Genomic DNA, 144,179 nt, shown 5'->3' with positions numbered 1-144,179 from the left:
GATTTTTATATATAAATGCGATTATTTATTCACACGACTACGAATTTATCTGCAAACACGAACAAATAGTGAATATTTTTATGATTTTTTAATTTTAAAAATATTGACATTTATATTTTTAACTATATTCGTCGTTAAAATGTATTACCGAGAGATATCGTTAACTTCAAACAGTTAATATTAAATTCGTTAAAGCAACCAATATTTTTCGTTACTTATCGAATTGCGGTACTGGTAAATTTTTCTTACGAATTTTACTACGAACATTTAAAAACAAAATAGCCAAATAGGTTCAAGCGTTTTCCGATTTTAGATAAATCGAAAAAGGGGGCGTGGTAAATTTTTCCTTCAGTAAAAACATAAATTGGATAACTACGAACATTTAAACAAAAAATCAGCCAAATCGGTGTAGCCGTTTTCCGATTTTAGATAAATCGAAAAAAGTAGGCGTAAAAGTGGGTGTGGTCAATTTTTCATTCCGTAAAAATATAAGTGGTCCGGCCGTTCTCAACTGATGCAATTACCAACGAACGACATTTGATTTTTATTTATATAGAAGATAGATTTTGTTTAAATCAATTTTATTTGTTTACGTTTATTTTAATACTGTCGTGAACAAGAAATTTAACGACGATTTTTGTAACAATTGACGTTCAAGAACAATATTCGTGGTACCGAAAGTTGTAATTGAATTTGTTACAGATTCTCATTTTTGTCGTTTACGACAATCATAATTCCATTGCATAAAAACGACACATTTTCCATACAAACCAGTGTTGCCACTTCATGTGTAATTACACATATTGTGTGTAATTTTAACTTGGATGTGTAGCCCATGTGTAATTGAATGAATGTGTAATTCATGTGTAATTTTAAATTCCAATTATTTCCAAAATAAGTATATTGTCAATGTATGTCTTCAATCATTTTTAGTATTGTTCAGATTTCAAAATGGACTGAAAATAAATATGTACGTTTATATGAAGGAAAGTAGCTATATCCTCTATTTTAGTTGATAAATAACAAATCCAGTATCTCTAAATGTATTCATATTTATTACATTGTACTCAGTATAATGGAACTATATGTATGAAGATATGAATCAAGTTTGAATTAAATTAACATTAAGGTTTGCAGAAAAATACGATAAGTAATTTGGAGATTATTGTTATGTTGTTCGCAATATTTTAAAAATATAAACGTTACATAAATTATACATCTATTTACTTACAAGATTTTACTGGTAAAGTGTTCATTTACTTTTTCCTATTTTTCTCCCTCGCTATAATTTTTAAACAAATAGTAAAAAATATTCAACTTTGTCTAAATTAAGCCTATTTGAAACTGAAAACAAAACTGATTTCAAAGCACTTAGGCCCTAATTTTGTAAATCACGTCACCAAAATTTTAAAAATTTGATTTTGTTTTGTATATAACAAATTCAAAAACAAATTTTCGAAATTTTGTTTTTGCTATCAATATAAATATCACTTACGTGTTATTATACCCTTCAGCTTCGTGAGAAGGGTATATATAAGTTTGTCATTCCGTTTGTAATTTCTACATTTTTCATTTCCGACCCTATAAAGTATATATATTCTGGATCCTTATAGATAGCGGAGTCGATTAAGCCATGTCCGTCTGTCTGTCTGTCTGTCTGTCTGTCTGTCTGTCTGTCTGTCTGTCTGTCTGTCTGTCTGTCTGTCTGTCTGTCTGTCTGTCTGTCTGTCTGTCTGTCTGTCTGTCTGTCTGTCTGTCTGTCTGTCTGTCTGTCTGTCTGTCTGTCTGTCTGTCTGTCTGTCTGTCTGTCTGTCTGTCTGTCTGTCTGTCTGTCTGTCCGTCTGTCTGTTGAAATCAATTTTCTGAAGGCCCCAGATATATCCGGGATCCAAATCTTCAACAATTCTGTCAGACATACTTTCGAGAATTTTGCTATTTAAAATCAGCAAAATCCGTCCATAAATAACGGAGATATGAGCAAAAATCCGAGACAACCTCTGAAAATTTCATCAAAAAACACATGCTTTGACAAAAAAGCAACAAAACGTATGGTTGGATGGCAAGCTTTGCGTATTTTGTTTTTATACCCTTCACCTTCGTGAGAAGGGTATATATAAGTTTGTCATTTTTTTGGTGTTTTGTTTCTTTTGGCGTTGTTGTTGTTTTTTATACAACTAAACGTTTGTTTGGTTGTGTGTTGGTTTTTTTGACAAAAAAACAACAAAACGTATGGTTGGATGGCAAGCTTTGCGTATTTTGTTTTTTTTTTTGGTGTTTTGTTTCTTTTGGCGTTGTTGTTGTTTTTTATACAATTAAACGTATGTTTGGATGTGTGTTGGTTTCATTGCCTTGCGTATTTTGTTTTTGTTTTTTCTTTTGGTGTTCTGTTTCGTTTGGCGTTGTTGTTGTTTTTTGTGTTCTTGATAAATTTAGGATGCTGTACGCTGAAAGTGGGCAATGTACATACATACCTATATACTAATTATAAAAAATAATAATGCATCCACAACAAAGGTGAAGGGTATATAAGATTCGGCATAGCCGAATATAGCACTCTTACTTGTTTTTTTTAAATATTGTTAAATTTTTAATAGAAATGTAAAAATTTTCAATGGAACAATCTCCGAATGAACATTGATTAATATTTGTTAAAATCTTTTTTGGGATTGACATATTTAACTGATCTCAAGAATTCATTAAATTAGATAAGTACACTAATAATTTCATATATCCAATTCCTGGATAAATTAATCTGCGCAAGTGAAAATTGTCCATCATTTTGTCCATTGACACTAAACTTTAGTGACTAAAGTGATCGTATTTGGCCCAAATATCCCATAGTCCACTGTGACAAACCTTTTGTCTTCATGTACGTTTTAAAAATCTTGTATTCGCACCACCTTTAGACAATTTCTCCTATTACGATCACGAAAATTACATGTGTAGTTTTTTTTCGTATGTGTAATTTAGGAATGAGGCATGTGTAGTTTATAATTTTCTTGGTGGCAACACTGATACAAACATTACACGACAACGACACTCATAATAAGGCTAATTATAATTTCTTTATCGACCCCAGAACTCCTGTTTAAAATTTATTGTTTATCGACAATGATCTCCCTAAACCAGTAATGTTCACGCCATACAACAATTGTTTGAAAAATTTACACATATTTGTTACGCTCTTTTAAAAACTTTTGTTCATTCATCGTTTAGCTCTCGATGAAAACACATGCGACGGACTATCGTCATTTTTTTCAGACATTTACTAAGCATTGTTGTTGGTTGTTTTTGGACGAAGCATAGCAAACACAAGCGTTTCAATTGCAATTGAACACATAATAACAAAGTCAAAAATAAATACAAAATTAAATAGAATTTAGGCCGTATAATGCATATTTTTTCTTTTCCTTAAAATTTAAATTACATTCATTAAATAAATTGGTTATATGTGACAAAAATTCTAAATCTAAACTTTCATTATTTTGTTCTTATTTTAAATGTTTAGGGTTATTTTAAATGGTTTAGGGCCTAAACCAGTGTGCTTTTGTAATAAATCAAGTTGGTTTAAATCAGCGAGCTGCAGTGAGCTCTCAAATGAGCTCTCTTGTTTTTGTTTTCACATGTACGCAAGCACACCAGTGTTGCCACTTCATGTGAATTACACATATTGTGTGTAATTTTAACTTGGATGTGTAGCCCATGTGTAATTGAGTGAATGTGTAATTCATGTGTAATTTTAAATTCCAATTATATCCAAAATATATTGTCAATGTATGTCTTTTATCTATATTTTAGATTTTAATTGAATGAATTATGGATTGTTCAGATTTCAAAACCGATTGAAATAAATATGTACATTTATATGAGGGATAGTAGCAATATCGTCTATTTTAGTTGATAAATAAAAATCCAGTATCTCTAAATGTATTCATATTGTTACGTTTTAACCTTTTCAAAACGTTGGTTTATTTCCTTTAAATAAACCGGATACTTTTGATTGCAAATAAAAGCCGTTTATAGTTTAAAAATTGTAACAACTCTTTATTTATTTAAAATGTTCAACAACAGAATTAAATAGTCACTCAATGGTTTTTTTATACACGTTTATAAATTCGCAGAAATACAGACACACTTTATAATGTACAAGAATTCACTTGAAAAACACAGCACTCAGTTGATGTTTATTCGAAAAGCGTCTCTGATAAACTCACTCACTACTGCAACCTCTGCCACTATTTATAACACTGCCATCTGCACTCTAGATTGCTCTTTAACTGTCAAAGTTCGTATATTCTAGAGTTTTCTAATACATACGCCATCTGTGGTGTACTTTCTACAATGTTCTTTAACTGAATATTCGAATTCGAATATACGGTCGCAGCAAACAGCTTTGCCATCTTACGATCAATGGTCAACTGAAAGCTTTTATTCAATGTTAATAATGCCCACAGATATGTTACAGTTTGCTATTACAGCACTGTTATTTAAAAGCATTAGGCTACTTTTAAATCAGCCGTTAAAATCGTTATATTTGAATTCACGTACAATTTCGTAACAATATTTATTATATTGTACTCGTTTGTTACTCAGTATAATGGAATTATATGTACTAGGATCGCCCGTGGCCGAAAAATAGGTTTGCAGAAAAATACGATAAGTAATTTGGAGATTGCTATGTTTGGTTTTCCAAGTGGACATTTCGCCGTTTGTGATAGTTTTGTTTGCGTAATATTGGTAATAGAAACTAAATTTTAGTTTATATATAAGACTTTTAATTCCAACATGAAAAAAATATAAAACAACAAATACTATTCAATAACTATACATTTTTACATGTTATTACAAATTGTTATTGGAAAAAGGTTAATTTAATTGTGGCTCGGCCCCCTTGGTGTTATACGCCCAAATTCAAAACTTTAACTTATCAACACCTCCTCTATAGGCATGGGAAATTTTATTAAAATCGGGTTAAATTCGTTTAAAGTTACAGATTTATTTCCACTTTTTTTCAAATCCCCCACTGTGCTACGTTTAAGTTATTTTAAAAGAAGTTAGAGCCAGTTTTTGACTTCGTATTTAAATATGAATTATATTTAAGTTATATTTAAATACGAAAATAAGTTTCTCAGTAATTTTTGAAATGATACTTAAATGGCCAACGTTGGCCATTTAAATTCTATTTAAGTTTCATAAACTACCATATGTTTTTTACAGCTGACTTTTGTTGTTTGGTTTTTTCACTCTATTGTAGTGAAAAAAAAACCACTCTATTGTAGTGAAAAAAAACCAAACAACAGCGTCTTGCAAAAACGGGGCAATTGGAGCTTCGGAGCAATTGGAGCTTCTTTTGTGCATTTTCCTACCAATAATTTTATTGTTTAATAAACTTTTATTTCTTATTGGGCAAAATGTATAAATTTTAGTTTTGGTTGAACAGCTGTTTTAAGCAAAACTATCGATAAATTTTTGATATTTAGTAGTGCTACCATACTTTTATCTGATTTAAATAAGACAAATTATAGTTGTGTACTTGATAATTTGTATAAATTATCACTGGAAGTTACGGGATTCCGTTCGTTTACTTTTAAAAACTTGTAACGAGAGAGCAAGAGAGTGTTAAAAGTGACAGTTCGTAGATAGAGAACATGATATTTTTTACTGGACATTTTTTGTCCAGTAAAAAATATCAACATAAAAAATATCAACATATGTTTAAAACATATTGGCCCATAATCATAGTCAAACACTAAAGTCGGTTCTTTTTAAAAACAACTTTAAAATCAAAACCTGCTTGTTATTAATTTACAACCGTAGTCAAAATTAAAGTATGTTTTAAATTGAACCGACTTTAAAGCTAGGTACTCTGTTAAAAATTTCGTGCGAAATGCTGTCAAACTACATATAAAATATTTGGAATGAAATATATGCGAAATAATTTCGCAAAAGTTGTACTCTGTTTTTATTGTGGAAAACGTGTGAAATAATCTGGCAACCTTATTTTTCCACACGAAATAACATATGCAGCACTTCTTTCGCACGAAATTAAAAGCAACAGCGAGCTGCCATGCTGCATATAAAATTTTTCGCATGAAAAAACCATGATTTTTCGCAAATATGAACAGAGTACTAGGCTTAACTGGGTGCCACCGCAAATGTAGAAAATGTTTTCATACAATATACAACAAAAAACAGACAAGTGGCAACGCTGAACAGCTGACATACAAAATTAAAAAAAAATCCAAAAAACGTAAACAATAAAAGTAATAGTGCATTTACACTTGTAATTTTCAAACTAGTTTATGATCATAAGCTACTTTCATAAACCATACCGTTTACATCAGCATTTTGGTCAGTTAAGTGGTTTATTTTTGACAAGTCATAAAACAGCTGACTTCAATTTAAAAAAATTTAATAAAAATATGGTCGTTGTTACGATAAAACGTTGCTGCACGTACCTATATATGTACATATAAACATACCTTTTATTTTCGTTGTCCATATTATATAAAAAACCCTTTTAAATAAATTTTTTAAACTTTTTCTTACAGTTTGGCTTTTTTTTTAAAGAAAACAGTTTTCTGTTGCCAGAAAAATGTTGAAAAACAGAGTTGCATTAGCAAAAACTCGTTGTTTGTAACTAGTTTATCTCAAAAGCTAGTTAATAAGTTTCTTAAACTAGTTTATCACCATAAACAACTTATAACATGTTTATGGCGTAGGTGTAAATGCACTATAACCGGGACATCTAAAGAAAGAAAGTTGTTTGTTGTGGAAAAATGGAAAAGATAAGATTAATATCATAATTACGATATTTTGGTACTAATTTTATCGATAACTGTTCAATAATTGCAAAATCTCTACCAATATCTTGTAACTTAAACATTTTTTACTTTGTAACGAACTTTTTTACTCGGCGAAGAATAGCTGATGCTGTTAAACGAGTTAAAAACAACTTCAGCTAGTTTTATATGTATTTAGAGTCGACTCCAGCGTCAGAAGTATACTTTAACTTGTCTATGATAGACCTAAAGTCCACTCTTAAATAAAGTCGTGTTTAATTCTCTTAAAATGTACTTTATTTTTGACTATGATTATGCCATTGTTGCAAATGTAAACAAAACAAAAAAGTTGAAAATTAACACAATTTACAAATCTTCAAAAAAAAGATGTAAGAGTAAAGGTTTTTTTACGCATTTAAATGGCCAACGTTGGCCATTTAAATTCTATTTAAGTTTCATAAACTACCATATGTTTTTGACAGCTGACTTTTGTTGTTTGGTTTTTTTTCTCACTCTATTGTAGTGAAAAAAACCAAACAACAGCGTCTTGCAAAAACCACAATTCCGATGCGGGGCAATTGGAGCTTCTTTTGTGCATTTTCCTACCAATAATTTTATTGTTTAATAAACTTTTATTTCTTATTGGGCAAAATGTATCAACTTTTGTTTTGGTTGAACAGCTGTTTTAACTTTTGTTTTGGTTGAACAGCTGTTTTAAGCAAAACTATCGATTAATATTTGATATTTAGTAGTGCTACCATACTTTTATCTTATTTAAATAAGACAAATTATGTAGCACTGTAAAACTCAAACTGTATTTAAATACAACTTAATTTTAAGTAAAAATTAACTAAATACGTATTTAAATAACAAGTCAAAAACTGGACATTAGTATGGCATTCGATTCCTATGAGTGTTCACTTATCATTTCTGTTTCCCGCTATGATGCCCATCGTCTTGTCTAAATTTGGCAATTTTTTTCTATATATATCAAAGTTATTGCTATTTTTTTTAATGATTAGTTTATTTTAAGGTTATGTTGCGGTTTGTTCATATGTAACAAACTTCATTTTGACATTTTAACAAACTATTACAATAACAAATTTTATGTTTTATATTCACCACACAAAAATAATCTACAGCAACAAAAAACAATCAGCTGTTTCCGGTTTTTTTTCTCCGGGTTGAGATCGTATTTAAATATGAATTATTTTTAAGTTCTATTTAAATACGAATGTTGAATGCTGCTCGATGTTAATTGATGCATCGTAAACATCGATGTTTTGGTTGCGATACATCGTTTAAATCACAGATATATATACAGATTCGTCAAAACTGACGTTTACAAAAGTGGTGTATCAGCTGTGCTTAACCCGGTAATGTGAAAGAGAAAAAAAAACACAATGATAATGTGTTTGAGAAAACAGCTATACATTACCTTTGTTACCATATGATGACAAATAAAAAAATAAAATAAACAAACATTTTTTAACATAATTGTTAAAAAATTATATTAAAAAAATAATAATACATAATTGGAAATTGTCTCTTTAGTTGTTTATTAACGGTAAGTATTATATAAAACGTGAAAAATACATTTTAATATCATTTAAAAATATCTTTTTGTTTTGTTACAGGAATCTGATGTGGTTGGTGGCCGGAATTGGAATAATTGTGCAAAAACTTCAAGGAATTGGCCCATGTGGTGAAGAATTCTCCATGCAAAAATAAGCAAGTAAGTTAAATATGAAATTAAAATTATGTTTTATTTTACATTCAATTTATATAGTTATAAAGCTAAAAGTGCCAGGTACATATTTTCAAGGATACTGACCTGAAATGACGGAGTTTATTGGACCAATTCTTCCGAGGATCAGCGGTAAGTAGTCCTAAGTGCCTGGAAATAAAGAATTCATTATAATTTATTAACTTCGTAACAACTTTTTCATTTCGTTTTAGGGTACACTATATGATGAAAATTTCAAAAATGGACAAAGATGCTCACCTGTAACCATCGACGTGATTGGACCAATTCTTTCGAGGATCAGCGGTAAGTAGTCATAAGAGCCTGGAAATAAAGAATTCATTATAATTTATTAACTTCGTAACAACTTTTTCATTTCGTTTTAGGGTACACTATCTGATGCAAATTTCAAAAATGGACAAAGATGCTCACCTGTAACCATCGACGTGATTGGACCAATTCTTCCGGGGATCAGCGGTAAGTAGTCCTAAATCATATGAAAATAAAAGATTTAAAAGAATTAACTATTGGTTTATCAACTTTATTCTTTTGTTTAAGGACCATTGTGGTGAAAAAGGGCTGGACTTTTGAATGGATGAATATAGTGTTCAAACAACGAAACAGTTTTAATATAATATTGAAAAATATATTTCATTTAAATATGTATATAGAACAGTAAAATTTATTAATATAATATATTTTTTTAAATAAAAATAAACTTACTATTTTGTAATACTACTGACTTTATATTTGTATTAGGTACAAAACGTAATATGTGATTTTTTTTTCGACCTTGTCTGGTCTAGATCCATCATGTTCTGTTATAAACAGCATCACCTCAAGTAGGTAGTGGCTCTTCACCACGCATGATGGTCTTGAGTAAGGGGAAGCTATAAATACGAATGCATTTTATATTCGCTACACTTTCTCCTGGATTTTGGAATAGAAATATATTAGTACAATTCAACAACAAAATTTGTATCGTTATTAGCACAGTTATACAAAGATACAATACCTATAGCGAATTATCCAAATATATTTAAACTATATACAGTGGAACAAGGTCATAACGAACACTAAATTTATGTTAATCAAAAAGATTATTAAAAAATTCTAAATAATCGGCCGTATTCAAAAAAGTTGAGGATTTAGAAGAATCTAATTTACCTGAAGCTTGCAATGTTCGCATCCCGGTAGCGACAGTACGACTTAAAACGTGAGCTGCTAAGTTAACTCTCATTCGTTGAAAATTATTTGGATAAATATGCTCCATACTTAGCACATTATAAAATCTTTCCATGATACAAGTTTATTATTAAAATAAACTTTATGGTCAATATTAAGCAGACAATTTCGGGCACTTTTTAATAGGTGTGGAGTATCGTGCATGAAAAAAACCCTTTGCTTATTTACCTCAAAATATGGCCGTTGTTGACTTACTTCAACAGCTTTAGAGAAATTATCAAAATTGGCTCCTTGGTCGCAAACGAATTGGCAAGGTTTTAATCCTAAGACTGTAATTTAGATATTGCCTCAAAAATATACTTTTTCATCACTTTTCCTTTACAGCTTCCATGAATAAAGAAATATGAAACTGCTTGCGACCAACTATTGCCTCCTATGCCACTTGCCATAATTACCATAGCGCTAGTCGCTATATTTCGTGAACGATTTTCGTCCCCGAAATCCTGTAGGCCTATTATTTTGTCTTTAAACCTATCGTAATCAAGAAAACTTTTCAGGGACATTTCGTCACATGATACACTAACATATTTTTCTTCCTCAGAAAAATCACGTGCACGTACTTTTAACGCTTCAAAAGTACCATTTAAATTACCCGGAGTTTTTGGCCAGTCCTTCACAAACCGCTGTAAAGTCCTAACTTGTGGCCAATCTAACAATGTGCATAAATAACGGTAAACTAAAGGAGAAAGAAAATATACAGCTAAAGCAATCAATTTTAAGCCAATACAATACCGACGGTTTTTGGCTTCTCGAGAATGATTAATTAAACTATTTTCTAAACATACCGATAACGAATTCGATATTTTTGAAGACATATCATTCTTCTTCTTCAACTCAAATTCCAATTTCTCAACTTTTTCTTTATAATTATCTAATTGGCTATTTTCGCCAAAAATTTAAAAAGCATATTTTTGCTTATACTGATTTTTCCAGTTTTAACGCTAAAAAACAACTCTTGAACAAAAAAACCCAATTTTTGGCTATTTTCGCCAAAAATTTAAAAATTACCACAAAGTCACCCGTTGTATTGTTATTCACTCAGAACCATATTTCCTTAGTTTCATATTTCTAGGTCCATATACCTATACATTATCTGCTATTCCTAACTCTAACTTCACTCAGATACATATCAGCTAACTTCAATAAGTTAAATAATTTCAAATATTAGGTTAGGTTCCATGGTATCTTCAAGCAGCTCACTTGGGTCCATTCAAAACTGATCCCGTTCTGATACACAAAAGTACCATTACTAGAAAAGTAACAAGTACAAGTAATTCTTCAAACCATTAAAATTTGTGTTAATGTGCTGAAGAAAAAATATGTTTTAAAAAAAGTACCAAACTGTTTACCGGATTTGGCACTTGAGTTCCAAATAACACTAATTAGTTAATTTTTGTATGAATCCAGGAACCAATGTTTAAAAAATTATCAAAATTGGCCTAATAATTTCAAATACAATGTATTTTCCCGTTTTTTCCTAACAATTAAACTTCAAATTACAGTTTGATTATTTAATTTAATTTAATGCAAAATTTATATAAAAACGTCTATGTTATTTTCATATATCCCATAAAGATCCAATTAGAAAAAGTACTACTAAGTCTCCCTTTGTGAATTTTTACTCAGTCAGGATAACATGTTTTTTGGTTAATTACACAGTACAACATTTTTCAGTTCATTGCTTTGGGACTCAATTCTGACAATTGCACGTGAAAGTAGCCCCAAAAATAAGAACTTCTGCATCATTAGTTTTGTCAAGTTGGCTGCCGTATTAATTTAATGGCCATACGAACTTGTTTTCCTCAAGGTGGATTTTTATCACTTTTCTATATTTTAGCACGGTTATATCTCGTATACCGTACGGAATATCTCTTTTGTGGCTGAAGCAAAGTTGTAGATATTGAATAGTAGAAAAAAAGTACGGAACATACCTACCCGAAAAAGGTGCATCCAGTGCCTTAAAAATTGTAAAAATGCCCATTTTTTAAATTTTTTATCAATTTTTCACCTTTTTTGCTTAATAGCTGGATTACAAATGCAATTATGAACTGATCACCATGAAATTAGGTCGTGTGATTTGTGTTTATATAAAAGTTATTTATCATGAATTTTATATGTATACCATAATTTTTAACAGATTTATTCACTTTAAAGTGATTTTCGGAAGCTGGTATTATATGGGAGCTATGAATAATTATGGACCGATCATAATAAAATTTTTTGACATGAATTTTGTATATATAAAACTTATTTGGAGCGAAATTTGTGTATATACATATATAAATTAAACATTTATGACCGATAAAGTCCAATTTCGGGAGGACATTTGTATGGGGGCTAGGCGAAATAATGAACCGATTTCAGCCAATTTCAACAGTTTTCGTCCTTGGGCCGAACAAATTATATGTACCGAATTTGTTTATGATCGGTCCATAATTAGTCATAGCTCACATATAAGACACGCTTCCGAAAATCACTTTAAAGTGCATAAATCTGTAAAAAATTATGGTATACATACAAAATTCATGATAAATAACTTTTATATAGACACAAATCACACGACCTAATTTCATGGTGATCGGTCCATAACTGTATTTGTAATCCAGTTATTGAGCAAAAAAGGTGAAAATTGGTTAAAAAATTTAAAAAATGGACATTTTGGCGATTTTTAAGGCACTGGATGCTTCTTTTTCGGGTAGGTATGTTCTGTACTTTTTTTCTACTATTCAATATCTACAACTTTGCTTCAGCCACAAAAGCGATATTCCGTACGGTATACGAGATATAACCGTGCTAAAATATAGAAAAAGTGATAAAAATCCACCTTGAGGAAAACAAATTCGTATGGCCATTAAATTAATACGGCAGCCAACTTGACAAAACTAATGATGCAGAAGTTCTTATTTTTGGGGCTACTTTCACGTGCAATTGTCAGAATTGAGTCCCAAAATCATGTGTTGTACTGTGTTATAATGTGGATTCTAGCTAATTCTAACTCATTCGAAACGTATAATTAGAATAAAAAATACCATGTGGACACACATTTTGTATTCTCACCCATCATAAATTCCAATTTCATATTTCTATTACTGTAAAGAATTCTAGAAGCACCATTAACAGGAAGAAAGATATAACTAAAGTTACCTTCTAATTCAGAATCATTATTATAAAAAACTCAAAAGGCACCATTACAATAAATAAATATATAATTAAAATGATAAATAGAAGAAAAATTACAATTTTTCCACATTTAAACCCACGTCAAGTTTGAACTTTCAATGTTTAATATTACAGGAAAAAAAGTTTAGTAGTTTGGTTTAGTTCTCCTTTTTTGGTATCATAATACCATTAAGCCCCTATTGTACCAATTTGTCTATCCTCTTGAACAACCGTCAAGTTTGAATCTTCAAATTACTCCATTTTGGCAAAATTTGTTATGAAAAAGATATGTCTCAAATGACTAAAAACTGTGTTCATGTGCTAAAGAAAACACATGTTTTAAAAAGAGTACCGAATTGTTTATCAGGAATTGGCCCAATCTAGATCTTCGCACTCGAGTTACAAATAAAATCATGTTTGTTAATTTTTATATGACTATCGGAACACATTTTATTAAAATTGGCTTAATAGCTTTTAATAAAATGTATTTTACTGTTTTTAGTATCTGTATTAGTTTGGAAGATATGAATAAGGTTACAAAATTAACCCGATTTTACCCGAATCTAGCTACAGACGTTGAATCAGTAACGTTACTATTTTATATATTATTGAGTACCCAAATGGAAATCGACTAATTCTGTTCAATAATACTTATGCCCGTAACTTCAACAAATAGATATGTATATACGGTGTTAAATACCCAGCAGTAAATTTACCTAAAAGCTAACTTGACATTAATTTCAAATCAATATCTACTGGTAAAAATTACCAAATATTTGTACTCCATAAATAACTAAGCACTGATAGATATCTAGTTGTTGAAATTACGGGCATTAATATTTCATAAATTATAAACTGCGGTTTTGAAACTTTTCGGTTTTCAGAAATTCTTAAATAATTGTATAAAGGCGTCTTAAATCGATAATAACTTGGCCAATAAGCGTTTAATCAAGAAAAGGAGCTCGATCTGTGATCACTCATATTTCTGAACAAAAATCGATTTTTTATATAAAAACTCAAAATATCTAAATTCGTTAATAACTTGGCCAATAAGCGTTTAATTAAGAAAAGGAGCTTGATCTGTGATCACTCATATTTCTGGCAAAAAATCGATTTTTTATATAAAAACTCACAATATCTGAAATCGCTAATAACTTCGCTGAGGTGGGTCAACGTATTTCCACATATCTTAGTCCATATACATATGTTGTACCAATTTTTCCACACATTTTTGAGAAACTAGAAATATTAATAATAAATTTCATACCTTTAGGTCCTTTTGTTTTGGCTCTATCGCACTTAAAATTCAGTTGATGAAAAATATTCAAGTATTTGCCTTAAATAGCTGACCACACTGTATATGGATCTTAATCAATCAGATGTAAATTGGAAATTTTGACTTTTTTGGAATTTGATTTGACCATCAATTCTAATTAATATATTATGAAATGTGTACACGAAATTAATCATTTCATAAAAAGAAACATCAGAGATTATTTTTTTAAAAATAATGTTCTTCTTAACTGTTCCATTATCCAACTCTCACTCCCAATTGATTATGGTGTTTTCCAACACCCTTCAAAAATATCCCAATGATTTTAAATTAAAACTAAATTGAGAGTTTTTGGAACTTTTTACTCGAATAAGAGCTCAGAAAAGTGCAAACATCGGTATTTCCAACACCTGTATATAAATTACATCATATCTGCCACAGAAGTACATGAATATGATCAATTTTAAGCTATTTAATAAAAGTTCTATATAATATTTGGTTTAACGTTGAAAAATTGCTGTCTGGAATTTTATCCCACATATAGCCCACTTTTAAAAAACACTTTATAAATCACTTTTTTTTTAGTAGAAATCATTATATTGAATTATAATACAATCGGTTCATAATTGACTATAGCTCCCACTTACGAAAACCACTTTAACAAATATTAAATTAATAAAACCGGTATTTATGTAAAATTTAACACTGACCACAGAGTCCAAAAGAGTTCCGGCCAACTAAATGACGCATGTAAAATTTTTACACGAAACCACTTTATTGGACACTTTAGAAAAACAACACACAAATACCCGTTTATACATAAATCAAATATTCCCGATTGTGATCAAATAGAAAACCAACTCGATGTGTTCCAAATAGATTACAAACAACGGCCGGCCGTTAAATGGACATACAAAACACACATAAACAAGTAAGAGTGCTATATTCGGCTATGCCGAATCTTATATACCCTTCACCTTTGTTGTGGATGCATTATTATTTTTTATAATTAGTATATAGGTATGTATGTACATTGCCCACTTTCAGCGTACAGCATCCTAAATTTATCAAGAACACAAAAAACAACAACAACGCCAAACGAAACAGAACACCAAAAGAAAAAACAAAAACAAAATACGCAAGGCAATGAAACCAACACACATCCAAATATACGTTTAATTCAGTAATGCGCAGCCCATACCACAATTGTGGAAAATAAAATCACACGTATTCTTATGCTCTTACATTTTAGTAGTCGTTGTCCACTCAACGAGACAACTAGGAATACGCATGAGCACTGGTGTATGACTTTTTCTTTATTTTTTCAGTTTTTGTATTTGTGTGTTTGTAGGTGCCCAGCAGTTCTAGGAGACAGTACCGAACTAGTGATTTTACCCATCATTTAGGGTGGGAGCTAGTTACTTCAATAGCCACGTGACTAGTCATTTTAACACGGGCATGTCCTAGGCAGGGGGTCAATTGTCTCTTTTTGATTACAATGGGACTGTCTAATAGCTGGTCCAAAGTAGGCAACGCATTGGATTCACAAACTGGTTACATAGCGTCAGTTACCTTGCTAGCTTTGTAACTGGTTACTTGATCAGTTACTTGACTAGTTATTTTAACACATGCATGTCCTAAGCAGGGGGTCAATTGACCCTTTTGATTACAATGTGACTATTGGATAGCTGATCGAAGGTAGTCAACGCTTCTGGTGGGTAAAATAAACTGCAGTACAAAAAAAAGTTTGAAGTGACTTCACCATAGGTTGCTAAGAGACACTAAAGTGACTATTGACTTCATGCTATGTTACATGCGATATCAGTATACTTAAGCAAAAACAAAAATAAACTGTATGAGAATTATATTAACACAATTTGTAAAAAACCAGTTTGTACGAATTACTCACAAAACGTTTAAAGTGACTACACTCTAGATTACTTAGAGACACTTAAGTGACAATTGTCTTCACGCTAGATTACTTGGGATGCATAAAGTAACCAATTGTCTTCTCTCTGCACTACAAAGTGCGCACACGTGTCAAATGACCAAAATATATAAAATGGAGTCAGCCAAGTGATAAGACATTTGTGACAATTACTGTCTTTAAGGGATACATTGACTACTTGCTTAACTGCTGGGTGCACTGAATAAAATAATGAATTGAATGTGTTGGTGAGAGTAAGTGTATTGGTGAGAGGATTTATTTTTGCGAACCTCTGGTTTAATTGTATAAAAAACAACAACAACGCCAAAAGAAACAAAACACAAAAGAAAAACAAAATACGCAAAGCTTGCACATCCAAACATACGTTTTGTTGTTTCTTTGTCAAAAAAACCAACACACAACCAAACAAACGTTTAGTTGTATAAAAAACAACAACAACGCCAAGAGAAACAAAACACAAAAAAAAACAAAATACGCAAAGCTTGCACAACCAAACATACGTTTTGTTGTTTTTTTGTCAAAAAAACCAACACACAACCAAACAACCGTTTAGTTGTAAAAAAACAACAACAACGCCAAAAGAAACAAAACACAAAAAAAAAAACAAAATACGCAAAACATCCAACCATACGTTTTGTTGTTTTTTTGTCAAAGCATGCAATACATTGTGTTTTTTGATGAAATTTTCAGAGGTTGTCTCGGATTTTTGCTCATATCTCCGTTATTTATGGACGGATTTTGCTGATTTTAAATAGCAAAATTCTCGAAAGTATGTCTGACAGAATTGTTGAAGATTTGGATCCCGGAGATATCTGGGGCCTTCAGAAAATTGATTTCAACAGACAGACAGACGGACAGACAGACAGACAGACAGACAGACAGACAGACAGACAGACAGACAGACAGACAGACAGACAGACAGACAGACAGACGGACATGGCTTAATCGACTCCGCTATCTATAAGGATCCAGAATATATATACTTTATAGGGTCGGAAATGAAAAATGTAGAAATTACAAACGGAATGACAAACTTATATATACCCTTCTCACGAAGCTGAAGGGTATAAAAATGCACAAAACACACAATAAAATAACACATAAAAATGCACTAAACACAAAATAAAATTACACAAACTTATTTTATACAAAATTCCAATTGGTATTTACTTTTACCAATTGGAACCAAAGCCGGAAATACAAGAGATTTTACATTTTGGACAGAAATTTATTCCTTCCAATTTGTAAAATCTTTATGCATTTTACGGCTTCATTTAACACGTTAAAAATTTACAAAAACTTACCTTGTCGGATCCTTCGGGAAGCGATGTAGATTCTCCACTTTTGGGCAACCCATTACACATTTACGACTCCTGAAATTTAATACAAATTTAATTAATTATTAAACACAAAAAAACAAAACACAAATTATTCTTACATTTTCCTTTTGCTGTTTTTGCGGCCACTTATATTTTGCAATATGAATTTGTAGATCAAATTCATCCACCTTCATCCAATGACACAACAAAAATGAGGAAATTCCGCCAAAATTTATTATAATTTTGGCGCAAATTTAGAAATTCCATAAATTTGTTGCGCCAAATTTCTCTTTTTTTCCTGAAATAAATGTAAACAATTAACGGCCATTTTCACAATGTACGATTATTTCATTTTAACCGGGAAATTAACTAACTGTCGGTTTGTTTAACGGGCACCATTTAACCAGCGGTTACCGATTTACGTTTCACCATCATTTGATTACTTAACCAAAGCATTCAGTAGAAAGTATGGCAATAATGCATACATTTGTTTACGAAAAATAGTGTAATGAAAGATTGAAATATAAAAAATTGTCTAAAAGACGGCATAAAAAATATGTGTTTTCTTAGTGGTATAATAAAAAAACGTACAAAACTCAAAAATATTAAGGTACCTAACTGTAAAATTTACAGAACAAACTGAACAACAATTACTGAAAACCAACAAGGAAAAGTGCACATTTGTTGTTTGGTTTGTAAGTGCAATATCCGGGTGGTATATGGATCACCCCGTGCAAAATTTACTTTTCTTCGCTTTACACTTTTAAAAATTATAAATATTACAAAAATATAAATGTTTTTCCATGTTCTTTTATTATATTTCTCACAATTAAGATGCTAACCGACGAAATTTATTCGGTTATATTTAACAGCAACTTTGTTGTTAAATAGTGTCAGTTAAGAATTAATCGTACATTGTGAAATTCATATTAGCCTAACTTGCGGTTAAAGTTCACGTTAACTTTTAATCGTATATTGTGAAAATGGCCGTAAACCACAGATATCATATATGTATACTAGGGTATTAAATTAATCGGATTTCTGGTTTAATCGGTTAATCGAGCAAATAATTAATCGAGGTTTAGATTTATTCGGTTAATAATCGGTTAATTTAAAATTATTCGATTAACTGAATAATTTCTATTTTAATTTTAAATTGAAAATACAACAACGAATTTGTGTACAAAAACATTAAAAACAGCAAATAAGGTATTTGAGATCATTTTTGTAAACATATCGCCTATTTGCTGCAACAACATCATAACACAAAATCCGTGTTTTATGAACTGAGTACTACAAAATACGCGCTGTTCTTAATTTAATTTTTAATTTTTTGTATGAGTGTTTTTTTATACCCTCCACCACCATAAGTGGTGAATGAGGATATATATAAGTTTGTCATTCCGTGTGTAACATTGAGAAATATTCATCTGAGACCCAACAAAGTATATATATTATTGATCCTTATGAAATTCTAAGTCGATTGAGCCATGTCCGTCTGTCTGTCCGTCTGTGTAAAACACGCTCACGTCCAAAATACGCAAACAAACTTAGTAGAGTTGCAAGAAAAATGTTTATTATTGTCCTAAGCAGTTTGGTATTGAAAATCAGCAAAATCGGTACAGTGGAACCAAAGTTATGAATTAAAATGTGGGACAACCTAAAAAAAAATTGATAATTTTCACATATTTTTGGACATTTTTTGTAAATATATTGCAGCTAATATCATAAAATTTTGCACTCGTTACTTTTATGATAAAAGGAGTAACTCTGGTGAAAATTATAAGAATCGGTCCAAGATTTATCCTAGCCCCCATACAAATATCTTCCCGAAATATGGTTCTATGGTCTATAAATGCCTACAGAATAGGAATATCCATATAAAATTCAGCAAAAATAAGTTTCGTGGTAAAAAAAATTATATTGAAAAATTTTTCGTGGATCGGCCCATATTTGACCATAGCTCCCATATAAAGTACACTTCCGAAAATCTCTTAAATAAGCATAAATATGTTATAAATGTCGCTATCAAGTTGAAATTCGACACAAATAATCCCCATATATACCAAAATCGCTGTACCTAATTCTATGAAGATCGGCCGATAATTGGTTATAGGTCCCATATAAGGACCACTTCCGAAAAACACAATAACCTACATAAATATCTAAAAAATATCAATATCAAAACAAAATTTCACACAGATCCGTAGTTTATATTTAGAAATCATACTACTGGATTTTGTGAATATCGGTCCATATTTGACCACAGCTCCCATATAAGGTCCACTTTCGAAAATCAGTTAAGTACTCACAAATCTCTTATAAATACATTTATCATGCTAAAATTCGACAAAAATTATACTCATATATATAGATATCACTGTACCAAATTTTATGCAGATTGGCCGATAATTGGTCATAGATTGGCCGATAATTGGTCATTTCCGAAAAAAGATATTAACCTTAAAAAATATTAAAAACATATCGATATCAAAATGAAATTACGCACAGATCAGTAATTTGTATCCAGTAATCATACTTCTGGATTTTGTGAATATCGGTCCATATTTAACCATAGCTCCACTCCCGAAAATCACTAAAATCCTTATAAATTTCTTACAAATATATTTATCAGGTTGAAATTCAAAACAAATTTATTCAATACATAAAAAAAATCGATGTACCAAATTTTATGATGATAGGCCCATAATTGGTCTTAACCTCCATATAAGAAGCACTTCAGGAAAACACATTAACCTGCACAAATATCCATAAAAATCTATACTGAACCAAAATTTTACACCGATCAGTAATTTGTATCCAAGAATCGAGCTACAAGATTTTTTAAATATTGGTCCATAATTCGGCATAGCTCCCATATAAGGTCCACTCTTGTTAATAACGTTGTTTATATGAAATTCTTCAAAAATAGCTCTTAAATACTTAGGACCATAATAGGTCATAGCATCCATATATTAAACCAAAATAGTACACAGATCAGTAATTTGTATTCAAAAATCATAATACTGAATATTGTGAATATTGGTCCATAATCGGCCACAGCTCTCATATAAATACATAAAAATCACGTTAAAATATTTTATGACAATCGAATCATAATAGGTCATAGCTCCCACATATGTCCCACAACCAAATATTTTGAAATTTGTCTAAATATATTTGTGTACGCTTTTTTATACTCTTTTTCTTCACTTGAGGTTAAAAGGGAAAAATGTTGATCCAAACATATTAACTAATTATTAAGTATATAAATTGTTAAATTTTTAAATTGCTGAATTAGATACAATTTTTTGTAAATTTGATATAAAATATCTTCTGCGTAAACTAGTCTTTCTAACAATTGTTATATTATTTCAGTTTTTATACCATCATATTTAGGTGGAGGGTATTTAAGATTCGGCACGGCCGAATATAGTACTCTTACTTGTTTTAGTTGTAAACATCAAAATTAAAATTCAAGTTTTCTCGAATATTTGATAAGTAAAAATTTGGTTTAAATACAGATTAAAAAGATATAAACATCTACTATTTATATTTCTGAAATCGCATGATTTGTTGAAAATTGATTTAAGAAATAGTAAAATGTCATAAAATATTCAAAAACGTTTTTCTCGAAAAGATTTTTTTTTTAATTATGACGTTGTTGCAGCAAATGAGCGATGTGTGAGTTTTTTAGGGTCTTAGTGAGATCTTCTGAAATAATCTTTTATAAAAAGAATATAATTTAAACGATTTTTTTCTTTAGATTTAACAAAACTTTTCTTGGAAAAAACTCTCGCTGATTGTATATGTTGAAGAAATCAAAAGCATGATAAAGAATATTCCATTTTGGATTGTTTTAGTTATGATAAAAGACTAATTTAAAAAAAAGTTTCGTCTATACATGTAAATACAAAGTTTCAAATACATGTAAATAAAATATGTCAGTTATTATACATACTCATTAATCATGTTTATTCAAAATGATGTTCAATGTTCAAAAAAAATCTAATTTTAATATGAAATTTGTATTTGAATTGAAACGGAAATATAAATACAAAAAAAATGTTTAAAGTGCAAAAAAAAAGGAATTTCGGTTAATCGGTCAATCGACACAAATTAATCGGTTTATTTGTTATTTGAAAATCGGCAATTTCAAATTATTCGAACAGTACAAAATTGATCGGTTAACCGATTAACGGTTAAACGATTGAATACCCTTCTGTATACACAAAAATGCCAACAATATGAAAGCAGTGGTGCCAACATTTTTGAAATGGAAATATTTATTATTAACAAAAGAATAAAAAATATAATATTTTCAAAAAAAAAACATTGAAATTTAATAAAATAAATATAAATTTCTTTTAATGTATGTACTACACAGAAAAAATGACAACAGTTCTTAAATAATTAAAAAAAATTGTAAACACTTTGTTAACTTTTGTAACAATTTTTATAATTAATTTATTTGTAAATTGTTCTATTAACAATTTTTATTATTTTCTTATCAAGAATTTCATTTGTTGAATTTCATTTAAATAAATTAAAAAATGTCAAAAAGACAAATTAATTTGTACATTTTAAAATAAAAATCTATAAATAAAATATGAATGGTTATTAATGGAAATTTTCGCGAATTCTTAAAGAAAAATATACAAGGTATGTTTATGAAATAAGTTGTAACTTTTAATCGAATAACATTGGACAAAAATCATTATGGCCCATAATCATAGTCAGAAATAAAGAATACTTTAAGAGAATTAAACTCGACTTTACTCAAGAGTGGACTTTAGGTCTATCATATACTACGTTTATACGCAAGGCTTATTCGCAAACAAAAATATTGTAATTAGAAAAATTTGCCGTATAAACAGTGAATTATTTTTTTATTTGCAAATAGCTAACTCACGAAAACAATTCCTGATTAACGACACTATTTGCAAATAAGATTTTAAACATTGCCATATTTTGTAACGTTTTTAGTTTTTCTTTCGTTTTTTAAATATTTCATTGCGTTTTTGCATTAATTGAATTGTAAGACAAACAAGAATTTTTAATTCTTTAATTTTTGCATTTAAAAAAATAAGAATTTTCCGTAACCAAAGTGACATATAAACAGAGAGTTAGTTAATTGAAAATAATTTTTATTTGCGAATAGGCTACGTATAAACGTAGTAATAGACAAGTTAAAGTATACTTCTGACGTTGAAGTCGACTTTAAATATAAAACTAGCTGAAGCTGTTATTAACTCGTTTAACAACAGCATCAGCTGTTCTTCACCAAGTAAAAAAGTTCAGCAGAAAGTAAAAAATTTTTAAGTTACAAGATATTGGTAGAGATTTTGCAATTATTGAACAGTTATCAATAAAATTAGTACCAAAATATTCTAATTATGATATTCATCTTATATATTTCATTTTTCCACAACAAACTACTTTTTTTTTTTAGTTGTCCCGGTTACTTTTATTGTTTACCTTTTTTGTTTTTTTTTTTTAATTTTGTATTTCAGCTGTTCAGCGTTGCCACTTGTCTGTATTTTGTTGTATACTGTATGAAAACATTTTCTACATTTGCGTGGCACCCAGTTAAAGTCGGTTCAATTTAAAACTTTATTTTTGACTATAGTTGCAAAATAATTAAAAGCAGGTTTTTATTTTAAAGTTGTTTTAAAAAGAACCGACTTTAGTGTTTGACTATGATTATGGGCCAATCTTTCCACAGGGTTCACATACAAATCTGAAAGAGCATACAATGACCCTTCGCAAGAAATATAGCATATACGATTGATCATCTTTGAATAAATCTGTATAAAATGCAAGATTCCATCCAACATTATTAAGAATACAGCGATCACATGTGTCGTTGCTTCAATGAATTCTCCTCTCTAACCGAATTCAAAGTCATACCTGATGTATAATGCATGTTCGATTATATCCACGATTGTGCGACTTAAGTAATAGAACTTAGCCAATAAGATTGGGATGAAATATCAATAAAAACTCCCTTTTCAATGTAATTTTCAAGATTAATACTTGTTTATTAATAAAGAACCACTTAAGTAAGTAAACCCTGTATTGTTCTTCTTAGTATTGAAAGGCCAATAAAATAGTAATGATTTCTTTTAAATCCATTATTAAGAAAAAAATGTAAACAAATATTTGTATAATAATGAGGGGACATTTTATTTGTTTGAAATTTGCTTGTGAAATTATTTTCTTATTTAATTTGATAGTATAAAAAAGAAAACCAGTCTCAATTCATTTTGTTTTCATAAAAACAATATGATTTTTAATATTTTTGCAATTTTACTGATGGTAGATGTTAGATGTTACAAGTGTGAACAAATCTTTCAAGTTTTCAACATCTTCCATACGTTTCGCCAAAATGTACGTAATAGGGTTTTTAAACTTACGTACATTTTGGCAAAATCCGTCCATAAATAACGGAGATATGAGCAAAAATCCGAGACAACCTCTGAAAATTTCATCAAAAAACACAATGTATTGCAAGCTTTGACAAAAAAGCAACAAAACGTATGTTTTTGGATGTGCATGCTTTGCGTATTTTGTTTTTTTTTGTGTTTTGTTTCTTTTGACGTTGTTGTTGTTTTTTATACAACTAAACGTTTGTTTGGTTGTGTGTTGGTTTTTTTTGACAAAAAAGCAACAAATCGTATGTTTGGATGTACATGCTTTGCGTATTTTGTTTTTCTTTTGTGTTTTGTTTCTTTTGGCGTTGTTGTTTTTTATACAATTTAACGTATGTTTGGATGTGTGTTGGTTTCATTGGCTTGCGTATTTTGTTTTTGTTTTTTCTTTTGGTGTTTTGTTTCGTTTGGCGTTGCTGTTGTTTTTTGTGTTCTTGATAAATTTAGGATGCTGTACGCTGAAAGTGGGCAATGTACATACATATATACTAATTATAAAAAATAATAATGCATCCACAACAAAGGTGAAGGGTATATAAGATTCGGCATAGCCGAATATAGCACTCTTACTTGTTATAGTATAAAATTAAATAAGAGAATAATTTCACAAGCACATTTCAAACAAATAAAATGTCCCCTCATTATTATACTAATATTTGTTTACATTTTTTTCTTAATATAAATGCCATTTTATTAGTGGTGACACTAAAATAATCGAAAGATGTTAGGTGGAACGAAATGAGATAGGAACATTTTTTAAAGATGTAGAAAGATGTTGGCACTCAGCCCTGTGTAATTCTTATGGGAAGATGTTAACATCTTTGCAAATTGATGGTAGATGTTAGATGTGCGCTAGTGTAAAAACCCTATAAGTGTAAAAACCCTAATAGCCTAATATATGGTACACTTCCGAAAAACACTTTAATACGCATAAATCGCTTATAAATATCGTTATCAGTTTGAAATTCGACATCAATAATCCAAAAATAAATAAAAATTGCCGCACCTAATTTTATGAAAATGGGATCATATAAGACCCACTTCCGAAAAACACATTAACCTACTTAGAGTGTCTCAAACAGCTGAAAATATATTTGATTATAATTCGAAAAATACTTACCCGATTCAAATAAAGTAAATATTTTTTTAAAGTCGTACAAGTGATTTTAAAATTTCCAATTAATAGTAAAATAAATAAAGTTTCACTTTTATTTTTAACAACATATGTACTTAAAAACAGTTTAAAATATTAACTCAAAAAATTGTCCGCAAACAAATTCACATATGCATTTAAAAATGCATATTATGATGTCCTTAATATTGAGTGTGGTAAAATTTCTTAGTATTTCAGTATTTTTATGACTTCATGAAAGTAAGATTCTGGATCTAAACTCATTCTGTTTAGAGTGAGCTGAGAGCTTGTTACATCTACATATGTGCTGATTAGAAAATACCCTGAGCAAAAAAATGCACTTCTTCCTTTTTGAACACCCAAAAAGTTTGAAATTCTCCATTTTGCAATGTCTCAAACATGTCTCAAACATGTCTCAAACGATTCAAATCTGTGTTAATGTGCTAACGAAAAAAAAATATGATTTAAACAATTGTTTGCCTCTTAAGGATTTAAATTTTCAAAAAATACCAAATTCATATTTAGTATATTTTGTTAGAGCAAAGAATACGATTTATGTTTATTGGTTCAATAGATACATAAGGTACCAAAAAAAGTATTATAAAAACGTTTTTAACCGTTTTCCTCCCTAAATGGTTCGAATTTCGGAAAAGTACAAAACACTTCTCAGTTTGTTTTTTGAAGATGTAAGGTTAAAGAATTTTTACCACCTAAATGTTAAAATTTCCAAAAATCCCTTCTTCGTGGATCTATTTGTGGAGGGAGTAACCTACAATTAAAATATCCTACTTTAGGTCAAGTATTTGCCATGTGTTAAAATTTTCATTTGTAAAATTACAGCATAAATTTGTTCTCTGCAATTTTTATACCCTTCACCTTCGTGAGAAGGGTATATACAAGTTTGTAATTCCGTTTGTAATTTCTACAATATAATTTTCCGAACCTATAATGTATATATATTCTGGATCCTTATAGATATCGGAGACGATTAAGCCATGTCCGTCTGTCTTTCGGTCTATCTGTTGAAATCAATTTTCTGAAGACCCCAGATATCTTCGGGATCCAAATCTTCAATAATTCTGTCAGCCATGCTTTCGAGAAGTTTGCTATTTAAAATCAGCAAAATCGGTCCACATATGGCTGAAATAAGAGGAAAAAACCAGGACAACCTCGATTTTTGACCTATATCTTGATTACTATGTAATTAATATAGACAATATGGATATCTAATTTTGAGTTTTTATATAAAAAAATCCATTTTTGTTCTGATCGAACTCCTTTTCTTGATTAAACGCTTATTGGCCAAGTTATTAGCGAAATTAGATATTTTCAGTTTTTATATAATCGATTTTTGTTCAGAAATATGAGTGATCACAGATCGAGTTACTTTTCTTGATTAAACGCTTATTGGCCAAGTTAATAGCGAATTTAGATATTTTGAGTTTTTATATAATCGATTTTTGTTCAGAAATATGAGTGAAACATATCGAGCAGCTTTTCTTGATTAAACGCTTATTGGCCATGTTGCTAACGATTTTAGATATTATGAGTTTTTATATAAAAAATAGATTTTTGTTCAGAAATATGAGTGATCACACATCGAGTTCCTTTTCTTGATTAAACGCTTATTGGATAAGTTAATAGCGAATTTAGATATTTTTTTATATTTGAGTTTTGTTCAGAAATATGAGTGATCACAGATCGAGCTGCTTTTCTTCATTAAACGCTTATTGGCCTAGTATATAAAAAATCGACAAGTTTAGTTGTGTGTTTATATGAAATATAAACACCATTGAAACAGGTTTATTTTTATAATTCAATATATCGAGGGCCTATATTCAAAACTCTATCTTAAAAAACGCAACTTTTCAGGAAAGCCAAAAAAACGTTATTTCGCGTATTACTTGAGTTATTAAAATTCGGTATGCTACAATTATTATTTTAAAGCAACTACTGAATCTCACATATAATTTGTTTTTAAAATTTTGCATTATTTATATTTTCTTCTCAAAATATTCAATGTGTATGTATAAAAATGATAAGAGGATTTTGCATTTTAATATAATATAATTATTTTGATTTCATTTATGCCATCTGTCAGATTATTTATTTAGATAACGGCTAATAATACAACATATGATAAAGAACACTTTAAAAGTAGACACTTTTTTAAGTAAATTCCAACTTTAACCATTAATTGTTATGACACGGAAATTATATTTTCCAAAAACAAAAAGGTAAAATATTTCCATGGTAATTAATTTTTTTAAATGATTGAAAAATTTAAAATTCATGTTCAGCATTCAAAAATTAGTAAGAAAACATGAATTGCAAGTAGAAATTATTCCAAAAAAATATTTGAAAATTAATTATTTGAAAAGATAGATACTTTGCATTCGGAAAAAAAATAATTGTATAACATATACTACGTTTATACGCACGGCTTATTCGCAAATAAAAATATTGCAATTTGAAAAAATTGCCGCATAAACAGTGAATTATTTTTGTATTTGCGAATAGCTAACTCACGTAATTAACGACACTATTTGCAATTAAGATTTTAAACATTGCCATATGTTTTAACGTATTTAGTATATTAACACATTTTTTAAATATTTCATTGCGTTTTTGAATTAATTGGATTGCAAGATAAACAAGAATTTTTGATTCTTTTATTTTTGCATTTAAAAAATAAAAAAATTATCATATTTTGTCATTAACATTGCTACCAAGGTGCATTTAATAAGGTGCCATCGGCAGCACAGATGATTATAGAAATAGCACGCACAAATGTCAAACTACATATATAAAAAATATTCGCCCGAACGCCCGTATGTCAAACTCTATATATAAACAAGTAAGAGTGCTATATTCGGCTATGCCGAATCTTATATACCCTTCACCTTTGTTGTGGATGCATTATTATTTTTTATAATTAGTATATACCCAGGAAAAATTTTGTGAATTTTTGTAATGACCACTAGTTATTTCATGCCTTCTTTTGTAAGGAGTGGTGGTTACCCAGCACATTATTTTATTTACTAGAATAAGTACTTATTTTTATGCAGGCTGGTAATGAACTTTTGCATTTAGCACAGCTATCTAGTGTGTTTGACTGGAAAACGGGAGGTTAGTGGTTCGCCACCTGTCAAAGCCATTAATTTTTTTGTTCATATCATATTCATTTATATGTTGATGTTAAAACTATTGTTAACTTACAATAAAATAACTCGTACATGGAGCAGTGAGTTAGCAGCTTGACTATCAAACACAAGCAAATAATGTGACTGTACGATTCCCACACAACGCAATATTTTTTGTGTTTTTTTTTAGCTACATATTCTTGTTGTGAATTTACTACTTATTTCTCAACTGATTGTAAGTACATTTGTAAGCTTGACCCCTGAATTTTTTAAAAATCTCGAACAACGGTAAGTAGTGTTTCAGTCAAATAATAAGTAGTTATCGCTTTGCTCCAATTATACTTGCTGGCTTACTAGGTAAGCAAAGTTTTTGCTGGGTATGTATGTACATTGCCCACTTTCAGCGTACAGCATCCTAAATTTATCAAGAACACAAAAAACAACAACAACGCCAAACGAAACAAAACACCAAAAGAAAAAACAAAATACGCAAGCCAATGAAACCAACACACATCCAAACATACGTTAAATTGTATAAAAAACAACAACGCCAAAAGAAACAAAACACAAAAGAAAAACAAAATACGCAACGCATGTACATCCAAGCATACGTTTTGTTGCTTTTTTGTCAAAAAAAACCAACACACAACCAAACAAACGTTTAGTTGTATAAAAAACAACAACAACGTCAAAAGAAACAAAACACAAAAAAAAAACAATATACGCAAAGCATGTACATCCAAAAACATACGTTTTGTTGTTTTTTTGTCAAAGCATGCAATACATTGTGTTTTTTGATGAAATTTTCAGAGGTTGTCTCGGATTTTTGCTCATATCTCCGTTATTTATGGACGGATTTTGCTGATTTTAAATAGCAAAATTCTCGAAAGTATGTCTGACAGAATTGTTGAAGATTTGGATCCCGGAGATATCTGGGGCCTTCAGAAAATTGATTTCAACAGACAGACAGACGGACAGACAGACAGACGGACATGGCTTAATCGACTCCGCTATCTATAAGGATCCAGAATATATATACTTTATAGGGTCGGAAATGAAAAATGTAGAAATTACAAACGGAATGACAAACTTATATATACCCTTCTCACGAAGCTGAAGGGTATAAAAATAAGTGAATTCGCCTGTATTTATTTCAATACGCCTTGATTGCTACCAAGTGCAGTGATGTTAACCGTACGGTAATTACCGTATTGTACGGTAATTTAGTCCTCCGTACGGTAGGCAGGTAATTTCTACATTTGTACGGTAATTTTAAAAAATTATATTTCCATAATGTGTCTACATATGATATATGTACATATTTATCATTCAAATAATAATAAAATTTTGAGGATGATGATAACCAACTACCGCTACCGCAAGTCTTTCAAGTATGGATATTTCAAACTGATTACTGGATAGTATTAAAATCTGATTGCAAAAATTTTTTTGAATCAAATCAAATGCAATCATTAGAAACATTGACGTAATAAATACCCAATTGCTCGATACCAATATTTCTGTAATTCCTTTAGTTTTGCATTTCCCAGAAGCTGTTCAAAGGGGTGAATTTAATGAAATTGATAAGGAATTTATGCTTATAAGGCAAATAAAAGATGTTGATAAAAATGGCATTCTGCTGCTTTACAAACTTGGTCCTATATTCAAAACCCTCTATCTTTGATATTCATGAAAATTACATTTTGATGATAAAATGTTCAGTAAAACAGCCCTCATCTATGATGTGAATTTCTTACAAACATATTGTTTTTTGCTATTTTTTTTGCATTTTTGTTATTTCTCTATTACTACGTTTATTCGCAAATAAAATTTATTTGCGAATAAAAAAGTTCGACAAAAAGTCAAAAATTTTTATGTTGGCAGAAATCATCTTATATATTTCATTTTTCCACAACAAACAACTTTCTTTCTTTAGATGTCCCGGTTACTTTTAATGTTTATCTTTTTTTGGAGTTTTGCCACTTGCTTATTTTTTGTTGTATATTGTATGAAAACATTTTCTACATTTGCGGTGGCACCCAGTTAAAGTCGGTTCAATTTAAAACATACTTTAATTTTGACTATGGTTGCAAGTTACTAAAAAACAGGTATTTATTTTAAATTTGTTTCTAAAAAGAACCGACTTTAGTCAAACACTAAAGTTTAGTGTTTGACTATGATTATGGGCCATTGTTTTTATGTGATGCCTGATGGTAAAATTCAATCACTTGGTCAGTGATGTTAACTTTTTAATTTCGATTACCGTACAGCCCTGATTATTTTAGGTAAAATTACCGTATCCAAAGTTTTGTACACAAATAATAATATTTTCTTATTGAAACAGGTTTATTTTTATAATTCAATTGGGGGATTCGAACGGTGTCCTATTAGGTCGTTTTGTCATAATGTCATAAAATATTTTTTTAGTTTAAACAAATTTTTGTTGGGTTTCAAACAAAAAAGTTATAAACTAATAAGACTTTTTGAACTATGTTTATTGGTTTATCATAAAATAACACTTTTTTTGTTTGCAGCTCAAGAATAATTTGTTTAAACTAAAAAAATATTTTACGACATTATGACAATACGACCTAATAGCATACCGTTCGAATCCCCCAAATATATTGAGGGCCTATATTCAAAACTCTCTATCTAAAAAAACACAAATTTTCAGGAAAGCCAAAAAACTGTTTTTTCGCTTATTACTGGAGTTATTAAAATTGGGTATGCTACAATTATTATTTTACTGAATCTCACATATAATTGGTTTTTAAAATTTTGCATTATTGGGGACTTTATGATAGATAGAGGGTTTTTCTTCTCAAAATATTCAATGTGTATGTATACAAATGATAAGATAGAGGATTTTGCATTTTAATAGAATTAAATTATTTTGATTTCATTTTTGCCATCTGTCAGTTTTTAATGTGATTTATTTAAGATAACGGCTAATAATACAACATAAGATAAAAAACACTTTAAATGTAGACACTTTTTTAAGCAAACTCCAACTTTAACCATTTATTTTTATGCCATGGAAATTATATTTTCGAAAAACAAAAAGGTAAAATATTTTCATGGTAATTCATTTTTTAAAATGATTGGAAAATGTAAAATTCATGTTCAGCATTCAAAAATTAGTAAGAAAACATGAATAGCAAGAAGAAAGATAGAGACTTTTGCATCGGAAAAAATTAATTGTATAACGTAGAGAAATTACAAAAATGCAAATAAAACAGCAAAAAACAATTCACAAGGTCTCTTATCAGTCATATTGTCATAATGTCCTAATACATCACGAATCAGCGGCTCGGCTTAACCGACTCTTAGGCATTCGGCGCAGGTCTCTGCTGGTTGGTTACGATAACACAATAAACATAGCATATAGAGTAGGGTTCTATAAGTCGATTGTTCGATTGTTCGAACAATCGACTTTTTGCTGAAAAAAGTCGAAAAGTCGAAATCGACTTTTTGGTCGGAAAAAAGTCGAACAATCGATAATGTCATCTCAAAAGTCGAATAGTCGATAAAAGTTGAAAATAGTCGATAAAAGTCGAAAAAAGTCGGATAGTCGATAAAAGTCGACTTTTTAGATTGTTAAAAAAAATATTTAATTGCAACATTATACTATTACAATTTGGTACACTTGCATTTTTTGATAAATTTCATTTTTATTGCTAAACATTACAAAAGGCACATCAATAAATGTAGAAACTATATATTTGTTACAAGAAATGGTAAAAAGTTGAAAAAAGTCGGAAAGTCGAAAATAGTCTAAAATAGTCTAAAAAAGTCGAAAATAGTCTAAAAAAGTAGATTTAACTAAAAAGTCGAAAGTTCGAAAAGTCGACTTTTATAAATTACCAAAAGTCGAAAGTTCGACTTTTTAAAAAACGGAAAAAGTCGAAAGGTCGAAAAGTCGACTTTTTGTTTCAGCTATAGAACCCTAATATAGAGTAGTATTATTTTAAGACATTTTTTGTTTGAAAACCTATAAAAACCATTGTGAAATATTAGGACATTATGACAATATGACATGATAAGAGACCTTGTGAATTGACCAAATATGTTTGTAAGAAATTCACACCATAGATGAGGGCTGTTTTATTAAACATTTTATCAATTTCATTAAATTTATTCATTTGAACAGCTTCTGGGAAATTCAAAACTAATGGAATTACAGAAATATTGGTATCGAACAATTGGGGATTTATTAAGTCAATGTTTTTAAAGATTGAATTTGATTCAAAAAAAATTTTGCAATCAGTTTTTAATACTAATTTGTATGTTGAAATATCCATTCCTGGAAAACTTGCGATTACTTTACCGCCTAGATATATTTTATTTAGCGGTAGTTGGTTATCATCATCCTTTATGATTATTTTAATGAGAAATATGTATATCATATGTAGACCCATTATGGAAATATTACTTTTGGGATATAATTCTTAAAAATTTAAACTTTTTAAAATTACCGTACAAATGTAGAAATTACCTGCCTACCGTACGGAGGTCTAAATTACCGTACAATACGGTAATTACCGTACGGTTAACATCACTGAATTGAACACAAAAAAACAAAATTAAAAATAAATAAAAAATTTGAGAGTATTTCGGCCGTATGTTACGCTCTTTAAAAGAGCATAACAAATGTGTGTACATTTTTTAAACCATGGCGTAATGATTATAAGGTGTATGCGTTACGGCAACAAATACAACAATACAAAAACAAATAACTTTTATAGTGTCAAAAACAACTGACATAATGTATACAAACTACAGCAAAAAAAAATTTTGACAAGATTGAAGTTGTAAACAAACTCGAGCAAAAAAATAATCAGCTGTTTGATTAATGTCACCTTGTATATCATTACACCATGTTTTAAACAATTGTTGTATGGGATGAACATCACTAACTAAAGTCTTCTTCTTTGTTTTCTATAACAACTCTCACTTAAAACAGAGCGAAATCAATACTGTTTAATAATTAAACAGTATTGATTAAAATTAAATTAACAAATAAACTTTAATTGTTTCTCCTATTTATTTACAACAAATTGAACAAACACGCAATGCTTTCTTTACTTTTTAGCTTAAGGTTCACATGTATGTACACGTTTTTGCATATGTGTTAGTAACATCTTTAAACGCTTATATATATTCTGCACTTCTGTGAATAAATCCCTTTAAAATGGTATATTTCTTGCCCAAATTAAATGTATAATGTGAGAGTAAAAGGGGTCTAAAGAAATCGACTTGCCTTTTAACATTATGATTAAACACAAAGGAGTTATTACGGGTATAAAAAGTAACTAGTAACAATTTGTAAATAAATTTTTCTCACACAAATTCCTACGTTCTTGTTTTTTTCTCTTAAGATTGGCTAGCGTTACCCAGAAATAACTGCAATTACCGTTACCGATATAATAGTTTATACCGTTATCTGTAAATACCGTTACCCTTATTCTATAAACAATTTAAAATTATAAAAATACAAATTTTCGATTTTGGGTTATCTTGAAAATTAACCTTTTTCCAATAACAATTTGTAATAACATGTAAAAATGTATAGTTATTGAATAGTATTTGTTGTTTTATATTTTTTTCATGTTGGAATTAAAAGTCTTATATATAAACTAAAATTTAGTTTCTATTACCAATATTACGCAAACAAAACTATCACAAACGGCGAAATGTCCACTTGGAAAACCAAACATAGCAATCTCCAAATTACTTATCGTATTTTTCTGCAAACCTTAATGTTAATTTAGTTCAAACTTGATTCATATTGTTACGTTTTAACCTTTTCAAAACGTTAGTTTATTTCCCTTAAATAAACCGGATACTTTTGATTGCAAATAAAAGCCGTTTAGTAGTTTGAAAATTGTAACAACTCTTTATTTATTTAAAATGTACAACAACAGAATTAAATAGTCACTCAGTGTTTTTTTTTATACACGTTTATAAATTCGCAGAAATAAAGACACTTTATAATGTACACGAATTCAATTGAAAAACACAACACACTTTAAGGCACTCAGTTGATGTTTATTCGAAAAGCGTCTCTGATAAACTCCCAACGACTGTAACCTCTGCCACTATTTATAACACTGCCATCTGCACTCCAGATTGTTCTTTAACTGTCAAAATTCGAATATTCTAGATCTTACTAATACATACGTCATCTGTGGTGTACTTTCTACAATGTTCTTTAACTGAATATTCGAATTCGAATACAGTCATTAAAAAGATAGGCTACTCCACAAAATATTAAACTATTAAAAAAAACTATTTTCCTATTAAAAATTAGAAACTGTGTGAATATTTTTGTCCCCCTTACAATCTAACTTCGAAACATTAGATAATTATTTTTCTGAAATGTGCCACCTTATGTTTAGTTTTTCCATATATTTCCATAAGTTATATGTAAATAAATATTTTTGTTGAAATCCGTACGAATGTTGGGTCCTTCGTTTAAAAAATATGAACGATTAAAGATAAATCTAAATGCTGTGTGAATATTTAAGTCCGGCACTGTAGCTACTTTTCCTCATATAAAAGTACATATTTATTTCAGTCGGTTTTGAAATCTGAACAATCCATAATTCATTCATTCAATTAAAATCCAAAATATAGATAAAAGACATACATTGACAATATATTTTAGATATAATTGGAATTTAAATCAAGTAAGAGTGCTATATTCGGCTGTGCCGAATCTTATATACCATTCACCAAATTATACTTCAAAATTTTAAATATTTTTAGGTAAACAAAATTTAATTTTTTTCCAGTTGTTTTTTTAATTTTTTGGAAAAATTTTTTTTTTCGATTGTTATTTTAAATTTTTTTTTTTTTAATTAAAATTGTTTTTTTTTAAATTTTTTTTTTTAATTTTAAAATTTTTTTTTTGTTTTTTAAATTTTTTTTTGTGAAAAAAAAATCGGGTTAAAAATTTTTTTCCAGATTTTGACCCATTGTAGGTCCAACTTACTATGGTCTTATATACGTCGTTGCAAATGTCTTTGAAATATCTATCATTAGATATCCATATTGTCTATATTAATGTCTTAGTAATCCAGATATAGGTAAAAAATAGGTCAAAAATCGAGGTTGTCTTGTTTTTTTCCTCAAATCTCAGCCATTTGTGGACCGATTTTGCTGATTTTAAATAGCAAAATTCTCGAAAGCATGTCTGACAGAATTATTGAAGATTTGGATCCCGAAGATATCTGGGGTCTTCAGAAAACTGATTTCAACAGACAGACGGACATGGATATCTATAGATATCCATATTGTCTATATTAATGTTTTAGTAATCCAGATATAGGTCAAAAATCGAGGTTGTCTTGGTTTTTTCCTCATATCTCAGCCATTTGTGGACCGGTTTTGTTGATTTTAAATAGCAAAATTCTCGAAAGCATGTCTGACAGTATTGTTGAAGATTTGGATCCCGAAGATATCTTCAGAAAATTGATTTCAACAGACAGACAGACAGACGGACATGGCTTAATCGACTCCGCTATCTATAAGGATCCAGAATATATATACTTTATAGGGTCGGAAATGAAAAATGTAGAAATTACAAACGGAATGACAAACTTATATATACCCTTCTCACGAAGGTGAAGGGTATAAAAATTACACATGAATTACACATTCACTCAATTACACATAGGCTACACATCCAAGTTAAAATGACACACAATGTGTAATTACACATGAAGTGGCAACACTGATATAAACACACAACTAAACTTTAGGGTTCTATAAGTCGATTGTTCGAACAATCGACTATATCCTGAAAAAAGTCCAAATCGACATTTTGGTCGGAATAAAGTCGAACAATCGATTATGTTATCTCAAAAGTCGAATAGTCGATAAAAGTCGAAAATACTCGATAAAAGTCGAATAGTCGATAAAAGTCTACTTTTTAGATTGTTAAAAAAAAATATTGCACTTGCATTTTTTGTAGTGTATGCTAAATAATAAATAAATAAATGTTTATAAAATAAAGCTTTTTTCTACACAAAATTCTTACAACATTATTCTAACTATTATCGCCTTGATAAATTTCATTTTTATTGCTAAACATTACAAAAGGCGCATCAATAAATGTAGGAACCATGTATTTTTTACAAGAAATGGTAAAAAAGTGAAAAAAGTCGAAAATAGTCGGAAAGTCGAAAATAGTCGATTAACTAAAAAGTCGAAAGTTAGAAAAGTCGACTTTTCATAAACTACCAAAAGTCGAAAGTTCGAAAAGTCGACTTTTTAAAAAACGGAAGAGTCGAAAGGTCGACTTTTTGTTTCAGCTATAGAACCCTACTAAACTTGTGTTTTATGTTATTATATTAGGGTTCTATAAGTCGATTGTTCGAACAATCGACTATTTCCTGAAAAAAGTCGAAATCGATTATGTTATCTCAAAAGTCGATAAAAGTGGAATAGTCGATAAAAGTCGAAAATAGTCGATAAAAGTCGAATAGTCGATAAAAGTCGACTTTTTAGATTGTTAAAAAAATATTGCACTTGCATTTTTTGTAGTGTATGCTAATATATGTAAATAATAAATAAATAAATGTTTATAAAATAAAGCTTTTTTCTACACAAAATTCTTACAACATTATTCTAACTATTATCGCCTTGATAAATTTAATTTTTATTGCTAAACTTTACAAAAGGCGCATCAATAAATGTTGACCCATGTATTTTTTACAAGAAATGGTAAAAAGTTGAAAGAAGTCGAAAATAGTCGATTAACTAAAAAGTCGAAAGTTCGAAAAGTCGACTTTTCCTAAACTACCAAAAGTCGAAAGTTCGAAAAGTCGACTTTTTAAAAACCGGAAAAAGTCGAAAGGTCGAAAAGTCGACTTTTTGTTTTAGCTATAGAACCCTATATTATATACATATGTACAGTGCCGGACTTAAATATCCACACAGCATACAGATTTATCTTTAATCTTCCATATTTTTAAAACGAAGGCCACAACTTTCGTACGGGTTTCAAAAAAATATTTATTTACATATGACTTATTGAAATATATGGAAAAACAAAACATAAGTTGGCACATTTCAGAAAAAAAATTAACTAATGTTTCCAAGTTCGATTTTAAGGGGACAAAAATATTCAAACAGTTTCTTATTTTTAATAAGAAAATAGTTTTTTTTAATAGTTTAATATTTTGTGGAGTAGCCTATATTTTTAATTACTTCTTTTAATCGTCTTGGCATTGAATCGACCAATTTTTGGTGACGTCAGCTCCAATATTTTGCCATTCTTGTGACAGGACTTCTTTTACTTAAAAATATTTAAAATTTTTATTTTGAAGTATAATTTGGTGAAGGGTAATAAGATTCGGCACAGCCGAATATAGCTCTCTTATTTGTTTCGATTGCGCTCGGCACACCGAGAATTTTTGTAGTAGAAAATTGTAACCTTTCGTAGCTGTTCGTGAAACGTTACAGTCATCTTTATTACCGGTGATTCAAAGTAATAAAAAATTAGACAATTAATTTTATATTTTTAGAACATTCATATAGCTTCTTCTTTATTTTGATTAATTTTATTGTATGTAGTTATTTTTGCACTTTATTGTTTGTTTGTTTATTTATTGCTTTTGTAAATTAAATAATTTTTTGTGTTGAGTTTTTATGTGATTTTTGAGTAAATTGTAATGCTTAAGCTGGGTACTAGGATATCCATTCGAATATAAATTTTTTTAACGAATAATTATTAGTTATATGCATTAAAATATAACCATTTTCGAATAATGAATAATCAAATGTTTTAAAATTTTGTATAATTATAAATTTAAATAAGTAATGATGTCTTACGCAATTCCATGTAAATTATTCTTCAGGTATGTATACGATAGAAATGTATTTTGAAAACTAATCGTTGTTGTGATGAATTTATTACTTTAGTTTTTCGAAATTTAATACATTTCTAGAAAGGTTTATCATATTTGTTGACTAATATGTTTTAAATTACTAAAATTCCTCATTTGGGTTGTGTTATGGATGAAATCGAACGAAATTCATCACACTCCCAATTCAACCGAATTATTCAAACATGTTAAATCTCTTATTGAAATTATTCGTTTTATTCGAACAAAAGAAAAATCTAATAATTTGGATAACCTTCTAGGTACTCAGTTCGAAGTAGTGAAAATGTTTGAAAACAATAATTTTAATGTTGTAGTTGCACACATGTAGTTCAACATTTGAAAACATAAAAATAACAAGAAAAATATTTTTATTTTGGAAAATTTCTAATTTATTTTTGTGTGTGAAATTTACACACACATTTAAAATGTTTGTACAATTTAAATTTTCGTGAAAACAGGCTACAATTCCACGTTGAAAAACCGAGTACAAAATTTAATGAAAATGTTTAAATAAATTTCACAGCTATTTCATTGATAGTTTTTTTCTTATATGAATTATGAAATATTATTTCACATGAAATTTTAGTTTTGAGTAACGAATCAGAAGTTTTGGTATGTAGAGACTTTGTATATCGTTTTATGCAATTTTTACTGTAAATTATGTTTAGATATTGGCGCATGTAAAAATTAAACTAAAATGAAAAATATTAAAAAAATATAGATAGTTGAGTTAAAATTATTTGTCATTTTGAGGATAATATAAAACTAACTTAGCAGTTGTCACAAAGTATACAGAGGTGTCACGAGACAGAAGATAATCAAGTTTTTCTATATTTCTTTCACTTTTGCTACATGCGATTTACTTTAATTCATAATACCATGAAAGCATTAGTCTTAGGAACTGATGTTTGGCTTTTTTAAAACGTCAAAGTTATCACCTCCGTATATTTTGTGCAGCCGTTGGCAAATTTTGAACGTGGTTAAAATTTGTGCTTGTCGGTAGTGACATTTTTTTAATGCTAAATATTAATCAAAAACATTTTCTTAGTAATGCGATTGGTACTCGAGAAAAATCACAAATGCCTCATTTTAAGTTAATTGATATTGTATTCTTCTTTTATATGTTAGTTTAATATTACTTAACTAAAAACAAAACAAATTCAACTGGGCTTTAACTAATGAACAGTAAATACAGTTTTGCTAGCTATGGTGGATTTTGATTCTAAAATCCACTTTAAATTATGGGAAACAGAAGAAGACGAAGACATTCTGCATTAAAAATATAAATATTTATGTATATGGGGGATTTCATGTCAAGTAAACCAACTTTTGAAATCGATGTCTTCCGATCGAGATGAAATGCTTTAAGTGCTTAGAGCATTGTTAACCAAACTCTCACAACATTAGATTTGCTTCGTATTCTAGTGTTACGATGTGTGTACACTGAACCAAATTTCTTCTGAAAATATCCTTCACTTTCAACGCTTGTCAAATAACTTATGTTCGTTTTTTAATTTCGGTTTCACATATATAAGAAACTTACACAGACGGTGCCGTACGGCGGGCGTACTGCTGGAGACCAATTTATTTGGAAACATTTATTTAGATTTCTAAGATTTCTTTAGAGCAAAAAAAAAACTAAAAAAGGGTCCATTTCAAAAGAAAGGTTTTAGATTTTGTAAAAAAAAGTCAATTGAGTTACAAAACATATATTTTGATAGATAGTTATGCCACTCGCACTCCACTCAGCGACTAAAAGAAGGAAAAGACCAAAGCTTTCTTTTGAGAAAAAAGTTTTTGATTTTGGAAAAAAAAAAATAAAAAATTGTTTATATTTTTTTTCGAAAGATTGAAGAAATAGCTATCTAAACTATTTGGGACACATTTTACTTAGAACAATAGGTAATAAGTTACATGGATGAGAAAAAACACCTGTTTGGCAAAAATGTAAAATATTGACACCCTCTAACTCAGAGAGTTCATGACCAGAATTACTATCCTATAGTAGTAACTTACTATAGTACTAACCTTGGTGCAAATTTCATTGCGATCGAAAGACATCGATTTCAAAAGTTGGTTCACTTGATATGAAATATCCCATATAATTAATATGCAAAACATAAATATTGATGGTAGCATAAAAAATTTATAAAAATTTGTTTGTATTAATAACAATATTTTTAATTAAAAATACCTTAAAGGTAAATTAGGTTGAACACCATTAAAAAAAAGAAAAATGTGGATAAAACTAAGTACATATTTGACACAGTTGTGAAATTCCTTGCTGCGTAAAAAGCAACCGGATTTATGTTTTATAAATAAAGATTATTTTTTACTACTTTCGAAATTCGAGATGTGGCCAACTTTTAATCAAATCGCTTAGAGTTAAACCTGGCTCATCGCCTCTGAAGTTTCGTAAAGGAAAGGTTAAAAGGAAAAAATGTAATTTAAACTCCCATTACAAACTTTTTTAATTTTGTTAAACTAATTTAAAAAAATTTCGAATTTCTCTTTAAAATTTTGTTAAAAATTTATATTCGAGAATAAAAGCAAAATATAATTAGTTTCCAGCCTATAATAATTTTTCGGACATTTATACATTAAAGATTTCGTAATAAATTCAATAGTTGGTTATAAATTACATAATATTCCACTATTTTATAACAATGCTTAGTTTTCAAAAATGTAAATGCATTTCCAAACATTAGAGCCGATACGGCAGGTGTTAACATTATACGATTTGCCTCCTTCTATTGAGTGTCACAATAATAGAATCTTTCCAACCTAATAACTATTTGTAAAATATTTCCCATTTACTTTGAACTATATATAGTATATCTATTTGGCACTTAAGTATAAGGGAATTATTCATGGTATTTACCATCGTTAGGCAAATAGCATGTTTGAATCCGGTTACCTTTTACACAAAAATTACCCATAACAAAAATAAACAATAATAATAATAATAATAATAACAATAATAATATAAACATAAGTAATTTTATAATGTAAGTACTAATACGTTTTTGGAATGATTTTGTCATCTTTTGGTTGTGTTTTAAGCATGTGATTTGATTCTTCTTCGTTAGAGTTATTATCACCGTCAGTGTTGCTTGTTGAGGACGGAGACGGATTGTTCCACTTTTGTATATCAGCCGTACCATAAATTTGAAAAACAAAATACGTTAAAATTGTTATTACAGATGATAAGCCAAAAACGATTCGCCATTGTTGTATGTGTACCTAAAAAAATAGAAGAAAAAAAATACATAAATCATCAATTACATAGGACAACACTGATTCTGCACCATCGGATTTATTAGACAATTTGGTATACATGATAATGAAGTTCAATGCTTCTAAACTACATTGCTTGAATTCGCTCCAGAGATAAACTGTTATATAGATCATTAGTAGGTTGCACCAAATAGTATAGGTTAACGTGATTTGTTTAAAAAACTACTAAAAAAACAAATTCAGAAAACTTTATCGAAAAAAATTATTAATAAATTAATAATTTGATGATTTTTTTAAAAAATCGAAAAAGACCAAATTATATTCATGGACAATTTTGAAAATTTAAAAAAAATCGTTTACATTTTATAATTGTGAATGAAATCAACATACATTGATTTATAAAAAAATGTCTCATTTTATGTGTAAAACTTCATTATGACGTATGAATAAAATCAATTTTTTGGTCATTTTCGTTATTGAGAATTTTTAAAAAAAAAAATTTGCATTATAACATTAAATTATAATTGTTAACAATTTTTTAAAGCAAATTGGACAAATCGTTCTTGAATTATGTTAAATTATTTGGTGCAATATGGTTTATCCCGAGAGCCAGAATCAATACAAAACAAATAAGAGTGTTGTATTCAACTATGTCAAATCTTATATACCCACCAGTAATATGCGGAAAATAATTGCAACAAAAATTTTTACGCTGGCCAAAGAAAAAATACTTGAGCTATAGGTTTTCCAGGACTCATTTTCAATTATGTTATGTTAAGTGATAATACTTTAAAAATCTGATCTTAAGTTATTTCAAAATATTATAATTTCAATTTGTTATATTTAGCATGAAAGGAGTGAATAATATTGGAAGGAAATGTTTAACTATTCGAGCTTCAAACTGTCACGCCCAGACGATTTTGGTGTTTTCAACACTTCACCAATTTCATGCATATCCAAAGTGAAAACATTTAAACCGGATTTAAGGGCTTTGGACTTTTTTAAATAGAAGAGTATTAGTGGATTACATATTTTAAATTAAATCTCGAAAAAACAAGACCATAAAACTAAAATAATATAAAATCCTTCAAAAGTTCCTCAAAAGTACATGGAAGCTATCCATTTTCTTTGAAGGTTTTATATACATATTTGGTTTAACGTTAGAAAGAAATTTAGCGTTTTCTATTCTGTTGAAATTTATTCGCATACGTTAATACGGGCACCGATTTAAATTTTGCCTCAAAACATTTGGTTCTCCCGATATGGTTAATATGGTATTTTCTATTGCTAGAATTCATGCATTTTATCCAAAACATTTTACCGGTTCAACATATTTTGGTAATTTGTGTACACATACATACATACATATGTAGATACTAGCTGTAACTATTTGTACAAAATTTCCAGTTGTTTAAAAAGTCAGACGGAGGTACATATTGTTAAAAAAAATTTTGGTTGACCGATTTGGCTCATTTTCTGATCAACAGAGAATATTTGCGGTGGGTATAAAAATGAATGTATAGGAACACAACTTTATTATGACATGTATCTAAATAGACTCCAAAAAGTCGCGTTGCAAAATTTTTGTCACCGATCATTTTAACGATGCAGACTACAAGATAGTGGCATTTGTACGACACAATTCAACAATTACAAAAAGAATACGCACTTTGACAAACATCCGACAATCGCAAAATTAATCAATAATTCGAATAGAGTATTAAAAAATATAAAAAACCAAGATTTTATTTTTTCGCGTTTGTTAAAAAAGTTCACGCACCAAACGCAATAAAGTTTTTCATGAAATATTTTCAATTATTTTGAAACACAATATATTTTATTTTAATAGTAACTGCGGACATACTTTAAAATATAATTTTTAAATAAATTTTAAATTTTTGCAAAAAAAAAAATATGAAATAATTTATATAATTTTTCAGAGAAATAGAAGTTTGGTTTATTTTAGAAATTGGTGATGGCGCGTGATGTTTTTGATTCCAAATTATCTAAAAAAATGATTTTCATTACTTATACAACATTGGCCATCACGTGGTGGTATGCCAAAAGTTTCACCAAAATTAGTTATATGCCTAATGTACATACATATGTCAAAAAAAGCACAAAGAGGAATATAAAAAAATAATTAAATTTATGGTAGTCACACATATTTTTTTCGCAAATTTTATTAAGTTTACCAATAAAAGTGAACTAAAATATGTAAATTTTTGGAAGATTATTATTAATACATACATAAATGGCATTCCTTCATAAGTAATTGTTCGAAAATGATAAATAATAGCGTTGCCAAAAAAGACGCAGCTGAATTGCTGACAATTGTCGATTTAGTAAACTACACAAAAATTAGTTGTCGTTTGGTTTTGTCACTAATCGTTTAGATAACAACAAAAGCTTACTTCATGATAGCGATTCTCGTTAAACAATCTTCTGAATAACAAAATCGTTAAATATTTAAACAATGTGATTATCGTTAAAAATAAATAGTGAATCACACTACTGCCGTTTTTATAGTTGTTGTACGACTGCCACTAACTCGTTGTATCAGTCGTTGAAATCCCAAAAAAAAAGGTATTGTGAATGATGAATGACTTATCTAGCTACTCACCCCATCTTGCAAAATAATGCCGTTGATAAGAGGTGAAAGAAATGATGCTGACATATGTATGGTTTGACAGAACGCCAAAACTGGACCAGCCAAATTCGGTGCAATATCAACAATACTGGCCATTGCTCCCGCATAGGAGGCCGTAATAAATGTAACAGCTATAAACCACACCACTAAAAGCGTAACAATGTCTTCTATGTAACCTATAGCAAATATTAGCAAACCGGGAATAATTTGTGAGAGAGCAGTAAAAAGTTTTCGTACATTTGTAAGCGACATCCAGTTTTTTAGCACCATCTTATCGGCTACCGAACAGAAAAATACTGACGCTATATAGGAACATATAAATGGCATACCAGAGAGGAAGCCATTCTCTTTATACGGAAACTTTAGAATATTTTGCATAAATTTTGGTCCATATATTATAAACACATAATGGATCCATATACGGCCGAATGTTGTTATGCCAATTGACCATGCTGGCATTGAGGTAAATATCGATTTCCAGGGCACTTTCATGCCCATTGACTCTTTGACTTCGCTGCTAATGTTATCTTCAATATATTCTAGTTCTTTCTCGGATATTCTTGGATGTTCATGGGGCGTATTGAATGCCAAAAGATACCACCAAAGGCACCATATCATGCCGAGTGTGCCAGTAGTATAAAATACATATGGCCAGCCAAATTTCTCGATTATAAATCCACACAAGGCATATGTAACGCCAATGCCAATGCTAAAGCCCTGAAAGCTCGACATAAAACGAGATCGTTCCACCAGCGGTATCCAATAGCCGACAACGGCATACATAGCCGGCCAAGTAAGACCGGAGGCAAAACCTTGTATAGAACGCAAAGCAATAACTAGTCCGTAGTGCCAGTCAGCACATATTGGCATACATAAACTACACAAGGCTGTGGCAAACTGTGACCAGCCAAACACACGCTTTGTACCAAAGTACTGAGTTGCAATTCCTCCGGCCACCTGAGACAACACATAGCACCAAAAAAACGAGCTCAGTATTATGGATTGTATAGGAGAAGACCAATCATAATGCATACACAATTTGGTGTTTGAAAAATGACACGATTCGCTAACATTAGCTGGGTAGTATGATGTTGTAATAGATTCATTCGATGGACTTGACGAATTGTGTAATGATGCTACTGGATTTCCTTCAGGCAAATGTGATGATTTATTTGTGGGTGTTGTCATTGCGACCAGGGCAAAATTCATATCGTTGCGCATCATGAACGATACAAGAAATCCCGACCATGATAAAAAATATAAAACTAATCGTGCAGGTACTTTTGCTAAAAATACAAAAAAAAAAACAAAAAAACAAATGCTAAAATGTTATGACAAAATTTTACAATATACAAACTGTTTTGATTATGCATTTTTTGGACAAAATTTGTTTTTCATAAATACATGAGATTGTAAAAAATGCTGATATAATTAATAAATTTTTTGCAATTGATAATAGCCAAATTCCAAACAAATTGTAACGATATTTTTTGTTTAGTTATTGTTGCATTTTATTATTTGGATCACAATTTGAATGTCACAAAAGTATTTGGCCTTTTTATACCCACCATCAAAAAAAAGATTGGGGTATATTAATTTTGTCATTTCGCTTGTAATACATCAAAATGTAATAATAGCTATGTCCGTCCGTCCGTCCATCAGTCCGCCCGTCTGTCTGTTGAAAACACGATAGGGGCCAAACGAAAGCAGCTAGCTGGCTGAAATTTCCACAAATACTATCTATTGATAAGGATTGTTTGGTAATGAAAATGGTCCATGATTTCACCTAGCCCCCATATAAATGTCCCTAGGAATACTGTCTGAGCAGTCATAAATATGTTGATTATGCGGCGATCATGATAAAATTGGTACAAGAACGAATCTATTAAATATTATTGTGATATGTTTAATAAATGTCGTCAAACAATAAGAAATGTAATGAATTGAAGATTTCTGTCCAGAAACATACAGCTTTATATGTATGTTTTGGCTTTTGTACAATACCAAACACCTCCTCAAAGCCCGGTCCTGAATCCAATAGAAATTTTAAATGTTTGAAATATGTTTTCTCTCCGAAATATTTAATTCTTTTCTGCATTTTTAACATAAAGAACTTAATAACCACATCCAATAAGAACTAAATTATTACTAATAACAATCGGCAAATACATAATACATATCCTTTTAATAAATTAATTTAAGAATTTCAAGAAAAATTTAAAAATTACCAAACAAAACTCAAAAAATTAACTGGAATTTAGAAAAGACTAAATACTTTTGTGACCTTCACATTTTGATGCAAAATAACAAAATGCAACAACATCCTCATTTTACATAATCACAAAGTTGACTATTGTGAATGAAAAGTTCATGGGAACAAAATTTCACATGTTATTGCCGATAGGGGTGAATATCTATTATCAATTGCAGAAAAATAATATTTTTACCAGCTTTTTACAATTTTGTGTATGAATGAAAAACAAATTTCTCTTAAAAATGCGTAAACAAAATAGTTTTGTAATACACTTTATATGTTTATGCAAATAATACTTTTAATGAATTAATACGTAGTTTATGCAATACTTTTGGTTCCTTCAAATGATAATTAATGCCATTGATATACTTAATACTGTAACGCTAAAAATTTGAGTCAAATCGGACCTGTGTCGCATTGACAAAATTTTTATTTTTGTTTTTTCAGTTTTAACTATTGTTGTTGCCAAATCTTTCCGATTTTCGCGGGAATGTTCACCGAATCCCTCGTCCTGCGTTGGAATCGTAATTCCCGCCTTTACTGATTTATTAATTCTATTACTTATAACATTAAATAATTATTAAATTGAAAAAAAACTGCATTTATGTTGAAAAATTACCAAATTTAACAATACTCTCGAACTCTAGTGCTTTAAAGATTCAAAATTGTATGCACCCAATTTGTATTGCATTTATCGACATGGAGCAGTGAGTAAGCAGAGTATGCCGGTTCGATTCCCACTCAAGAATTTTTTTTTATTTTTGGGCCGGCAAGAAAGCGTTTTCGATTTCGCTTAAAACCGAATACGAAATTGCAATCTAATTTAACAAGGGTACGGTTTTACATATGGAGTTAAAGAAATTCCGAAAACTGAAATTTCCTACGTTTTCTAAAACTTTTTGAATTCTGCAGTAATTTATACACTTTCTACTCTTTAGACATATGTAGCTAAGGACCGTTGTTGATTTTATTAGTCCGAGAGCCTTTCTGATATGAAAATGCATACATGAGTTAAGTTTTGATATAGTATTTTTGTTTAAAACCGCAAAGCTCGAAGCCGAATACCCTATTTTAGATCTGGTGAATACTCTGTAAACTTAGATTGACAACAAACTGTTCGATTGACCTTATCAGTAAAATTTTTAACGTGGTTGCAACGATCGCTCTAAGATATTTAATCTTAACATCAATTTTAATTTTTTGGAATCAAAGACCATCATGTTTATCTTCTGTACACATTTTCTTCTTCCTATATTCCATCATGCCCTTTTGCTGAGTCGGATTTCATGTACATTATTATTGGTTATATAATCCAAAAAGTAGATTTTTTCGCTTTCGTGGACCTTCTTTAATCGATTATATTTTTTGAGATGATGTCAGGATATTCTGGTTTCGATAATTCCTTCTTTAATTGTTGAAATTGTCACGTTTACTTTCCCTTATATGACTCTGAAATTGTTTATTAGCTTGCATGGCTGACACTATTTTCAAAGGACTTTGTATGGTGATAACGTAGAGTTGCAGCATTCCTCAATTTAAAGAGTTTGGCAGATTTATCATCCCACCAATATTTAGGTTGGTGTGATGAGGCTTAATAAAATGGTGTTACGGCTCATGTATAGGTGATTCGATGTGTATAGGCTTGTGATTTCTACCAGAAATTTTGAAATTTACAGTTTTTCAGAAAAACAAATGATAGTCCTTATTAACAAGAGATAAATCTATTGCGGATTCATTTCAAGGGCCACAAAGTGAGAAATAAATGCTGACTTTATTAGAATCGATACATCAAATTAAATATGTCTCGATATATTTGTAAAATATTTATAGGTATATTTATTACTGAAGAAAAAAACTGAGTAATTTTGGTCGTTTTCGATTTTTTATGAATTTTGAAAAATTATATTTTCTTTTAATTTAGCTTATTTTGTCAAAACTTGTTGAATTTCTCCCAAATTATTATTTCAATATATGTTAATATGTACATTAGAACGGGTCGATTTGTAAGGCCAAAATTTGTTGATATTGTGCCATCGATTTTTCGATAGCTTTTGGCATGAGGAAAAAAATGTCAATAAAAAAATCAAAATAAATTTCCTACTTCTTTTTATTACCTACTAAAAAAAACTTAAAAACCTTTGAAATTTGGGCGAAATTATTTTCCTCATGCCAAAAGCTATAGAAAAATCTTGGCCTTTGCTAAATCGACCCATCCTTATGTATTTAAAATTTTCTAGGTACAGGCCGTCCCCCCCTCTAGAATGGTTTTATGTATTGTAGAAAAGTACATTTTTATTTAAAATATATCCATATTTACTTGTATATGAGTTTTTGTCTTCGTAGGATACCGTTAACCTATTCGCAGGTATGACCAAAAAAATGTAGGCCCTAATTTTGTAAATCACGTCACCAAAGTGATATTTATATGGAAAGCAAAAACAAAATTTGAAAAATTTGAAAAATTTGGTTTTTTTTTATATACAAATTCTTAACAGAACAAACGCACCAAAAAAGATTTGCCTTTCATAATTTGAAAAATTTGTATATAAAACAAAAACAAATTTTTGAAATTTTTGAAATTTTGTTTTTGCTTTCCATATAAATATCACTTTGGTGACGTGATTTACAAAATTAGGGCCTTAATTTTTTTAAAGGCAGTTTCAAAACTCCAATTTAAAATTTTTAAAAATATTGTTAAACAAATTTCAAAATTTTTTGATCATCACATTGGAATTTATTGAGAACATAATAGGAAATAAAAATATGAAAAAAGTATGAAAATACCTCCTATAGTTTTTCCGTACCTGCGATTTAAATTTTGAGATTTTCGAGAAAAACTATTTTTTTGGCCATATTTTGACGAATGAGCCGAATTTATTTACTTTTATGATTTTTAAGCAAAAGCTATTCAGAATATTATATTCTAGGTAATTTTAAATATAGTCTGAAAGTTTTACTAAAATCGGAAAACGTTTACCTTTAAATCGTGAAGGTCAAATTTTTCAATATTTTCATTTCATTATTTTCATATTTTTATTTCCTATTATGTTCTCAATAAATCCCAATGTGATGATCAACAAATTTTGAAATTTATTTAACAAAATTTTTAAAAATTTTAAATTGGAGTTTTGAAACTGCCTTTAAAAAAATTAAATTTTTTTGGTCATACCTGCGAATAGGTTAACGGTATCCTACGAAAACAAAAACTCATATACAAGTAAATATGGATATATTTTAAGTAAAAATGTACTTTTATTATAATATTTATCAAAATATGTTAATTTTGTTTCTACATTTCTTGTTCTAGTGGCCTGAGACACGTTAATGGCCTGGCGATTTTTTAATAACTTTAAAATTTTTTAACCAATTTTTGCCTTTTATATATTATTTGAACGACAATTACGTGTACATTTCGATTCTTTTAAATTAAATTGCAAAAGTATTTATTTAATGCCAACATTTTTACAAAAACTGAAAAAATTTCATTTTTTCACCTCAAAACTTCAGCGTCGTTGCGGCACCAGTTAGCGTTATCATATCATCCTAATATTTTACACAACCTGTTTCTACAATACATAAAACCATTCTAGAGGGGGGCGGTCAAAATTCGCAATTTTATTTTTTTTGTAGCACTCTAATGTATATATTAGGGTGATCGATTCTTCGACATTTTTTAGAAACCGGTTTTCGGTTTCTTCGAAAAATTGCAATTTAAAATAAACCGGTTTCGGTTTTTTTATAATAACCGGTTTACCGGTTTTTTGGAAAAATATTAAAAAGCCTAGAAATAAGAAGAAAAAAGTTTTATTTATTAAAATAATAGTGATTAAAACAATTTTGAAACCCGATTTCTTCGATATTCGAAATGTGAGCTTTTCAAAAAAACCGAAACCGACCTTTGCAAAACCGGTTATTAAAAACCGGGCCGATCACCCTAATAAATATTAAGGATAATTTTAATTAGAATTTTTTGATATTATTTTTAGCAAAAATTCTCTTCGAGTTTTTTAATGTGATTATTTCTCAATTTTAATATTATTGAAAAATTCTAATGAAATTTTAAATTTTCCAAAGCTAAAGATATACATACAAATAAAACTATAGATCGATTGAGAATTAAAAACACTCAAGTCTTATTTGTAACGCTATTAAAGCTTTGACAAAACACCAATAATAAAAATAAGATAAGAAAAGATAAAATCACTGTTTATTGTTGGTGGTTTGTCAAATCGTTACAAATGAGACTAGCATTTGTTTTTTTTAACAATGACACATTTATTTTAAACTAGTTGACCGCCCGGCTTCGCCCGGTAGTATTTACTAATGTGAGTTCGATAAGTTTCTCCAAACCTGCCTGTTCTTATTTATTTGCAAATAAAATATCTAAAATCAGCCAAATCGCTCCAGCCGTTCTCACGTGATGACATTACATACATGGACCATTTCACTTTTATATATAAATAGATAAATAGATTAAATTTATTTTAAACTTACCATTTAATTTTTGACATATCTTCTTTGGATTTTTATTTTCTTCTAAGTTTAAAGCAGCGACGGTGTATCTAACATCGGTCGATATTTGTTTCAATGAGTTATGAGAGTTATACATGACGGTTGGTTACTTTCTTGTGGAAATCAGATGAAGCTAGAGTATAATAGAGTTCGCGCTCTTATCTTTTGTATCTTTTATGCTAATGTTATTTCAGAGGACTTTATAACCTACTATTTGTACGTTCTTCTGACTTAATCTCGTCTGTGAACTCAATATATACATGCATATATATATATATATATAGAAACTTAATCTTAATTTTTTGTTAGTTTTGTTTTAAATTAAATCAATTTGAAATGATGTCTCTTTCATATTTCTAGCTATTCAGGTACTTGTGTTACTATTGTTTTACTGTAAATAAATGGGGAATAACCTGCAATAAAAATTAAAAAACATATTTGTTGAGACTGAATTTTAATTGATTACGTTTGCAATACAAAAATAATTAAATATCTGTAATTGTAGATAAAATTGTAATATTAATATTATAATAAAATTGTAATATTATATTATACACATGCACAAACATATACCCATTCACTTACTATATGTATGGACGTATGTCATCATATCAAGCACAAGTACATGTCATTAATTAACAATTTATAATTTCGCAAAACACATGATAAATTATATTTGTAAGTCATTTTAATTACTGTTTTATAGTATATTTTTTGGTCTGAATAAAATACTTATATAATTAAATTGGTGTTTGCAAATAAACTATTAAGACCGCTGTATTCGGATGTGATGAATCTTATACAATTCATCTTGGTATACTTTAAAAAAATATTACATTTATACTAATATTTTTATACTCTTCACCTTCGTTAGAAGGGTATATATAAGTTTGTCATTCCGTTTGTAATTTCCACAATATAATTTTCCGACCCTATAAAGTATATATGTATATTCTGGATCCTTATAGATAGCGGAGTCGATTCAGCCATGTCCGTCTGTCTGTTGAAATCAATTTTCTGAAGACCCCAGATATCTTCGGGATCCAAATCTTCAACAATTCTGTCAGATATGCTTTCGAGAAGTTTAATAATTAAAATCAGCCAAATCGGTCCACAAATGTCTGAGATATGAAGAAAAAACCAGGACAACCTCGATTTTTGACCTATTTTGATGTATATCTGGATTACTATATAGACAATATGGATATCTAATGATAGATATTTCAAAGACCTTTGCCGAAATATATATGACCATAGTAAGTTGGACCTACAATGGGACAAAATCGGAAATAATAACCCGAATTTTTTTTTCACCAAAAAAATTTTTTTTTTTAAATTTAAAAAATAAAATAACAATTCGAATTCGAAAAATTAAAAATACAACTTTGGAAAAAAAAAAATTTTGTTTGCCTAAAAATATTTAAAATTTGTATTTTGAAGTATAATTTGGTGAAGGGTATATAAGATTCGGCACAGCCGAATATAGCTATCTTACTTGTTGGTTGCTAAAATTGTTTTTGTGTGAATAATATTTTGAAAAATCGAGCTCATATCTCAGCCATTTATTGCCTGATTTTCAATACCAATATTCTCAAACGTATTTATTCATCCTTAATATAGCTGCGGAATTTAGATTTTTCAGATTATTCAATAAACTCAACCGTTTTTATATGTTGTGCAACCTCCTCCATTTCCGAAATAACGGTATATCTCGAAAACACGAGCTCACCGGAAAAAAAGAACGGTTAGCACCGATAAAATCAGCGTACCCGAATTAGTTTAACCCACATGTTGCTTCGCTTGACAGTTTTTTCAACTATCGCAGTGTAATGTTCCTATCATTTACAATTTTATTTCACTTTTATTATGTAAAATTAATAAAATTTACAAACTAAAGTGTTTTACTTGCATAAAATCAATTGTTTTTTTTCTATTCCTCTTTGTGTTTTTCGCTAAACTAATAGAACACCGGACCTAAACTCAATAGAATACCTTTGGGGAGTGCACAAGAGGAAGCTGGAGGGTTTCAGTCCGAAAAATAAGGACAAATTGTGGAAAAAAAATCCAGAAAAAGAAAGAGTACAATGAAGTTGTGAAAAACAAAGGTAGAGCAACCAAATACTAAAAAAGAATCATTTTTTAGCAAAAAATCAAAAGATGTGCCTCTAAAATTTTTAATCCTTTTACGAGTGTCTATTATTTTTTCCAGTAAAAATATTGACTCTTTACATTTTTAGTCATATAATGTATTTAAATATAAGTGAATAGAGGAATGATTAAGTTTTTTCTTATGTTGTATGTCTGATAAATAAAACAGCATATAGATTTTTTAACACAACTAAACTTGACTAAAATATACTTACAAAATTTGAAAAAAAGCACTCGTTTCTATTATATTTTCCAACACTGTATATCAATATGGTTATCAGAAACTTCTCTTAATTAAGTAAAAAAAAATATATTAAATATATTAAAAATATATAATATAGTAGTTGACAAAAATAGAAATTAGCCTAATTCGGCTGCAGCGGCAAAAGCATTCGAGTGGCCGTGTAACTGTGCTGTCGTCAAAATCGTCTTCATATTTAATTTTTGACAGATTACAGTTGGTAGCCTGCTGTCTTCAATGTGTTTAATGCATAAAGCATTGAAACTTTGTATGAATTACTTATTTAGGCCAAAAATGGGCAAACTAGAAATAGTGGGCGTGGCACCTTCCATATACAAATGACAGATTATATATAGGGGAAGATACAACAATATTAAGTAAATGTTAAAATTTGTATACATTTGAAAACCTATGGGGCATTTCATGTCAAGTGAACCAACTTTTGAAATCGATTTCTTCCGATCGGGATGAAACTTGCACCAAGGTTAGTTCAACAGAATTTTAATATTTTTTTTCCGAAATCAAAAACTTTTTTGACTTTTTTTCAAAATGGATCCTTTTTTCCTAAAATAAAGCTTAGATATTTTCCTTGAAGACCTATTTGGTCGCTTAGTGGGATGCGAGTGGGATATCTATCAAAAAAAATATTTTGTAACTCCAAACATACAATTTTTGACTTTTTTCCACGATAGATATCCCACTCACATCCCACTAAGCGATCAAATAGGTCTTACAGGAAAAGACCTAAGCTGTCAAATTAAAAAAAAAATATAAAAAAAGTCAAAAATTGTACGTCTTGAGTTACAAAATATTTATTTTGATAGATATCCCACTCGCATCTCACTAAAAGGGTCTTCAAGAAAAATATCTAAGCTTTTTTTGGGCTAAAAAAAATTTAAAAAAAAAGTCAACAACTTTTTTGATTTTGCAAAAAACGTCAAAAATTTAATTTTTGTTTGAATTTATCTTTCTGCTGCATCCTAATAATATGACTTTGTGTCGTGTTATTAATTCATGATTTACACTTGTGATAAATGCTGGATCGGAATCATTTCTTCATTGATATTTTTTATCTATCTTTCACTACATTCATCAATTGGCTTTGCTGGTCGAACCAACTTACCATATTCTTTGACGCTAGTTGATGAACTCTCAAAAATTAATTTATGTGATTTCCTTGCTTTGAGAGCATTCATTGTAGCGTTTTTTCAAACATGCAGCAAAATTTTAAATTTTTGTTTTATGTATTTACATTTCCTGTAGATTGCACACCTTAAATAATTCATGATTCATTATGTGCAACACTATATCGTCAACATCTTTTTATCTATATATCTGTGTCGAAACAAACTAATTTTGAAGTATTCCCAATTTTGTGTAATTTTTGTTGTTTCCTTCAAAAAATCTGTAACTTAACATATTGGTATTAAATTTATTAGACATCAAAGGTACAAGTTTTAAAAAAAGTATTGGTAAATATAGAAGAGTTGTCATATTTTCTAATTAAAATCTTGTTCATTATCAATTCGCCCTTATGTCGACTTAAGCTATTCTTCCATATGACCACAGTTAAATAAAAAATAAATGGTCCATGTATGTAATCGCATTACGTGAGAACGGCTGGAGCGATTTGTTTTTTTTTTTCATTCTATTCCAAATTTTCAGGAGTTGGATTGTAAAGAAAAAAAAACCAAAAATTCCTGGTAAAACTCGGAAATTTTGAATATATTGCCTCTTTTCACTTCTTATTTTTCTTAATAAGATAAATTTTTTGGAGAAACTTGAAGAACTAAACACAATATCTCCTATTCACTTCTCATTTTTTTGTATCAGAATATTTTAGGAAAATTAAAAGAACTAAATTTTGCTGTTTCCTTTTCACTTCTCATTCCGTTTGTAATATCCACAATATAATTTTCCGACCCTAATAAGTATATATATTCTGGATCCTTATAGATAGCGGAGTCGATTAAGCCATGCCCGTATGTCCGTCTGTTGAAATCAATTTTATGAAGACCCCAGATATCTTCGGGATCCAAATCTTCTATAATTCTGTCAGACAGGCTTTCGAGAAGTTTGCTATTTAAAATCGGCACACAAATGGCTGAGATATGAGGAAAACACTAGGACAACCTCGATTTTTGACCTATTTTTGCCCTATATCTGGATTACTGAGTCATTAACATAGACAATATGTTGGACCTACAACGCGTCAAAACCGGGAAAAATATTTTTCAAACCGATTTTTTTTTTCACCAAAAAAAAAATTTAAAAACAAAATTTTTTTTTTAAATTAAAAAATAAAAAAATTTTAAATTTAAAAAAATTTCCAAAAAATTAAAAAAAAAAACAAGTTTGGAAAAAAAATTGTTCACCTAAAAATATTTAAAATTTGTATTTTGGTGAATGGTATATAAGATTCGGCATAGCCGAATACAGCTCTCTTACTTGTTCTTAATAAGATAATATTTTTGGAGAAACTTGAAGAACTAACAACACTGTCTCCTTTTCTCAACTCATTAAAAATTATTTCACATTTTTTAATTTACTACGACATGGGAAACCGGTGCTTAAGCTAGTTGAAAATAAATATCAACGAGATGTCTATGATAGTACTTAACCATTGTTCGAACAGTAAAGATTATTGGAATTTCCTGAAATGCAATTTTCTACCTTATATCATAATTTTTTTAACATAAAAAATGCTGACCAAAACCAGTTACAAAATGTCAACCATACCTGCGCACTTTTTTCTATTCTTTACATACCTGGTATTTAAATTTGTTTAAAAAACCACTTGTTCCTACTAAGTTTGAAGACGCTCACTATAATGCAGGGTACTGCTCCCCCTGCTTCTATCGAAATATTAAGTAGTCTATAGCTTCATTCCGACATACAGGAAGATACTGTACAACTTACATACAGACACAAGATTTTCAAGCAATTTTTAAATTGCTTTAAAAAAAATATAATTTCTAAAAAACACAAAGGCTTTATTTTTTTTAGGCAAGCAGTGTCTGCTGCAGGGTCCGGAATGCGCAACATAGCTAATCTGTTGATATTGCCTAAGCCTCTTCGGAATCCAATGACCGTCCATGCGCGGATTAATGCCGCATCCTACACGAGGTGCCTCTGTGTTTTTAAAAAAAACAGAACATGGCGGATCTAGAGCGGACGCTCGATAAAAGCCCGTAATTCCGGATGTAATCTGTACCGTGTCTATGGAATGAATGGCACTACGTTAGTGTGTCTCCTAACGGTGGCCTCCGGACAAGGGCATTGTCCGGTTGTATTTTTGCCCATCAGCAACAAGGGGCTCTGTTGCATGATGTTCTGTTCTTTCCCCATTAATTTTTTTCTTTTCAGATGGACAACAAATTAAAACCTAAAATAAACTTAGTAAAATCAGAACAGGTCGCTATGGACCTAACTGAACCCGTAGTTATGTTCCTAATACTCCTATGGAAGAAATGGATGATAACCTGGTATTGGGGGACTTATGTCCCGAATCGACTGGGATATCTATCCCAACGGATGAAGAAGACGCGTTACTGGATTCAACGCCAAACACGCAACCCTCTACATCCGCAGATACTGTTGCTACTGAGCACCAGACTAAAAGTGTAATTAATAGACCAAAATTATGTGGGGCTGCACGAAAACGTCTTAGGCTATATATTGAGCAAGGCATGGACATCGAGGAGGCAAGAATAATGTGCCTAAAGCCGATGAAGAGAGGCAGGTCAGACGGGTCAACTCCCGAAAATCCAAACCCTCCTAAGAGAGTAGCTAGTGCAACTGCAGATGGTACACAGCCTACCAAAAGCACAAACACAATAAAAACTCCTCTACCCTCGTATAGTGATGTGGCTCAAATTGTACGGCTGGGAGTAATACCATTAGACTTCCCGAATACGATATGGTCCGATGACAAGCTGAAGCTTATTCAGGCAGCAGTCCTGGACAAAATTGTGGAGCTGAAAAAAGGCTCTATAAAACCGCAATTTGCAGGCTGCACTTTTAAACCTGGCTGGCTTGTTTTCAACTGCAAAGGCAGCAATTCAGCAAAATGGATCAAGGAACATGTTCCCACGCTGAAACCTTAGCAAAACGCTGCGATAAAGGTTGTATCGGAAGATGAGGTGCCTAAGACTGAGAAATTCGTAGGATATTTCCCAGAAGCGCCTGAAACACCTAACAGCAGGATACTATCGCTAATTGAAGGCCAGAATGATGACCTAACGGTTGAAAGGTCCTGGAAGGTCCTGAATCGAGTCAGCAAGGGTAGTATATCTGAAATTACTTTCGCAATTGACCCAAAGTCGGCCTCCAAATTGAAGGAAAAGGAGTATCACATTGGCTATGGGTATGGCACAGTGCATATTAGGCCAACGAATCGCCAGCAAGGATCGAATGACCCACCCACGAGGGCAAAAGTGAGTAGCAGACCAGGGCAAGTAGTGTCTAGCAAAGAGGACAGTAAGTGTACTACAATGCATAAAGACCAACCTTCCTGTTCTGGTACAAGCACCAAGCCCGAAACGAAAAAGGATGACGTCATCCTTTCAACGGGTGCGGTTCGTCAGGACCAAATGGACAACACTGCCCATAAAAGGTCATCTTTTGAGCCCACCTGTTCGAAGAAAGGTAATAATTCTTCGAAACAAAGAAGAGCAGCCATGATAACAGGCCACGAAAGGGTTTTAGTGCCTCTGCTGAAGAAGCAGCACTACGCAGCATCAACCGTGGTAGAAAGATGGCGGCGCAGTCCAGGAAGCACAAATGTTTCCGACCGCTAAAAACAGTAAGGCCAAGAGGCACTTGAAGTGCCTACAAGTGAACCTACATCACGCCAAGGCAGCCTCTGATTTGCTATGCCGTACACTGAGGGAAAAACGACGTTGCAAAATCGACAACGGTTGGTGTCATTTTGACACCATACGGTGTCACTTTTTTTCGACACCGTACGTTTACAATTTGTAAACAAACGGGTACGAATCGACAACACAATGTTATTAAATTATTCGCGACGCATTTCAACGTGAGTTGCTTTTTATAAGTGTGTTTTAATTTTATTTATATTTTAATAATAAATAGTGAATGGTAATAGTGATGCAAATAAATGGTTTAAAAACCAAAATATAAAAGAAAGTGTAATTGTGTTTGATTGCGAATTTGTGTTGATGCAGATGAAGATCCAGGCAGTGAAGTCAGTGAAGATCCAGGCAGAGAAGACCACCGAATCCAGTGACGACATACAACTCCAAATGGAAACTTAAGTTTTTATATTTAAGTACTTATGTATAAGTATTGTATAAAAAAATGTAAAAAATAAAGAAATTGTTATTTATATTAATTAACAAAAAAATAGAAAGGAAAAATTGTCAGGTGTCAAATCGTACACGAACGGTATCAAGTCGACAACTTATGGTGTCAAATAGACAACGGTTTGGTGTCAACTCGTACACAAACGGTGACAAATTGTCAACGGTCTGTTATAAAATCGTACACGAACGTTGTCAAATCGACAACGGATGGTGTCAATTCGGTAACGGAATGGTGTCATTTTTTCGTTGTCAAATTGACACCGTTCGTGTACAATTTGTACACATACGGGGTTGATACACTATTGACACCGAATGGTGTCAAATTGTACACGGATGTGTTCATTTTTTCGCTGGGTGTAGGTTCACTAAAGACCTCCTGGACATCTGTTTTATCCAGGAACCGTGGATCAACTCAGGGGTAATTAAAGGACTCCATTGTGATCATGGTAAGCTATTGATCTAGCACTGCATAGAAAAGGGGTTCCACAAGGTGGCGTACTATCGCCTCTATTGTGGACTCTTGTCATCGATGAACTTCTGGAAAAACTTAACAACTTAGGTTTCCGCACATATGGTTACGCCGACGCCTTAGTAATATCTGTTACTGGATGGGATGACGTAACCATATCGGAAAGGATGCAGACTGCTCTGAATATAACCACCAAGTGGTGCTTGGAAAGGGGGTTGACCATTAACCCAGCCAAGACAATTCTAGTACCATTTACAAAACGTAGAGTTATTAGACTCATAGAGCCTACATTGAATGGCTCATCTATAGGGTTTTCTAAAGAGGTAAAATATCTTGGGGTTACACTTGATAGGACTCTCAATTGGAATTCTCATTTATCCAACACTATCAAAAAAGCCACTAGGGCAATATATGCCAGCCAGCGTCTTTTTGGTAGAACGTGGGGGTTAAAACCGAAGATGATTTACTGGTCTTTTATTATGGTAATTAGGCCAATAATTACTTATGCTGCATTGGCATGGTGGAAGAAGGTAGAACAAGTGAACGCAAGAGCATTACTTGACAAGGTATATCGCCTCATCTGTGTCTCCATTACTTACACTTATTGGTAATGGGGGAGGCCTATAGGAGTGCATCCAGACTAACGGGAATATCCCGTGTAATGCCGAGAGATCTGGTTGGGCACATGCGCATTCTAGGCATCTTTGAAAATGATGCTAGTATTGCAATATCGGACTATATGTCACCAACTCTGGTGTTAAATAGGAATTTTAGGGTCCTTATACCTGAAAGGGACGAGTGGTTAAATCAGACATGGTGGCAAAATAATGCCGATCAAGTATGGTTTACTGATGGTTCCAAACAGGCTAATGTTGACAATGGGGCTGGTATCTATGTTCCCAATATTTCAGGCGGAGATTTACGCCATCCTTATATGCTCCAATGAATGCTTAAGAACGAGATTAAGGAATAATAGAATATTTGTCATGTCTGATAGTCAGGCTGCTCTTAGAGCATTATCATGTTGTTATGGACTGCTGGTCATCCTTGAATGAACTCGGCGCACACAATGAACTTACATTGTGCTGGGTACCTGACCATGAAGGTCACGCTGGCAATGAACGCGCTGATTGTCTTGCCAACAGGGGCGGCCAACGCTCCCACGTGGATACACTATTGAACACATTCGTTCTTGGGTTGAATCGGAATTTGCCCAATTTTGGGATAATTTACCAGGACTAAGACAGTCCAAACGATTCATAACCCTATCCAGACGCAGATCCCAGTCGTTGCTTTCCCTCAGAAAGGGTGACTTGAGGATACTTACGGGATTATTCACCGGACACTGTGGTTTGAAATATCACCAATTTATGTTAGGTAACGTCGAGAATGAACAGTGCAGGTCTTGTGGACTCCATGCCGAAACCTCTGAACATGTTCTATGCGACTGCCCAATGCTGGCAATATGCAGAACAAAATGGCTCGGAAGGGCCTTAATGGCCCCGGGGGACATAATTGATCCCTCACCCAATAGAATACTTGGCTTTATACGTAGCCTAAATCTGTTTGAATTAAAAATTTAAGGCTGAACAAAAGATCCTTTGGGTCGCAGTGCTAATAATAATAAACATCTTATTTTAAAACAAAATAGTTATATTCATTTAAAATTCACTAAGGACAGTTTTAATTTTAGCAAAATACTGAGATAGTCCATTTTGGATCAACCTGTTCGCAGTTATATAACTGAAGTAGAGTTGTAATTTTTTGGCTACCGAGGTCCACTGGTCTTTACTTTCAAATGTGTAACATACATAACTTTAAAATCGGTGACCATAAAAAATGTGCGACGGTCACGTTCGACATAATGGAAATGCCCATATAGTATTTTCTGTATAACAATTTTTTCTATACACATTTGTGTGTTTAATCATATAATACAAGCTTTTCAACACTGTTATAAAATAAAATGTCCACTACCTAGTGGACATAATAGTCCAAAAACATTTTACCAGTTTTTCAAATACTTAGAAAATGCATGGTGGAACATGCTTAAAAATATCACCGAGTTAATCATAGTTATTAGACTAAAATGTGATTTTACGTAAGGCATTATGTATACTGCCCTTTAAAAAATTGATTTGGTGAGGATGGGTCCAGACCAGCCCTTTAAAAAATTTATTCGGTTTGGATGGGTCTTATTTTGATTTTGAGTAGCTAAAACTAACTACTGCAAATTTGAGGCAACGTTTTCTTGCTATCCGATTTTGCAGCAGTTTGTTTTAGCTACGAAAGAACAAAATAAGACCCATCCGAGGCAGGTCTAATGTATACTGATGGCATTTCACTTATAACAAGTTCAAGATGTCATTATTGGCCGTTAATGTTGATTGTTGCTAAATTTACCCTCGATGTAATTCGTAAGTCGACTAACTGAAAAAGGCAATTTTTTTGGCAGCCAATATTTTTATACCCTTCACAATGACTGACTGGGGTATAAATAAGTTTGTCATTCCCACATTTTTCATTTCCGACCCCATAAAGTATATGTATTCGTTGTAACACCCGGAGATGATATAGCCATGTCCATCTGTATGTTGAAATAAACATTCCGAAGTCCCCAAATAACTTACATACATACATGATTTATATATCAGTATATTCGCTTAAAGGGGGGTCAGACGGCATGTTTTGCTTGTGTTTTGTGCCATGTATTGGGACATTTTTCCACATGTAAACATATATATACCGTGTGATCCATATGAAACTTTGTGTATGTAAAATACATGTGTATTACTCGTGACATTTTTGGCAATTAGAGCATGTTCTATTTTCGTGAGCATGTTGTATTTTGAAATACAACACTGTGTGCGTGCAAAATAAAAAAACAAAACAAAAAAAGAGTAAAGAAAAATCATAACAAAATAAGTTTCATTGCATTAAATATATTTATTGTTATTAAAAAATGATTTAAAAAAATATAATGTTAAAAACAACAAACATATAAACTAATAGAGGTTATGTCACATGCAATTACATATGTACGTTTGAACGAGGAAATTATGAATCGTATGATTAACGTGAATTTTGACATACAGATGGAATTCCATATGTATCGAATACATGTCCCAATACACATGCAATACATGCCGTCTGACCCCCCTATTAGTCCAACATAGGTTGCTATATAAATGGAAAAAAAATCAGGCCATAAATGGCTGAGACATAAGCAAAAAAAAAACGTTTACCTCGATTGGTTGTTGTTTTTACTATGTATTATGTACAAGGCGAATTCATATAAGGTGGTGGCAGTTCTACAAAAATAACAAATGTCAGAAAGCTGAAACGAAAAATTTTTAAATTGTTTATTTTAATAAGCATACTAAGGCGATATTGAAATATAAAATCAGTATGTGACAAGCGCACAGTGGTATGAGAATAAAAAAAGAGGGAAATAAATCTGTAACTTCTAAACCCTTACGCCGATTTGAATGAAATCGAATTGAATTTGGACCTCATGACCCCACCAGGAGCGGGACCAGGGGTTCCCAAAGTAGGACACCTCGGGTATGTTCAATATTTAAAATGATCCTATTTCTTCGTTTGTGTTCCGATTTAAAAAAAATACACATACAGAATCTCCTCGCACTACATAAAACCTCGTCGTAGCTATCAATTATCTCTTATAGCTTAGGAGATATTCGCATTTGAAAATTTAATTTTCAACATTTTTACCCACCCTACCAGTTTTTTGGTGACCGCGGTTCCAAATAAGAGTTTAGAAGTTACAGATTTATTTCCCTCTTTTTTTATTCTCATACTACTGTGAGGCGCTTAAATCAAACTTTGCTGTTCGACTGACACCACCTTATATGAACTCGCTTTGTGTATGTACAACTGCGAGAAGAAAAAAATGCAACGGTTAGTCCTATGATCTTGGAGTTTGCCTCTAGGCTTAAAACTGCATCTTATTAACTTATTATTTTAATTATTATTTTCCACAATTATAGTTAACTCATGTAAGTCGCTATATCCAAACTAGCCAAACAAATTATGTGCGAGCAAAAAAAATGCAACTAGCTCTAATTCAATATATTTATTAAAATTAAAAAAGTATTTATTATTAAATTATACTTAAAATTAAATTTGCTTTCATCGCTCCACAACAATGCTCCTTTGACCAATCAATATATCGTCTCGCAAAGTCAAGGCGTCTCTTTTTTATTGACTGGTCTTCTGGCAAAGAAATTTATTTCTGCTAATCGACATCTAGCAGTGTGGACGCCAATAGGGACTCGTAGGTGTTCATTTGCGTAACTAGCAACGTCCATCTTTCGTGGATACATTTTTACCACTTTTGCCACCATTTTTCGACAATACCGTCAGATATCTTGACGAGAGGTAGTTTTTCATGGGCGACCACTCTTTCCACGTTGATTCTCAGACGAAATCGCGATACAATTTAACAGTCTGTAGCAACTGCCAGCAACGTTCATCGTGTTTATTAACATTTCCATCAGTAGAAGCTTCTACTTATCAACAATGTTGATAGCATAGGGTTGTTAGCATTGTTTGAAAGTATGGCAACACATCAACATCAACTGTATTGTATATTATAAAGTGTGTCTGTATTTCTGCGAATTTATAAAAACACTGAGTAACTATTTAATTCTGTTGTTGTTGTACATTTGAATAAATAAAGAGTTGTTACAATTTTAAACTGCTATTATTTGCAATCAAAAGTATCCGGTTTATTTCAAAGAAATGTACCCCCGTTTTTATACCCTTCAACATGAGTGGCAAGGGTATATATAAGTTTGTCATTCCGTTTGTAATTTCTACATTTTTCATTTGCGACCCCACAAAGTATATACAGTGGTTGACAAAACAATGGAAACTTTTCCAAATATTCCATATGTAGCCCAACATTTAAAATATTTTTTTAAAATAAAATTTTTTTTTTAGTATTTTACTTGTATAGTTTTATTTATATAAATTAACTGAAAAACAAACAACATAATTAATTATATTCTGAAAAAAGGGAACAAAATTAAAAAAAATAAATATTCACAATTTCGCTACTGACAAAACAATGGAAACTTTTAAACTTCTGCAAGAAAGAAGTGTAAAACGAAAATAATATTTAAAAGAACGATGTAAAAAGCATCCTGTTTACAGTTATTTTGTGTTATTTTTAAATTCTGGAAATTTTTCACAATTTCTTTTTCTAAGTTTTTCGCATAATTGCTTTTTGTCAAAGTGAACGAAAATGGCTAAAGTTAAGATTTGTGAAGACTTAAAAAATAAAATAATTAACGATTTTAAAGCTGGTTTAAAAAAAGGGTCTCTGTGACAAATATTCAATAAAAAATCAGCAGTTTCAAAAATTATAAAGAAATTTCGTGAGACCGCTTCTGTAAAAACTCAACATTTAGGTGGAAGACCTCGTAAGACTACTCCTAGACAAGATAATTTAATAGCGAGAGTTCAAGAAATTCCCAAAAATAACTCTTCGAGATGTTGTTAATAGCCTAAAATAAAGTACCCGAACAGTTAGTCGCAGGGCAAATGAGGCTGGTCTTGGTTGCTATCGTCTTGTGAAAAAACCACTCATTTCTAAAAAGAACCGTTCTGCTCGTCTACAATTTGCCATGGATCATTTAAACTGGTCGATACAGAAATGGAATACTGTCCTCTTTTCCGACGAATCCAAATACAATTTAAGAGGCAGTGATGGGAGAACATTTGTAAGACGACCAAAGGGAAAAAGATTAGATCCAAAGTACTCAAATAAGACTGTAAAGTTTGGCGGTGGCAATATTATGGTATGGGGATGTTTTTCAGGGCAATGTATGGGCCCAATTCATATTATAAAAGATACAGACAGGTATAGGATACAGAACCATATTAAATGATGTTATGTATCCATACGCTGAAGAAAATATGCCCTTGTTTTGGAGATTCCAACACGACAACGACCCGAAACACACATCTAGGGTTGTAACCGAGTGGTTACAATCCAACGAGGTACGTGTTTTGAAGTGGCCTGTCCAATCGCCAGATCTCAATCCCTATCTATGAAAATCTAAGGGAAATTGTAAATCGTAAAATAAGGACCCAAAATTACACCAGGAAGGAAGATTTATCGGAGGCGGTTATAAGGGAATGGCAAAATATTTCAAAGAAGACCATTGACTCTTTAATTGGTTCAATGCATCGTCGATGTGTAGCAGTTATAAAAAATAAGGGATACCCAACAAAATACTGAGTTATTGCAAAGTTCAGACCATATTTGTTAAAATAATACCTAAGTTTTCATTGTTTTGTCAATGCCGTAATAAAGAAATCTTTTAATTTTGTTTTCTCATTTTTAGAATTTAATTAATTATGTCCTTTGTTTTTTGTTAAATTAAGTTAATAAAAGTATACAAATAAAATACTACAAAAATGTTAAAATTGTTTAAAAAAATTATTTCAGATTTTAGGCCTCTAATGAATATTTGGAAAAGTTTCCATTGTTTTGTCAACCACTGTATATTCTGGATCGTTATAGATATAAGGAAAAAACCCTGGAAATCCTCGATTTTTGGCCTATTTTTTTTTATCTATATCTGGATTACTAAGTCATTAATATAGACAATATGGATATCTAATGATAGATATTTTAAAGTTCATTGCAACGATGTATGTTGGACCTACAATGGGTCAAAATCGGGAAAAAAATTTTAACCCGATTTTTTTTAAACAAACATTTTTTTTGTCATAAATTATTTATCCAAAAAATTTTATTTTTCAAAAATTAAAAAAAATTGGAAAAAACTTTTTTAAAGAAAAATTAAAAAACAACTTTATTATAAAAAAATTTTGTTTACCTAAAAATATTAAAAAAAAAATATTTTTAAGTATAATTTGGTGAAGGGAATATAAGATTCGGCACAGCCGAATATAGCTCTCTTACTTGTTAAAAGGTAAAAACGTAACAATATGTAGTTTTGGCCTTCTATCGGAACTTGGTCGACAAACAAAAAGAGATGTGGCGACGTCTCTTTTTGTCACGAAGGCGGCCAAAAATTAAAAAAAAATAAGTTTTGAATTAAAACGAACATATTACTGTATTTTGTGTGCAATAGTCTAATTAAGTAAAATCAAAAAGAATTTTTAAAAAAGGTTGATTTTTTAAAAAGTTTTGAACAGTTTTTAGGTAAGTACGCAAATATTTGAAAATATGGTAAGACCGTATACAAATATAATGGCAATATTTTTTTAATATGGCTACATTACGTTCTTCTATATTTTGTAACTCATATGCGATGTACCGTTACTTATAAAGTAAATGCAAAGAAAATCATTTTTAAGTGAAAAAAGTACAAGTTTGGTGAACTATAGAAAAAAAAAATATAAAAAAATATATTTTTCATACTCTCACATTATATTTTTACAAGTAAGTAGATTTAAAAACTTTTGGTTTCATGTCCACCTTTTTCCCCTAACAGTTTATTTTTACAATTTTCAGTGACAACTCAGATCAAAATACGTACGTTTTTTGATATTTGGCTTAGACATAAAACATTTAGTGCAGCAAAGTCTAATATAATAACTTATGTTGATAATACTTGTAAAATAGAACTTTCTAATGAAAAAATTAAAGAAATTAACTTTATATTATTAAGAATTAAAAAAATTAAAAAGCATAATTATATGAAGGAACGATTTATAAATAAATGTTCATCATGGCTTGATACATATTTCTTTGCAAGTGATGAAGACTTAAGTTTTGTAAGTAAAAACTCTACATATATTTTGATTCTTAAATAATTAATAATTAAGGTAGGCCATTTGCTAGCCTTTGAAGATTCCTCTGAGCGAAGAAAAAGAAGGAAAGTGACTGAACTCCTATCATCGACAAATAAAAATCTGCTGGAAAATTTATTAAACGTTTGAACATACCGATAGGCATATTATCGGAGGAAGCTCTGGAATCGACTCATAAAGTTGTAAGAAATACTCTTTTATACCACACCAGGAAAACAAATCGCCAATCTACTATCTACTTCAGATGAATAATATTTATTTTATAAATGTTTGTTACATACATACATACACACATACATACCCTGCCAACAATTACTATCCAAAAAGTGTCCCAAACGTATCATCTTGAAGTTGAAACTCATCGAATATGATATCGCTTTCTTATCGTAATAATGTCACAGTGCGGGAGAAAACGTGCCACGCATATGATACCTACCAATTCTATCCATTTAGTGCATTGGTAGGCAAATAGAGGCATTTAATTTGTGTGCATGTTTGGGGAAAAAAATAAAATATTCGGAACAACATAAAGCAAATGAATGAAATGTGTGTACTTTTACGCTCTATTACGCTCTTTTGTTCACATTCGGATTGTTTGACGAAAATCATCGTAACCTGAACAATATGAACCTGAACTAATTATTTAATAAAACTATATTTATCACTATTTAATTTGAACTTAAGTTAAAACACATACTTTTTATTTAACACAACCGATGATTTTAAAATTCATAAATATACTGAGTATTGTCATGTTCTTCTTCTTTCTTTTAAAATGTAAACAGCAAAAAGTCGGTATTAATGTAATTTGTTATTGTAAAATTTGTCACTAACCAAAAATAATATTCTTTTGTATACTAAAATGGATAGTTTTTTTATCATAATGTACTTTTTAATATTATCTATTAAGATAATTTTTAGGGATCTTTGTTTGTAACTAAAATGTACTTTAAGATGAGCATAATTCGATAGTAATGTAATTGGTTTTTGTAAAATGTTTTTTATATGCTGAGTAACATTTTTGCGACACAAAAGAGACACATTTTAGTATACATAACGAAAATATAACTTCCAATTGCTGGCAGGGTACATACATACATACCCAGCAGTTAAGCAAGTAGTCAATGTATCCCTTAAAGACAGTAATTGTCACAAATGTCTTATCACTTGGCTAACTCCAATTTATATATTTTGGTCATTTGACACGTGTGTGCACTTTGTAGTGCAGAGAGAAGACAATTGGTTACTTTATACATCCCAAGTAATCTAGCGTGAAGACAATTGACACTTAAGTGTCTCTAAGTAATCTGGAGTGTAGTCACTTTAACGTTTTGTGAGTAATTCGTACAAACTGGTTTTATACAAATTGTGTTGATATAATTCTCATATAGTTTATTTTTATTTTTACTTAAGTATCTGGTATCCCATGTAACATAGCATGAAGTCAATAGTCACTTTAGTGTCTCTTAGTAACCTATGGAGAAATCACTTCATACTTTTTTTTTATACTGCACTTTATTTTACCCACCAGAAGCGTTGACTACTTTCGATCAGATATCAGATAGTTACATTGTATCAAAAGAGTCAATTGAACCTCTGCTTAGGACATGTACGTGTTAAAATAACTAGTCAAGTAGCTGATCAAGTAACCAGTTACAAAGCTAGTAAGGTAACTGACGCTATGTAACCAGTATGTGAATCTAATGCGTTGCCTACTTTGGACCAGCTATTAGACAGTCCCATTGTAATCAAAAAGAGACAATTGACCCCCTGCCTAGGACATGCCCGTGTTAAAATGACTAGTCACGTGGCTATCAAGTAACTAGCTCCCACCCTAAAGGATGGGTAAAATCACTAGTTCGGTACTGTCTCCTCGAACTGCTGGGTACATACATAAAAAGCAAATGCAGCATCATTTTAACATCATAACACACACAACACAAAAAAATTAACAGATGACATGGATGACATGGAAAATAATTTCAAGTCATTTAAATCATGTATGAGGCATTTGTTGTATGAGATGATTTCAATTCATTTGTAGTATTTATTGTATGCAATAAGAAAAAATAGACTATAAAAATACAACTGAAATTTATATTATATTGTAGGTCAAAATAAAAATACGAAAGTACATCAATGGGTTTTTCAATGTTGTTTTGGAAAATTTTACAATATTTAGTAATATTACCTGTTATATTATTACTTAAAAAGGAATACGTGGAATATAAGCCATAAAATTCCAATAATTTTCATGGAATTAAAAATGTAATGTTTTTCACATACACTGGTGGACAAAAGTCACCGCCATTTCCCCCTTAGGATGTATAAAGGACCGCCACGCTACGTTTTTGTAAATTAGGTTAAGTTAAAAAGACTTGTTTTAACTGAAGTATAATTAAAATGAATTATTGTTTTTGTTGAAAAAAATAAAATTTTGTGTTTCAATTATATTTATTACGTAGTAGTCCTTTAAACATTCTAAAGGGAAATAGCGGTGACTTTTGTCCATCAGTGTATTTTAAATATTACCCTTTCAATTTCTGAATTGTTAAAGGGGACTAAAGGGGCATTTAATAATTACATTACAAAATAAAATAAAACTCTATGAACAAAGCCCATTGGCCTATTAGACGGTGTTTAATTAAAGCAAATGAAATTAATGTATAAATCGTTAACTGTGTATTCACTACAGTGAATAAACATTCACGGAGTGAAGTTTATAACATATTTAATGATATTAAAGACAACGATGAAGTTATCAAAAACTTCGTTTATTATACTCGTTGTAAAAACGTGTTTAAATTTAATGAAGTGTCTCTGATTCTTTCGCGGCATAATTGCTACAAAAATTATAAATCTTCGAAAATGTTCCAATGAACAAATTCAACTGCCTAACGGTCTGAAGAAAAATTATAGGCCATTTATTAATGCTACGCAATAACTTCACAGAAAAATAGTTTTATAGTTTTTTTCTTGGAAAATATTTATGTATGTACATAATTTTTTATTAATTTCAGCTAGACATTGAGAAAATATGGGCGAAATTTACTGCATTTTGAAGAAGATAAAATACTCTAATGTTATTGGATTAATTGTATTCTTTACGTTTCATTACATTACATTGACCAATATTGGGATATTATACAAAAATATTTGAACTACATAAATCATTGGGTAATGCAATTTATTATAAAATAGCAACAAATTTGTGTAAAAATTTCCTTCATGTACATTTTTATAATATTTATGATTCATGTTCGATTAATAATATTTATTAAAAAATTCATTCCAATTATGATTTTCTTTGTTACACTTTATTATTTACAAACATATATTTTTTAAAAAATCCTTATATTATTTGTTCTAAATATTTAAAAAAAATATAATGCTAAATAATAATATTTCTCAGATTTTCACTGTTCAGCAGTTGTGTACAATTTCATTCTGCCTAACAATGCGACACTTGTTAACATCAATTCAATTCAAGCTACCACACATAATAACAGCAACATCAATAGTTATAGGCATGACATGGTACAACACGGTTTTCGCGGCGCGATGACATTGAACAACATGATGTGCGCGTCGACACAACAAAACACAGCATCAAATTTTGAAGTAAGACATTTTTCTACAAAATGTTGTCTTGTGCAGGCCTTTAATACATATATTGTTGTTCTTCCTGTATATGAAATATGGAATTTGAAAATAAAAACAAGAATTAAAACTTCACTCTGTTTTAAAATATATAGCTTTGTACATTATAAAAGCCAGAAAGAAATATTCTTCCAGTAAAATTTTAATAGTAATATTAAATAAAATTAAATATTAAAATAAAATACTTTCCGAGACTATTATATCTAGTAATGGCCAACAATTTTAAATTTAATTAAAATTTCGATTACAAGGACACAATATGTCCGTTCATTTGCTGGATCAACGTCATAACTAAAAAACAGGAGTTTTACAGAAAATCAGATTAAAGTTTTACACACACAATACAAAAAGCTAGTTTTATTATTTTTTCAAAGCTGAGTATTACAAGATATTTGTGTGAAATTTTTACAGTTAACTCTTTCAAAAGTTATTCATAGTAAAAGTAAAAACATCACACATATAAATGTATATATTGTGGAACAATCATTATTAACTCAAAAATCCCATTTTCTGAGTTGTAACATTTTTGCAGCAAATGAGCGATATGAGAAGGACATCTTCGAGTAGCCACAGTTTTGTTATAAAATTAAGGGTATTATTACACAAAATTATTTTAAACTAGAATTTGGATATTTTCAGCACATTATTATTTAATTGCAGAATATTCTGCATGTGAAGGACACGAGTCCTTGGAATTTAAATTTCCAAATTGCGTGTGTGATATATATTATACATATGTTGTGTGTAGTCAAACATTTAACTCATTACACTATGCAACACATGAAGACTTTTGGAAAAACACAAGATCATGACAGTGTAGGTTCGACTCTACTACCAAAGGGTAGTAAAACCCTATACTCAGTTTGTCCATTTTGGTGACCGATTTTTTTTTATGGGCCCCCAAATTTTCTGAAAATCAGTGGGGCCTCTAAAAAAGGTGTCATCAGTTTTTGGTTAACAGCTAATTCAGACTTTGTGATACGGCTTAACTTTATATGGCAATAATATAGCTAAGAGTCCGCCAAATAAATTTTGTTAAAATTTGTTTCCAAAAAATAGCTTTTTCGTGCACTTTTGTTGAAAAAATATAGGAAGAAAATTTATTTTTTTTACTTTTTTTAGAATAACTTCCAGGGACTCCTAATTTGTCAATAACAATATTTTGCAAAGTTGTAGCTACGGTAAATCTGAATAACTCTTGTGAACATATCAATGCAATCCGAACATATCTACGCATTCTAAATAGCTGTCAAAAATCACATTGTAGCTTAAAAATTTTAGTTTTTTACTATTTTTTGACTCTAAAACAAAAATTTTTGTTAAAAATGTATGTTCGAGTGTATACTTCTCTATTGTGCTGGAATAACGAAGAATGGGCAAGTCATTATCGGTATGATCCGGGCGCATCACTTTATCCAATCTTGATCACGCAAGACCGGCTTGATGCAAGATATGAAAAAACATCAACATTTTTGAAAGTGGACAAGGTTTGTGGAGCTTCTGAAGAGTAAATATTAGCTTTTTATATAAGTAAAATAAATTTTTTGTTTTTTCGGACGTATTTTACCTTAAAAATTAACTATATTATAAAATGGTGATTTTCCATCAAGAAAAATAAAAACTTTGAATTAATGTAAAATTTGAACAGTTACAGACATCACAATAAAATTTTTAATTAATATAGATCTAAATGTTCTTAAGTCAATGGCATCACTAATGTTGCCATTCTTTGTTTTCAAACATCGAAATTCCTAAAACGTGGAAAATGTGTTAGCAAATAGGGCACTTTGACGTTATTTACAGCATGATAGTTTTGTATGTATATAAACAACATATAGTGCTATACAAATATGACGAGTTTTTGAGGATCGGTGCTTTGCGTTTTTAGAATTTTTTACTCAAACCTAAAATTTTGTTTCAAAATTGGCCAAGTTAGGATATCGCTGGAGGGTACGATGTCCGCTTAAGTTAGTCAAATTTAACTTTATACATTTTTGCATTAAGTTCTGTTTGCAGATCATAAAGCCACGAAGAAAATTAGTTTTTTATAAAAGAAAAACTATGGGGACTTTTTTGGGAAAAAACTTAAAAAACACGCATACAAAGTTGAAATATATAAAAAGAAGCTTCAACTTTGGATGCGTGTAACTTTTTATAGAGACGAAATAATTGTTATCAGGTTTATTTTATTTTATTTAGAATTTTATCGCAAATATACGTCGTATATAAAAAACAAATTTCGACCTTTCGTAGGCCCATCATATATAAAATACAAAAAAATATCGAGCAAAATTTAAAAAAAAAATAAACTTAAATATCTCTTGAACTAAAAGAGATACCTACAGATAAAATCATATTTTTGTAGACCTTCTCAAGGACTATCTACATTTTAAATTTCAGCTCATTCGGATCATAAATGGCTTTTTGGCGATTTTTTTTAAATGTGTGACATTGAGGGTCCACTCACTGAACCCCATTCCGAACACCTCAGCCGAGTAAATAATACAGCACAACATAGAAGTGTGGATTGTTTTAGCGTAAAAAAATAGTAAAAACGAAAATTGTTAAGGTACAAAGTGATCTTTATGTGATATTTAGAGTGACTAGACACGTTCAGAATGCATTGATATGTTCTCAAGAGTTGTTCAACTTTTCCGTAGCTACAACTTGCTAAATATTGTTAGTGAAAAATTAGGAGACTCTGGAAGTTATTCTAAAAAAAGTAAAAAAAAAAATGTTCTTCCTATATTTTTTCAACAAAAGTGCACGAAAAAGCTATTTTTTTTTTAAAAATTGTAACAAAATTTATTTGGCGCAATCTTAGCTATATATTGCCATATAAAGTTAAGCCGTATCACAAAGTCTGAATTAGCTGTTAAACAAAAACTGATGACACCTTTTTTAGAGGCCCAACTGATTTTCAGAAACTTTGGGGGCCCATAAAAAAATCGGTCACCAAAATGGACAAACTGAGTATAGGGTTTTACTACACTTTGGTAGTAGAGTCGAACCTATATAGTCATGATCGTGTGTTTTTTTTTCACTGTTGCACTGTGTTATAAGTGAAGGAAATTAATTTTTTGCTCCTTTTTTACATTTTTGAAAAAGGACATTTTTCAGGTAGGCATATCCTTCCTCCAAATTGAATGAAATTTTGACGAAGCATTAAAAAATATATTTAGATTAGTGTCTATACAAAATTTCAATAAGTTACAATGGTTTTTTTCTCTGTTATGGTAATTTTTTTTTAAGGATATATGGGAAGGACACGAATTCTTGATAATTAACTGTCCAAATTTTAGGTGTGATTATATTTTACCAATTTAAACATGTGTGCCAAATTTCATTACTGTACGATAACTCCTTCTATTTTGGCCGCTCGTTATATGAACACACGACACTGTGTGTCCCACCTATTCTGCCAATGCCCGGCTCTATTGAACTCTATTACAGTGGCAAAGTAAGTCTGGGTTGATTAACAACTCGCTCGTTATTGTAATTATTTTTTAAGTGCACTCAGGCCCGTTTTCGTTTTTTGCCTTCGACAATTTTGCATCTCACTCTGGCGCGTGTGTGATGTAAGGCTCCCTATAATGGTTCTTGTTCTACGTCGTTTACAACAAAAGCGTGACTTTTAATTTTGACAAACTTCCTATATAAAGATACATATGTATAAGTCGACAAGCGACTTACTTAAAGCGAGTGGGATACGCTGGCTTTTTGGTTACGTAACTTGCCATTGATTTGAGAATTCAAAAAAAAAATATACTAAACCTTATTAATTACCCCTTGTATCTAACGACTAACAGCCATATGCATAAAAATTTAAAAAAGGTTTATAAACCAATTATAGAAAAATTTTCATAAAGTTGTATTTATAAACGATTGATAGCTTAAAATACCTTTGATAAACAATTTTTAAATGTACAAATTTTAAAGTAGGTTCGACCCTATTATAAACCTACTTTAAGGAATTATTTTTACTTTTTATCTTAAAAAAGAGGATTTTAAAGATAAATTTGGAATAATATACGATATTAGTGCAATTGCTAAACACAATTTCCACACCGCTGGCGAATAAGTTCATAGAAACATAGAAACATGTACAGTGCTGGTCGAAAGAATAGCACCACAGAACCTTAAGCAATTAACATGGGAAATATTTTTATTTCCATAGTAATTTTAATAATATCATTAATTAATCTCTATTTCTTCTATGAGTAAAGTTTTCTTTAAGAAATATTAACCTTTCAATAAATTATATGGTATTTTTGAAAAATACCCAGATTTTGTGCAGTCAAAATAATAGCACCATCGTAAGAAATTGTCGAAAAAATATAGAATATTCATGTTTCTGTTTTAAAAAATCGACATTAAATTATAATTTGAATCTATTTATATCGAAATGAATAAAATTAAAAACAAAAAAATTAATTTTACTTTTCTAATTTTTTTAGTAATAAAAAAAGTGGTACATGAACATACAAATTAGCTTAATTCAGAATAAAACTATTTATAGATACATATTTAGAAATGGTTTTAAAAAAACATTGCGTTGAAATAATAATATAAATTTTAGGTTGCGCAACCGCTTATCGCTTTTAATCATAACACTCTTGGTCCACCGTTTCGAAAATCAGGCATTTATGTTCTGCACGGTGGTCAAAAGTTACGACTAGTGTTGCAGTTATTCGCTGACCATTACAATAACAAAATTTTAATTATTTAAATCCTAGAAAAGTTTCACCAATAACAATATAACATCCTCTATTAAAGGTAAAATTTCCGAAGTCGCATTACCATTTTTCAACATTCAAGTACTACCAAAACACTTTTTGGTCAAATAATTAAACAAATTATATTGTTTGATATCAGACTTCTATAGAAAGTCCTCCGAATCCAATTTCAACCAAAATTTCAGATAATATATTCATCTTAGCTTACAAACACACAGGCCCATAATCATAGTCAAAAATAAAGTACATTTTAAGAGAATTAAACTCGACTTTACTTAACAGTGGACTTTAGGTCTATCATAGACAAGTTAAAGTATACTTCTGACTGCAAAGTATACAGAGGTGTCAAATTTGACAGTTCAAAAACACTAAAATCAGCTTTTTTTGAAATTGTTTCGATAGAAAGAGAAAACAAATGTGCGGTTTAATACAGACAGTGCGTTAAAACAAACAACTATATAAATAAGCACAAAACCAAACCAGTTGAAATTGTTTCGAGCGGAAGAGATAAATATATTTTTTTTGCCGTGTCGCTTCTGTATACTTTGTGCTTCTGAAGCTGAAGTCGACTCTAAATATAAAACTAGCTGAACATGGCGTAATGATTATAAGGTGTATGAGTTACGGCAACAAATACAACAATACAAAAACAAATAACTTTTATAGTGTCAAAAACAACTGACATAATGTATACAAACTACAGCAAAAAAATTTTGACAAGATTAAAGTTGTAAACAAACTCGAGCAAAAAAATAATCAGCTGTTTGATTAATGTCACCTTGTATATCATTACACCATGTAGCCAGGGTTGTCAGATTTTTTTTACCTCCATCGCGAAAAGCTAAACGAAAAATCGCCAAATATCCCCAAAATAATTTCTTTGAGTTTTTTATTGTAAAATACATACATACATACTAATTTTATGTATTATAGTCAATTTATTTCGGTTTAAATCTAGTGCATTAGTTATTTATATTAAGTTGATATCAAAAGTATACATTGTATTAGAATTAAACTTTTTTAACATTTTATCTGTAGGCTGAAATGAATTGCAACAAAATTTATTAACATTCATATAACTTACTATTCTTATCAATGAATCTAAAAGTTCATATTGAAATTCTCTTTCTACGCAAGCGTTGCTGGTTGGTAAAATTAACATATTAAGAACTGCCAATGCTAAGTCTTTAAAGTGAAATGTTCCACCTGCATCTCAATAATTGTAAACTTGTGGCCAAAAATCTAAAAAATTTTTGTTGGAATTTCACCTTTAGAGATCTGAGCCCAATTGATATATGCTAATTTTGACCATTGCAATTCATGTTCCCCAGCAGATATTTTTGGATTGAAAAATAAAGTTAATGAATTTTGAACTACCGAAAATTTACTTTCATTTCAATATTGAAAATTCATTATATACTTTAAAAAGAGTTATATTTTCTGGTAACCGTTTAAGCATTTCTTTTAAAAGCTTATTAAGTACAAAAAACTATTTTCTTTTTAAATTTCTACATCATATTCCTCCATTTTTATATTTTGTAATTTCATTTCAAGTTCTGTGCGAAAATAGATAGATTCCTGATTCCAAAGAATCCGTCGAACCAATAGTCAATTTTAGTGAGCATATTAAGTTATCAATATTTCCATTATTATTTAAAAATGACGGCTTAAACATTTTAGAAGAAAAAATTAATATCGTTGAAACTATTTGATCATGTATGCTTCTTGAATCCATATGATCAGATTATTATAAATGATTAATTTTATTAACTATTGGGTTAATAAATATCAAAAAAAAATATTTCAAGAAAAACAAATACATAATTTGTTAAAAAATCGCCAACTAGTCTGGTCGCCAAAAGCAATGAAAAATCGCCGTTTGGCGAGAAATCGCCACATCTGGCAGCCCTGCAAGTAGCTGAAGTTGTTTTTAACTCGTTTAACAACAGCATCAGCTGTTCTTCGCCGAGTAAAAAAGTTCGTCACAAAGTAAAAATGTTTAAGTTACAAGATATTGGTAGAGATTTTGCAATTATTGAACAGTTATCTATAAAATAAGTACCAAAATATCGTAATTATGATATTAATCTTATCTTTTCCATTTTTCCACAACAAACAACTTTCTTTCTTTAGATGTCCCGGTTACTTTTATTGTTTACGTTTTTTGGATTTTTTTTAATTTTGTATGTCAGCTGTTCAGCGTTGCCACTTGTCTGTTTTTTGTTGTATATTGTATGAAAACATTTTCTACATTTGCGGTGGCACCCAGTTAAAGTCGGTTCAATTTAAAACATACTTTAATTTTGACTATGGTTGCAAATTAATAAAAAGCAGGTTTTTATTTTAAAGTTGTTTTTAAAAAGAACCGACTTTATGATTATGAGCCATTATAATTAAAACTGTGTTAATGAAATTGATTTATTCAATAATACTTTAATTTTTTAGTGATAAATTAATAATTTTGTATACATTATTGTTCAAAAACAAAAATTTCACAAACTAAAAACTGAAATTATAATTTAATGACAGCTAACAATTGTAAACAAATAAGGAATGTTGACAGTTTAACGAATAAGGCGAATTCAAAGATAAAAGTCAGCTGATCTCGCGATGTCACCTTATTAGATTCGCCTTGCCAAAGGCGAATTTATCTACCAGGTGGTGTCGACAGCACAGCTGATTAATGTTTACATTAGTTGTTTAGATTTTTAATCTGTCAAATTCACTAGTGATTGTTGCGGCGAAAACTATAACGTAAAAGAAACAAAAACAACAGGCAGATTTTGACAGCTCAAACAACAAAAACAAATTGCAAGTGCTTTTTATAAATGTACTTGTTCGACACCACCTGTAGTGCGATTCACTAACTTTTAACGAACCAACATAAATAATCGCTTGCAGTAGGTAAGGTTAGGTTCAAGGTGCATTTAATAAGGTGCCATAGGCAGCACAGCTGATTATAGAAATAGCACGCACAAATGTCAAACTACATATATAAAAAATATTCGCCCGTACGCCCGTATGTCAAACTCTATATATAAAAAATAAGTGAATTCGCCTGTATTTATTTCAATTCGCCACTGCTGTCACCTTGTTAAATACGCCTTGGTTAGGTTCCATTGGCAGCCACTCTTCAAGCAGCTCAATTGGGTCCATTCAAAACTGATCCCATTGTGATACCCAAGGGGTAAACAGTAGGGTACTTATTATACATCCGTTGTCTCCAGGCTAAACCAACCAGATTCTCTGATGTAGGAGTAGATTCGTCTAAGACTCATCCTTGAAAGCTCATCTAAGCATGAGAGGAATGGAATTCCGAGAATACGTTCCCTCAGGTTCATTAGAGCCGGGCATTGGCAGAATAGGTGGGACACCGTCTCCTCCTCTTCTTCATTATGACAGCTATTACAGTAGTTATTGCATCGTAGGCCCAATCTTCTAGCATGTGTCCCAATTATACAGTGTCCTGTAATATTAGCCGTATTTGCTCACGACGAAATTCCATAAGTAGATTCGTTCTGCTGGCATCATATACGGGCCAAGTAGACCTCGTTATAACACAAGAAGACTCGTTTGTCCACCTGCTTTGTGCAGACCCATATAGTATCTGATGTACAGCTACTAGATTGCCTAGTGTGAAAGGGGTCTAACTTCCGCCTGAAGAGCCGTACAGCCTGAAGTAGGATTTAATCCAGCGAAATGCAATGAGCTCTCAAATGAGCTCTCTTGTTTTTATTTTCACATGTACGCAAGCACACACATTGTATAAAAACAGTCAGTCTCGCATGAGCATTGATAGAAGCAGGTTGTGTTACGCTTTTATGTTTGTTTATTTCATTATTTCAGCTATTTGTTTTTGTTTTTGCCAGAGAATAATTCTCAACTCATACAACTACAATATCTAAAAACTGTAGTGGTGTGAGTTTGCATTTCGCTGATTTAATCCCAAAGTTATCTATAAAGAAACCTCCACCGACCCTACTGCCCCTTTTTGAGCCATCAGTATAAACTCTTATGACATAGTCAGGGGGTCCGCTCTGGCATAAATCCCTATTCGGGATTCTAATATGAAAATGCCTATCGAAAAAAGGTTTTGCGATGCAGTAATCGACATTACTATGTAAGTGTCCATAGTAGTTCAGTATCCTAGAGTGCCCTAGGTCTCTACCAGACCACGAACAACCAGCATTCAGTCTCACAGCAGAGTTGAGAGCCATTTGTATTACCATCAAATCAACTGGTAACCAGTTTAGAATAGTAAAAAGAGCCTTAGAGGGGGTAGACCTTATAGCGCCTGTAATCAGTATAGCGATAGTCCTAAGAACTCGTTCAACGACCTTCAGGTGAGTAGAATTATCCAAGGCGTGCCACCATACCAACACTCCATAGAACAAGATGGGTATCGCTTGCAGTAACGATAGTGTAATTTATCTTTAACGATTGTTTACAGCTATATTTATACCATTCACCATGAGTGGCAAGGGTATATATAAGTGTGTCATTCCGTTTGTAATTTCTACATTTTTCATTTGCGACCCCATAAAGTATATATATTCTGGATCGTTATAGATAGCGGAGTCGATATAGCCATGTCCGTCTGTATGTTGAAATCAACTTTCCAAATCCCCTAAATAACTTACAAACATGATTGATACATCAAAATCTACAGAATTCTTCCGGCTCGGTTGCTATTTAAAATCGAGAAAATAGACCATGTTTTAAATTTATACTAAAATATTATTTTTTAAAAATTTTAAAAAAAATCTGATTTTTTTTTTGTTAAATTTAAATTTTTTTGTTTTTTTAATTTTTTTCCCAATTTTTTTTTTAAATTTTTTAAAAATAACATTTTTTTAATTTATTAGCGAAATTTTTTTTTTTTAGAAATTGTATAAATAAATATTTTTTTAAATTAATAAGTGAAAAAAAAAATTTGTGATAAAAAATATTTTAATTTCAATCTAAGTCTTAAAATGATTATGAAAAAAGTCGCAATTTATGATTAACCCAGATATGCCGACTGTACTACATGTAGTTCTTTTTTACAGGATACGCGTTTATCAAAATACCATTTTTTTTGTTCACATACTTAGTACTTACCAATACCTCATGGAAGATTGATCGCATTATATTTTGCTACTATTTTTGAGTTATTGAATTTTTAATTTGTGATATTTTCATAATGCCCATATTCAGTCATTATGGACATATCTCGTTTGTACGGAAAGTAAAATTTTGTACATTTACAAGTGAAGAACTACTATATTTTTTTGGAAATTATATTTGTATATGTTTCATTATTGCGTTTTAGTTTTGTTGTTGTGATCCCAATGTCCTATATATAGGACAACTTAAAAAAACACTTTTTTTCAATAAAGTTTTTTATTTCTCATTTGCGTCGACAATAAAAGTACTTTTAAAATTATGAAGCTCAAGCAATCGGCATATCCGGGTTAAAACGATAAAACTAGTATTTTTACACAATTTAAAACTTTTAACCGATTTCCCATTTGTGCTAAAGAACAAATAAACATCAAACCATACTAAGTTTATTTTTTAAGTGCCGGCCTAATGTATATTTCTCACTCACTGCCACTGATCAATAATAACTATGTATTTATAACTGATTTGTTTGTAATTGTTTAACTTTTTACTTGGACATAGTTGATAAGAATGAAGGCTATTGAAAAAACTGTTAATCATCGTATCAAAAAAAACACCAGACATGGAAAATTGGAATTTTTAAACATGGAAGGTTTTTTAGTTACTGTTGATACACATGTAAGTGATGTTCTAAGCCTATAAATCACTTTTTTAAATTGAAATTGGCTGGTTATCGGTATAAACCGCATTATCGAGAACGAATTGTATGTATTCCCACAATAGCCGGTTTTACCGCACGGTGGTTTCAAATGTGTCCAAGGTAGAGATTAATTCAGGGAAATTGTTTTATTGATAAATAATCAATAATTATGCACATTTCTCTCAAACAAGTTACGTTTGAAATACAATACTTTTTTATTGATGAATAATTATGAAATGCTTTTGGGTTACAAAAGTTTGATTCACAACTTTGTCTGTAACTATGGAATAAAATGCACAAAATTAATAAATCGAATTTTAAATAAAAATATATTTTACGTGCTATACAAAATCTCAATATTTTTGTATTTTAAATGAAATTTTTTTATTATAAGTTTTTAACTTACTACTATAGAACTTATGTTCCATCAAACATGAAAAATAGCCCAATTTTAGACCTTTTTTAAAAAAATATTTGCCACTTTAAAAGAGAAGACAACGGAATATGTAATCAAATTGGATGGTTGAAATTTCACATGATGATGTAAAATTTTATATAGTTTTAGCCAATGCCAGTAATTATTTCGACAACGATTTTAAATAATCTTTATCGAGGGTTTAACATTTTACAAAATTTTGATATGATAACAATAATTTTAGGAGATACATACGATTTTAGAGGTTTAGTCTACTTTTACAATGCAGAAATTGAAAGGCAGACATTTTTCTCATTCTCTTTTGAATTAACCTAAACCTGTGTAATACACACTCTACCTCTTGAACCTCTCGCCCAGAAACTTCATCTGTCTGCCTTTCAATTTCTACATTGTAAAAGGGGACTTAGGGATGTAAATGAGTTTCAACAACTGAATTATAATAGATTTTAATAAATATGGCTCGATTTATGCGTAACGCTTAATGGCGTGTGAATAGAATGGCATGTTTGTTCGTTAAGATTTTTTATGAATATTTAAAAATTCAAAATTACTGCATAAACTAGCAAGCAAAATAAATATGTCGTATGTTTATCGTGAGACCATTGCGTTTTCTATGTTAAAAATTACAATAGTAAAGAATTGTACATCCCTGGTAACAGCAAGCTTCCCAATAATCATTTCGGCTGAAATTCCAGTCATACATTCAAATTTCAAGGCTTAAAATACAATTGTATTACATTTTATTTCAATAGCATTCTCCAGTAGAAAGAAAACATGAATGCAAGTAAAACATTACACTTTCAAACCAGTTGAATTAATGCCTTGAATTACAAGGCAATTCACATATAAATAATACATTAATTCAAGCATTTCAATGTAGTTTAATTCAATCATTTAAATATTGTACAATTCAAGTAAAAAATAATCAGATTCAATTCAAAATTAACTTTAAGTTTTGATTTGATTTTTAAGAATATAATAGAAGAATTTATAACCGTACTTTTAAACGATGTATATATTGCAGATATCGGTTCAAAAATCATAGAAATATAACTATATATTTATTGTGGACCAAGGCTTTAAATTGTGAAATATTGAAAATAACTTCAGGAAGTTAATCACAAAATTTTAACTTTGTGGAGGACCTGCGTGGAACACTAAGGAACTTGCAAAGTTATCCAAAACATAAAAAAACTCATAAATTTTTGTTTAAATTTTATTAATATATTGATTAGATTTGTAACTTTTATAACATTTTCTATTACAAGTCTATTTTATGGTATTTAACGAAACAGTATTATAATGCGTTTGTGCAGATGTTTGTAACGCCCAAAAATATTGGTCTAACACCCACCTTAAAGTATACCGATCGACTTAGAATCACTTTCTGAGTCGATTAAACGATGTCCGTCCGTCTGGCTGGCTGGTCGGCTGGCTGGCTGTCCATGTAAACCTTGTGCGCAGAGTACAGGTCGCAATTTTTAAGATATTTCGATCAAATTTGGTACACATTATTTTTTCGGTCCAAGGATCAAGCCTATTGAAACTGGCTGAAATCGGTCCATTATTTCACTACCAATATTTCATTTAAAACCAGGAGCAATCATAAGGATTGGTGTGGGCCAGAAAATATAAAAAAGTGGCAAAATGTGTTGTGGACGGACGAAACGACCATTAATTTAATTGGTAGTGATGATAAGATATGGGTTAGACGTCCAAAAAATGGCAAAAACCAAAAACGTTTAAACATGCCAAAAAAAAAAATGGCCTCTAATAAAATATGGTATTTGAGGTCACTTATATATATTTTTTTTAGGATTTTAGTGAGATCTTCTGAAAAAATCTTTTAAAAAAAGAATATAATTTAATTTTCCTTTTAAACGTTTTTTTCTTTAGTTTTAATAGAACTTGACTTGGAAAAAATTCTCTCGCTGATTGTAGATGTGCGAGAAGTCGAAAGTAAGACATGATAAAGAATATCCAATTTCTCAGTTATTTTTTTTAGTTTTTTCTAAGCATGTAGAATACTCCATAATACCATTGGAGTCCTTTTTGAATATTTTTAGATTTTGAATACCTACTTTTAATTGTTTTATTTAGTTCTTATAAAAGACTCGTTTCACTAATGTCTTCAGTTACGCCAATCCTCCAACTCATTATGACAAAATTCGTCATAGAACATTCTAGAAAATTTCGACTAATCGACACAAATTAATCGGTTTATTTGTTATTTGAAAATCGTCAATATAAAATTATTCAAACTGTAAACCAACCAAAATTAATCGGTTAAGCGATTAACGGTTAAGTTATTAAATACCCTAGTCGATACTATACATATTTATCAAAATAAACGATAACATTTTTTTCTGCAGAATGTAAACATTGACTTTCGATAAAATCTTAGCCTCTATATTTTTAAAATTATTAACAATTTAAAACTTTTGGCCATTATAAAACATCAGACGGTTCACTAAATTTTAATTTCAAAAATTAAATGTTTTTTAATTGTCGCTTACGATAGTTTGGCACTGTTTACTCCATATATTCTGGATCATTTGTATAACGATGTCCGTACGTTAATTGAACTCAAGTTCCTGAATGATGTTTTACGAAAATTTATGAGCTACATATAAACACCAACAATTTATTTTATATACAAAGAAAAAACTTTTCACGAACTTTTCTGTTCACCCATTCATCCCATTTTTGATCTGGACGTGTTTAAATTATTAATTATAATAAAATCGATTGTTGTTATGGTGATTTTAATATATACATAACTTTAAGAAGATACAACTTCATAGTGTATATCAAATGAAAGCTTGAAAGGTTATCCATTTTATATATTTATATTGACACGATTTCAAGGATAATGGAACTTTTTTGGAAAACCCCAGTATAAAAAAGTATAATTTATGATTTTGTCTTAATGGAATAATTAATGTAGTCATGTTTTACATCATGCTAAAGATATTTCACAAGCCTTTTAAATGTTACATATGTATTTATGTATTACACTTTCAAAATTAGTAAAAAAAAAAATATTTTCAAGAAATTTAACATTTTGGGAGAAAAAAATCCTGGATAGGACTTTTTAATCACTTGAAAATCTGGCAGCATTTTCTGTTTTAGACGTTCTTCATCGTGCCGGTTTATAACAGTGACATATGCTCTTTGCCGAGCAACTAAAGCGTTCACTAGGTCAGACTACATAAAGTAAAGCATTTATTTATTTACTATTATTGGCAAAAATACTCACATTTACATTTAATCATATTTTATATTATGGTGTTTTTGCACTTCCCGTTAGAGTAACGAATAGTATTTTGTCATGTTTTGATTACAAAAAGTTTTTTTTCTTGCTGTAAAATGCACTTTGCTTAATGTTTTTATTTCACTATAAGGCACTCAGTTTTTAAGCGAAATTTACAATTGTTTTGTTTAACTCTAAATCATATCTCCGAATAAACAATGCGGAAGTTAACTTATACCACAAAATATTCGTACAATATATGTACATACATATATATGAAGAATTTATTTAAGATGGTGTCGATTCCACAAGAAACACAATTACAAAAACTACTTGCAATTGTTTTTTGTTTGCTGTTTGAGCTCTCAAAGTCTGTCTGTTGTTTTTGTTTATTTTACGTTTATTGTAGTTTTCCCCCAACAATTACTAGTAAATTTGACAGCTCAAGAAACTAAACAATTGTAGAAACAAATAATCCATGTCGACACCACCTAATCGTAAATTCGCCTTGTGTATATATACACAAAAATTCATGCAGTCCAGTGAACCAAGTCGACCGACTAAAAATCGGCGACGAGTCGCCGCTGCTTAATTTTATATATTCACGATGATGCACAGTGGCACAGAATCGTTTGTCATGGGCCAAAATTCTGTAACTTTTGAATTGTTGGACATATTTTAGAATTTTTTTGATGGAGAGATATTTGCTTGAATTTTTCTCCACTTTTAACAAATAAATTAAGATCATCGAAAACGTTGACATTTTTGACCGCTCTCTATTAGTTTAAGAGTTACAGAAATTTAAAGTCAGTGGCCCATAATCCTAGTCAAACACTAAAGTCGGTTCTTTTTAGAAACAACTTTAAAATAAAAACCTGCTTTTAATTATTTTGCAACTATAGTCAAAATTAAAGTATGTTTTAAATTGAATCGACTACTGGGTTCCACCGCAAATGTAGAAAATGTTTTCATACAATATACAACAAAATACAGACAAGTGGCAACGCTGAACAGCTGACATACAAAATTTAAAAAAAAAAAAGGTAAACAATAAAAGTAACCGGGACATCTAAAGAAAGTCGTTTGTTGTGGAAAAATATAAGATTAATATTACGATATTTTGGTACTAATTTTATTGATAACTGTTCAATAATTGCAAAATCTCTGCCAATATCTTGTAACTTAAACATTTTTTACTTTCTGCCGAACTTTTTTACTTGGTGAAGAACAGCTGATGCTGTTGTTAAACGAGTTAATAACAGCTTCAGCTAGTTTTATATTTAAAGTCGACTTCAACGTCAGAAGTATACTTTAACTTGTCTATGATAGACCTAAAGTCCACTCTTGAGTAAAGTCGAGTTTAATTCTCTTAAAGTATTCTTTATTTCTGACTATGATTATGGGCCAATTTATATAATAGTAAATTTCTCATATATTTGAAAAATAATCTGTTCATAATGGGTATCGCTTCAAAATACCTTTAATATGATATATAATATGATACTGTTTATCAACCAAAAATTCCTTTTTGAATACAGAAAAAGTTATTGAATAAATCAATCTCATTTGCACAGTTTTAATTTGTTTTTACTGTTAATAACTTCTTGCATGTATTGGCGGCCGGACCACAACTGTAATACTTAAAGCTAGGTACTCTGTTCAAAATTTCGTGCGAAATGCTGTCAAACATATAAAATATTTGGAATGAAATATTAGCGAAATAATTTCGCAAAAGCAGTACTCTGTTCTTTTTGTTAAAAATATGTGAAATACATCTGGCAACCTTATATTTCCACACGAAATAACATAAGCTGCACTTATTTCGCACGAAATTAAAACCAACAGCTGATCATGTTTTTGCATATAAAATTTTTCGCACGCAACAACCATCATTTTTCGCAAATATGAACAGAGTACTAACCAAAGTAAATTAATAAAGTAGCGACAGTACTACAACAAATACAACATTTACAAAAACCACAATCAATTTTGTTTTTGGTTTAAGGTCTGAGCTGTCAAAGTTGCCTGTTGTTGTTTTTGTTTTTGGGCTTGTTGTATTTTTCGCCACAACAACCAGAAGTGAATTGACAGATTAGACCAAAGTAAAAAAAATAGTCAGCTGTTCTACTGAGTCTACTTTATTAATTTACTTTGGTACTAACCTTAAAAATAACAACTTTAATAATTAACAAGTAAGAGTGCTATATTCGGCTATGCCGAATCTTATATACCCTTCACCTTTGTTGTGGATGCATTCTTATTTTTTATAATTAGTATATACATATGTATGTATCTACATTGCCCACTTTCAGCGTACAGCATCCTAAATTTATCAAGAACACAAAAAACAACAACAACGCCAAACGAAACAGAACACCAAAAGAAAAAACAAAAACAAAATACGCAAGGCAATGAAACCAACACACATCCAAACATACGTTTAATTGTATAAAAAACAACCACAACGCCAAAAGAAACAAAACACAAAAAAAACAAAAAAACGCAAAGCATGCACACCCAAACATACGATTTGTTGTTTTTTTGTCAAAAAAACCAACACACAACCAAACTAAACTTTAGTTGTATAAAAAACAACAACAACGCCAAAAGAAACAAAACACAAAAAAAAACCAAATACACAAAGCTTGCACATCCATGCATACGTTTTGTTGTTTTTTTGTCAAAGCATGCAATACATTGTGTTTTTTGATGAAATTTTCAGAGGTTGTCTCGGATTTTTGCTCATATCTCCGTTATTTATGGACGGATTTTGCTGATTTTAAATAGCAAAATTCTCGAAAGTATGTCTGACAGAATTGTTGAAGATTTGGATCCCGGAGATATCTGGGGCCTTCAGAAAATTGATTTCAACAGACAGACAGACAGACAGACGGACAGACAGACAGACAGACGGACATGGCTTAATCGACTCCGCTATCTATAAGGATCCAGAATATATATACTTTATAGGGTCGGAAATGAAAAATGTAGAAATTACAAACGGAATGACAAACTTATATATACCCTTCTCACGAAGCTGAAGGGTATAAAAACTACATTGACATATACAGAAATTTGGATTATATGCGGTACAAAGTTGTTGAAAATGAAAAGCCTAGTACTCTGTTCATATTTGCGAAAAATCATGGTTTTTTTCTAGGGTTCTATAAGTCGATTGTTCGAACAATCGACTATTTCCTGAAAAAGTCGAAATCGACTTTTTGGTCGGAAAAAAGCCGAACAATCGATTATGTTATCTCAAAAGTCGAATAGTCGATAAAAGTCGAAAAAAGTCGAATAGTCGATAAAAGTCGACTTTTTAGATTGTTAAAAAAAAATATTGCACTTGCATTTTTTGTAGTGTATGCTAATATATGTAAATAATAAATAAATAAATGTTTATAAAATAAAGATTTTTTCTACACAAAATTCTTACAACATTATTCTAACTATTATCGCCTTGATAAATTTCATTTTTATTGCTAAACATTACAAAAGGCGCATCAATAAATGTAGAAACCATGTATTTTTTACAAGAAATGGTAAAAAGTCGAAAATAGTCGGAAAGTCGAAAATAGTCGAAAAAATTCAATTAACTAAAAAGTCGAAAGTTCGAAAAGTCGACTTTTCATAAACTACCAAAAGTCGAAAGTTCGAAAAGTCGACTTTTTAAAAAACGGAAAAAGTCGAAAGGTCGAAAAGTCGACTTTTTGTTTCAGCTATAGAACCCTAGTTTTTTCATGCGAAAAATTTTATATGCTGTTTGACAGCCAGCTGTTGCTTTTAATTTCGTGCGAAAGAAGTGCTCAAGGTGCATTTAATAAGGTGCCATCGGCAGCACAGCTGATTATAGAAATAGCTCGCACAAATGTCAAACTACATATATAAAAAATATTCGCCCGTACGCCCGTATGTCAAACTCTATATATAAAAAATAAGTGAATTCGCCTGTATTTATTTCAATTCGCCACTGCTGTCACCTTGTTAAATACGCCTTGGAAGTGCTGCTTATGTTATTTCGTGTGGAAAAATAAGGTTGCCAGATGTATTTCACATGTTTTCCACAATAAAAACAGAGTACAACTTTTGCGAAATTATTTCGCATATATTTCATTCCAAATATTTTATATGTAGTTTGACAGCATTTCGCACGAAATTTTGAACAGAGTACCTAGCTATATCTGATAATATAAAATATATAAATATAAAAGAAAATAATATATGTATACTATTTTAAATATTTACAATTACCTCCATTTTCTAACAACAAATATATTTTTTTTTTTGCTTATTTGTTTCTCCGTCCTTATTTATTTGTTTACATTTGAAAAAAAACTAAAAGAGTTAATAAAATTCAATATTTCAATTAATATCGGCTAATGCAACTCAATTTGATAAGAAGGTTTCTACTATCGTCCTGTTGTCAAGTACGAACAACTGCTTCTTTATTGTTGCTGGGTGTAGAAAGCTTGCTGTTTTATACAAATATAAAATAAATCAGTTTAGCAGGTTAGCCGACTTTAGCCGCCTACTTCGGCGGCAGCTTAGTGATGCAATATATGTCGACGGCGACTAATAGCCGACTTTTAGCCGATCGACTTCGTGCTCTGCTAACATCTACCATAAATTTGCAAAGATGTTAACATCTTCCCATAAGAATTACACAGGGCTGAGTGCCAACCAGTGTTGCCGTTTTGGTTATTTATAACCAAAATTGTTTATTTTTTTTCCGGATGTGTATTTATTTTTCATTTTGGCTATTTTTATATTATAACGATATCGTATATTTATGACCAATATAAGGTGTACTCCAAAAAAAAAGTTTTTGCATAAAAAGTTTTATATTCAAGCTTTTTGAAATGATATCAAAATATGTGAGAACGAATAATTATTTTAAAAGATATTTACTATTTTTTGTGATTTAGGGAATGTTAAACACGGTTTTTTTTCCAGTAAGCTCGCTTTTTCGAAATATCGCGGTTTTTATATTCACATTACATACCCTATTTTTTGGCATTTTTCTTCTAAATTTTGGGTAATGCAGCTTCGAATATGAAATTTTTTTTAGCGTTAAACTGGTCTAAGTAAACATGTTTCTTTTGAGTATAATAATTCTGTATCCCGTTTCTGTATTTCTCGAATCGAAAACCTTTCCGCATGAAACGATTGAATTGCAAGAAATGTAAAATGAAACAAAATATGTTTTTTTCAAGTGTTTCTGTATCTTGAGTTTGCGAGAATTATCTGTCATTTAAATAATTTTCCAGCAATTATTGGCAGGATATGAGAAAAATTGTTTCTGTAACAATATTTTGCGAAAAGTTTCTCAAAAGAACTGTCAAAACAAGTCACATTTGAAATTGATGTGAAAAAAACAACATTTTTAAAAATATAGATATTTTTAACTTCGTATGTATAAATATGGAACCCAAATCAGCCGAAAATGCAAGTAACACAGAGTTTGAATAAAATGATTATATATACACATGTAAGTACACAAAAATGTGTACTTACATGGGTTTATCGAACATTGGCTTCGCTAAAATCAAATCAAAATTTTCTGAAGTACTGTCATATAAAATCAAAAAGGAATTTTTGGTTCACAATATTAATAAACTGTACCATATTATATATCATATCATATTAAAGGTATATATGTATTGACTTTAAATCAGTGGTGCCCGAAATCACAATTCCCTAGCACGCGTAATAGGGCAAGAAAATTCTGCTGACGTTACTTTGATACACATACACTATAAGCTTACTTGTGCGTTTTCTTATAATGATCATGTGTTTGTTGCTTTGTTTTCATCTCAGAGAACAAAATCAAATCAAATTCTCCGCTGTTCTTATAATGATCATGTGTTTGTTGCTTTGATTTCATCTCACAGAACAAAATCAAATCAAATTCTCCGCTGTTTTACCAACACAACCAAGGCTTTGATGGTATGTATTCGGGCACCACTGCTTTAAATTCATATAAAGGCCTAGTTAGTTTGTACGTTCCGTTCCGAATCAGCTGTTTTGTTTTTAGCATAGGGAAAGTTGTGTATGTCGTTAGTTTTTCTGTAACGTTGCCGTTCTGTTGCGGATGAATCTGTTGAAAACAGAATTTTGTCCGCAACGCTAAGTGACAGCTAAAACAGCTGATATCATATATACACAAAAATGCCAACAATATGAGAGCAGTGGTGCCAACATTTTTGAAAGGGAAATATTTATTATTAACAAAAGAATAAAAAAAATTAATAAAATAAATATAAATTTCTTTTAAATTTCTTGTAAAAAAAATAGTTTAAATTAAATCATTAACAAAAAATATATGTATGTATTTATAAAAATGTTCACAATAATATGTTGAAGGTCTAAATACAAAAAACACTAAAAATAGTAACAAAATCACCAAGATGGTTTTTTGGTTATTATTTTAAAAACAGCTGATACGATCTTACGGAAAAACTAACTACAATATATCAGCATTCAGAACGGCATAGAACAGAAACGTTACAGAACGCAAAGACTAATGGAGCCTTAACTCTTAAACTAAGAGAGAGCAGCAAAAATATTAACGTTTTTGTGCTTCTAATTATGAGAGCTATCAACACCAAAGAAATTATAAAAATGCAAGCTGTTTCGCATCTGGCAACCTTATTTTTCCACACGAAATAACATACGCTGCACTTCTTTCGCACGAACAGCTAGCTGTCAAACAGCATGTAAAATTGTTCGCATGAAAAAACCATAATTTTTCGCAAATATGAACAGAGTACTAAGCTTTAGTTACTGCTTTGACATGTAGAGAAAACAAAATGTCGATAATATTTTAATCAATATATACTGTAATTAATTAAAAATATTATAAAGCTATTAAATACTATTTTTGTTCTCTAAAAAGTACATACAAAATTTATAGTTATATTTTGTATGTATGTAATCTATTAAGATAAGGGCATTTAAAATGAAATTTTTCAATAGAACGTTGTTGACAAAAAAAAAACACATCTCTAGTTTATTTTCTTTTTGTATGGATGTATTAAAATTAAATCAATCAGCTGTTTTTTTGAATGTATTAGTTAGTTGGCATTTAGTTACAACTTAACCCATGATTAAGTGCTAACTAATTGCGCTGAAAGTAACCAATTGTGAATAACTTAAATAGGTACTTAAAAAAGTTAACACTTGGTGATCGTTTATGAATATGCGCCATAATAGCATTTTGGTTATTTTTTAAACAAACTTGGTTACAAATATTTTGAGGTTGTGGCAACACTGGTGCCAACATCTTTAAAAAATGTTCATATCTCATTTCGTTCCACCTAACATCATTCGATTATTTTAGTGTCACCACTAATAAAATGGTATTTATATTTAAAAAAAATTTAAACAAATCTATATATATAAAACTACAAGGCCTAACTCACTCACTGACTCATCAAAGCCCAAACCGTTAAAGCTAGCAACTTGATATTGAGGTAGTAGGTTCCCTTTACATCATCTAGATCCACTAAGAAGGGATTTTTGGAAATTCGAACGCTAAGGGGAATAAAACGGGAAAAACCGGGTAAAACATGTACCTCTATATCTCCAAAACCAATAAGCATAGAAATAAAATTTTAAATGTGTCCACCTTTAATCAAAAAAAGAGCCGACAGGTGTCTGGCACTTTTTGGAAATTCTAGGTGGCCAAAACGGGTAAAAATAGTACCAGTAGAACCCTCTGTTAATCTTTATATCTCCTAAATAATTAAACTTAGAAGTACAATTTTTAATTCATCTGATCCAAAAAAATAATGCCTAGAAATCTTTTTCGTAATTTTTTCAAATTAGAATTTTGAAGGGGCAATAATTGTATCCTTTTTTGGTACTTTTTATTCAAATTTATATTTGCAATAAAATGACCAAGAAACATTTTTTCTAATCGCACTTTTTACTGATAATTAATAAGAAAATTTTCGAATAATATTTCCACACGGGGAACAAAAAATAACCCACAAAATGCTATTCGGAACTAATGTACTAAAGGGTAAAAAGGGGAAACATTCAACACATATTTCGGCACCTTTTTGAAATTAATTCTGCTATTGTATTTTAAGTGCTTTTATTTGAATTTGTTCAATAAAATGGTTTTGCCTCCACTGAAATTTGAACTAAGAAGGGATTTTTTTGCTAAACGGGTAAAAACAACTAAATTATGTAAACTAATATCTCTGAAATTCAGACAGATGGAATTAAAATTCAAAAAGCAAATGAATGCCGTCAACAAATAAGCGGGCGCATGTATTCAACTTTTTTGATAATTGAGCATTTAAAATGTTTTTTGAAATTCTGAATAATAAGGGAACACAACTTAAGTGATTTTTCGTAATTTTTGTAAACAAATATTTTTTTAATTCACAATTTAAGTTTTAAAGTATGTATTACAGATAGGAATATAATTGAAATCGAATTTGTCTCTTCTTAAAAACATATCGAATGTGTTTTGATCCGGGCAAGCAATACATTTTAGGGTGATTCGAATCGACCCATTTCAGCTAAAATTTATTTTCACTGTTTTTTCGCGCTTTTGTTGAATTTTGTAACACACTTCTGTGTTAAAACAGTTCTCATGCATACATTTTTGTGGAAATATTTGAAAAAATAATTGACAATCACATGGAATTTGCAAACAATTTTTTTCTTAATTACCTGGCCACCACTGTATATGCAATTTTAATAACTTTTCAAAAATCTAAATCATTGACAGCAACCAGAATTCTTTGTTACCGAAGAAAATATTCAGGATTATCTTACTAAATAATGTATAAAATAAAATTTTAGTATAAAGTGATATGTGTCCCTATATTCATAAACATTTTTTATAATTTATAAGAGGTTTATAAAGTACGAACGTTCGAGATTATTTTCCATTTTTTTAATTTATAAAAACTATCAAATTAAGGGATATTTTGTATAGATGCGAAGGACTTTAAATTGAAATAAAACAGAGAAATGTGTTTTGAATATCCATCCAATTCGCCTTATAAATTAGACAATTTAAATATGAATTCAACAACACAAAAAACCCACAACATGAAATTCGGAACTCAAATAGGTACTAAGGGGTAAATTGTAGTACACATATTTTGGTACTTTTTTGCAAATCATTCAGCTATTCTATTTTAAGCACTATTATATTAATTTGATCAATAAAATTGTTTCCACTGAGACCCGAACACAGGTTGTTCGAATAAATTCCAGTAGACTAAACCCTTCCCCCATATTCATAAAAATTTATCAAAGGTATATAAAACCAAATTTCAATACAAAATTTTAATATAAACCTTTGAGTAATTGTTTATGAACAAGGCCTTTAGACTAGACCAGAATGTTTATTTTTATGTTTAAATGAACTAATTTTATTTTCAAACATAATGTTTTAAACAATTCCCCATTAGTTAAATTCAAATAGTGTTTAAAATAGCAATCTAACTACAGTTATTAAAAAATGTGCAACCGTTATGGGCGAAAATATATAGTAAATTAATAAATATAAGGCTTTCAGCACTTTTTCGGAATTCTAATGCTGAAGTTCTGAAGATTATGTCATATTTTGTATTTTTAAAGATCAAAAATTGAATTTTTTGAAAATAATTTTGAATAATGAATGTTTATCCGCACAGATTAAGTCAACTCGCTTTCAATGCTATTTATAAACAATTTTGCATATAACTATAGTACTTTTTGATGTCGATTTATTTATTAAACTAAGAAAACGTCAATTTAAGAGTATGATAACAAAGTCGGACTAAATTATAATGTTATTCATCTGATAGTATTTTTGATTTTCATAAACATAGAATACTTCAAAGTTAGAACTTGAGATTCTCTGAGACTTAAAAACAAGGGACTTAATATGTAAAATTATCAGAATTCCTACCGAAATCCCAAAAAGTCAAAATTTTTCTTTAGTCATGCATATACAAAATATTTGTCCGTCTGACTGTATGTACGAAGCATAAAAATTATGCTATTTAAAATCAGCGAAATCCATTTACAAAACATGGAGTTATAAGAAATTTTCCAAGTTTTCCCATCGAAAATGGGTTCTTGGACCATTGCAAATTTGTCAATCTGGGCAAACAAAAGAAAACAAGTCTTTGGTTCGTTTTTATTTAGGTGCTTTTTGAGTTTTTTTAACAATGAAAACAAAAAAACTTTAATTTCCCATATGTATCAAGTGAAGAGGTAAAAAGGGTTATTTTTTTGTTTTTAACGATATTTTTTTTTAATTTTGAATGACTACCTCCTACTTCTGACATAGAAACATATAATTTGATAACCATGATCCTGAGTAAAGTAAGAACTTACAAGGTGACTCTTAATGGTACTTTGACCATAGATTATTCTAGAAACCTGAAAGTTATAATAGTGGTATAAAATGTTTAGCTTGCTTAATGATTAATGATCCTGCGACGTGAAAGTTATATCATAGGTTTCAGGATGTGGCATTTAAATAAATTATTTAACATATGCAAATAATATTAGAAGCACATATCTACTTGAGTTTAGTAATAAACCCCAGGACTTAATAATATTTCTTCGCATTTAACATTTTTTGAGTAAATTGAGATTTCATCTGACTTTCACGCGTGGCTGCATTACTGATAACAGCAAAATAAATGTGGACTTTTTTTTCAAAAATTTTTTTTTGATTTGATGATACTCGACTTTCTTCTTATCGAAAACAAAACTTTCTATATGCATACATTTATACAAATCCTTTTCTGTTGAAAATACGTTTAATACACAATTTTCTAATGAAAATACGGTTATATACAAAATCTTAAATGGAAAATACTTTTCTTCAAATCATATTGCAAAATTAAATATACTGAAATTATACACCATCTTTGAACAATCAATGGGTTCAGATTTTTTGCAATGAGTAGTTCAGCATTTGCATTACTCATTAGTCCACAAATTTTAAAGTATTTGGTATTTTGAATTTTAAAACAAATATACACGTGGCTGTTATGTTAATGGGTGAGGAATATAAAAATTACTTATGATTCATTCCTGACCCATAAAACTTTCCTTTCTTCTGATGACATTATTTTCTTATTTTTCTTTTAAAAAAGCACAAAAAAAAAATCGTTATTTGACTCAGAATCAAAAATTCTAATAAAGGTGAAATTTTGGACTTGATAGGAAATGTTGCTAAACCCGCTCTAAGTGTGTTGTTTTCATTTTTTTTTAGCATGAATACTGCTTTCAATATAAAAAATTTATTTGAATTCCTGTATGTAGACTTTATTGGGCTACTGTATGTGAGTATAATATAGTTTCATCTAAGTCTGATTTTAATAAATCTATCATTAGCTATATACTTCACGGGTTAGTTAGGAATATAGGAAAAAATAATATTCCTAATACATATGGTACTGTTTGTTTGTGAATTAGGAATTTACATAAAAGTGAATGTACTTTCTATAACATTCACCTAATCTTCAAATATTTTCATGAACCCGAATCGTCGCAGTGTGCCCATATGGATACATAAATAAAAAGTTTTTAAAAGTGCACATCAAATGCATACAATTGTATTTAGAATATCGGTACATATGGTCACACCACTTTTTCCCTTATTTTGTATATCTGTATGTAATGTAAATAAGGTTTTTTTTTACAATAAATTTAATTTTAATTTTTGTCACACAAATCATAAAAGTTCTGGGACAATTCGGGATAGTAAATTCAATATAAATGTTCTTACTTGCTTTAAACTTTGGTTGAATTGCTCCGCTAACGAAGTAGCGGGTTATAAGCTAGTATTTGTATAATAATGAGGGGACATTTTATTTGTTTGAAATGTGTTTGTGAAATTATTTTCTTATTTAATTTGATAGTATAAAAAAGAAAACCAGTCTCAATTCATTTTGTTTTCATATTCATTGTTAACACATTATTGGTCTGATTTGAAACCTAAATTGCTGATTTACAATTAGAGTTGTGTAGCTCATGAATGACGTAGTTCAATTGAACGATTCACTCAACTGAGCGAAGTGAATCATTCATCATACTGAGCGTTTTCAGCTCAGCACTGAGCGTTTTCAACTGAGCACTGAGCGTTTTATGCTCATGTTTCTTTCAGTACTCATGAAAGAGCTGCACAAGCACATTCATTTGTCATCAGCTCAGCACTGAGCGTTTTCAACTGAGCACTGATCGTTTAATGCTCATGTTTCTTTCAGTACTCATGAAAGAGCTGCACAAGCACATTCATTTGTCATCTTCAATGTTTCTCATGTTTCACTTTACTCGTCAATTCTGTAACATTCTTTCGCTCACTGACATTGAGAAGTGAGTGAGTATTGTGTCCTACAAAAATAAAACGATCATTCGGATGTAGGTTTGTTATGTATGTATGTCAGAGGTTCGCAAAAATAAATCCTCTCACCAATACACTTACTCTCACCAACACATTCAATTCTTTATTTTATTCAGTGCACCTACAAACACACAAATACAAAAACTGAAAAAATAAAGAAAAAGTCATACACCAGTGCTCATGCGTATTCCTAGTTGTCTCGTTGAGTGGACAACGACTACTAAAATGTAAGAGCATAAGAATACATGTGATTTTATTTTCCACAATTGTGGTATGGGCTGCGCATTACTGATGTATGTATATCAGCGAAATGCAAACTCACACCACTACAGTTTTTAGATATTGTAGTTGTATGAGTTGAGAATTATTCTCTGGCAAAAACAAAAACAACTAGCTGAAATAATGAAATAAACAAGCATAAAAGCGTAACACAACCTGCTTCTATCAATGCTCATGCGAGACTGACTGTTTTTATACAATGTGTGTGCTTGCGTACATGTGAAAATAAAAACAAGAGAGCTCATTTGAGAGCTCATTGCATTTCGCTGATGTATATGATCGTATGCTGCCGCGTATATATTTTTGTTTCAAGAATTATTAGAGTTATTCAAATTGTTTTTGTTTTCATGAAGGAATTTTTATATGTGTGCTATTGAATGAGTGTGAATTTATTTATGGTATGGTGATGTAGAATGAAATAAAGAAAGAGTATTGCTACAGTTTGTAAGTAAATTTCATAAAAAAATAATGAAAAAGGGAAATACATAATTGTTATTGTTAAAATAATAATTGTAATTGAAATTAGCGACCTATCGTGGGATTTTCGCTGTTTTTTTGTAATGACAGTTTAGAATTTCTGAATTTAAGGAACATTTTCGTGAATTTAAACGTACACAACCCGAAAGTAAACAAAACACACATCAAGAGCGTAAAAAATACAAATAACTCATTTAGTTGCAAACAATAGAGCGTAAAAATACAAATATTTCATTCTGTTGCTTGATGTTGTTGCGATTTTTTTATTTTTAACCCATACATGTACACAAACTACAATTTCTATTTTTGCGCTTCCCTGGTCTAAACATTTGGTTAGTATCGGAAATTAGATATAATAAAAAATTAACTCTTTTTTCCGCAAAAATATTAGTTTAAATAAAATACAATTTGGTTTTTTTTAAAATTTGAATCAATTATTTCACGCATAAATCTCTAATTGTCAAAAGACTGTGTGTTTTTACAACTAACAACAGAAATAATTGATTTAATTCACTACAAGCAATTCTCAAAATGAAATGGTCATTATACAACATACTGAGCTAATGAGCTAAAAGAGCGACCTAGTTCATTTCAGTGAGCTGAGCTGAAAAGAGCGGTCACTTCACTGAGCTAATAAACCCAACTCTATTTACAATACAAACCTCTTTAGATTAACATTTTTATACCCTTCACCATGAGTGGCAAGGGTATATATAAGTTTGTCATTCCGTTTGTAATTTCTACATTTTTTCATTTGCGGCCCCATAAAGTATATATATTCTGGATCGTTTTAGATAGCGGAGTCGATATAGCCATGTCCGTCTGTGTATTGAAATCAAATTTCCAAATCCCCTAAATAACTTACAAACATGATTGATACATCAATATCTCAAGAATTCTTCCGGCTCCGTTCTATCGGAGAAAAATCGGTCCACAAATGGCTGAGATATAAGCAAAAAACAAAATAGACCATGTATTTTGTTAGTGTTTCATGAAATCATGTACATATGTATGTATATAATAACATAAAAAGAAAACAAAAGTTTAGTTGTGTGTTTATAATATAAACTTTATATGAAATATAAACACCCAACTAGAGAGACGCCCGTGAACAAAACAACCCGGAGAAAACAAACCGGAAACAGCTGAAAAAATAAAATTAGTTATTGTAAGACTGGGTTTACACCATGATTTTTACGTCGTTTTTTCTTAATTCCCTTTTGAAGTCGCTTCCAAATTCATGTTGCGTTTATACGATGAATTTTGGTTTCATGTCTTTTTTTCCATCCATGGTTCATTTTTATTGTTTAATCGGTTAATCTTCTTTATTAAACTTCAAAATCAGGAAAAGAATAAAACGGAACAAGAGGAAAAGAAATTAGTATAAAGAGAAATCTGAAAAAAGACACGAAAAACACAAATCGAGTCTATTTGATTACCCCCAAGCTTCTCTACACCGCACGCCAACAAACAAAAATAGACATTGCAAAATCAACATTGTAAAACTCATCATGTAAACACAGTGTAATACTTTGTTAAAATGTCAAACCGAAGTTTGTTACATATGAGTGGACACTTATAGCAATCGAATGGCGTACTAACTTCTTTTAGAAAAACTTAAACGTAGGGGGTAGGCCCATTCAAACTTTGATGCCATGAAAAAATTGTTTAAATTGGAAACAATATTGCCACAATTATATAAGGCCTTGGGCATCATATCTAGGAACGGGCACGATAAGTCGATACGCATAGGAATCGAATGGAATATAAAGAATGTTTGGAAAAACTTGAACGTAGGGAGTTGGGCCATTCAAACTTTGATGTCATAACCATTTTTCATAAAAAATTTTAAATTAAAAAAAAAATTGCCACAATTATACAAGGCGTTGGACATCACATCTGGGAACGGGAACGATAAGTGGACACTTGTAGGAATCGAATGGCATAGAAAGAATTTTTGGAAAAACGTGAATGTAGGGAGTAGGACCATTCAAACTTTGATGTCATAGCCATTTTTCATAAAAAATTTTAAATTAGAAAAAAAAAATTGCCACAATTATACAAGGCGTTGGACATCACATCTGGGAACGGGAACGATAAGTGGACACTGATAGGAATCGAATGGCATATAAAGAATGTTTGAAAAAACTTGAACGTAGAAAGTAGGCCCATTCAAACTTTGATGTCATAACCATTTTTCATGAAAAATTTTAAATTAGAAAAAAAATCATGACATCAAAGTTTTAATGGACTAACCCCCTACGTTTAAGTTTTTCCAAAAATTGTTTATATGCCATTCGATTCCTAAAGGTAGGATCACACGATTGCCGCAATGAACCAATTTAATACAATTTTTATTGTGCTGAATTGGGGCCCAATAAAGAAATTGTCCCAATCAAATTCTCTGCAGTCACATTATTGCTTCATTTTATATAAATTTGATTGTCGTAAATTGGTGCAAAGCGATTTAGTGGCAATAATTGTCGCATTTCAGTCACACGATTGTTCTAGTTTACGGCAACTCAGAGAAACAGCTGTTGTGCTAGATTTTAAATTTTGTTTTGTTTACATAAATGTAAAAACAATCTATTTTTGAAAAAAATATTTGTTAAATAAAAAAAGAAAATTGCGTCGGCCTTAATTATCATATAAAAAAATTAATAAAGAAATGTTAAAAGATGTATGTGGGTCAGAGAGTGGCTGACAAAAACAATATTTCATTTACAAAAATTAATATTGGCGCTAATTGTCTTCTTTGATTGCCGCACTAGAACACAATAAATATTGGTGTATTTTTAACTTTTTTATTGGTGCATGTTGCCTATCAAGCATTCACATGATTGCCGTACCAGGGTTGCATTTGATTGGGCCAAATAAGCACAATATTGTTGTGGTTTGACATATGAGCCAATAAGTTGTGAAATCACACGATTGACGTATAAAATAGACCAATAATTGGTGCATTGCGGCAATCGTGTGATCCTACCTTAAGACTGTCCACTTATCATTCGTGTCTCCAGATATGATGCCCATTGCCTTATATAATTTTGGCAATTTTTATACCCTTCAGCTTCGTGAGAAGGGTATATATAAGTTTGTCATTCCGTTTGTAATTTCTACATTTTTCATTTCCGACCCTATAAAGTATATATATTCTGGATCCTTATAGATAGCGGAGTCGATTAAGCCATGTCCGTCTGTCTGTCTGTCTGTCTGTCTGTCTGTCTGTCTGTCTGTCTGTCTGTCTGTCTGTCTGTCTGTCTGTCTGTCTGTCTGTCTGTCTGTCTGTCTGTCTGTCTGTCTGTCTGTCTGTCTGTCTGTCTGTCTGTCTGTCTGTCTGTCTGTCTGTCTGTCTGTCTGTCTGTCTGTCTGTCTGTCTGTCTGTCTGTCTGTCTGTCTGTCTGTCTGTCTGTCTGTCTGTCTGTCTGTCTGTCTGTCTGTCTGTCTGTCTGTCTGTCTGTCTGTCTGTCTGTCTGTCTGTCTGTCTGTCTGTCTGTCTGTCTGTCTGTCTGTCTGTCTGTCTGTCTGTCTGTCTGTCTGTCTGTCTGTCTGTCTGTCTGTCTGTCTGTCTGTCTGTCTGTCTGTCTGTCTGTCTGTCTGTCTGTCTGTCTGTCTGTCTGTCTGTCTGTCTGTCTGTCTGTCTGTCCGTCTGTCTGTCTGTTGAAATCAATTTTCTGAAGGCCCCAGATATCTCCGGGATCCAAATCTTCAACAATTCTGTCAGACATACTTTCGAGAATTTTGCTATTTAAAATCAGCAAAATCCGTCCATAAATAACGGAGATATGAGCAAAAATCCGAGACAACCTCTGAAAATTTCATCAAAAAACACAATATATTGCATGCTTTGACAAAAAAACAACAAAACGTATGCTTGGGTGTGCAAGCTTTGTGTATTTGGTTTTTTTTTTGTTTTTTGTTTCTTTTGGCGTTGTTGTTGTTTTTTATACAACTAAACGTTTGTTTGGTTGTGTGTTGGTTTTTTTGACAAAAAAGCAACAAAACGTATGTTTTTGGATGTGCATGCTTTGCGTATTTTGTTTTTTTTTTGTGTTTTGTTTCTTTTGGCGTTGTTGTTGTTTTTTATACAACTAAACGTTTGTTTGGTTGTGTGTTGGTTTTTTTGACAAAAAATCAACAAATCGTATGTTTGAATGTGCATGCTTTGCGTATTTTGTTTCTTTTGGCGTTGTTGTTGTTTTTTATACAATTAAACGTATGTTTGGATGTGTGTTGGTTTCATTGCCTTGCGTATTTTGTTTTTTCTTTTGGTGTTTTGTTTCGTTTGGCGTTGTTGTTGTTTTTTGTGTTCTTGATAAATTTAGGATGCTGTACGCTGAAAGTGGGCAATGTACATACATATACTAATTATAAAAAATAATAATGCATCCACAACAAAGGTGAAGGGTATATAAGATTCGGCATAGCCGAATATAGCACTCTTACTTGTTTTTCCTAAATTAAATTTTTTAATGAAAAGTGGTTTTGACTTCAACAAAGTTTTAATGGACCACCCCATACGTTTGTTTTTCCAAAAATTGTTTATATGGTACGTATTTCTTGACATAATTTTTGTAAATGCATTTAAAAAATATTATTTGTCATTGTTAATTTTTTAATTTATTTTAAGAATTTTGTCACCACTGCGGTTTGTTACAAACCAACAATCTTTTACAATAACAAATATACATAATGTTGCGGTTTGTTAAAAAATGTCAAACCATCAAACTTTTGCAATAACAAATATGGGCATTTCCAGCGAAAAGTCCACCCAGACCGAAAAATTAAAAGTTAACCAACAGTATTTCCTTTCCTGATTTATTTAAGATAAATATTCAAAATTAACTAAATAAAAGAGTTCAAAGTTCACAAAGTTAAGTCTTCGATTTGGTCAGTTGTGTTTTATTTCTAAGGGCATATTCTCTTTACAATTTATATTTCTATGAGTAATTGTCTAAAGCATTCTTACCGAAAAACCTTTGATATAACAACAGCTACCGTAATATAAATCCAAAAGAGCAAACAAATAAAAATTAACGGTAAAATTTTGATTTGCTTTTAATGATACTTTCAGATAACGTCACGCCATCCAAACAAAGGTACATTCTCTTTATCTCTACGCTGACGATCGCAAGTGCGTGAAATTTTGTATTTTAACAAAGGTTTATAAAATAAACTAATTACAGAAAAAAATAGGTTATTAAACAAATAGTTAATTTTATATTAATTTTCAAAAGTGTGTAACGTCACGCCAGATTATATGTAAAAAACCGTAAAATGCTAGAAATATTTAGTTTGAAAAAGAATAATGAAGGCAGTCCGCAAGGCAATCAGCAATACAGATGCAAACAAAACTTGGGAATTTAAGGACGAAGCCTAGCCCCCATACAAATGTCCTCCGAAATATGATTTTATCGGTAATAAATATTTAATTTATATAGGTATCTTAACAAATTCCGTTCCAAATAAGTTTTATATATAGTGAAGTCATGTCACATAATTTCTTGATGATAGGTCCATAATTAGTCATAGCTCCCATATAAAGCCCATATTCAAAAATCACTTTAACGAACATAAATTTCTTAAAAAATTAGTTATCCACATAGAATTCAACATAAATAAGTTTAATGTAAACATAAATCACTCGACCTAATTTCGTGACGATCGGTCTATATTTGGTCATAGCTCCCATATAAGGCTCACTTCCTAATATCAATTTAACGAGCATCTATATATTAAAAATGTTGAAATCTAAATATAATTTAACTAAAATAAAACATAAAACTATTATATATATTATAATAAATATATTTTTATAATTTTCTTATATTTATATATTTTTCTTATTTATTAACCAAAAAATATATCAAATGAAAATTTAAGTAACGTAACGCCATGTAAATTCACGCCAGATACTAAACCTAATAAATATAAAAAACGAGGAACGGTTTTTAAATTTTATGATTTGGAAAATAAATTTATATCATTCCAAATCCTACTACAAAAGGTTTAATACAAAAAGTCTTGCCCAATTCGCAGAGTTATGCAATTTTGTAATGCAACTCAAACCGCACTTCTGTTTTTGGTAACGTAACGCCATCGCATATTTTTACTAAAATCTTCCAATCCTTAGGGTCAATTGTTTTAATATTTTTACTGAATATAGAGGTACTTAATTACTTCGCAAATGTAAAAAAAACTTTTTACAAATTTGACTTTATCATTAATTTTTTTTAAATTTTGTCGTACAAATATAACGTCACGCCATAATGGAATTGCCCATATACAGAATTTTTGTCACCACTGCGGTTTGTTAAAAACCAACAAACTTTTATAATAACAAATATAGTGTGTTATATTCACCATACAACAAATAAAGTTGTTGAGTACAACATCAACAACATACGTATAATCAGCTGTTTCCTGTTTGTTTTCATTTACTTCCAGGTTTTGTTCACACCGATATGGCAATGCAAAAATGTTTACGCCCGTGAACAAAACAACCTGAAGAAAACAAAACGGATACAGCAGATTGTTTTTTGTTGCTGTAGATGTTTTTATTTGTTTTGGTGTGGTGAATATAAACAATAAAATTTGTTATTGTAATACTTTGTTAAAATGTCAAAATGAAGTTTGTTACAAATGAACAAACCGCAACATAACCTTAAAATAAAATAATCATAAAAAAAATTTTAATAACTTTGATATATACAGAAAAAAAAATTGCCAAATTTATGCAAGACGATGGGCATCATATCGGGAAACAGAAATGATAAGTGGACACTCATAGCAATCGAATGCCATACTAATGTCCAGTTTTTGACACATATGAGTGGACACTTATAGCAATCGAATGGCGTACTAACTTCTTTTAGAAAAACTTAAACGTAGGGGGCAGGCTCATTCAAACTTTGATGCCATGAAAAAATGTTTTAAATTGGAAAAAATATTGCTACAATTATATAAGGCCTTGGGCATCATATCTGGGAATGGGAACGATAAGTGGACACCCATAGGAATCGAATGGCATACTAAGAATGTTTGGAAAAACTTGAACGTAGGGAGTACGCCCATTCAAACTTTTATTTCATGAAAAATTTTAAATTAGAAAAAAAATTGCCACAATTATTCAAGGCGTTGGGCATCATATCTGGGAACGGGCACGATAAGTGGACACCCGTAGGAATCTAATGGCATACAGAGAATGTTTGGAAAAACTTGAACTTGGGGGGTAGGTCCATTCAAACATTGATGTCATGAAAAAATTGTTCATGAAAAATTTAAAATTAGAAAATATATTGCCACAATTATACAAGGCGTTGGGCATCATATCTGGGAACTGGCACGATAAGCGGACACTCATAGGAATCTAACGGCATACAAAGAATGTTTGGAAAAACTTTAACGTGGGGGGTAGGTCCATTCAAACTTTGATGTCATAAACAAATTTTTCATGAAAAATTTAAAATTAAAAAACATTGCCACAATTATACAAGGCGTTGGGCATCATATCTGGGAACGGGCACGATAAGTGGACACTCATAGGAATCTAATGGCATACAAAAAATGTTTGGAAAAACTTGAACCTGGGGGGTAGGTCCATTCAAACTTTGATGTCACAAACATTTTTCATAAAAAATTTAAAATTAGAAAAAAAATTGCCACAATTATACAAGGCGTTGGGCATCATATCTGGGAACGGGCATTATAAGTGGACACTCATAGGAATCGAATGGCATACAAAGAATGTTTGGAAAAACTTGAACGTGGGGGGTAGGTCCATTCAAACTTTGATGTCATGAACAAATTTTGCATGAAACATTTAAAATTAGAAAAAAAAATTGCCACAATTATACAAGGTGTTGGACATCATATCTAGGAACGGGCACGATAAGTGGACACCCGTAGGAATCTAATGGCATACAGAGAATGTTTGGAAAAGCTTGAACTTGGGGGGTAGGTCTAGCAACAGACATTCAGTTGATAATACAGCATCGTAGTTAAAATTATCGAATTTTTGTCACCCATCTAACATTTTTTAGCCACAGCAGAAAAATGGCAATAATATTGGCTTAAACTTGTTTATATACTTTTTGGTTTGAAAAACACTTAAAATTACGAGTGTGACAAGACTAGTCAAATGCCGCTATTTCTTCTTTATTTCAAATACTGATAAGTATAATTTTAAAAATTTTATTTTCAAATTGTATCAAATGAGTCATTGGTGCACCATTGTTCTTTTTAAGATCAAATTGTACCAAAAAAAAAGTACAATTGTACCAATTTTGCCATCCCCCTACGTTTACGTTTTTCCAAAAGCATTTGATATGTATAATGTACCAAGTACTTACATATGATTACTATTAATCTGAATACTTACTTGATTCTACATCTCTATCTTCATGTTTCTTGTAAAACACACATTGATAATTTTTCTTAAAATATTGAATTTTAATACATGAATTAATCAAATTAATAAATGAATACAACCATTCGATTCCTACAAGTGTCCACTTATCGTGCCCGTTCCCAGATATGATGCCCAACGCCTTGTATAATTGTGGAATTTTTTTTCTAATTTTAAATTTTTTATGAAACATGTTTATGACATCAAAGTTTGAATGGACCTACCCCCCAAGTTCAAGTTTTTCCAAACATTCTCTGTATGCCATTAGATTCCTACGGGTGTCCACTTATCGTGCCCGTTTCCAGATATGATGCCCAACGCCTTGTATAATTGTGGCAATTTTTTTTCCAATTTAAAATTTTTCATGAAAAATGGTTATGACATCAAAGTTTGAATGGACCTATCCCCTAATTAAAAGTTTTTCAAATAGTTAATGGCATTCGATTCCTACGACAGTCTATATCCCGTTTCTGTTTCCCGGTATGATGCCCATTGTCTTATATAAATTTGGCAATTTATTTCTAAATTAATATTTCCATAGCCCTAAACTCTACTCATGAACATCCTATTTACATTCTTATTTAACGATGTGGTACGTATGTCTTGATATAATTTTTGTAAATACATTTAAAAATTATTATTTGTCATTGTTTGTTTTTTAGATTATTTTAAGGTTATGTTGCGGTTTGTTAAAAACTTTCAAACCAACAAACTTTTAAGATAACAAATTTATAGAATTTTTGTGACCACTGCGGTTTGGTATAAACCAACAAACTTTTACAATAACAAATATACATTGTGTTATATTCACCACACAACAAATAAAGTTGTTTGTGTAAAACATCAACAACATACGTATAATCAGCTGTTACCGGATTGTTTTCTCCAGTTTGTTTTGTTCACGGGCGTAAAATGTTTTACCTCATTCTTTAAATTAATGCTGAAAAACACATGTGATAAAAATAGACAACACAACAATATGTACAGAAACAATATTGTAACTGCTCTATCTCTTTCATTTGCATTAAATATATGATATATTAAAGTGATGCCAAATCTACAAAAGAAATTATATAGAACAACGTCTACACATAAATCCACAATTTCACAAGACATTGTTTTGTGCCCAAAATAACAAAACGATGATAGGTTTTAAAATATAAAATGAGTTATGTTCATCGATGTTAAGCTCTGTTTACAAATGCAATTAAAGTTGCTAAAAGATTATTTTGTAAATGTTAGTGAAGGAGAATGAAGTCTTCAAAAACCCGCAAACATTACATCTAATTTGATGAATAAATATCAGCCTTTTTTATTTTTAAGTCTATTTGCGGCTTGAAACCAAATTTTATTATTTTTATAAATAACAATAAAGTGTTACCATGATTTTCAAATACAAACATTCCAGGGAAAATGTAAGTGTTAAATATTTTTATAGATATTAATAACAATTTAATTTATAAAAAACTAATCACCCTTATTCTATTTGGCGTCGTTGACATCGTCGTCAATATTGAGTCAAAAAATGGTATATTTTTCTCCGATATCGATAACATTTGGTAACTTTTGACAGAGTTTTGTACCTTAACCCTACTTATAAAAGTATAAAATTCTGTCAAAAGTTACCAATTGTTATCGATATCGGAGAAAAATATAAAAATATACCATGAAATGAGAATTATAAATCAAACACACGCGTGCATAATTTGTATGTATTTGAATGCGTTTGGTTTATTTTTTTATTTTTGTTGTTGTTATTTTTTTCAACATACAATTGTGCAAGTCTTGTTTTGTTTATTTGTTTAGTTTTGCATGAGTAAAGACGTATATATTTATAAATACATTTGTTTGTTGTTGTTTTTTTTTCAATACACAAACCTTCATCACTGTAGGTCTTGTATTTAGTATTTATATTAAGGTATACTTAGGTGAAGGGTATATAAGATTCGGCACAGCCGAATATAGCTCTGTTACAAAGTAAATTAATAAAGTAGCGACAGTACTACAACAAATACAACATTTATATTAAGGTATACTTAGGTGAAGGGTATATAAGATTCGGCACAGCCGAATATAGCTCTGTTACAAAGTAAATTAATAAAGTAGCGACAGTACTACAACAAATACAACATTTACAAAAACCACAAGCAATTTTGTTTTTGGTTTAAGGTCTGAGCTGTCAAAGTTGCCTGTTGTTGTTTTTGCTTTTGGACTTGTTGTATTTTTCGCCACAACAACCACAAGTGAATTGACAGTTCAGACTGAATAAAAACAAGTAAGAGTGCTATATTCGGCTGTGCCGAATCTTATATACCCTTCACCAAATTATACTTCAAAATTTTAAATATTTTTAGGTAAACAAAATTTAATTTTTTTTCCAGTTGTTTTTGGAATTTTTTGAAAAAAAAAATTTTTCGATTGTTATTTTAAATTTAATTATTTTTTTTTTTAAATTTAAAATTTTTTTTTTTTTTTAAATTTAAAAATTTTTTTTTTTTAAATTTTTCAATTTTTTTTTTTGTTTTTTCAATTTTTTTTTTTTTTAAAAAAAATTCGGGTTCAAAATTTGACCCATTGTAGGTCCAACTTACTATGGTCTTATATACGTCGTTGCAAATGTCTTTGAAATATCTATCATTAGATATCCATATTGTCTATATTAATGTCTTAGTAATCCAGATATAGGTAAAAAATAGGTCAAAAATAGAGGTTGTCTTGGTTTTTTCCTCATATCTCAGCCATTTGTGGACCGATTTTGCTGATTTTAAATAGCAAAATTCTCGAAAGCATGTCTGACCGAATTATTGAAGATTTGGATCCCGAAGATATCTGGGGTCTTCAGAAAACTGATTTCAACAGACAGACAGACAGACGGACAGACAGACAGACAGACAGACAGACAGACAGACAGACAGACAGACAGACAGACAGACGGACATGGCTTAATCGACTCCGCTATCTATAAGGATCCAGAATATATATACTTTATAGGGTCGGAAATGAAAAATGTAGAAATTACAAACGGAATGACAAACTTATATATACCCTTCTCACGAAGCTGAAGGGTATAAAAATAGTCAGCTGTTCTACTGAGTCTACTTTATTAATTTACTTTGCTCTGTTAAGCTTAGTACTCTGTTCATATTTGCGAAAAATTATGGTTTTTTCATGCGCAAAATTTTACATGCTGTTTGACAGCTAGCTGTTCGTGCGAAATAAGTGCAGCGTATGTTATTTCGTGTGGAAAAATAAGGTTGCCAGATGTATTTCACATGTTTTCCACAATAAAAACAGAGTACTGCTTTAGCGAAATTATTTCGCATATATTTCATTCCAACTATATTATAAGTAGTTTGACAGCATTTCGCACGAAATTTTGAACAGAGTACCTAGCTTTACTTGTTAAAAGTGTTCTTGATAAATTTAGGATGCTGTACAGCGTTGCCGTTTTGGGCTTTTCCTACCAAATTTGGTAGGATTATTTTCGTTTGGTAGGAAGGTAGTTTAAATTGATTTTTGGTAGGTTGGATCAAAAGTATTTATTTACAAGATAGATTTATCGCATTATTAGAGATCACTAAGGCAGATGCAGTTTCAATTTTCCAACTTATAACAGATTTCTTTTCGGGTTTTTAATTTCCCGACCTTTTTTGATTCCCGGGAATCGGGAAATTTTTTTCTACATTCCCGGGTACCCGAAATATATAATGATACTGTAAATTAGGAATATTATAGCCAAATTTCATATAAAAACTTAGCGTTATAATTATTAAATATCAGAGCTTCGAATTAATTAATAAAATTTGAGCATAATTCACTAAAATCTTAATTCGTAATTGAAAAATGTCAGCCTTTTATGCCATAAATCCATTCCTAATATTTAATTTTTTATAAATTAGAATGATTCAATAAGAAATAAATTCTATAAATAATGAATTCACTTTTTAAATTTTCATACGAAAAACGACAAATAAATAATAATAGTAAGCGATCTATTATTGCCGAGATATAAGCAAAAAACTGTAAAAAAAACTTTTCACTGTTTGTTGGCGAAAAAAATGGAGTTCTTAGTTGTTTTCAATGTATTTTCGTCAGTTTTTAATTCCCGGGATTCCCGACTAAAAATCCCGTGAATCGGGTAGTGAAAAATTTGCAAAATTCCCGGGAAATTTATACCGGGATAAAAACCCTACACATAACGTTCCTTTAAAAAACTTGATCGGATTGGTAACAGACGGTGCTAACGTTATGGCTGGTGACGTTACTTACTAATGAAACTGACTTGTTTTACATTAAGTGCACATGTCACTCACTCCAACTCTGCTCCAGTTATGCATGTAACTTGTTGCCAAAAAATATTGAGCTTCTTTGTGGTAATATATTGTTACGTTTTAACCTTTTCAAAACGCTGGTTTATTTCCTTTAAATAAACCGGATACTTTTGATTGCAAATAAAAGCCGTTTAGTAGTTTAAAAATTGTAACAACTCTTTATTTCTTTAAAATGTACAACAACAACAGAATTAAATAGCCACACAATGTTTTTTATACACGTTTATAAATTCTCAGAATTACAGACACAATTTATAATGTACACGAATTTACTTGAAACAAACACAACACACTTTAAGGCACTTAGATGATGTTTCTTCGAAAAGCGTCTCTGATCAACTCACTAACGACTGCAACCTCTGCCACTATTTATAACACTGCATTACCATCTAGAAAGCTCTTTAACTGTCAAAGTTCGAATATTCTAGATCATACGCCATCTGTGGTGTACTTTCTACAATGTTCTTTAACTGATTATTCGAACTCGAATACAGCGTTGCCAACTCACAATCAAATCAACTGAAAGCTTTTATTTAACAATGAATTCAAGTACAATTTCGTAACAATATATTCTTTTTTCTCTCATAGTCCCAAAAGAATTAACGAGCTTAAAGAATTTCAGGAATACTGTTCTGTAAAATCTCATAAAATATTAGGTGTTTGCCAAACAAGATGGTTATCTTTAGAAGGTGTTATTGCAAGAATTATAGAACAATGGGACAGTTTAAAATTGTATTTTATATCACGTTTTTATGACGTAAATGGTATAAGAGCAGCAGAACTGGCGGAAAGTATGTCTAATAAAATCAAAACTTATTTTTTATTCTTGACATACATACATATGTATATGATTTTAAAAAAATGGTAGGTTTAAAACGATTTTGGTAGTTTTTTGACAAAAATTTGGTAGGAATAAGATTTGTTCAGTGGCAACGCTGATGCTGTACGCTGAAAGTGGGCAATGTACATACATATATACAAATTATAAAAATAATAATGCATCCACAACAAAGGTGACGGGTATATAAGATTCGCCATAGCAGAATATAGCACTCTTACTTGTTAAAATAATATTTTGGGGAAAAAAATACGAGGCATTAGGAGTGTAGCCTTTTCCCAACAGGCAATCTCCCGTCCCCCCACGCGGTACCAGTGGCGTATGCGTATGTAGGACGAAGCTCAGTTGCGTAGATCCATAGGGGATTTTCCTATATGAAACTGACACGCAACAAAAGTCGAAAATTGACGATTAACTAAAAAGTCGAAAGTTCGAAAAGTTGACTCAAGGCGTATTTAACAAGGTGACAGCAGTGGCGAATTGAAATAAATACAGGCGAATTCACTTATTTTTTATATATAGAGTTTGACATACGGGCGTACGGACGAATATTTTTTATATATGTAGTTTGACATTTGTGCGTGCTATTTCTATAATCAGCTGTGCTGCCGATGGCACCTTATTAAATGCACCTTGAGTTGACTTTTCATAAATTTCCAACAATCGAAAGTTCGAAAAGTCGACTTTTTAAAAAAACGGAAAAGTCGAATGTTCGAAAAGTCGACTTCTTGTTTCAGATATAGAACCCTATCACTAACATTTACAAAATAATCTTTTAGCAACTTTACTTGCATGTGTAAACACAGCTTAACATCGATGAACATAACTCATTTTATGTTTTAAATCCTACCATCGTTTTGTTCTTTTGGGCACAAAACAATGTCTTGTGAAATTGTGGATTTATGTGTAGACGTTGTTCTATATAATTTATTTTGTAGATTTGGCATCACTTTAATATATCATATATTTAATGCAAATGAAAGAGATAGAACAGTTACAATATTGTTTCTGTACATATTGTTGTGTTGTCTATTTTTATCCCATGTGTTTTTCAGCATTAATTAAAAGAATGAGGTAAAACATTTTTGCATAGCCATTAACTATGGCTACCACAACGTTTCACTAGTCTAGGATTTTGTTTTGAAAAAATAAGCAAATATTTGTGTTTTATTTAAGTTGTGAGCATAACAAAAAAAACAAAAATGTGATATTATTTTTTTTCAGTGCAATTTTATAAACAACTTTTTGTTTTCCCACAAAAACAAAATTCTTACACACAAAAACTAAAATTTTGTAATAGAGACCTTAGTCATTGTGAGGCGACAAACATTTTTTAATGTTGTAATATCAGTTGTTTGTTGTAATAAATACACACATTTGAAAAGAAATTAATAAACTATTGAGAAATTATATGAGAATATTGTTAAGAGAATTTTTTTATAAACGAAATCAAATTTGTCCCTGGATATATTCGTTCATATTGTATGTTAAGGTAAGCTAGAAAATTTTGGCCAACAACAAATTTCCGTATGTGCTGAATCTCTTAGTGAATGAATGAATGAATATGTTACATTTAGGCAAAACCCAATTTAAAAACATTATTTTTTTATTGCAGCTTTTATAGCCATTCAACAACAAACCCTACACGGAAATCCCATCTCAATAATAACTCAATTTATTGTGTATTATTGTTACATGTGGAAAATCGTCATTACAACGTCATTATTTTTACTATATATTGCCATTAGTGCCTGAAACACGCTTTTCCCTATACAATTGATGAGCTCTCTCTAGTGATATTAACAGCTGTAACGTTATCATCCAAATATACAGAAGTTGATATTACGTGCCGACAGTGTTCCTACTATATAATTGACATTCCAAACGATCTATATAAATTCGTACATGATTGTTACCACATTACCTATGAAAGAAGACAAGTGAACTAGTTGGCAAATTAGTTTAATCGCAAACAGAGGCAGTATATAGTATATTTATTTGAATTAGAGTCATATATATCATCTGTATATATATGTATATTAATATATATAGAAAAACTGTATAAGAACTATAAATGAACAATAAGCATATACTTGATCTTACTTTGCGATTATCTCAGGCACTAGATCAGAACTATGATGTAAGAATGATTTTTTTTCAATTTGTTTTTTTTACTATTAGGATTTTTACGATTTTGTTATTGTAGGTCGTTAGTATGGATACAGTTTTGTCGGTCATTGCGGCACTGGAGGGAACAACGATTACAAAGGAACAACTGGAAGCCACCAGACTGGCCAAGTATATTAATCAATTAAGACGACGTACAAAATGTGAAAATTTAGCACGACGTGCTAAATCTTTGCTTAAAAAGTGGCGGGAAATGGTAGGAATACAACAGTCAAATGAATCGTCAGCAGCAGGAGCATTAGCACCTGGTGTCGTTACAGTAACTGGAGCTACTGCTAGTACCTCAATTTCCACAACAACCGCACCTTTTAATATGCCAGCCGCTGACAATGCAGTTTCTACATCTCACTTAACAAATCCTCAACTAATTAGCCATCAACACACTCAGCGACAAAATCAATATCACAGTAATGCAAAACAATGTCAAATTCAACAGCAGCCTTATCATTCACAGCCTTCCTCGCCTGTTAACCTACAAGAAAAGTCCAATACCAATGAATATTTAATTTCTATGTCGAATCCTGCGACAGGTTCACAGATGCCTAAAAGCACCAACACAAATATTCGTAAGAAAAAAAGACTTGAGAAAACCCAAAATTACGATAAAATTTCTCAGCAGCAACAACAACCCACAAGTTTTGCCAACTTATTAACTGGCCTAGGTGATACATTTGGTTCAACGCGAAAAACTTCACGGGATAAGCCGGAATCCGTCACATCCTCTGTTAAACCTGTAGAAACTTTCATTATTGAACACTCATCGAATTCGAATTCCGATTTGATATGTCTACCATCCAACAATACTGTTAGTAATTTTACCTCAGCAACTGATGTTCATCCGGTTGTAATCGATTTACAAGATACCAACTCTAGTATGAACTCTTTAGTGTCAAAAGATGTTACAAATGCATCCTTATCATTTTATCGAACAAAGTCGTCGGCAAAAAAATCAAAGAAGGAGAAAAAACGCAAAGAACGTAATGTAGTGTTACGTCAAAATCAACCTTTACAAGATTGTGAAGATCAAAATACAACAACAACTGCATCCTATCATCATAAAAGGGCATCTGATGACTTACTACTAGACGAAAAGTCACATTCTGTGTGTCCAACCATTTCTAATATATCTGGTATGTATTTCTTTTATTTATTTATTTAGAATTAGGACTGAAATTGGAAAATAATTTGTTATTTATGTTCCATTCAGAGGATAATCTATTAAAAATAAAGTAGCATCGAAACTTTGTTTCCAAAATATCGACCGAACCAGCGGTATAAACGAGATGTGTGTGAAGATAAATTTAAATTTATTTAGCACAGGCATAATCCACATATTTTAGCTCAGCCAATTTTGCAGTTAACAGAGCACTGTTAATCACTTATAGGGGGGTCAGACGGCATGTATTGCTTGTGTATTGGGACATGTATTCGATACATATGGAATTCCATGTGTATGTCAAAATTCACGTTATACATACGATTCATAATTTCCACGTTCAAACGTAGATATGTCATTGCATGTGACATAACCTCTATTAGTTTATGTTTGTTGTTTTTAACAATATATTTATTTAAAACATTTTTAAATAACAATAAATATATTTAATGCAATGAAACTTATTTTGTTATGATTTTTCTTTACTCTTTCTTGTTTTGTTTTTTTTTATTTTGCACTCACACAGTGTTGTATTTCAAAATACAACACTGTTATACACACGAAAATAGAACATGCTCTAATTGCCAAAAATGTCACGAGTAATACACATGTATTTTACATACACAAAGTTTCATATGGATCACACGGTATGTATATGTTTACATGTGGAAAAATGTCCCAATACATGGCACAAAACACAAGCAATACATGCCGTCTGACCCCCCTTTTAACAGTCATAATACTTGAATTATAATACACAAATTTATATCTACAATATCTGAAATAATTTCAGAATAAGAAAAAAATGGAAGAAATTTTTAAAAAAAACTATCCATCTGAAATAATAGATGGATCGTAATATCAGGATTCCAATAAATTTGAAAAAATAAATCTGGCGAGGATTTTTGGCCATTATGAAAATTAGGAAAAGGGCTCGGATTGACACTATATAGAAATGGTAGTCCTAGGGTCACTTAATGGAACTGTGGTAGTGGGATATGTGAAATAATTTTGGGATTCCAATAAATTTGACTTTTTTGAAAAAATAAATCTGGAAAGGATTTTTGGCCATTATGGAAATTAGGAAAAGGGCTCGGATATGACACTATATAGAAATGGTACTTCTAGGGTCACTTAATGGAACTGTGGTAGTGGGATATCTGAAATAATTTTGGGATTTCAATAATTTCCATAATGGATTTGTGGCCATTATGGAAATTAGGGAAATGGAAATATTAAATAAACATTTATATTAAACTGATCTCACCTATTGATCATTAATTTCAATTACAACAAGTATACCTTAATGAAGGTTTGTGTATTGAAAAAAAAACTACAACAAACAAATGTATTTATAAATATTTACTCATGCAAAACACTTCATATACCAACAACATGAAGAAAATCATAAAACCGGACAATCATACATATTTACACTACGACTGCTTAGTCAAAACCAAGGCATATTTAACCAGGTGGCAGCGTAACGCCAGCTGACTATTTTTTGCTCTACTCGTGTTTTGCCTTGTGAAATGTCAAAAGCTTGTTTACAAAAATTTTTAAATTTGTTATAAGATTAAAAAGATTATTTTATATTTAAAAAAGTGAGTATTTGTCACCGCTTTATGTGTATAAAATATTTAAAAGTGTTAAAAAACACTATTTCATTTATTTTTTTTGACACTTTACACGGTTTTGCACAAACAAAAACAAGTAAGAAAGTATGGTCGGTCAAGCCCATAAAACCATATAATACCCTACACTAAGTAAAAGAGCAAAACCATTTTTCTTTTAAAATTTTAATAATTTATATTTTTGGGTGATTTTCGGAAGTGGGCCTTATATGGGAGCTATGACCAATTATGGACCGATCACCATGAAATTAGGTCGTGTGATTTATGTCTATATCAATGTTGAATTTTATGTGTATACCAACATTTTTAATCGATTTATGCATGTTAAAGTGATTTTCGGAAGCGGGTCTATATGGGAGCTATGACTAATTATGGACCGATCGTAACAAAATTTGGTGACATGAATTTTGTATATATAAAACTTATTTGGAGGGGAATTTGTTTAGATACATATTTAAATTAAACACTTATGACCGATAAAGTCCAATTTCGGAAGGACATTTGTAGGCATAGGCTTGATCCTTGGACCGAAAAAATAATGTGTACCAAATTTGATCGAAATATCTTAAAAATTGCGACCTGTACTCTGCGCACAAGGTTTACATGGACAGCCAGCCAGCCGACCAGCCAGCCAGACGGACGGACATCGTTTAATCGACTCAGAAAGTGATTCTAAGTCGATCGGTATACTTTAAGGTGGGTGTTAGACCAATATTTTTGGGCGTTACAAACATCTGCACAAACGCATTATAATACTGTTTCGTTAAATACCATAAAATAGACTTGTAATAGAAAATGTTATAAAAGTTACAAATCTAATCAATATATTAATAAAATTTAAACAAAAATTTATGAGTTTTTTTATGTTTTGGATAACTTTGCAAGTTCCTTAGTGTTCCACGCAGGTCCTCCACAAAGTTAAAATTTTGTGATTAACTTCCTGAAGTTATTTTCAATATTTCACAATTTAAAGCCTTGGTCCACAATAAATATATAGTTATATTTCTATGATTTTTGAACCGATATCTGCAATATATACATCGTTTAAAAGTACGGTTATAAATTCTTCTATTATATTCTTAAAAATCAAATCAAAACTTAAAGTTAATTTTGAATTGAATCTGATTATTTTTTACTTGAATTGTACAATATTTAAATGATTGAATTAAACTACATTGAAATGCTTGAATTAAAGTATTATTTATATGTGAATTGCCTTGTAATTCAAGGCATTAATTCAACTGGTTTGAAAGTGTAATGTTTTACTTGCATTCATGTTTTCTTTCTACTGGAGAATGCTATTGAAATAAAATGTAATACAATTGTATTTTAAGCCTTGAAATTTGAATGTATGACTGGAATTTCAGCCGAAATGATTATTGGGAAGCTTGCTGTTACCAGGGATGTACAATTCTTTACTATTGTAATTTTTAACATAGAAAACGCAATGGTCTCACGATAAACATACGACATATTTAATTTGCTAGTTTATGCAGTAATTTTGAATTTTTAAATATTCATAAAAAATCTTAACGAATAAACATGCCATTCTATTCACACGCCATTAAGCGTTACGCATAAATCGAGCCATATTTATTAAAATCTATTATAATTCAGTTGTTGAAACTCATTTACATCCCTAAGTCCCCTTTTACAATGTAGAAATTGAAAGGCAGACAGATGAAGTTTCTGGGCGAGAGGTTCAAGAGGTAGAGTGTGTATTACACAGGTTTAGGTTAATTCAAAAGAGAATGAGAAAAATGTCTGCCTTTCAATTTCTGCATTGTAAAAGTAGACTAAACCTCTAAAATCGTATGTATCTCCTAAAATTATTGTTATCATATCAAAATTTTGTAAAATGTTAAACCCTCGATAAAGATTATTTAAAATCGTTGTCGAAATAATTACTGGCATTGGCTAAAACTATATAAAATTTTACATCATCATGTGAAATTTCAACCATCCAATTTGATTACATATTCCGTTGTCAATGTTAGTTAAATATTGTCCTTCTCTTTTAAAGTGGCAAATATTTTTTTAAAAAAGGTCTAAAATTGGGCTATTTTTCATGTTTCATGGAACATAAGTTCTATAGTAGTAAGTTAAAAACTTATAATAAAAAAATGTCATTTAAAATACAAAAATATTGAGATTTTGTATAGCACGTAAAATATATTTTTATTTAAAATTCGATTTATTAATTTTGTGCTTTTTATTCCATAGTTACAGACAAAGTTGTGAATCAAACTTTTGTAACCCAAAAGCATTTCATAATTATTCATCAATAAAAAAGTATTGTATTTCAAACGTAACTTGTTTGAGAGAAATGTGCATAATTATTGATTATTTATCAATAAAACAATTTCCCTGAATTAATCTCTACCTTGGACACATTTGAAACCACCGTGCGGTAGAACCGGCTATTGTGGGAATACATAAAATTCGTTCTCGATAATGCGGTTTATACCGATAACCAGCCAAACAATTACAAACAAATCAGTTATAAATACATAGTTATTATTGATCAGTGGCAGTGAGTGAGAAATATACATTAGGCCGGCACTTAAAAAATAAACTTAGTATGGTTTGATGTTTATTTGTTCTTTAGCGCAAATGGGAAATCGGTTAAAAGTTTTAAATTGTGTAAAAATACTAGTTTTATCGTTTTAACCCGGATATGCCGATTGCTTGAGCTTCATAATTTTAAAAGTACTTTTATTGTCGAAGCAAATGAGAAATAAAAAACTGTGCAATTATAGTTTTGTAAAAATTTATTGAAAAAAAGTGTTTTTTTAAGTTGTCCTATATATAGGACATTGTTATCACAACAACAAAACTAAAACGCAATAATGAAACATTCTTGCATATAACAATCAAGCTACTCTTCATAAATATAAATTCCAAAAAAATATAGTATTATTATAGTAAATGTACAAAATTTTACTTTCCGTACAAACGAGATATGTCCATAATGACTGAATATGGGCATTATGAAAATATCACAAATTAAAAATTCAATAACACAAAAATAGTAGCAAAATATAATGCGATCAATCTTCCATGAGGTATTGGTAAGTACTAAGTATGTGAACAAAAAAAATGGTATTTTGATAAACGCGTATCCTGTAAAAAAGAACTACATGTAGTACAGTCGGCATATCTGGGTTAAACATAAATTGTGACTTTCTAAATAATCCTTTTAAGACTTAGATTGAAATTAAATAATTTTTTGAAACATGATAATTTCTGATTACATACTTAAAAAAACAACAAAAATAAATAAGAAGCCACATCAAGCAATTTATTGTTGTAAATTTTGTAAAGAGAGTTAATCAAAGAGATGCAGAGTATTTTATTTTTTTCACCATGAATGGCAAGGGTATATATAAGTTTGTCATTCCGTTTGTAATTTCTACATTTTTCATTTGCGACCCCATAAAGTATATATATTTTGGATCGTTATAGATAGCGGAGTCGTTATAGACATGTCCGTCTGTGTGTTGAAATCAACTTTCCAAATCCCCTAAATAATATACAAACATGATTGATACATCAAAATCTCCGGAATTCTTCCAGCTCGAGAAAATTGGTCCACAAATGGCCGATATATAAGCAAAAAACCCAAAAACCCATGTATTTTGTTAGTGTTTCATGAAATCATGTACATACATATATAATAGCATAATAATAAAAAGAAAACAAAAGTTTACTTGTGTGTATATATTAGGGTGGGTCACTAGGGTGGCCCTTAATAAACGAAAGTTGGATTTTGGCCATTCTCACCCTCCAGTTTGGTGAACATTAGCAAAAAAATCATCCTGAAAAAATTTTAGGTAAATCGGTTGGGGTCTACTAAAATCGGAAGACGTTAACCCTTAAATCGTGAAGGTCAAAGGTAAAATTTTTCAATATTTGGAATTTCTCTTGGAAAGATTTCGAAATGATCGAAATGTTGTATATTTTTGGGCCGATTTTGATGAAATTTAACAAAAATATAACATAAACTCTAGGGTTTATAATAACAGCACAAGAATGGAAATTAACGCTTAATGGCACTTGGGGTTAAAATGACACCAAACTTTTAAAATCATAATTTTGTATGGTTTTAGAAGTTTGGGGTCATTTTAACACCAAGTGCTATATAGGGTTAATTTTAATTTTTCTGCTGCTTTTGTAAATACTAGGCTTTGTGTTATATTTTTGTTAAATTTCATCAAAATCGGCCCAAAAATATACAACATTTCGAACATTTCAAAATCTTTCCAAGAGAAATTCCAAATATTGAAAAATTTGACCTTTGACCTTCACGATTTAAGGGTTAACGTTTTTTGATTTTAGTAAAAGTTTCAGAGTATATTTAGAATTATCTGGACTATAATATTCTAATTAAGTTTTGCTTAAAATTCATAAGAGTAAGAAAATAGAGCTCATTGGCCTAAAAATTGCCAAATAATTGGTTTTTCTCGAAAATTTCAAAATTTAAATCGCAGGTACGGAAAAACTATAAGAGATATTTTCATAATTTTTTCACGATTTAATTCCCTATTATACTCTTAGAGCTAGTTTCTGGGATAGAGATAATCTACATTCTTCGCTTAAACCTAAATTAAACTAAAAATTGTGTTTCTCACTTATTGTTTATATGCTATATAATCTAGGTTTAACTGAGCATCATTGGTGAGTTAAACCTAAGTATAAAATGCCAAAGCACAAACAGATGGAAAATAAAATAAACAATTCAGCACAGCAGCTCTTTGTTTTTATTTGCTTTATTAACATCAATTTAATTTTTAATATACATTTTATATACTTTTATGTCACTTTTTCTTTTAGAAAGTTAAAATTTACAAAAAAAGTTATGTACGCGGTTGCTTTTTCTTATAAAATTTAAAGTGTTGCCATATTTATATGAACAAATTTGAAGAATAAACATGTGATTTGACTGAAAAGTATGGCAATGCTAACAAAATTAATCCACTAGTGAGAAACACAATCATTGGTTAAATTCCGGCAAAATATGTTTCAGGATTAATATAACAGCGTGTTAAGCTGAGTTTAACTGACAAGTAAGAAACTAGCTCTTAATAAATCCCAATGAGATGATCAAAAAATTCTGAAATTTGTTTAACAAAATTTTTAAAAATTTGAAAATGGAGTTTTGAAACTGCCGTTAAAAAAATTAATTTTTTTTGTTCATACCTAAGAATAGGTTAACGGTATCCTACGAAGACAAAAACTCATATACAAGTAAATATGGACATATTTTAAGTAAAAATGAGCTTTTATTTTAATATTTCTCAAAATATGTTAATTTTGTTCCAACATTTCTTGTTCTAGTGGCCTGAGACACGTTAATGGCCTGGCGAATTTTTAATAACTTTAAAATTTTTTAACCGATTTCTGTTTTTTATGTCTCATTAGAACGACAATTACGTACACATTTCGATTCTTTTAAATTGAATTACAAAAGTAATTTTTTAATGTCAAAATTTTTACAAAAACTGAAAAAAATGAATTTTTTCCCCTTGTAAATGCATCTCAAAACTTCAGAGGGCTTGCGGCACGTCTTAACCCCAACCGATTTACATAAAATTTTTTCAGGATGATTTTTTTACTAATGTTCACCAAACTGGGGGGTGAGAATGGCCAAAATCCAACTTTCGTTTATTAAGGGCCACCCTAGTGGGTCACCCGTGTATGAAGAACATTTTTTTAAAGTTTTGTTATGGGCACGGTGACAAAAATGTGCCAAATTTTAAATATTTTCATGTCACCAAGTTTGGTTGCAATCGGAAATTATTTTCTGCCTCCGGTTTCATGTTGAATTTTTAAAAAATGTAATTAAAAAAGGCTGTATTTATTTGTAAAAATAGAAATCAATTGTAATTACATATAACATATTAAATATTTAGAGACAAAAAGTACTACAAAAATGTTTACAGAAGTCAAAGAAGGGATAATCAAAATAATAATGAAGTATTCATATAGCGACAAAATTATTTTTGCTATCAAATTTTTGTATTGATTTTCTTGATTCTATATGAATCTTTCTCTTGTTGTTTTGTTTCACAAAGTTGATGTTGCTTTACTCTGCTTCGACTGCTCTCTTTACCGCTTGAGTATGGCAGGGGCTGAAATAGCTCAATTCCTCCGTTGTTTCCTTCTTCAATAAACAGAAGAAGATTTTTTTCATCTTCGGATTTTAATATAGGTGATTCAGTAATATTTTCATCCCATTTCAAAAGGTCATAGTATGACGTAGCATTAAAATTTATCGTTGGTATCCGAAATAGCCGTAATTTATTTGACGATGTGAATCTACTTTTCAAAATTCGATGGACAGCTAATACACGAATATGTTGTTGGGGATATGTTAACATTACAATTAATAAGTTTTCAGGATGTGCTAAATAACTGTTTCTTTGAATCACTGGGCCGACAAACCTTTAAAGTTGTTGGTAAATATCTGCTAAGTTTGATTAGTTCAAAAAGGTGTCGAGGTCCGTCTTTACAGCTGAGAACAGTTTTTATAGAAAACCACACAGGAGCGTAAACCTTTACAAAATATATTGCAAGAGTTGTTAGATTTGTTATTAACTGAAATATATAGATTAAGGTCTGCACTTATATCTTCTACGCATAACTCTGGTAAGTTCGTGGGAATTGGTTGAAGCTTCACTAGTGGCCTTTTTTAAAGTTTTCAAGTTCTTTGCCAATTTCTCCTAAAAATGTTTGTGGTCTTGATGTTCCACCATCAATATGTTGAAACAGGTATCTGAATGGCAGTTCATTCATATGCAACATACAAATCTTTTTTCTAATAAACGAATATACAATTAAAAAATTTAGTAATACACCCGTATGCAAGAAAAAGATTTTAATGGTAGTAATTGTAACTGATCTGTTTCTTCACAATCTGACTGATCATATTCATGTTCAGATGCACTGCTCAATATAAGTATCTGGCTACTTATAGTCATTTGTGTAATGCAAGTACATTTCAGAAAATCTTTGCACTTACATGCCGAAATATCAAACAAAGTCTTGCTTTCACAAAGGATCTATTCCAACTTTTCTTTAAGAATTTTCGGGTGAGACTTTAAAAGATTTTTGCATTTTAAATGATATGTTCGTATCATAACCTTCGTTCGTCTAACAGATACTGAAACTATGGACGATTTCTCCCATATTTATATCAGTTTTCCAATAACGATGGCTTCTATTTCTTTATATGTTGGCTCTTTTTTAGTTTCCCTCTCATATTTAATGCTAAGTATGGTCCACTCATAAAATTTCATAAGATCTGCATAGGTTGGCAATATATTCAGGGTTATTCCTGTTCTCACTTTCACCATTCACCTTATTATTGAAAGCACAATTACAACAATAATATTTACACGTAATTTGTTTAACCTTAATTATATAATTTTCGAAATTTTATTTTATATTGTATTGTTGTAATTATGCTTTCAAAAATAGGGTGAATGGTGAAAGTGAGAACAGGAATAGCCATGATTATTTTTTAAATCACACAAAACAAAAAAATAAGGGACACTTCCAACTATTCCACTTCTCAGATTATGAAAACCAACTAAATAATAGTTATTTTTTTTCAACATTGGTGAAGGGTATATAAGATTAGGCACAGCCGAATATAGCTCTGTTAATTGTTATTTAACCACTTGTTATTAGAAGGGGATTCATAGGCCTTCTTGAACACCTTCTAAGAGCAGGCAGAGTGGAATGAGTATCGGATATTTTAGAATGTGTAAGTATGCCTTTTATAAGGCCTACAAACTGAAGTCCTATCATATTTTCCCGCTGGGTGGTGTAAATACATATGATTGTCCGGTTTTATGACTTTCTTCATGTTGTTGGTATATGAAGTGTTTTGCATGAGTAAATATTTATAAATGCATTTGTTTGTTGTTGTTTTCGTTTTCAATACACAAACCTTCGGTAAGGTATACTTTGGTGAAGGGTATACATTAGGGTATTCAATCGATTAACCGTTAATCGGTTAACCGATTAATTTTGGACGGTTAACTGTTCGAATAATTTAAAATTGCCGATTTTCAAATAACAAATAAACCGATTAATTTGTGTCGATTAACCGAAATTTTTTTTTTTTTGCACTTTAACACATTTTTGAGTTTATTTTTCCGTTTCAATTCAAATACAAATTTCAAATTAAAATTACATACATACATATTTTTTCGAACATCCAACTGACATATTTAATTTACATGTATTTCAAACTTTGTTTGTATTTACATGTATAGACGAAACTTTTTTTGAAATTAGTCTTTTATCAGAAATTAACGAAACTATTAAAAGTATTCAAAATCTAAAACAATCCAAAAAGGACTCCAATGGTATAACGAACGATTTTATATGCTTAGAAAAAACTAAAAAAAGAACTTTTATATTGAATATTCTTTATCATGCTTTCTATTTCTCCAACATCTACAATCAGCGAGATAGTTTTTCCAAGTCAAGTTTTATTAAATCTAAAGAAAAAAACGTTTAAAAGGAAAACATTTAAATTATATTCTTTTTTAAAAAGATTATTTCAGAAAATCTCACTAAAATCCTATAAAACTCACATGTGTATACAAAAAGGATCTCAAATACCACATTTGCTATTATTTTTTGGTTGAATTGTTATGTTTTGTTTGTTTTTTTTTTATGTTTTTGTACACAAAATTCGTGGTTGTATTTTCAATTTGAAAATAAAATAGATATTATTCGGTTAATCGAATAACTTTAAATTAGCCGATTATTAACCGAATAAATCTAAACTCCGATTAATTATTTGCTCGATTAACCGATTAAACCAGAAACCCGATTAATTGAATACCCTAGTATACATATAAGATTCGGCACAGCCGAATATAGCTCTGTTACTTGTTTTGTATTCAAATAATTTACAAAATGTCAAAATAAGCGAAAAGCAGAAAACCATTATTTGACGCACAATGAATTGACTGACTTGATTGAAATAAAAATATTTTTTAACCCATTTTTTTCACTAATAAAATTTTTTTCAGTTATAAATTTAAAAAAATATTTATTTTTAAAAATTTAAAAAAAAAATTGGAAAAAAACAAAAAAATTCTGATTTTTTTTTAAATTTAACAAAAAAAAAAAATCAGATTTTTTTTTATACCCTTCAGCTTCGTGAGAAGGGTATATATAAGTTTGTCATTCCGTTTGTAATTTCTACATTTTTCATTTCCGACCCTATAAAGTATATATATTCTGGATCCTTATAGATAGCGGAGTCGATTAAGCCATGTCCGTCTGTCTGTCTGTCTGTTGAAATCAATTTTCTGAAGGCCTCAGATATCTCCGGGATCCAAATCTTCAACAATTCTGTCAGACATACTTTCGAGAATTTTGCTATTTAAAATCAGCAAAATCCGTCCATAAATAACGGAGATATGAGCAAAAATCCGAGACAACCTCTGAAAATTTCATCAAAAAACACAATGTATTGCATGCTTTGACAAAAAAAACAACAAAACGTATGTTTGGATGTGCAAGTTTTGTGTATTTTGTTTTTTTTGTGTTTTGTTTCTTTTGGCGTTGTTGTTGTTTATTATACAACTAAACGTTTGTTTGGTTGTGTGTTGGTTTTTTTGAGAAAAAAGCAACAAAACGTATGTTTTTGGATTTGCATGCTTTGCGTATTTTGTTTTTTTTTTGTGTTTTGTTTCTTTTGGCGTTGTTGTTGTTTTTTATACAACTAAACGTTTGTTTGGTTGTGTGTTGGTTTTTTTGAGAAAAAGGAAACAAATCGTATGTTTGGATCAGTGATGTTCAAAAATAAAAATGAAGATGTATTGGTGAGAGAGCTACCCAGCAAACATAATGTCAAACACTTAAAATAATAACAAAATGAAGAAAGTTTAGATTTAAAATTTTTGTCAAATAAAACCAATTTATTAAATGAATGTAATTTAAATTTTAAGGAAATGAAAAAATATACATTGTAAGTCCGAAATTCTCTTAAATTTTGTATTTATTTTTGACTTTGTTTTATTGTGTTCAATTGTAATTGAAACGCTTGTGTTTGCTATGCTTCAAACAAAAACAACCAACAACAATGCTTAATAAATTTCTGCAAAAAAATTGCGATAGTCCGTCACATGTGGTTTCTTCGCATTCTCAGCGATGAATGAACAAAAGTTTTTAAAAGAGCATAACAAATGTGTGTAAATTTTTCAAACAATTGTTGTATGGCGTGAACATGACTGGTTTGGATGGAAGCATATGCTTTGCGTATTTTGTTTTTCTTTTGTGTTTTGTTTCTTTTGGCGTTGTTGTTTTTTATACAATTAAACGTATGTTTGGATGTGTGTTGGTTTCATTGGCTTGCGTATTTTGTTTTTTCTTTTGGTGTTTTGTTTCGTTTGGCGTTGTTGTTGTTTTTTGTGTTCTTGATAAATTTAGGATGCTGTACGCTGAAAGTGGGCAATGTACATAAATATATACTAATTATAAAAAATAATAATGCATCCATAACAAAGGTGAAGGGTATATAAGATTCGGCATAGCCGAATATAGCACTCTTACTTGTTTTTTATATTTAAACACACTAACCTTGTGTTTTCTTGTTATTATATACATACATATGTACATGATTTCATGAAACACTAAAGTGCCCTGGAGACGATCAAATAAACACATCAATCACATAGTTGTAGTCGTTCTTTTTCGGCTACGCGTACACGTTGTCGGCAATGATTGATGAAAATCAAAAAGTTTTGATTTTTTAATTTGACGGCTGATTATTTGATCGTCTCCTGTTGTGATTGACAATCAAATTTCATTTTCTTTGCGTTTGCCTGCACGGATGAAAAAAAATATTCATATTATGTATTTTACGTCTCTGATTAACAAAAAAAACCTCGTCACTTCGAGATTTTTGGTAATAATAGAAAAGTGCGTTCAAATACAAATGGTGATTGACGTATTTATTTGTACGTCTCCTTTAAAGCTTCAAGCATACGACACTCACACATATGCACTGATTGACGGGTTTATTTGATCGTCTCCAGGGCACTTAAAAAAATACATGGTCTATTTTGTTGTTTCCTTACATCTCAGCCATTTGTGGACCGATTTTCTCGATTTTAAATAGCAACCGAGCCGGGAGAATTCCGGAGATATTGATATATGAATCATGTATGTATATTATTTGGGGGCATCGCAAAGTTGATTTCAACACATAGACGGACATGGCTATATCGATTCGGCTATCTATAACGATCCAGAATATATATACTTTATGGGGTCGCAAATGAAAAATGTGAAAATTACAAACGGAATGACAAACTTATGTATACCCTTGCCACTCATGGTGAAGGGTATAAAAAGAAAAATGAAGTAATTTTTCAATCGTAAAGAATTGTGTTCCTAGAAAAATTTCGTATTAATGCAGTTATCAGCTCAATGTCCTGAGTTCAATCCTATTGAGAATTTTTATTGAATCGTGAATTGGCGGTTGAAACAATACCGATTAACTCCTACCAATTTGTACGAGCTTTAACAGCGGATTGAGCACGAGAGAGAGAGTATTCCAAAAAAAGTTAATGAAAAATTTATAGAAAATATGCCAATGCGTGTAAAATTTTATTTACGTAATAAAGGATTTTGAAATTTTTTTTTAAAAAATTCAATTCTTCCCTAAAGTTATTGTGGGGTGCAAAATTGAGTACATGCGAGTTATTTTAGTTTTGTCTGTTTTTTTTATTTAGAACTGGATGTTTTTTGTTTTGAATTGTAATTCATTTTGTTACATATTAAACATAAAATAAATGACAGAAAAAATTTTTGGATTTACTTTATTAGTTTTATTTTTATTCCATAAGAAGTGCACAAAATAGAAACATGTAGTCATTTGAGCTCCCCACTGTAAATGTTATAAGAAATGTTAAAAACAACCACTAATTATTACTTTTTAAATACAATAACCTATTTCCAATTATATGTAATTGGTGAATGCCACTAGTGGCAATAAGGGTATCCCGATAGACTAGATGATAGTGTGCTGTGCTATCAATCTGAGGATTGCGGGTTCGATTCCCGACAGAGACTCTGGATGTATCTGCAGACAAGCAAAAAGCTTCGCAGTTTGTGTTTGTTTTTTTTTTTTTTTTAAAAAAGATAATATTAGGACCTCTTCTTTTTATACTATACATTAATGATCTTCCTAATGTTGTGGATACGTCTGTTTGCAAATCTTTTTTGTTTACTGATGACATCATGCTTTTATTTCGTTGTGGCTCTGATAATGGTGATGTGCTCCAATGCAATATTGATTATTCCATTGATCGATTCCTACAATGGTCTGTTGATAACTATTTGGCTGTCAACAATTCTAAAACTAAAGCAATTTTATTTAGCACTATTGATCTTCCTTTGAAGAATTGTTGTTGGCAATACGAGTATTGGTTTTTCTGACAGAATAAAGTGTTTAGGAATTTATATTGACAGGCGCTTATGTTTTGATTATCATATTGATCAATTGAGCTACAAAGTTATTGGTATAATACGAGGCTTCATATTGTCGTATTAAGTATGCTATTGCACATGCACTTTTAATGACTCATGTGATGTATGGACTGGAAGTTATATCTGGTACTCTATCATATAATTTAGCTAAACTTAATCGTATCACTAATATGATTGTTCGTTATGTATACAATGTTCCTCGTCGTATGCATATCTCGGAGTATGTCAAGAGCTTTTTGGGTTGTTCATTCATGAACTTTATTTCTAACCGTATTTTGTTTATGTTCTACAAGATTATTAAAACAGTACGACCAACTCGACTTGGGTCTGAGTTTACCTTTTCGCGTTCAAGTAGGTGTTTAGTTACTCTTTAGTTCCTTGGTAGGCGTTCATATTGTTCAGGTTACGATGAATGTGAACAAAAGAGCGTAATAGAGCGTAAAAATACACACAATTCATTCAGTTTCTTGATGTTGTTGTGGATATTTTATTTTTTACCCAAAAGAGCACACAAATTAAATGCCTCTTTTTGCCTACCAATGCTTTAGTTTGTTGTAATCTTCATAAACTGTTTAATTTAGTTTACCTTTGGGATTTTATAACTATGGTCATTATTTTTTTTCTTTTTCTTATTTTAGCTGGGGAGCCATTAACTAGAAGTATTGAGTATGAATTGAAATAATTTGTTGTTTTTTTTTTAATTTTAGATATCTTTATTCAGGAATAAATCTTGTAATATATGTTAATTGCCCTAGGAAGACTTTTTTATATTACTGTGAATAAATATATAAATATAAACAATATTTTTATGATTTTATATACCATGTGCGACAGATTTTTCTCTTACAGTAATACAATAATTCTTCGCTAATATACATACAGTGTTGGAAAAAATAATAGGAACGAATGCTTTTTTTAAAACTTTTTAAGTATGTTCGTCAAATTTAGTTTTGTTTAAAAAAATGTATATGCAGTTTTGTTTATCAGACATACAGCATAAAAAAACATAATCATTCCTATTTTCATTTATATTTTAATACATTATATAACATTTTAGAGTTCTATGACGGATTTTGTCAAATATGGCCAAATTATGGGAGGCAAGGGAACTGAATCATATTTGTAATAATATATTAATTACTTAGTAATCCAAATATAGGTCAAAAATCGAGGTTGTCCTGGTTTTTTCCTTATAAGATTTTCCATATAAACAGGGGGTGATTCAATATGCACCTTTTTATTATCTGACTGAAAAGTAGGATTTTGTAATAAATTTTGAAAATTCAATCGCTTATAACTTTTTATTTACAAAAGGGATTTTTATGAAGTAAACGGTTTTCGTTAAAATGGTTTCATAGCTTTAATTTCAATGCAGATATAGTATATTTCCACCACTTTGGAAATCGCTTCCGTGTTATTTTTAAAAATGTGTTAAATTTAACATAAATATAAGGTTTGATGGAATAGAACCTTAGGGAATTCCTAATATTTCGTAAAAAGCCTAGTACCATTTGAAAGTAAAATAAAATTTTTTCAGCTCAAGGACGAATCCCATTGAAGCTTGCTGAAATCGGTCCATTATTTCACCCAGCCCCCATACAAATGTCCTCCCGAAATTGGAGTGTATCCGATATAAATGTCAAATTAATAAAATAATTTGGAAAGGAATACACAAAATTCCTTTCCAAATTAGTTTTTTAGTTAGTCATAGCTTCCAGTCATAGCTTCCGAGCACAAATCTCTTAACAATTATGGTATAAACATAAAAATCAACACAAATAACTTCAACATAGACATAATTCACATGACCTAATTTCATGGTGATCAGTCCATAATTAGTCATTGCTCCCATATAAGGCCCGCTTCCTTAAATCACTTTACGAGCATAAATCTCTTTTATGTAATTAATTTTTTCTGAGTGGAATATGAATCATATTTGGCCCTAAGGGCTTGATTCTAAATAAATGAAATAAAATAAATAAAAATAAATAAATAAAAATGTTGGCAGCTACACAAAATTCAACACAAATAACTTTCATGTAGACATAATTTCATCGTGATCGATCCATAATTAGTCATAGCTCCCATATAAAGCCCTCTTCCGAAAATCACTTTAATAAGCATATATCTCTTAAAAATATTGGTATACACAAAAAATTCAACACAAATAACTTTCATATAGACATAAATCACATGACCTAATATCATGGCGATCGTTCCATAATTAGTCATAGCTCCCATATAAGGTCCTCTTCCGAAAATCATTCACGAAAATAAATTATTGAAATTTTTAAGAAAAATGATTTTGCTCATTTTCTTAGTTTAGGGTATTATATGGTCGGGATTTAAAACTATTACTTGTTATTATTATAACTCTTTACTACAATTATCATTATTTATTAAATTTTATTGAAAAATAAAATATTTCTAATAAAAAACTTTTCTAAAGAAATCCAACATTTTATTTAATTTTTTTTAAATATTCGGCAAAAAGATGGACTCAGAAAGGCTTTTATGTTATACAATACAATAAATACTTAAATTTTTGTTATAAATTTCATATACAAACTGCAAAAAAAATAGTTCTTATTTAAATTATGACTAATAATTCTTAAGAACATAACTATCAATATTATAGACATCATAACTACATTCTGCCACAACCTAATATCCAAAATAATATACCGAAATATGGGTAAAAAAGTCACATATCAAACAAAAAAAAAACCCATTAAAAAATTCCGCCCGTGTCTAAAGTTATAGAGTTTTGGCCGCTATTTTTAAATTTACCACACTGTGCGTTGTACACATTTGAAGTGAAAAAAGTCAAAATAAATCGAATTTTTAGTTTATAGCTCTCAAATTACCCCTATAATTGGTGCTAAGTTTGATTTTGGGCAAGTTTTCATTTTCAAGATAATTGTAAAAAACTGAGGCATTCGCACGGGACAAATACAGAAATCAATTTCGCGGCCAACCATTCGAAAACCAATTTCAGCGAAACCAGAGGCAATATTTAAATGTGACTAATTTTAGAATGTTGTGCATCGATGTCGCTTAAAAATGGTTTTGATTATACGCAAAAATTAGATATACTTTTTTTAAAATTAATTTTAATCACAGTCGCACGGGACATTTTTTTCCATCATCATATTTATTTAGTTTCTGTTTATAAAAAATCTTAGTTTTTAAATTAGTATTCAATGTATTTATTTCAATATAATATCAACAAACTAAAAATGTAAGAAAAATATTTAGTACGAATAAGCCCCTGTCTATACTTGACATATATTTATCATAACAATAAATAACGTTTGTTTTCAAAACATTGTTGTCTGAGCAAAAACACTAACAATTTTGTCATAACGAGCAATAACACTAAAAAATTATTTTTTATCTTGACAACCATTTGACGTTTATCATGCAAAAAATGTATCAGGGTTAAAGTATTGTTATCAGTAAATACAATAAAAATAATAAATTGAAATGAAAGTAGTTTCAGGAATATCAAACGGTTTTTTTTTCTCAGAATACGCAGTTCTATATGCTTTTCCTTCTTTCCCATTTCAACCAAAGTAGTCCAACAGGGCTGCACCTGGAATGCTGTTCACTTCTCTCCATTTTTTGTCTAAATTATATAACAAAGAATGCTTTTAAATTTTACCATATTTATGTGTTGTTGTGCATATTTACATAATTTATTTCATTTATGAAAGAAAAAATAATTTTTAAATTTCACACTTACGATGTCGCACGGGACCAACTTTATATGAGTACCAAAATCATAAATGTTCTTACTTTTCAGTAAAGTTACTTTTATTTTAATTGTATAAAAAATCTCTGTTTCGAATCTCTACTTTCGACTCACTGATACCAAATGCTGTTTTTCAATGTCGCACGGGACATCGAAATATGTTGTAATGCAAAGCAAAGCAAAAACTTACAGTTATTTGCAATAGCATAATTTCTTATGCATTCTTTTTTGACTGTTTGTACCCTCAGGAAGATTTTAGATATCAAAATTCAATGCATAATGTCTCTCTTTAAGAATTGGTATCAAAACAAAACGCGAATTATAAATATTCAAATCAGAAAAGTTGCCCTTGTTCGAATTAGCATTCGGATATCTCGAAATGGGTTATGAATAAATGGAAAATTTCTTTATATTATTTAAATTTGATTGTTTCCCTATGAAAATATGATAAAACAAATTGTTTTCAAACACTTTTAATTTTCTGATCTCGGTGGAAATGCCCATATATACAGTTAATCTAGCTGAAGACCTTATTTGCCATTGATTTGTAAATAATAAGTTATCCTAATTTTAAAATTTAACATAACTTATAATAAAATAAAAAAATAAATCCTTTAAATAAATGTGAACAAAATTGTATTTTTTATTGTTTTCAATTAATTTTTTTATTCATTGTTTTTACTTAAATTTGGCTGATTTTAGCGACCTCTGGTGAAGTCTAGAAGAATGAAATGAAATGATAGTTGACTTTTTACCCTTATTATACCCTTCACCTTCGTGATAAGGGTATATATACATAAGTTTGTCATTGCGTATTTTCCGAGCCTATAAAGTATATATTAGAGTGACAGCCGATTTCACTTAACCTAAAAGTTAAGTGCTGAATCGGACAACGATTTCAGGACTCGCATCGAGGTCAAAGTTCAGATATATGCAAAATTTTACTATTTATATGAAATAAATAGGTGAAACTCGTTAACTTTCTGCATTGTTTTCTAGAAATATGTAGATTTATTTATATTAATGAATATTACATTAAAAAAAATTTTCAGTTTTTTGTAAAAATTTTGCTACTAAATAAATACTTTTGCAATTGAATGCAAAACAATCGAAATGTGTACGTAATTATCGTTGTAATGAGATATAAATGACAAAATTTGGTTAAAAAATGTTAAAGTTATTAAAAATTCGCCAGACCATTAACGTGTCTCAGGATACTGAACAAGAAATTTAGGAAAAAAAATTAACATATTTCGAGAAAAATTAAAATAAAAGCTAATTTTTATTTAAAATATAACCGTATTTACTTGTGTATGAGTTTTTGTCTTTCGGAGAATACCGTTAACCTATTCGCAGGTATGGCCAAACAAATTTATATTGCCATATAAAGTTAAGCCGTATAATAATGTCTGAATTAGCTGTTAGCCAAAAACTGATGATACCTTTTTTAGAGGCCCCACTGATTTTCAGAAACTTTTGGGGCCCTTAAAAAAAAATCGGTCACCAAAATGGACAAAGTGAGTATAGGGTTTTACTACCCTTTGGTAGTAGAGTCGAACCTATACTGTCATGATCTTGTGTTTTTCCAAAAGTCGGAAGAAGGCGTTATATGGGAGCTATGACTAATTATGGACCGATGGCCATGAAATTATGTCATGTAATTTTGTGTTGAAATTTGTGTAGCTACCAACATTTTTAAGAGATTTATGCTCGTTATAGTGATTTTCGGAAGCGGGTATTATATGGGAGCTACGACTAATTATGAACCGATCGTCATAAATTTAGGAGACATGACTTTCGTATACATAAAACTTATTTGGAAAGGAATTTTTTAGATACCTATATTAATTAAATATTGATGACGGATAAAGCCCAATTTGGGGAGAACATTTTTATGAGGGCTAGGTGAAATAATGGACCGATTTCAGCCAGTTTCAGTAATGGTATAGAGTATAAACATCATACTTGAGCCAGAAAAATGGATCAAGCTCAAAACGAGCAGAAAAGAGCAAAACGAAATGGGTGTGTAAAGAAAGTGGTACTGGGCTTTTTACGAAATATTAGGAATTCCCTAAGGTTCTATTCCATCAAACCTTAAATTTATGTAAAATTTAACACATTTTTAAAAAACATATCTGCATTGAAATTAAAGCTATGAAATCATTTTAACGGAAACCGTTTATTTCATAAAAATCCGTTTTGTAAATAAAAATGGATTGAATTTTCAAAATTTATTACAAAATTTCAGTCAGATAATAAAAAGAGGCATATTGAAAATGTTTACATAAAGACCTGAATTGTTGGCATCTGAGGTTATCAGGTGTTAACTTTAATGAGTATTTAAAATTAAAAAAACTAGCATCACTGTGTGTCGATTATTTCAAATACTTTTGGATATATCTTGAATACAAAGTTCGTACATAGACAATAATTATATAAAATGAAAGGATTCTACAACGCGATTGACTTTTTTCATCAATATATTTTTCTTTTAAAGTATACTAAGGTGATTGGTATGTAAGGATTCAGAACAGTCGGATGTATCATTCTTATTTGTTTTTAAATATTAGCGATTAGCTCAACCTTGTATTGACTGTAAACAAATCTAACATATATAAAACAAATAATGTAATTTTTTTTATTTGTTTCAGAAATTTTATCGTTATCGAATAGTTCAATGAGTTCAGTATTTCCTTCTGCAGACGCAATATCCAAAAATGTATTTCAGTCCGGCCAAATTGAATTAGCCTCCTCTTCATCAGCAAAAATGTCTAAATCCGATTTAACTTTTGCCGGGAAATTTAAGCAAAATATTAGTTCAACATCGGGAGGCTGCAACGTTTTAAATTACAACAGCGATAGCATGAATGTAAATATATTGAGTAGTAACTCTCCTAATCAAAATAAATTTTCACTATTTGGGGGCGGTGTGGGGACAACAACAAATTCAAATGACAGTTCGTCTAATAGTCGAACCGCACGATTTAATGTCGTTGGCGATGCTATTAAACCAGAAGCCAGTAATAGCAAACATGATATCGAAGATGTTCTGGTTAAGCATGATAATGAAAAGTCAATATCAAATATGTCCATCAAGGGAAACTCATCGACTGATAACTTATTTGATAATGTTGCTACCTCAACGATTACAGCAACGCAACAACAATCAATTGATTTGACGAGCATGGATTTTTCATCACAACAAACGGTAAAACAACCAAAGAAACGAGGTCGCAAGAAGGGGTCTAAAGGGGTAGATGCTGTTATTGCAAAAGACACGAGTTTGTCGTCCCAAATGCTAATGTCTTCTTTAAGTGTTGCGGGTAAAAAAGTGAAAACTACTAAGGAACTCTATGCAGAAATGGAAAATAGAAAACTGCGCAATGTTAAGTTAGGAGAAACTGCTGGAAATTCATCTATAAATTGGATTACCCAACAACGACAACAACATCAGCAAATTCAACAGAAACCAGTAAACTCCCGACGTGCCTCATTTTGTTCAGGTTTGTTAGCTTTTATAAAGTGATATAATAATAGAAATCAATTAAAAGTTTGTAATTAAGCCACCATTACCCAACTAAATGTTATTTAAATCTGAAATAATTTGTTTATTACAGATATTGTTGAAAGTGACAGCTGTACGATGACATCGGAACCATCCCGTGATAGTGGTAATACTTTAAATAAAACTTTAGGCAAACGTGAACAACCATTGAACAATAATAGCAATTGTTCCGATTTAAAAATGTCCATTGTAAAGTGCAGCTCTGTGCTATCTGATCAAAACTCAACTGTAGCAATAACAACAAAAATTAAGCAGGAAATACAGGAAATTTTCAAACTGTTATCGCCACCACCTAGTGTAAAACAAATTGAATATGACTGTTTCAATAATATAACGCCATGTACGTGTACCATTGAAGAAGTGGTTGTTACGGACACAAATGATTGCAAAGACAGCAGTGGTGAAAGTAGCCTACCAGATTCGAATTTCAATGCGACAAATAATACGGTCAATAATGAAAAAGAAAGCAAGAATCACTCGAATATTAAGCAAATGGTGCATGTTGTAACTGAGGACGTTAAGGGTTCGGATAAAAATCTTAAAGATATAGCGCCTCAGCAGCCAATAGCAAAAATTAAAAAATCTATATTTGATTTGGATTTTGACGATGACGAGGATCCCTTAAATTCAATCATAGCTGATATTGTGGGTAAATCTTCGAAAGTAGACACGACGGAGGTAACAACAATCAGTCCTGTGGTTATTGAGGAAAAACCAGATATTCCCTTAAGCAACGACGATGAGCTTAGTAAAGTTGATCATCTAAATGCACCATATGCCTTAAATGTTCCTAATACATCTGCTGCAGATCTTATAGTTTTCCCCTCCTACGAAGTGAACTATGATCCAGATTGTGCTGCCAAAAATCGCTTTGAAGTACAGACACAAAAAATAACCAAATTTCACATAGATACTTTACACAATTGTTATATACCCAATGTTAATGGCAACTGGAATCATGCTGATTTTATCAGTAACCCAAGTTCAATTAAAGTATTGGGGCGGAATAACAATGACGTGCGTCCTAACGAGGATTTAATAATTGATGGTTACGATGTGGTGCCATTGTATGGCACTGATATGAATGAACAGATCATTAAAGATCTCAGCCATATAAAATTTACACATAAACTTAACAAACACTCAAATTGCAAAAATGAAATATTCTTCCAAATACCATTTTTGGGCGCTTCGCGTGTTCCGGAGGCCAAATTGTGCAGTAAAGACATGCTAAAGATAAAATTGGAAGAGGAAAAGGAAAATGATGATAATAAATTGAATTTAAATAGTAATTGTAATAAAAGTACACATGATTCAGTTGAATATACGAAAATAAATGCTACATTAGCCAATGAAAACGATACTTGTGAAGCCAAAGAGATGAAGAGGGTGCAAAACGTAGACTCCTCAAATATTAGAAACTTAAAAATAAAAAAAATCCTAAACAAAATTAACATAAAACGTACCAAGAGAAATGCCACTCAATTAGGGAAACGATCTTCGATTAAGCGTCTTAAATTGGCGGTTAATGGTAACTTAGAAACATCGTCTGATGTTGACAAAGACAACACAACACCAGATGACACCAATTATTATTGTGTTGACCTAAAACACCAAGAATCTACATGTGAATCAGATTCAGACTCGGACTCAGATTGTGGTGAGGACCAGAACTATAATTCAGAATCTGAACATAACCTTCTCAGTAGCCGTGTGTTAGATGTGCAAGATAATTGTGATTTTGCTAATGAATTTCATCATGAGGTTGTGAAAAATAATGATATTTCAGACTCATCGGTTGGTGCTGGTCAAAATCATCACATTGTGTTAACAATTAAGAAAAGTAGCTCAAAAACAAATTCTCCTTTAAATGCTTTATCTACCCCATCATCAGTTGCGACAAATTTATACGAACTAAGTCAGGCAAACAAGGAAAACAGTCTTCAGGAAAAATCAACTCTGAAATGCGATTTAAATGAAGAGATGAAAGAATGTAATAATTTTAAGTGTGAGAAGTATGAAACGTCGTCATTACGACATAAAAACTTAAGGAAAAAACGAAGTAAACGCAGACGGGGGGGAGTTAATATGAAATTACATAATTCTTTATTTTATCACGAAGAATTGTGCCCGGTGGTTTGGAATGGTTCACATTATCACAATGAATGTATATTTCATATAAGCAGTTGCAGTTCGGGTTGCAGTGCAGACGAAGAAACAACTTATGGACATTTTAGTAAAAATGTTGCTACAGCACCATCATCAATAGCTTCCGATTGTTCGGACAATAAGAACGATGATCATGTGTTAAACAAGCCCCAAATGCCTTCTGAGTTTGAAAGTGACATTGAAAATGAATGCAAAAAGTGCATAAAATATGAAAATGACGCTGATAATGATGATGTCAATGACATTGAAATACCTGAAGAAAATAATCGCATGCTATTATCTTTCAATAATATTTGCGAAGAACAACAACAAGAAACTAAAGACCATGGAAATAACTTGCTGAAGCAGCAGCAGCAACTAAAAAATTGTGATGACTATAATAATTTAAGTAATAATTTTAATTTAATTAAATATATTGATAATAAAACTAGTTCTGTTAATAATATTAATATTAATCATAATAATAATAATAATACTAATTCATGTAGCAATAATTACTCAGATACAAACATCATAAGCAGCAGCAGTAGTTGTAGTCATGAAAATCCCACAAATACCGCTTCACTTCAACAAAATCTCAGCAGAAATGACCGCAACAACGACGTTAAAAATAATGTACAAATTAAACCACTCATTGAATATCAAACTGGCATACGTGCCGTCGATGAGGATGTCAATGACGATGAGGGTAATAATTGCGGCCGTTTGCAACAATTTAAGGAATGGTTTGAAGTTTTACAACTTCATTCATACAACGATGAAGTACTAACTGTTTTGCCATATGTTGTACTTGAATAAGTAATTTTTTAATTCTTTCACCAAAAACATTTTTTTTCACCAAAAATTGGTTTTTTCACTAAAAATTTGTTTCATCCAACTTTATCTTAAAGTAACTTTGGTGAAGGTTTCATAAGATTTGGCAAAGCCAAATAGCTCACTTGTTTCAGTTTTGTTTTGTTGTTTTTTTCTTTTTTTTTTCTTTATTTATATAATGAATATTTTCAGTAATATTTTGTTTAGTTTAATATTTTTTTTACAATTTGTCGTTTTGTTATAACTTTTCTTACTTTAAATCATATTACATGTTAAAACTATACATATAATACACATACTATGGACTTTTCACTTTGAATAATGCACTTAGAAATATTTTTATATAAAATAATATTCATCTATTTTTTGAACACTTTTATGATTCAACTCATATTATGAGCAATTTGTTGTAGTAGTAGTTTTAATAGTAGCTGTAACTAACCATCACATCTTCTGAAATTTTGACGCTAACTGTAACAAATGCTATATTAATTTTGCATTTTATAATATCCAAATTTATATATATATATTTATTTGAAATAGTTCTAATTGTAATATTACAATAACAAATTCCGTTAGTAATTTTATATATTCCCGATTTTATGGGGATTCACCTTTTAAAACACTTTTGATTAAAATATTACAATGTGGAATGTTATATTATCTCATATCGTTTTAATTGGTCAATTTACAAGGTCTCTTATCATGTCATATAGTCATAATGTCCTAATATTTCACAATGGTTTTTATTGTTTTTCAAGCAAAAAATGTCCTAAAATAATACTACTCTGTATGCTATGTTTATTGTGTTATCGCAACCTACCAGCAGAGACCTGCGCCGAATGCCTAAGAGTCGGTTAAGCCGAGCTGTCGAGTCGAGATATATTAGGACATTCACCCCTATCGTGAAAAACATGTGAAATATATGTTCCCATGAAATATCCATTTCCCTCGAAGGGAAAATTGCTATCGTGATATTCCTCTAAAATTTTCATTCACAATAGTTGATTTTGTTCGGAGCAGCTGTTTATTGTTTACAAAATTTCATGTAAAAATTTCACAACATGGGAAATTTTTTCACGTGAACAAAGTTTATGAACGAAAAATGGGAAATGGGAACATATTTCATGTGAAATATTGATTCGTGATTATGACAATATGACTGATAAGAGACCTTGTGAATTGACCAATATAGTCAATTATGTCTGAATGTAATAATACATTAATGAATTCAGTTATTAATATTATTATATCAGATTTAATTATTATTTTTTTAATATTTTGGAATGTACTTGTATGAATTTTATTATTATTTATTTATTTTCAACAACCTAGCCTATTGGCCATAATCGGTTATAAATTTCTACTTAAAAAAATAGTTTACATTAAAAAATTTAAATATAAATTAAATTAAATAATTATTCAATTGGAAATTTTTATAACATTCTGCAATGTATTTTTTTTTTATTTTTTTAAATATTTCTGAGTGTAATATTACTCCAATGATTTCAATTATAAAGATTATAGCATCGCAATTTAGTTATTTAATCTTTAGATATTTCTGAATAAAATATTACAATGTTTAATTCCATAAATTTATTAAAATATTTCTGAATGTATTATAACAATGCTGAAATTTAGTTTGTCATAATTCCTTGAATTTTTGAGCGATTTTTAAAATTGTTTACTTTAATAATTTTATACGTCAATCTGCCATATAATGGTTTTATGTAAACTGATATCACATAATCTGAATTATTTAAAATTGAATGAAACCTTGTATATCTTGTCCGATAATAGTTTTTATTAATTTTCTCTTCAAACCTGTTCAAACGTTTTTTTATTTTTTGAAATAATAGCATTTTTTAGTTTCTTTACTCTTAAAAATTTATTATTTTTCATTTGTCAATGCTCAGTTTTAACATTAACGCCAGCACCCGCCTAATCGTTTACGTTTTACATTTTTAAATTGTTTTATTTTGAGTTCTATAAGCCGTAATTATCATTGACCTACGCCTTACATCTACTGCCAATATACCATCCTTTGCCGAGGTTTTATGTGTAATTCGAACAATTTTCTTTTCGATACGAAACATGAAATACCAAGGAATACGTGTAATATTTATGGTGTAACATCGTGAGAAGATGGAAATCTTGTAAAATACATTTGATTAAAATATTACAATGTTGAATTTTATATTATCCCATATATTATTTTAATATTTCTGAATGCAATAATACATTAATGAATTAAATTTTTTTTAATATTTTGGAATGTATATGAATTCAATCGGTGATTATTATAACATTCTGCAATTTATTTATTTTAATTTTTTATAATAATAATATGAATTTCTGAATGTAATATTACACTAGTGATTTTAATTATATACATTATAACATCACAATTTAGTTATTAAATCTATTAAATATTTCTGAATAAAATATTACGTTGTTGAATTCCATAAACAATTGTATATTATTATAAATTCATATATAAAATTTGTTCAAATATTTCTGAATGTAATATAAGAATGCTTAAATTTTTTTCTTCATAATTTTTCTAATGATTGTTTTAGATTTAAAACCGTTCATTATTAATTTATATGGTTTTTTGGTTATTTAATTACTTTAATAATTTTTTACATCAATCAGTTTATATAACTGAAATCATATATTCTGAAGTATTTAAAAATTACCTTTAAGAGTTCCACATTTTAAATACTAATAAAATTATATACATAGTTAAAATTGCATGAAAACCTGTTTATTTTGTCCGATAATAGTTTAGTTATTAATTTTCTCTTCAAACCTGTTCAAATATACAAACTATTTTTTTAATCAGCACCCGTCTAACCGTTTACGTTTTACATTTTTAAATTGTTTAAACTTAGGACAATTTTCGTTTCGAATCGAATTGAAAACAAGTGCTATTATTTGGCGATATCATCGTAATGATGTTGTTGGTATTTTTTGGCCCTCCTGGGAACGACTTCATACTGATTGTGTTTTTCTGCTGGACGGCGGGTATGTTGCCTAATGCATATAATTAGATTTTCTTTCTATTTGTTATTTATGGACAGTTGTTTATTTTTGACAAAATAAAAGGTTTTGCCGGAATGCAACAAAATATATTCGAAAATTGAAACCATTTGTTAAAAAATATAATTTAAATTTATAAATTTTACCAAACAAAGATGTATTTCCTAAATTCGTTATAAATTTACCTGTTACAGTACCTAAAAATACTTTGCTGTAAACAAACAAATTTTTGAAGTTAGCTGAATCTATTTTATGTGTAAACAATTATTTTTTGTGTTTTTCGAACAAAAATGTTAACCATTCTCTGCACCTATATTACAAAATTGTATTTTTGTAATATAACATATAACTATGCCTGAAAAGAAAACAGCATAAGTTGTAGTAAAATTTAACCCACCAATTTTTTTGTTTATTAAATTTTATACTGAGAATTTGTCGAAATTAACACCTATACTTTTATTTTTTCACTGTTAAATTCACCAACATTTGTATAATCATTTAAAAAATTTTTTTAATACAATTTAACTTTAGTATTACATTTTATTATTCATGTATATTATAACTTGTTGCACTAAAAAACTACATACATCGAACTGCATTTTAATACATTTATTAGGACCAAATTTGTACATAAAATGTTACTGGTGTTTAAAATTATAAAGTAAATATATTAACTCTTACTACAAACTAGCCAGCCCGTTTATAAAAAAATGTATGGAAATTCATTCAGGTTACCATTTTTTATTCTTGCGAAATTTTGTGTGACATCGTTCGCCAATTCGAACACCTTTAATAAATGTGAATTTTATTATGAATTAGATATAATAATTTATTGATGGTATAAATTAAATTGTTTTCAAATTAAAAGTCTTCATGTTTGTCTAATTTCCAACAAAATAAAGTTCTATTGTAAAAAAATAATGTAATGCATTTGTAGTGAGTGTTTTTCTTCGGATTTTACATTATTGTTAACAGAATTAAATATATATATATTAACTGAGAAATAAACCCCAATTAACAATAAACACATGTCCCCTTATTTATAATGAATTTTGTATTTTATCATAGGTTTATAAAATCAAAATTTATAAATTATGATAAAAAAAAATTTTATTACGAATAAGATAAAATAGTTTATTGCTGGCATACATTGATTTAAAATGAATTAAAAATGAAATAAAAAAAATTTGTGTTCATATATAACAAATTAATATCAGTAGTGCGTGTAATTTGCATACAGATTGTACTTTTACGGGAATTATTACGAGAATTCAAAATATGTATAAAAACTGAGAAAAACCTCCAATTAACAATAGCTACCAATACAGCTTATGGTATCGATACCGAATTTATTTTTAAAATAATTTAACAGCTCACCTTCTTTGTATTTGGTAGCAATGGTCGTTCGAAAACTAAATAAAGATTTTCAATTAAACATCTTAAAACTAATTTGATATGAGACTTACTATTTAGAATTTTTATGAATAAAATGGCAAACAAAAAACTTTAAATTTTGTAATAGACTTGTAAATACATACTAAATAATTAAAAATACAACAACAAAATTATACAGGTATTATATTTTTTTTTACAACTGCTGCTGCTTTATATAATAAAATTACAAATAATATATACACATCTATATATATATACAACAAATCTTATACAACAACAGAAACTAAAAAAATAAGACTTGCATAATACTAGGTTTTGATGAAATGTAAATTAAATTATTAAATTATTTTTTTTAAACATTGCTTAGAATCAATATTTGTTTTTTTTTAAATTATTAATTATTTTAAACACATTTATGAATTTCTCTTATTTTTACTATATGGATTTGTCTTCATTAAAAATATATATATATATTAATTAATACATGATACCTAAATTACTTATAGTGCTGAGAATGTAATCCTAAAGAAACTTAAAAAGCGTTTTTGAATTACGCTGAACTTGTCAAAAAACAAAAAAAAAACAAAACAAAAAGGATTATTAATGTTTTGTATATGTACGGTTTAAAATCGTTGTAGTTCCGAG

At 30.1% G+C, this 144,179-nt stretch overlaps 2 protein-coding genes across 2 annotated transcripts; one reads left to right on the top strand and one right to left on the bottom strand.

Annotated features, from left to right (window-relative positions):
* Positions 1-37,692: 37,692 nt before the first annotated feature.
* On the bottom strand, positions 37,693-84,952 carry MFS17 (Major Facilitator Superfamily Transporter 17). The gene is made up of 4 exons (XM_065514705.1): positions 84,608-84,952; positions 50,702-51,132; positions 43,927-45,239; positions 37,693-41,309 (listed from the first exon to the last, which is right to left on the bottom strand). The coding sequence occupies exons 2-4, from the start codon at positions 50,814-50,816 to the stop codon at positions 41,082-41,084; spliced, it is 1,656 nt and encodes a 551-aa protein (XP_065370777.1). The 5' UTR covers positions 50,817-51,132; positions 84,608-84,952; the 3' UTR covers positions 37,693-41,081.
* Positions 84,953-112,401: 27,449 nt separating this feature from the next.
* On the top strand, positions 112,402-140,436 carry MED26 (mediator complex subunit 26). Its single transcript, XM_065514672.1, has 5 exons — positions 112,402-112,792; positions 112,916-113,440; positions 113,507-114,617; positions 135,202-136,053; positions 136,168-140,436. The coding sequence occupies exons 2-5, from the start codon at positions 113,375-113,377 to the stop codon at positions 139,080-139,082; spliced, it is 4,944 nt and encodes a 1,647-aa protein (XP_065370744.1). The 5' UTR covers positions 112,402-112,792; positions 112,916-113,374; the 3' UTR covers positions 139,083-140,436.
* The last annotated feature ends 3,743 nt before the right edge of the window (positions 140,437-144,179 follow it).

This window comes from Calliphora vicina, chromosome X, assembly GCF_958450345.1.
Source record: "Calliphora vicina chromosome X, idCalVici1.1, whole genome shotgun sequence".
Taxonomy (NCBI): Eukaryota; Metazoa; Arthropoda; class Insecta; order Diptera; family Calliphoridae; genus Calliphora; species Calliphora vicina.
Note: the sequence above shows the minus strand (reverse complement) of the source record. Positions and strands in the feature narration are given on the sequence as shown.

Bases quoted from the DNA above. Each gene is read 5' to 3' on its own strand.
- MFS17 (XM_065514705.1), bottom strand. From the start codon at position 50,816: ATGTATAACTCTCATAACTCATTGAAACAAATATCGACCGATGTTAGA. The intron at 45,240-50,701 runs GTAAGTTTAAAA...TTGTATTTTTAG, and splicing joins GATATGTCAAAAATTAAATG to CAAAAGTACCTGCACGATTA. The intron at 41,310-43,926 runs GTGAGTAGCTAG...CTATTTTTTTAG, and splicing joins GCATTATTTTGCAAGATGGG to GTACACATACAACAATGGCG.
- MED26 (XM_065514672.1), top strand. From the start codon at position 113,375: ATGAACAATAAGCATATACTTGATCTTACTTTGCGATTATCTCAGGCA. The intron at 113,441-113,506 runs GTAAGAATGATT...TTGTTATTGTAG, and splicing joins CACTAGATCAGAACTATGAT to GTCGTTAGTATGGATACAGT. The intron at 136,054-136,167 runs GTTTGTTAGCTT...TGTTTATTACAG, and splicing joins ACGTGCCTCATTTTGTTCAG to ATATTGTTGAAAGTGACAGC.